The sequence below is a fragment of the Drosophila virilis genome, chromosome 5, assembly GCF_030788295.1.
Source record: "Drosophila virilis strain 15010-1051.87 chromosome 5, Dvir_AGI_RSII-ME, whole genome shotgun sequence".
In the NCBI taxonomy this organism is placed as follows: domain Eukaryota; kingdom Metazoa; phylum Arthropoda; class Insecta; order Diptera; family Drosophilidae; genus Drosophila; species Drosophila virilis.
In genome coordinates, this window is record NC_091547.1 from 1,814,069 (window position 1) to 1,954,964 (window position 140,896).

Consider the following 140,896-nt stretch of genomic DNA (forward strand, 5'->3'; position numbering starts at 1 on the left):
GAAACGACATATCTCCGCCGGTCTAAGAACAACTCCTCGGTTGATCATGGCGAGATTATGTCGCGTTGAAACGACATATCTCCGCCGGTCTAAGAACAACATAACTCCGATTTTGAAACGACTTTTATGGTTGGCCCAAAAGTATGCAGTAGAAGAGCTACTCTAATAGGATCAACGGCGATCATGGCGAGATTATGTCGCTTTGAAACGACATATCTCCGCCGGTCTAAGAACAATATAACTCCACCGATGATCATGGCGAGATTATGTCGCTTTGAAACGACATATCTCCGCCGGTCTAAGAACAATATAACTCCACCGATGATCATGGCGAGATTATGTCGCTTTGAAACGACATATCTCCGCCGGTCTAAGAACAGCATAACTCCGCGGTTGATCATGGCGAGATTATGTCGCTTTGAAACGACATATCTCCGCCGGTCTAAGAACAGCATAACTCCGCGGTTGATCATGGCGAGATTATGTCGCTTTGAAACGATATATCTCCGCCGGTCTAAGAACAGCATAACTCCGCGGTTGATCATGGCGAGATTATGTCGCATTGAAACGACATATCTCCGCCGGTCTAAAAACAACATAACTCCAACGATGATCATGGCGAGATTATGTCGCTTTGATACGACATATCTCCATCCGCGGTTGATCATGGCGAGATTATGTCGCTTTGAAACGACATATCTCCGCCGTTTCAAGAACAACATAGCAACAAATCGGTTCAAAAAATTTGTTGACCAAAATCCGAATCGTTTGTAAAGTACACCTTTTTTGCTGATTTTCGTAATATATCGGCCGAAAATAGTCCGATTATATTAGGTTTTGTTTACTTTTTGAACGACGACTTTTTTTTAATATATTAAATATTATTTATTTCAGGTAAATACAGTCACAACTTGGCAAAAGGAAGGCAGGAGGAAAAAGACTGGAAGATACCAGACAGAGCTTACTTGGGCAACGCCGGATAATACCCGCTAAGTGTAGATACATCAAATAAAAACTAAATATGCAAGTGCTGTAAAACATGTATTTTTTTTAATAACTGTATAAATATTAATCAAGCAATCATAATTCGATGTTATGAAACAAAATAAATATATTGAAACTTAATAAATGCTGTTGTTTTTTCTTGTGAGGAATTTTTAAGGCAGTTTATTCGTTTTGAAAGGACATATCTCCGCCGGTCTAAGAACAGCATAACTCCGCCGGTCTAAGAACAACATAACTCCGATTTTGAAACGACTTTTATGGGCGGCCCAAAAGTATGCAGTAGAAGAGCTACTCTAATAGGATCAACGGCGATCATGGCGAGATTATGTCGCTTTGAAACGACATATCTCCATCCGCTGTTGATCATGGCGAGATTATGTCGCTTTGAAACGACATATCTCCGCCGGTCTAAGAACAACTCCGCTGTTGATCATGGCGAGATTATGTCGCTTTGAAACGACATATCTCCGCCGGTCTAAGAACAACTCCGCTGTTGATCATGGCGAGATTATGTCGCTTTGTAACGACATATCTCCGCCGGTCTAAGAACAACTCCGCTTTTGATCATGGCGAGATTATGTCGCTTTATTACGACATATCTCCATCCGCGTTTGATCATGGCGAGATTATGTCGCTTTGAAACGACATATCTCCGCCGGTCTAAGAACAACATAACTCCGATTTTGAAACAATTTTTATGGGCGGCCCAAAAGTATGCAGTAGAAAGGCTACTCTAATAGGATCAACCGCGATCATGGCGAGATTATGTCGCTTTGAAACGACATATCTCCGCCGGTCTAAGAACAACTCCGCTGTTGATCATGGCGAGATTATGTCGCTTTGAAACGACATATCTCCGCCGTTTCAAGAACAACATAATTCCGCCGTCGCTTTGAAACGAAATATCTCCACCACCGTTATATGTCGTTTCAAAGCGACATAATCTCGCCAAGATCAACGGCGGAGTTATACTGTTCTTAGACCGGCGGAGATATGTCGTTTCAAAACGAATTATCTGCCCAAAAAAGTCCTCACAATAAAAAACAACAGCGTTTATTAATTTTCAATATATTTATTTTGTTTCACAACATCGTATTATCATTGCTTAATTGCATATTTAGTTTTTATTTGATGTATCTACACTTAGCGGGTATTATCCGGCGTTGCCCAAGTAAGCTTTGTCTGGTCTTTTCCAGTCTTTTTCCTCCTGCCTTCCTTTTGCCAAGTTGTGACTGTATTTACCTGAAATAAATAATATTTAATATATTAAAAAAAAGTCGTCGTTCAAAAAGTAGACACAACCTAATGTAATCGGACAATTTATGGCCGAGATATTACAAAAAGTCAGCAAAAAAGATGTACTTTACAAACGATTCGGTTTTTGGTCACAACTTTTTTGAACCGACCGATTTGTAGTTTGAATGCCATTTGATAGTAGGGACCCGTACGAATTAAAAAAGGTATAACATATAAAAATCAGACGTTAGATACCCGAGATTTGCAAAAAAAAGTCATGAACTTGTCTCATCAGACAATATTTACCCGAAATATTCAAAAAAAATCATGAAAAAAGTTTCAATTTTCGAATCGAATTGAAAAGAAATGTGACTACCAATCGATAGTACTGATCCTCAAGAGTCTATAATCAACGGCGGAGTTATGTCGATTTCAAACATTCATATGTACATTTTTTGTTTCTAAAACGGCGAAGTTACATACTTACTTTTGTTTGTAAGTCGCTGTAACTGTAAAAATGTACATAGGTATTTTCTTGTGTGCTATTTGGCTACTGCAGATACATATGTGCATACATATATGTATGCCCGAGCCATACATATGTATGTATGTGTGAATGTACATACACACATGTCTTTTTCCATCTCAATTCCTTTTCTATTTGTACAATATTACATGCATACATACATATGTATGTCTCCGTCTGCCTTTCCTTTTCGTGTTTGTCGCCAGATTTATTGAACAGTGGTTAATAATGTATATGGCAGAAAATTAAAGATTAAAGTCAGATTTAGATTTTTAAAATTACGTTTTAACATTTTTAATAATGTGAAAAACAAATATAATATTTAATAAAGCGCTTGGCATATTACTAAGAAACACATAAACAGATAATCTGTATAAATGTTTCAACTCAAATAATTTGATGACCACTGTATTTGTATATTAAGCTGTCCGTTATTCTTCGTTTTCGGCATCTCTTCTTTTATTCTCGGCTGTTTCCTAAATTTTAAATGTACCTGGTGACATTTTTAGCCTATTAATGAAATAATAAATAAATAATGAAATATGTATAAAATGTTTAAGTGACAATTAAGGCAAGACTATGCATTAAAATATAATAAAGTTATTCTGTGTTGGACCCGAAGAAAAAGAAAAAACGGCATAATAAAACGAGAAAGAAGGGCTATCTTCGGCACGCCGAACATCTAATACCCTTGCAGACCCAAGCTTTTCATAATGCTCATAGTGCTTTGAAGTACCGGGAAAATAGTAAAGGCCGTGGTTGGTCAAGATATCCTGATAACCAAAAAAGGTTTTTAATCAAAAACCTGGTTTTCGACCGATTGTTCCTATGGCAGCTATATGATATAGTGGTCCGATGTTAGATATATGAGGAGCATAGTTGAACTAATAAATGCCGAGTTTGGTCAAGATTTCTTGAAAAACAAAATGTTTTTCATACAAGAATCTACTTTTCGACCGATCGTACCTATGGCAGCTATATGATATAGTGGTCCGATCTTAATAGGATTTTGCCTATATATGAAGAATATAGTAAAACTAATAAATGCCGAGTTTGGTCAAGATATCGTGATAAACAAAAAATTGTTTCATACACCTTAATTTTTGACCGAGCGTTCCTATGACAGCTATATAATATAGTGGTCCGATCCAGCTGGATTTAACATAGTTTCATTAAGATAACTTTAAAACTGAGAGACTAGTTTGCATAGAAACAGACAGACGGACAGACGGACATAGCTATATCGACTCGGCTGCTGATGCTGATCAAGAATATATATACTATATGGGGTCGGAGATGTCTCCTTCTATGCGTAACACATTTCACGACAAAATTAGAATACCCTCTGCAAGGGTATATAATATGTACATCGATAATTTCTGTGTATTAGTCAAATTGTTGCTTGAATGCTGCAGTGCACTGATCTGCGTTTATGCTTGACATCATTTGATTTCGCTTGCTCAAACTGTGCAGATAATTGTGTGACAAAACATGAATTTCTCAAATATTGATTTTGAATTTAAAGAAGGAAGTCGTGCAGGCTGCTCATTATTGTTGTTCACTATCAATGAGCAACAAATTTATGTTAAAAACAAGTTGTTAAAGCAAGGTGACACGACATACGTCTGCCGTGTCGCTGGCTGTCAAGCCAGAGTGTATTTAAGCGCGGATAAGTCTCGCGTTTATTCCAAATTGGAAAATATGCTGCATAACCATGGTCCGCAGGGCCATGAAATGGATAAAATCAGTGCCTTAAGTGAAATTAAAAAGAATTTGCAAAATAATAAAAATACCGGCCTCAAAAAATTATTCACCTATGTGCTCGCTGAGTAAGTACAAATTATATTGAAATTTTAATTAGTGGGAGACATGCGTACTTAGTATGTACATACATACCATAAATAAAAGCATGGACAAAATTTCCTATAAAAATGTATATTACATATTTATATATGTATATATGTATATTTGTATATATGTATATATGTATATATGTATATATGTATATATGTATATATGTATATATGTATATATGTATATATGTATATATGTATATATGTATATATGTATATATGTATATATGTATATATGTATATATGTATATATGTATATATGAATATATGTACATATATATTAGCTTCTCTCTACTTTGCATTTTTAGGCGCGCAAATGTGTATTTTGTCTGGTAGCTGCGTTAAGGCTGCAACTTTAAATATTTTAATTAATCAAAAAGATTGCCATAAAATCAATTAAATTCTTTGTTTGTGCCCTTAATATACTTTCAAATAAAGTAAGGTTGCAGCTTTACCTCATTTTTGCTGTGACATATTTTAATTAACTACACTCTATTTTTTGTCTAATCAATTAGGAAAACTAAAGGAGAAAGGCAGATTAAACTAAACTACGACACTGTTAAGCGCACTCTGCAAAGAAAGAGGCAGGTCTTCTTGCCAATATCCCCAACTTCTCCACAGGCCGTCCGTTTAGCTTATGAAAAGGCAAATGTCATGTGCACTTATGGCATGACCAAGGGAAATACTCCAAAACAGTTTTTCAAAAATGTGTACTTATCGAGCTCATTCGCGTACTGCATATTTTCTTCAGACGAGATAATCGCGTTGATGCAATCTCATATTCCGGAGCATAATAGGCATTTTTTAACTGATGCCACATTCAAAGTACGCCCGCTCGGGGACTTTAAGGAGTTCTTAATAATCTACATTAAATACATGCAGAAGGTAACTTAACTTTTTTTTTTTTGTTTAATTTAATGTATTAATCAATATTTTATTATTTGGATAACCCCATTTATATTTGTTTTGATGACGCAAAAAACGGAGCTCTGCTATCAGCATTTGTTTACATATATTGAGTCCAACATTTGCTCCTTAAATGGTGCATCATTTATTTGCGATTATGAAAACGCGATGCGCAACCCCTTGAAAAAGTTGCATCCCAACATGAATTATTATGCCTCGTGGTTCCATTTTACACAAGCATGCAGAGAAAATGCAAATAAATCAACTGGTTTAGAAAATATGCTCAAAAGCAATAAACAACTGCTTTTGATGTTTATGAAATTTCTGCATTTACCGCTCTTGCCAGAGAATAGGATTGTCGGAGGCTTCAATTTACTGCAATGTCAAGCAAATGCTTTATACACGGATTTGTTTTCTCCGTTTTTGGTATATTTTGAGAAACAGTGGCTGCAGGAGGTATTTTTTATGTCGAATTTGATTTCTGTTTTAAACTTTTTCCATTTATTTTAATTTTAAATCATTTATCATTTAGGTAGGACCTAAAAACATATCGGTGTTTAAACGTTCAACTAGAACCACGGGCTCTGTCAAGGCATACAATTTGAAATTGGGCAACAAACTTCGAGCAAAAGGTAATTTTTTTAAATTCGTCCAATGCCTTATTGATGCTGAATATGAAAAAGGTCGCGAATTCGCTCTACTTTTTCAAAAGGGTGTTATTGGCAATCAGCCATCGACGCAGCAACTACATGTAAGTTGGCTGAAAATTTAATATAAATTACATACATGTTTAAACTTTCTCTTTTGTTATCAGGACCGCTCTCAGAAGATCATGGATGCCATGATTCTTTTTGAAATGGGTAAAATTGATATACAGGGCTTTTTGTCTCGCACTGTTTCGATAAATGAGCGATTTTCAAGGCAGGACTTGGATGATGAATCAAATATTTCCGAAAGTTCGTCTGAAATGAAATCTTCCACAACGTCACTTTCCACGAATGTTTCAAATTTAAGACAAATGTCTGATATTATTCAAATGAATCCATGCATTGTTTGCTTACGAAACCCAAAGACAGTTTTATTGCGCCCATGCAATCATTTAAATATTTGTGGCACCTGTTGGGACCAACTTGTTGCCTACAATAAATTAAGCAATGATTCAATGAAATTAAATGAAAATACTAAACCTAAGTGTCCAGCCTGTAAAGAAGAAATCGAAGAGGTAATATGTAATGTTTTTATATACAACTAAGAAAATGTAGCATCAACACCTGGTAGTGGCAAACAGTCAATAAAAATATAAATTAATAAATATAAAATAATGTTGAAATGTTTTTGTTTTTACTCTGGTAAAATTAAACAATTGTATAATAATTAAAAACAAGCGATAGCGCTGGAATCACCAGATTATCAGTTTCAAATGAAAACATAATAACTGCGAACGTAGTTACTTGCATATAAACGTTTACTAATGCATTCATGCATACAGACATATGTATATATATGTATTAAGCATTATTTATTTCAGGTAAATACAGTCACAACTTGGCAAAAGGGAGGCTGAAGAAAAAAGACTGGAAAAGACCAGACAAAGCTTACTTGGGCAACGCCGGATAATACCCGCTAATACATATACATCGAATAAAAACTAAATATGCAATTAAGCAATGATAATACGATGTTATGAAAGAAAATAAATATATTGAAAATTCATAAATTGTGATGTTTTTCTTATGAGGAATTTTTTGAGCAGTTAAAGTAAGTAATTTGAAGGATTTAATGACAAATCCCAGCTGAAATACAAGAGGAACAGTCTAAGGGCGAGATAGATTGGCCGTTGATCGTCGTACGAAAGAGATATCGGCGGAATTATATATTTATATAGGTAAACATTCAAACTAGATACAATTTTTAACGTCAATTTGTTGATTTTAAATGTTTGAACTGCTTGTTTTTTTGTGAGCAGCAGTCGTGCGCGCACTGCTTACTGACTGTGCTTTCACCGTTTCGCAACCAATCATAGATGGCGCCACAAGACCAACGGAAATTTCTAAAAATTATTTTTCAATGCAATTTCTAAAAGACGTTTAGAAAACGCCCACGCTTTCCGAGATCGGGCCATTTAAAACAGTAAAAATGACAAGGGACCGTGGAGCAAGCTTTTTTTTTAAAGCAACACATAGCGTGTACTGCTTAAAAGAAGCTTCGTAATTCGAACAAAAGAAGGCGTGTGCAAGGGAAAAATCGATGCCGTTATAATTTTTGAGTTTTTCGTTTTTTTCGACAATTATACGAAAAATGCTTAGATTTTGGGAAGATGTGCCATTTTGAAGCCCTGCTATCAATTGGCATTCAAACAAAAAAATAAAAAAATCGATGGAAAAAAATTTTAAAAATTTAAGTTTTAGCTGAAAATTGAAAAACTTTTGCAAAAATAACATTTTCTATGCATAAATGAGAGCTCCGTTTAAGTAAATTGACAGTAAAATAATTGTATTATGCTGCATGTTGCGCATTTGTGTGATTGCAGCCTTTTTTGTCAAAGCTATCTCTCTACTATAGAAATATTGCTGTAAAAGTAGCTTTTATATTTTAAATTAAATCGAATATAGGTTGTTTCCATTTAAAAGGGTACTTTCCCATGCATTAATCAAATGAAATAAATTGCTGGCAAATGGATTGCAACGTTGCAATTGCCTTGAAATAAATAAACAAGCCCGAGCCCGAGTTCCCACCCCTGACACGACATTTCATATTTTAGGCACTGTCCCTATTTAAGTTATTTCCCCCGACAGTTTACCAAAGCGTACCCCTAGTTTATGCTCGCATTTGAAAGCATTTTCAGCGAGATTTTTTCAAGATATTGTGCGTGTGATAAGCACACAGTGTAATTGCCAGCAATTATCATTGTGTGCACATGCATAGGGAGGCCAGCTCCTGGAGGTAAACATACATTGTGGCAGATATATATGTACATATATATAAATATATATATATATGCGATACACTATTTGTATACTATGTTTGGGCAAGTGACACGCCCCGCTGGGGGCAGCGTGCTTGCATTTTAATTGCCCGCGGCGTTAATCAATTATAATTTATTCATTATTTTATATCATTCGACGGACGACTAGACTACACTACACTTGCCACATACGTGGATGTGGCATGTGTGGCACTTGCTGGAGGTACTACCTATACGCATTTTTTCGTACTTCCCTGCAGTTTGTTCCTGTCAATTATGTGTCATTATGCTCCTTTGTTTGCGCTGCATTTAGTCCTTTTTAATTGCATTTAATTGCCGCTTGTCAGCATTTTCAATTTGTTTTTCCAGGCTGACCCTTCTGGTCGCGTCTTGAGTGCTTCGCCGAGCAAGTGCTTCGGGTTTTGATTATTAATTTAGTCATTAATGAGCTTTCGACAGCCGATTAACGTGGCTGATAAGCTCTAGTGATTGCATCAACCACCCATGATCGAGGGCAACTTATTAAGTTCAAAATTTTGCACAACTTGTATATACTATTCTTCTTTTGACTGAGATATTCCTCTTTTTTACTATTAAGGAATATACAATTATTGAACTATGAAATATATTTTAATTATGATGTGAATTTGAAATTGACCGAGCTTTAATATAATATATTTGCAGTCTGCGGTGCTTTCACTTTATGGTTAACGATTTGCTATTTAAATTTGGCGCCATTTCCCAATTTGTATTTTCTCCAAATGCCAAAATTGTTGACAATTGATGTGAGCTAAAACTTGTATATTTATTTTGTGCTAATATGCATTTTGGGATTAGGATGTTTTTTATATGAATATTTAAATCAGCTTTCTTTAGGAATTATTGAAAGGTTACAAGTCGATCTCTATGCACATTCAAATCTATTGAAATTGCCGATTTATTTGCTTTACCGTTCGGATGTTGCAAGTTCGAGTTGAGTAACTTTCTGTTCACTGGTTCTTGGCTATACAAATTATGTTTACAACGACAAATTCACTAAACTAAAACACGCACGATATTAGAGAACTAAACAAATACGATTATCCATGTACTTATATGGATATATGTATTGATAAATGTATCTCTGTGGATTTTGATTGGATTGTTGAGTTGATGTGAGAGATTTGCGTGAAGAACTAAGGCTAACACTTGAGTTTAACTTATGTGAATTGCTGTGCCTGGTCCTTGAACTGTCTAGGAATGCAGGAACCATTGCCACTGACAGGCTAGACCATGGAGATTAGGCCCTTGTTCAGATTATCAAGATGCTCCTTGGCCTTGATGCGCAGCGTGGCAATCGAGTTGCTGCGCATGTCCACTGAAGGCGGCGTTGCGGCTGATGTGCGCTTAATGGCCAGCGAGGAGGGCGGCGGGGGACTCTCTCTGCCGACATCGAGCAGCTCGTTGGTGCACTTTTCTAGGCCGCCGGCGCCGTTGCTGCAGCTGCCGCCATCCGCATCGCTGCAGTCGCGCAGATCGCCATTGGAGTCGGCATTGGATATGCTGAGGTTTTGCGGTGACATACACACATCCGGGCCGCTGCACTCCAGCGACGACGACGAGGACGAGGCGGTCGAGCATGCTGTTGTCGTGGCTGGCGTCGTGCCGGTCGGCAAGGGCGTCAGGCTGGCCACGTTTCCATGATGTGGCGACAGCGAGGTCGCGTGCGGTGACATGCGTGACAGGTGCGGCGAGAGATGCGACAACGGCACCGCATGATGGCCGGCATGTGCATGTGCATGTGGATGCGGCGGCGGTGGCGGTGGTGGCCCGGTGGGTGGCGGCGCCAGCTGTCCGCTGTGCGGTCCATGCGGTGGTGGCGGCGGCGGCCCATGGTGATGGCCCATGGCAGCCAGGCTGCTCATGGTCAGATTGCCCGGCGCCAAGCTTAGCGGCGGCGTCAGATAGCTGGGGTAAACGGTCTGCGGATGCGAAAGAAAGCCTGCGAAAGCAACAATTAAAAAAAAAACCAAAATTAGTTAAGATCCAATGCTGCCATGTGTAACAATTACCTGGTAGCGCGCTAAGCAGCGGCGGTGACAGCCAAGGATCCACGGGCAAACCGGATGCACCGCAGCCCAAGCGATGCGGCAGCTGCGTAAAGTGCGTCAGGCCCAGACGCAGGCTTTCCGACTTTTCCTGTCGACGCCACTTGGCGCGTCGGTTCTGAAACCAGACCTGAAAGAGATAAAAAACAAACAAGCGGCATAAGTGTCAGTTAATTAAGCAGCAAAGCGCGCAAAAGCAATTAAATGCGCCACTTGAGCCGAGAAGGCGCCCGCTAATTTAATCAGGCGCAAAATGCGACTGTCTAAACAGCCGACAACAACTACAACAACAACAACACGAAGGTCATCAAACATAATTGGAAAACTGAATGAGCTTAATTACGCGGCCATGACGAGCAGAAGAAGAAGAGACTCAGCGGAGAACGGGCCACAAGACATCAAGTCGAACAAAAAAGCAAAATGGCCGCCCTGCCAAATTGTTAATGAAAGCAGCCGCACACAAAGCAAGAGCGAGATAGATAGCTAAAGAGCGATGCGGCGGCAGAAGTAGAAGAAGAAATGGGCAACCAGAACAGGCAGACAGACAGCTGGACAAACAAAATGGCGTAACAGCAGCAACAACAGCAACAACGGCAGACACAACGATTGACGTGGCCAAAGCTGTTAAGCGGCAAATGCTGTAGAAATAAAATTCAATTAGTGCCCGTAGCTATAATTAGAATTATCGTTACAATGTGTGTGCGTGTGCGTGTGTGTGTGTGAGTGTGAGCGAAACTTTCGAACAGCTCTGCCCAACCAGAGCGCGCAGGCAGAGCGTCTGTCTAATTAAAGCAAAGAGAGCAAAATGCCAGAGCGTGCTGAGCGAGCGAGCGAGAGAGCGCAAGAGTGACGAGCACGAGCATGCAAGCACATGTGAGTGCGAGCGAGCGAGCGTGTACGTTTGGCCGTTTTGCCAAGTGGGAGGCATATTTTGGATTTCCGTTGTGCCGCCGGCTTCGCTGCTGCTGCGCTCAAAGTAATTAAATGCAATTTGCGCAAATTAATAAGAAATTATTTCTGATGGAAATTTCATTACCATTATGTCGTAGCCGTTGTAGTTGTAGTCGCCGTTCTTGTTGTTGTTGTTATTTTTAGTCGTGCTCTGCCACAAAATACATAAACAAGCAGACGTATGCCTCTGTGTGTGTGTGTGTGTGTTGTCTGCTTTCGCTTTGGTTGCTGCGGCTGTTTAATTAAACATAATGGCGCGTAAAATTATTTTCGTTGTCAATTTGACGCACAGCCAGAAACTGATTTGCATTACAAATATGCAGAGCATGCAGCCGACTGCGACTGCGACTGCCTGGGCTCAGAGCTCGACGCCGACTGTTGGGTAAATGTTGTTGGCAAATGCAAACAGCAAGCGTATTGCTGTTGTTGTTGTTGTCCTTCGCTATACGAGTAAATCAACTTGGGCAAGTAATTAAGCCTGATAAGTTGCCCGGGCTGCTGTTTAATTGCCTATTTGGCTAGGTGTACAATATAATTGCTAACAAATACGCTTTCTAATTCAGCTAATATCACAAAAGTGCATATTCAATGCAATTCATGCAATGCGAATAAACAAGGAGCTCCAAGTACAGTATGCCCCCACTCAATGCAACACTTGACGTACACAATATGTATTTGATTGATTTTATTTTAAATTCAATGTGTAGAAAGGGCAGCACTTAACGTACAGTTTATTAGAAGAGTTTAGCTGACTTTTTGGATTTCATTTAATGGGTTGCTTTGAGCGAGTGCGTACTGCAAACGTATCTAATTATGGGTAATTGGGATAAAATTGAATACAGCTTATAATAAGCAGCAACACAATATGCTACTGAATACAATTTTCACTTTAATCTAAGCTTATTTTCTCGAAACAAGCTCTAGAAATTGGCAATTTTCTGTTTTGGCTATTTTGTAAGATCAATTAGTGCAGTGCAGAGTGACAGAAATAACAAAGCTCAAGGAGCAGAGCCAACTCAAAGTCTAATTTCCTGTCGCTCAAATCAGTACGAAGAAAATAAATTAAAGTTAGCAGCTTTAGGCCACACACTCGCCCCACCACCTCACATAGACACACACATAGCCAGAGCAGCTTCAAATGTTAAATGAATATTGACATTTGGCTGTGGGATGTGGCGCAGAGTGCGGGCAAATGGGCCACTCAAAAGCCAGCCAGCAAGGTTTGAGCTGCCGTTCGCCGACTGTTATAATTTGAGTTTGTGCTTCTTCATTTTAATTAAATCATCAAAATCAATTTTGTAATTTCCATTCATGGTGCGTCATAGGCGCCGCAAAGCGAGCGGTAGACAGGCGGAGCGGCAGAGCAGCTGCCTGAGCGAGAGGGAGAGCGAGCGAGCGAGCGAGAGTGTGTACCATTGACGTGTGGCACGCCCATCATCAACGTCCTCATCTTCAACATCATCAACATCATCGTCATCAACATTATGAGCAATACCCCAACCAAGCTAAATTGTCTGCTTTCATCTTTGGCTGTTGCGCTCGCTGGGCGTTCTGTTGTGGCATCAACAGACTTCCCCCGACTGCCCCGACACTCCCATCCAGCATCAAACTCAATTTTCCACCCCATAGACACAAATACAAACACACACACACACACACACACACCCACCCACATACACGCACAGGCAGCCCGTTTCAGCCATTTTCAATTTTGCCACATTCTCTGCCGGCCGTCCGTCCGCCCGCCCGGCAGCATCCACGCCGGTGGCTGCCTGCGGCATTTGGCATTCATGTGAAGCTCTAGCTGGAGCCGGTGCTAAGAGCACGCGCCAGGCCGCAATAGCGCGCTGCTCGCCCCACTTTTCACTCCAACCTCCCTTGTCTGCCTCGCCCATACCATGCTCGCCTCGTCAACCACTTTTCAACTTTAATCTTTTTCATAAACTTCACATTGGCAGCAAACAATTTACGTCGCCGTGTCCCCAAAAACAGCGCTGCCAGCGTCGACGTTGACGTCGACGTCCACCCCAATGGGCCCACAGTTAAATGGCGCTGGGCGCTGCAACCCCCCTGAAAGGACGTGCAACCCCATGGCGCCCGTTATGCTCATCGTGTGCCTGTTGTCGTTGTCGTTGTCGTCGTCTTCTTTAATTTTGTTCGCAGCAAAGTTTTGCCGTTTTATTGGAAAACTTCTGCCGCAAAGTGTCGTCGCCCAAAAGCATACAAGGCGTATACGCAATTTGGCTTGTACTCTCAACTACAGCCTGCCCGCTCTCTCCTCCCTCTCTCTCTCTCACTCTCTCTCTCTCGCTCTGGCAATCGCTGGTATATGTGTGCACTATGGCACAAATTGCTTTTCGAATGTTTTTGACAGTTTGCAAATTGGAAAATTGACTTTTAACACACAAGAGTTCAGCAGCTTAATAAAACTGTTGGGCAACTTTTAGTATGCACAGCGGAGAGAGCGAGCGTAAGCGACAGGGAGAGAGTGAAAGAGAGGGCGAGAGAGAGTGAACGAGAGGCTTTGGCCAGTTGGGCAACATCTTGTCATTACACATTCATTGTTAGGGGCTTCTGCTAGAGCTGGGCGCGTGCCTCCTTCTTTAGCACGACGACGAAAAAAGAGCTTAGATAAAGTTAAAAATATATGTGTAAATGAGAAAGATGTATCGCTAGTTCGAGCTGAGACTGAGGGGCAGATATTCTCGTGTTTGGCGAGCCTCGAGCCCGACCCCATCTCTAGCTGTGCTGCAGCCATATGCATAGCAATACTTCCGTTGGCCGGCTCGTGTTGGGGTGTCTGTTTTGGTTTTTGTGGCTGACAAATTGGAAAACGTTTATGGCCCGGCTAAGTGCTCTTTGGCTAACTAGCTTTCGCCTCTTGCAGCGTATAGTTGTTGTGCTTATCGTGCACTATAAAATCTAGACTGCCCGCAGGCACTGCAATTATAGATCGCATAATTATCGAGACCGGGTCATGCAATTCAATCAAATTGATTGAAGCGAATGCATTTGCCGCTCGTTGCGATAAGGAGTTAATTGCATGGAACAAAAATGCGCGCTCGCAATGCATTGTAATTAGGAGCCGGAGCTGGGCCGGACGGACAGCCCGTTGCGCTCAAGGATATTGATAGCGGCGCCTAAACTAATGCCAATGCCATCTGCATGGGCTTCCACTGTGGCCGTGTGTGTGGAAGCTTTAATTCAATTAAAAAACTGCCAGGCCAGAAACGAACCCCAGTGAACCTGAGCCCGACCCTAATTATATGCCTGGCAGGATTTCACAGACAGACATCAGTCAGGCTTCAATGTGCGCCTGTCATAATTTAAGCCAGCCAGCCAGCCAGTCCCGAGCTCCGCGTTCCGAGCTCAAACAAAGACACAGCGTGGAGTCCTTTGCGCTAGTTTATGACATGTTCTCCTTTGTTGGCTTTTAGTTCCGGCCCTCGATTGGGCTTAGCCAGCCCATGCCCCAGGGCCATATTCCATGCCCGGCATCCTGTTTCGGCTGCCACCGCGACCCGACTCCGACTTCGATTGCGACTGCGAATGCGACTCGGTTTCGGGGCAAATTAGAGCCAAACAAAAGCTTGGCGGGCACAAAGCGCGCACAGCATAAGATGTTTTTTAATTAGTTTAGGAGCCGACAAGCATATTGATTTACACTCGATGCCGCTTCGCTCTGAGCTGCTCAAACAAGGACTGAGTAAGCTTTCTCGACTGAGTTGTAAAAGGATTTCAATTCGAATATTGCCGAATGTCCATATACACAAAACTGTAATAATTGCATGATTGGTAGCTAAAATATTCACTATCTATACTTTGTCTGATGAATTGACATGCTGAGGCGGGCTTACGGGAAATTCCACCCGCAAAAGTGGAAAATTGGCGAAAAATTGAGTGCAATTTGATCAGTTCGGCTTCTAACTTGTTTTTGTTTTTGCTTCTTTGTGATAATTAATTTGAAGTGTGTTTCACACCATTCGACAAGTCCACCGTTCTTAGTGAAAATGAAGAGCAAACTTACTTTAAAGGAAATTTTCTTGAGAAGATATATATTTTCAAAAGACGGAAACCGATTGGAAAATCAAAAGCAGCTAGTTTAATGGCCGGGCAATATTTATACGTATTTGGGATTTTCTAAGTGTCTGGTGAACTGCCTAATTATCCTTAATAACAGTTTCGCTTGCATTCAAAACGTTGTAACACAAAGCGTGGCACACGACTTTGCCCCCCTTCGTCCCGCCCGCGGCGTGCTGCCAGCCGCAGAGAAAACGCCACGCCTCGAATGTCGCATGTGAAAAGTCAAAGGCGAGTGTTGAGAAACGTGCGACGAGTGTCCTGCTGCCGCGACCGACCCCGCTCCAAGTTCAACACCTACTCGATCAACGCGCTCGAATTTCTCCCAATTTCAATTGTGGCCTTTTTTTTCTTCTGCTCAACTTCAACTGACTTTGACTTGGACATGGGCGGGGTGTGAGGGGTGTGAGGGGCTAGGTAATTCGACTAGTTCGTTGGGCTGTTTGTCGGGGCGTGTGTGTGTGTTTGCCAGCGCCACGTGTCACCCTGTATTTAATTAGCTATTTATTTACTTGCTGACATGCCGAGCAGTAGCCGAGCACACGAAGAGCGGCATGCGGCGGCGGGGGGGCTCACAAAGGACGAGCGCACGCACAGTTAATAAGCAGTTAAATCGGCTACAAAGGACGACAAATATGCCCAGCAGCAGCAACAGCAGCAGCAGCTGGTTGACTGACGCAAATACCAGACCAGAATCGCGGGTCCAAGCCGCGAATGGGAATGGGAATGGGCCAGCGAATGATTAGAACTTGGTCTGTCACACGCTTCACATGGCGTGGCAGCTATTTGCCTGTACTCTCTCTCTCTCTCTCTCTCTTTCACTCTCTCGATTTCTTTCTCCCTCCCTCTTTCTCTCTCTAGCCCTGTTGTTGACACTCACACAACGCATTTTGAATTTGCAACTGTAGCAAGGTGAGACGATCCATGCCAAGTGCAGGGTAGATGCGAGGGCAGTTGCTAAAAATGTAACTGAAGCTTTCCTTGAGATCGAAAGTGGATACTCGAACTAAAAGTATTGTAAAATAGTGATCCGAGTTGGAGGAAAATCGAAACATAAAGAAGCGCAGGCATAGAGACGCTTGCCCCAAACCAAGCACATTCTTTGCCCCTGGTCATGGTTTGTACTTTCCTCTAGTATGTAATACAAGTGTCTGCTCAAAATTAAAAGCAATAAAACTAATTAGACTAACTGCTGGAACGGCCCTCGCAAACAACGAAGAGCATGTCCTTTTTGGTTCTAAGCACACGGAGTTTAGCTGGCGGCTATTTGGCCTGGCTCTGGCCAAGCTGGCAGCCCTAGCTGATTACGCGCATAATTTGAATAATGTCTTATGACAAAATAAATTAGTCCACTTGCGAGTTGTTTAGCTCTCTTCCCTCCTCTCTCTCTCCCTGTGCAGTGGCTAAAACTTTGCTGCATATATTAAAAGTTGTTCAAGTTAGAGTTGTTGTTGTTGGCTTTGTTGCTGCCTGGCCTGATAACTTAATTATATTTTGTATATTTTGCGTGCGCTAAAAATGTTCAAGCAGCAAAGCGGGCCGAAAAATTTGTTAGGTGATTAATTAGCACATAATAAAGTGGCAAAGCGCACGGAAAATTATTTAAGTGTTTTATGATTTATTCAGCAGGCAAAAACAAAAACAACGCGAACAACCACATTATTTGAAATTGAATAATAGGCAAGTGATTGGAGTAGAACGCATAAAACCAATTAGCATGTTACACAAATTAATTAAAAGCGGAAATCAAAGGCCCCAGAACCATGTCGCATATTCCAACGCATAAATATTTATACTCTCTTTTTTTTCTGTATAATTATTATAAGCAGCTTGTGCCACACATAATTAGACTGCATGTGCGTGTGTGTGTGTGTGTGTGTGTGTGTGTGTGGGTTGACAAGCAAAACCCTGAGCGACAACTTCAAGCTGAGCCTTCCACTCCTCATGGTCGTTGTCGTTCTCGTTGTCAAAACAAGCATTTATATAAAGCTGATTAAGTCACATTTCACATATCGTTTTTTTGTTTTTTTTTTCTTTTTTTTGTCTTTTTGGGGGCACCTCCTCATAAGTACCTGCCGCATTTCGTTGAAAATTTCTTTTGAGCTTCGTTACGTTTTATTTATTTATCGTGTGTGTATTTTTGATTGACTCACGTGAGCCCCCGAAATCGAAATTGTTTTGTTCCGGACTAATTTGACAAGTTAAGCCAACGCTCATTTAAACTGACAGCAACCGTGAGATTCTGTGCTCGAGAGGCATTTGTGAGCGCGGCATACTTTGAGCCAATTGTTGTATACTCAAAGATACACTCAGTTAAGAATGAACGACAATAATGTGCCTACAAGGTCTAATCAAAACTGTTATGGACGTGTTGTGGCGGCAGGCTAAAAGGTCTATGAATAATGCACTTCTCGGATATCCAGATACGAGATAGAATATAATTACACATCTGCCTAGTTTAGTAAGGAACACTTTTAATGCATTTAGATAACACATTAGTAAAATTGGTATTATTATTGTCATCATTAGATAATATTATTATTAATTGAATCATTATTAACATACTCATTAGCATTCTTATTAGTATCCGAATTAGCATTATCATTAGCTTTATTATTGTCATTGGCATTAGCGGTATCATTATCATTAGCATTAGCAATCACACTAGTACTAGCACTGGCATTAGCATTACCCTTAGCATTAGCATAAGCACAAAGTATTGGTGTTGGTATTACTAGTGTCTAATATTATCATCAAACATTTATTTTTACGATTTAAATTCAAGAGATCTGGATCCCATTACGCCTCTGCTCAAATTATTCGTCCATTCCCCAGAGTGACTGGAGATTACTCAGCAATTGCTTTCAGCGAAATATTTTATACACTTTCATTAAAAATGTATTTTTTAAGGTATATTTTTCAAATACCAAACAAATTATCTAAGGCCTCGGCAAATCTGTTTATTCACAATTTACTGCCCGTTAAGGCAAAATAACAATTATAAAAGTATAAAGAAAAACAATTTGCCAGTTTATTCGATTTGTTGTGAAGCATTTAAAAGGGATTCAACGCGCTCTTGACATCTGACACATAACACAATCAAAGCGTGCAAGTGCCTTAATGCAATAATAATAAATACATAAAACATAATAATAATAATGCAAAAGTTTCGACTCGCAACAGGGCTGCGTATCCTGTGCCTGTCGCTAACTTTTGACTCCTGGCGCACTTGAGGCCTTCAAGCGAACAGATGTGCAACTCATTACACAGCATTTAGGCACACAAATTGAATAATATTCATAATTTCAGATCAGCGAGGGGTGAGCCACCCCCTTGGAGTACTTCCACACGGACATGCACTTGACGTCTGAAGTGCTTCAGCTGAGCTTTGACCCGGACTCCAGACTCTGGACTCCAGAGCAGCAGCTGCTGCTGGCCGCGATTTCTCAGAGCTGGCTTTAGTCACAGCTGCTAAGCTCCTTCTCAGATCTCAGACAACAAATTCGCATAACAAAATTGTTAGTGTAATTGTAATTGTATTCGCTTGATTGCATTTGATAGTATTTTGTTTCAGTTTAAGCCAAACATATTTGGAGGACAACAAACGGGCTGGCGGTTGGGGTTGGCAGGGGGTGGCAGGGGTTGGCATGCAGCGCAATGTTTGCTGCCCTCTTTTTGTTTTTCTCTTCATCATTTTTTTTTTATATTTTGTTACCCCTAATGTCAAGTGAGGTTAGTTTTGTGTGTGCGTGTGCTTGTCCTGCAGCCAGGGGTTGAATTGGACGTCGACCAGGGGGAAAAATGATTTATAATTTCATTCCTTTTGATTTATACACTTTTATTGAAATGTGTTGACAGGTTACGCTTAATTTGATATGATGCCTAAGCAAATTATGGGCCCGGCCCGCATTGTTTTTCAGCTGTTTCTTAGTGGCAGCCACTAGTATAATAGTAGGAAGGACACGTATACTAAGCCGATGCACGCGCCCGTCTTGCAACATTGCGCAATTTGATTTGATTAGCTGGCAAAAGCGCAATCACGAAGCACTAGCCAAATAGAGCCCGGGGCCCGTTCAAAAAGGACACGTTTCGCAGCTTAAATTACGCACACGTTGCCCGCGTCCTGGCCAAAGGATGCCTCGAACTTTGCCCAGACAAAAGGCGGCTGCTTTAAAGCTTTTGCCTCGAGGCCCACAGACAACTGACGAAGACGACACCCTTTGGCCAGGAGCCGGCTGAGGCACCACCAAAGCACCAGCCCAAAGTCCTCTGCCCCAGCCAGGCAGCGCTGCGTAAACTCAATAAGTCGCATAAAGGAATGAAATTGGATGCCATTGCGGCAAACAAACAAAAAATGCCGCCACAAACGATGCCGCCGCCGACGACGTTGCCCTTGCTCGACCTGGTCTCTCTCTCTCTCTCTGCTCTGACAACTGCGTCATCTCTTGGCATCTCGATCTTAATTAAGTGCGACACGCATTTGCTTGGGCGTCTACCGATCTCAGGTAAATCCTTGGCAGCCGCCTACGTTCGAGCGGTTTCTTTAGCTTTGCAAAGCGCGCAGCTTCTAATGGGGGTTAATTGAAAGCGGCACAGCCTGCCGCAACATAAAAGCCAAGAGCTTCTATTGATCACACAAAAGAAAAGATAAACAAACGTAGTTTATATAAAAAAAACCCCACACAAACATATTATATGCCAAGTTGTCAGCAGGCTAGCTTCAAAGGCGAGAGACTAGTTTGCTTAGCAACCAGCAAACATGACTATGACGACTCGAATGCTGATTCTCTAGCAGAATGCATAAGGATCCTTGCACAAAAAGACAAATTCATTCCGACAAATTGATTGCTGATTAAAAGAGAAATAACAAAATTTACATTTTACTTCAAGTTTGACACTGTAGCACTCCCTAAAGATATCTGGCAAATTGTTAAAAACTATTCAAATGCAACTTTTCGCTCTTGTGTTTCATAGCCTGGTCACACTGTAGCGGCCCGTTAACGCCATTTTGCATATCACACAATAATTGACGCTGGAATTTTGTGTATTGCTTTGTTTTTTTTTTTTTCATATTTGTTTGGCATAATTAGTCAGCTCGTTTCAAGTGTTGGGCCTGTAAGTTCGTTCGCTTTGTTTTGCTGGACAGTTTATTTCGACATAATTTCATAAGCAGCAGATGTGCAACACACACAAAAACATACACACACAAACACACGTGTAGCTGGGGCAACCCTCATACTTGACTTGGCCGCTTTTTATATTTATTATTATTTACCCTTGCGCTGGCTTTGTTGTGGGCTCAAATTTGTTGTGTGCTTATGTGTGTCAAAGGTGGCATAATGTGTTAATTGTTACCCGCCCACGCCTGAACAAGCGGCACTTGAACGCTTCACAGCAGCTGTCAGCCAGATATTTTTTTTTTATATTTATATTTATATTCAACTTTTGTATTGCATTAATTGTGTAAATGCGCGCAATTGGAGACCAATCTATTAGCTGGTCTCGCTCAGAGTTCAGCGGTCACTTGGGCGCCGATCAAATCACGGAGAGTGCCCAATCGTCTCGATTGTGAACATTTCCCTACAGAGCAAACTGTTAACGCCCAACCAAACAATACGTTAAATATGCTAAAAAGTCACTTTGCCTGCCGAGTCCCCAGAGGTGCGGAGGGGGGTTGAGAGAAATGAGCCCATTTATGCAATTGTCGACAGTTCAATTTGGGACATTTCATTTGATATTACGGCACAACTTGGCCTCTCTCTGGGCTCAGGCTGTGGCTCAGTAGTTGGTTCTCTGCTTTGGCTACTTTCTGATTATTTTCATTATTAGATTTGTATAGGATTTCAATAAAAAGAATAGCTAGCGGCCCCGGCAAAAGGCTCACAAATGAACCTAATATGCATTATTATTATTATGACATGTGAAAACGAAAGCGAATCGAATCGACTGTCGATATATATAAAAAGGAAATATATATATATATATTGGTAGCCAAGTGGAGCGTTACAGACACAGACTGTGCCAAGGCATGGGCAGAAGAAATAAACATTTAACTGAGGCCGGGCCATGGCAATGGAGGCAAGTGGAATGCAATAAAAATCTATTTTATTTGTTAGAGAAATGACATTTTTATTTGTTTGCTTTTTATGCACAGACACACATGCACACAGGCACACACACACACACACACAGACAGCGGGGAGACAGTCACGTCACACACGTCGTATGCGCAATATGCAGATAAACAAATATTTCTCACATGTATGTTTTGTGCATATTAAATGTTTTCCTTTGCCTGGCATTTTTACTTGACATATTTTGACAGTTTTACGATATTTAATCATTTGGCCATGCAAAATAATTGACAGGCATTATACCATTTGTTTATTTTTGCTACTAATAATATAAAATATTATAAAAATTGCCGATGCTCGATGACTATTTGTGAAACGCACTCAATGCTCACAAAATATCTTTATTTATTTTCCTATATGATTTACTCAAGCCAAACAGGCAAAAGGACAAGACACGCAATGCATGCTCCGAATGGTTAGCTAAATATATTTCTTCGGCTTTTTGTTGATATTACAAATAATGTGCAGTAACTTTTATTTTTGCTCAATTTCGAGAATTATGTGCAGTTCTGGAGTAAGTCAGGACAGTTTAGGGATCGACAAAATATTTTTCATAAATTAATTCAAGAAAATATGTGTAGGCCGCAGTCGGCCACTTTTTGACAGCATTAAAGAATTCTCCATAAAATACTTGTTTCTTGAGCTAATCGTTTAGTCAATTGGCGCTGGCATTTCTATTTATTTAGTGTTATATTTAGAGACATTTGAGCTTAGCTATTGAGAACCATCAATCAACCCCGCAGAGCTGAGTTGAGAGCGTGATTAAACTTGCGATTTGCTTTGCTTTGCCATGCTAAATTAGGTTTTAATTAAACTCTTTTCTTGCTGGCTGGCTGTCTGGCTGTCTGGCCCGGGCTTCTCGGTCTTTGCTCAACTCGATTGTGTTTAATACGGCGTGTGATTGGAGCACATTTAACCCTTAATCGAGCCAAGAAATGTCTCTGTCAGAACCCTCGATACAAATTGCCGGCTGTCAGCGTGTGTAATCCAAATAAAATAATTGTCATCTATGCGCCACTTTCGGGCCATATGTTCAGGCTCACATCGTAAAGGAACGAAAAAAAACAAAGGAAGAGAAAAGGCAGCTGATGGACTCGCTGTGTTTTTGCAGTGTTAATGATGTGTCTGTGAGGTCGTGTCTATGTTTTGTGGTTGTTTAGCTCGTTAATCTGTTGTTTAATTTGCCGGCTTAACGCTTTTTGTTTTGGTTACGATCTGAGATAAGCTGAGCCTAAGCCGAGTAGCCGCCACTCCAAGTAGACCTCCCTCTCTCTCTCTCTCTCTCTCTCTCTCTCTCTGTCCCTCTCTCTAGATATTGTTACCCCCCTTGTGGTTGGGCAGATTAATTGCTTTGCCAAGAGTAACCGCAAATGACACAATTTCAATTTGATTTGAATTTTGTTTTTCGTGACGCAACTGCTCCATTACAATGTAAGCGAGTGGCAGGCAATATTGGCCATTTAAACAACAATCAAACAAGCCACAAAAATGCACACAATACAACAAATAAAAGCAACAACAGCAACACAATGCATCAAATGCAAAATCCAATCAAACTTTTTAAACAAACATTTAGCAAATCTATTACAATGCATGTCCCCAAAGCCGAACTCCCTTCTCCTTCTCCGCGCCCATCCACAAGCAGAGTCACAAAATGAACTCATCTAAACGAGAAATTGCCGAATATTGCCCCATTGGCTCACTGATTGACTGACTCTACACTCGAATCTGGGTTTGAGTTTTTGCTTCTTATTCGTTTTGACGTGCGCCCGGCCCGGCCACTAACAACTCAGTTCAGTTCAGTTCCATTCCATTTCATTTCGGGGCTTTCCATAGTTCAGTTACTTTTCTGCATTTGCTTGTAAAAGTAGTTTATTCGTATATATAGCTGCTTGTCTTGACTGACTGATTGACTGACTGCTTGCTGATCACACGCACAGCCCAAATCGTAAGACTTAGGAACCTAAAATTCAGTGTAGTTACCTTATGTAATGAAGGTGCACGTTAAGACGGGGTTTCGAAAAAAATTCCATTAGCGTACACATACACATGCATACATATGTACATGCATGCATATGTGAATGCATACATACATACATACACGTACTTACATACATACAAATATACATGTGTATATACATATATTTTGAGAACCGAGGAGAAGAGCACTTGGTAGAAATTCGTTTTATTGAAATTTCCAGCACAGCGTCAAATAAGCTTGGTCTTCGTTTGATATTAGCAAACATACATACAAATATTTATACATAAGTGCATACATACATATATATGCATGCATACCCTAACACACTTACTTATTGCTTTCGTACCAAACGCATTTAAGTATAAATACTTTGGAATATAAACTCTATACTTGCAAAATGAAAGAATCTAGGTATATATCTGTATCTTTCGGCTAAAGACTTGAAATTCAAAATATGTATTCGTATATAAAATATATAATATAAAATATGTATATCAGATGGATGACTGCTCTGATACTCTAAGGATCGTTCCCATAATTTATATCTGTTGATAAGTTTGACTGTGAGCGAGTATTGAGCAGTCGTGAGCACCCGTGTGCAACATGCTTACGAGCTTCTTTTTTCTGTGTGTGTGTGTGCACAAACTTAATCAAAACAAATTTCCACCTTCAACGAGTTGCACACCAAGCAATTTCCCAGCCCGAAACGATAACTAGAACTTCATGCAAACTAACCACAAATGTGATTACACACACACACACACACACACACACACACACACACACACACACACACACACACACACACACACACACACACACACACACACACACACACACACACACACACACACACACACACACACACACACACACACACACACACACACACACACACACACACACACACACACACACACACACACACACACACTCACATGCAGGCAGAACCTTTGTGCAGACCAAAAAATGTGCCCACTAAATCGAAAAAACGAGTTAAACTTGGGGACGCGCCCGGCTCATACACTGAGTGCTGCCAGGGGCGAGGGTCACGGGATCGAGTGGCTGGGGGAGGGAGTTGAGCAGTGGTATTCCTGGGCTGTGGCATAATTTGAATTCGTGTCAATTTGACAAAGTGACACATGAGGGCCGTACGCCATCTAGAAAAACGCGGATAAATCGCAGCGTCGCGGCGTTGCAAGAAATTTTTATGCGATTTTCGTTCATTACTTTTGTATTTCGTTTATATTTACTTGGTATTTCGGATTTGGTATATTTGTTTATTTATTTATGTGCATACATTTGTGTTGCCAGGCAGACAGAGATGGAGAGAGAGAGAGAGAGAGGGACGGAGGGAGAGGCAGAGCGAAAGTCAGTGTCGCCGCAAAGTTGCAACCGTTGCGGCACGATAATGTTTAGTCAATAAAAATGATTTGTCGTCTGAGGAAACGACTTCATGAAATTTGATATGTCCTCTGCCGTCATCTGACTGTCGCCTGCGGCCTTTGCTCGGAGCCCGGCCCCTAGCTACCCACAGTTTATGGCTTAGAATAACACATAAAACTATGCCACAAGGCAACTGTAGTCCAGTGTTCAGCTATGCAATTAGATGGCCATAAAAAGCAGATACTAAGCGTTGAACTAGCAAACGTGAGGTTACTGGCTCAAATTTTCAAATTTGAATTTTGTATGATTTGTTGTGAAAAAAGTAACAAATAGAAATTTAGGCGACCCACGCAACGCCGGGTAATATCTTTTAGCCCATAGATATGGTTATATAATGCCACTCGAACCCTTCAATTCTTGAATACTTCCCTAACCCTGCTTTTGGGCTTCAGTTGGGCGTCTTTTATGCTACACGGCTGTGAAAGGAATTTACGAGGCGCCCCGCCCGTTAATGTCGCAATTTGCCACCCGAAACGAATGGCTGCCAGACATGCATTCGCGGGCCGAGCATAAAGCAAAAGGCGCATATTCTCATAAAGTGCATAATTCCTTCAGCATAAATATGGGTAGCAAAGACCGCGAGCCTTGTCATTTGCATTGTCATTTCGCAATTGAGACATAAATTTTAATATGCACTGAAAGAAAGTTGCGCAAGTTTTGCTTTTGCTGCGAAAAAGTTACTCCTTTCGGGGCAGACAGTGGTTGAGTGGAAGGGTGAGTCTATGAATGTGATTTCAGATCTATGTGGGGAGTACTGAAAGGTACAAGAAATTAATAAAAGAGAATTTAAAGATATTTATACCGAATAATTGATTGACTGACTGGTGATCATTGTAGGTGCTTTGATAAGTGACTGATCATTGAAGTGAAAATGTATATGCCCTCGGGTGCAAGAACCAGAATAAATGAAGAAGTATTTTTGCAAATGGAATGATTGATTGAATCTATAAAAATAAATATCTTTCTTCTCACTGATTGACTGATTGACTGACTGACTTATGATCATTGATCAGTAAAGGCGAAAAGATACATGCTGGAATGTGCAAGAAATAGAATCTATGAGAATAAATATAAATCGATGTCTTCTCACTGATTGGCTGACTGACTGACTGATGAACAACGCACAGGCTTAGCTCTTAGTCCTATCAAGCTGCACTTTTTGACAGTTGTTTCATTTCTTAACGTAAATGACGACATCCACCCGCAAGCGTGGAGAATTGGTGGAAAACATGTTAATTCCTGCTCTGATTTAAGCTCATTTTCAAAAAACTATGTAAACACTTATTTGAGGCATGATTCACTGCTTTTGGGAAAATACACAACCCTTTCTTCTGCCAGCTGTTAAATTTCGTGAATAAACAAGTATGCAAAGCACTTGCAGGCCAATAAATCTGCTGCAAACATAAATCTATGTCGAGCTGACCAAAACATATTGGAGCAGAGCTAGGATCTGTCTGGAGAGGTGTCTGGATTGGGCGTTCTACACAAGTTGGCACAACTTAATTTCGTTAAAATAAATTGCGAACGGAAATTATTTAATTTCCGGCGCTCGCTGAGCAGACATGTTGATTGCACAATTAGCAAAGTCAGCTCGCAAATAAATCGGAGCTGGTATCAACTGGCTGTGGCCATAACTCACCTGTACACGCACTTCAGGCAGATTCACCTTCATGGCCAGCTCCTCGCGCGAATAGACGTCCGGATAGTGCGATTTCTCGAAGGCGCGCTCCAGCTCATGCAGCTGATATGTGGTGAAGGTGGTGCGATTGCGGCGATGCTTCTTCTTGGCACAGTTCTCGTCCTGGCCTGAATTGGGAGAGATTGGGATTGGGGAGAGATTGGGGGAGAGCATGAGCTGCAGTTGGAGCGAGGCTAACTGCAACTTACCCTCATCATCGCTGCCGGATGTGATTTTCTCGCCCTGCTCGCTGTTGTTGGTCTGGTTGAGATCCTCGCTGGAAGCGCAGCTGCCATTGACCAGGCTGTCGTTGTCCCCGTTCAGACGCTCCACATGTTCCACTTGGCTGTTGTTGTTGTTGTTGTTGCTGTTGTTGCTGCTGCGATATTCGTGTGGAAAGTGTTGTTGTTGTTGTTGTTGTTGTTGTTGCACCTCGTCCAGGCTGCGCGCCCTGATGCCATAATTGCCCAGCTGCTGTCCGTTGGCTAATTTCGGCTCATTATCATCACAGTAGGCAGAGGCGGAGGCTTTGCGCTTGCCGCTGCCGCTGCTGTTGTTGTTGCTGCTGCTGCTGCTGCTGCCCATGGGTCGGGGTGTGGGCGGTGAGGTTACATCGATGTTAATGTTGCCGTCGTGCTGCAGCTTTGCCGCATCATCCTCCTCGTCGTCCAGCTCGCTGGTCGAGGACATTGAACGCTCGTCGTAGTCGCGTGCTGCTGCCGCCTGCGCAACAGTTGCTGTTGTTGCCGTTGTTGTTGTTGCTGCGCCAGTTGATGCTGCGACATCCGGCAGAAAGTAGCTGCCAGCAGCGACGGCGGTGGCTGGCGACGATGACTTGGCATATTTGTTGTGCTGCTCCTGCGCATGCGCAGCCAGCGCCGCCAAGTGCTGCTGATGGCTGCCATAGGCGCCGGGGGGAGGCGGCGCAGGCCCCGGCCCTGCCACCGGCACCGGCGCGGACACCTGCGACGGCTGCAATTGATTGGCCTCGACCATTTGGTGCATCGAGTTGAGGTAATTGCCCGCCGCGTCCTCCTGCTGCTGCCCAAAGCTGTGAGCTAGATGATGGCTGTGACTGTTGTGTCCGTGGCCAAATCCGAAGGCATTGTGGTAGCCAAATGGGGCGTGCGGAGCGCCAGCCATGGCGCCGTGATGCTGCTGCTGCTGATGATGATGATGATGCGGTGGCGGCGGCTGCTGCGACGGCTGCTGCGACGGCGGTGGCGCCGGTGGTGTTGGCGGGCCGTAGCTGAGCCCATTCTTGGCGTGCTGCTGCAGCATGTTGGCCATGTGATTATCCATATGGCGCAGCTGCGCCAGCGACATGTTGCAGCGCAGATCGGTGGCATCGTCCTCGGCCATGGAACCATCACCATCACCTGCAAGCAGTAGACGAAGCACAAATGTAAATAGAGCATACAGGGCATAAATCATACAGAGCATTATATTACAGGGTATTAAATTGCCTATTGGTCTTCAAAACTGAAACAAGAAAAGTAGAGTTTGGCGCAGGTTCGAGCTGTTTTCTCCTTTCGATTCGATGAGTCGCTTGCTAGACTCTAACTGGTCACACTTAGTAAATCCATCATCGTTTTATGTAACAGGCACTGGTTCCGGGTCACGGGAATATAATTAAATCATGATGTACACAGTGTCCTCGACAGTGCTCGGTTACCTTGTAACATAATCTACCATTTGCTTGGCGCTTGATTAGATTTTAATTAGCCTTTGAGGGCTGGCGGACAGTTGGCCAAGTCATAAAGCTGTCGCTGCCCATGTGGTTAAAAGCCTGACGCGCGGTAATAACAATGTGTTATTTAATTTTGGGTTGCAATCAAACAGCCAAACAGCCAAACAGCCACCCATCCAGAGCCTGGCACAAGCTCCCACACCTGTTGGGCAGCCCATTAATAAACGGCATTCAATTAGTCGCCGCGTATTTACAATGTGAGGCAATAAAAATTCCCAGAAATTCCCAAATGCCGAAGGCCAAAGCTGTACCGACGGGTATAAACTACAGCGAGCGAACTGAATTGAATGGGGTGGGAAAAGTCGCTGGTTCTAATGGGCGTTCTGGTTGCCGCTAGCGCACATATCACGTGACATGCAAGGAAGTCATTAGTTTGTCGCCGACTCGAGATGGGGCAAGGTGCGAGCGGGGGGACAACTGTTTGCACTGACTTTTGCAGTTGGTTTGTGTAAGCAAATTCAATTTCTGTGTTAAATTGGGTTTTCAAAACTGTTGGCGGCGTCAGAAATCCAATTACCCACTCAGCTGCCCTCAAATACCTATAATTATTCGATAGTCTTTTGTGTAATTGCTTTCTGATGTACTTATAAAGTATATACCAATTTAATTTGCATTTGACTGTCTAGGCTGTTTGGTTCGACTACATAAGCGCAGCTCTGATGATTGTCTAATGTAATTACTTCAATAATTGGCATTCATTTGGACTATTGATTTTCAGTCGTTTCTCAGCACAGTTTCCACCAACTAATTGGGTCAAATGTTTGGCTAATTACCTGAAAATCGGCAGCCAAAAAAAAAAAAAAAAATGCCCTGAATTAACCTCCGTTGCTTTTTGAGCAATCAAACGAAATTTACACGCACCGCATGCGTTTTATTTTGAGCCACTGTGGCGTTAATGAAATTAACAAAAACTGTTCGAAAGAAATTAAAAATCAAATCCGAAAGAGAGAATCCGAAAAAAAATAAAATAAAATGCGGTAGCACAAAAGGCCAACACGCACAACAACAACAACAACAATAATAATAAAAAATAATAATAATACACATGTAATAATAGAAAACAGCATTTACAAAAGGCGTGAACGCCACATGAGGTGCCACGCAGCGCCAGTAGCCGCAATCTCAGACCCGGAGCCATGTCCATGTCCGGACCCGAGCACCGAGCACCGAGCACCAAGGGAACCACCATGGGCCACACGGAGTGCGTGTGTTAATTGCGTGAGCTTGAGACCAAAAAAAAAAAGACCAACACAAATTCGAGCTGAATGAATGACGATCCACACACGCACACTGAGTATTCAAAGCCCGAGCTGTAAATATGACTAAATTTGCGTAAAGTTTAGTTCACACGTGCCAGTTATTCGCGTGAGAATATGGCACCAAGTCCGGAATAGGGTTTTTTAATTGCATTATAGTCGAGTATTGCGTGGCCCTTATGAAACATAGTCCAGCATTAGCTTAACCTTCGCTTTGCTCATTTTGGTGCAAATCTATCGAATGCTTTCGCTCGATCGGTTCGAGTTGTAAGTACAAATTGATATTCGGGATTTCTTTGCTTTTTCTTTCGTTTAAGCATCAATGCCAAACAAACAGTATTCACTATTCAGTATTCTGTATTCATTCAGTATTCGTCTCGAGCAAATTGCCTGATCGACAGTTCAATTAAGAAATGATTTTTGATTTTGTTGCTGCTTCCTGCGTTGGCTCTTGGCCATTAGCTGTGGCAATTAAAGTTGGCAGCTGGAAATTTCGGCTTGTTAACAATTTAACTATGAATACAAAATAGAAAAACAGAAAAACAAAATAAAAAAAAAAAAACAAAGCGAAGCAAAGTTGAAATGTTAAAAGGTTCAAATTAAGCCAGCTACTGACAAGAGGTTTAAGCTGCAGTTGTCCGCCTTCTCTAATTGAGCGTGGCTCAAGCAGATGCTGTACTGTACAGTGAGGATTGGGCCTAGCCAACATAGTTTGCTCCAATTTGCGGCAATGCGAGCGTTTACTGTGCCAAAGCCTGCCCTGGGTCCAAATTGACGTTAATCGCGTCAAGCGAATGATTTGACAGTTTCTCACAAGAGCAATAAGTTGGCCATTAGGCGGCGGCCTAATTGAAATGTTATTAGCCCCACATTTTTGGAAAGTCATTGGCAACAGGTCTCTACCTGTGGCTAAAGGCTAACAAAAGGAAATGCACAAAATGTTTGGCATCTTCCGGCGCAGGCGCAGCTCTGATACACGAGATATCGGGCTCATATCAAAAAATCAAACAAGCCATAAACAAAACTGTCAATCAAATTCGTGTTAAAGTGAAGTGGAGTGCCTCGCTTCTTCTTCTTGTTGTTGTTGTTGTTTCTGTTGTTGTAACTGTGGCAACAAAGCGGCTAATAAGCCGCAACAGCAATGGGGAACGGACAACGGGCAGCGGGCAACATGCAACGCCGACGCGCGTTTAGCTCGCTTCGGACACGCATTAAGATCATTAAAGTGACTTAATGCTCAATTTAATGCCGCATCAGCTGAATGTGTGTGTGTGCGTGAGTGTGTGTGTGCTTGTGTGTGTATGAATCGATCCACAGCTGAGCTACTTGGCCCTTGTTGTTGTTGTTGTTGTTGCTGTTTATCTTGAATCTAAATGCGGCGATGTAGCCTCCACTTAGCACAGTGCTGTTCATTCAGCTATATTCCAGCCAAATTTGGCTGCTTTCATAGCTTTACTGCCGCAAACAGTTGGTATTTTTAGACAGTTTGCTTTTTTTAAGCAGAGTTAGCTATTTTTAGCCATTTTCATATCCTTGTAGAGGCGGTTAAAGATTTGTTACGATATGCGTGAAGCGCAGAAGGACATTTTTTATTTATGCTGTTTATGCATCTATTATCTTGAGAATCTTATCAAGATTTGTATTTAATGTATTTGGTAAATCTTCGGCGTGCCGTAGATACTCGTTCCTTCTTCTTCTTCTTTAAAATTGCATTCAGCTAGCTTTTTGATGCGGCATTTGCCAACACTGGCACGTTTGCAGTGCGTGTTGCACTTGTGCAGCCAATGCTTTTATGCGTTTAATGAGCACCTCTCTCTCTCACTCTCTCCCTCTCCCTATTTCTCTCTCTCTCTCTCTTTCTGGCTGTGACGCCACCGCAGCGCGCTGTCAGTTTAAATGCTTTTTGACAGCTTGCGTCTAGCCGCGTTTCAATTATGGTTAAGACTCTGAGTTTCAGTCCGGTTTACAGTTGTTCGCTTTATGCCTGTTAACCCCCTCCACCCCCCTCCAACATCCCCTCGGCACTTGCCACTGCCAACGCCCGAACCCCTTTATTAGCCAGCTTATTTGCTGGCTTCTAATTAATTTGCGGCCATTTAACCTGCGCTTTTGTCGTTGCGTTTTTATTTTTTTTTTTGCACAACACCATCTTGTTTGCGCAACTCGTTTTTTTGCTATTTCTTCTTCTTCTTCTGGCTGCTGCTGTCAGTCGGGCTTGCGAGACGCCTCTCCTCTGGCGTGGCATCTTCGGTGGCAGCAACTTTGACGCAATGCTTTAATTAAATTAATTGCAAACGTCTTTAATTGATTTCACCTTCGTCGTGTCTGCGCCTTTGGCACTCTTTAAAACAGCGAAGTGACGAGCAGGAAATGCTTAACAATAGCTTGTATATTGCATCAAATCAGACTCTATTAAATTAAGTGAATTTCATTTAAATAAATTAACGACTTGGTTTAACTTGCATACAAATATGTTGATTAATAATAAAATTGCTGATCAGATTGATAAAATTATTAATTTGCTTATTTAAATATTCGAAGGCTGATCGAGGGAGGAGGTAGAGCAAAGGCGTGTTAGCTCAAAAGTTATTTTGAAAAACAGAAACTAAGGCTTATGACTTATGATATAGAGGTCCAAGCTGACTTATTCTGACCTATGTACTGCCTGCCGCTAAAAGAGGGACTTATGCAAAATTGCATGAAGCTAGCTTTTAGAACAAGCGACAAGCTTTCATTAAGACAGATAGATGGTTAGACGACTGCCCCATTCAAATACCTAAGACTAGCTTCTATACGCTTACAGAGGGTATTTATTCTTGATCAGAGATTTAAGCCGTATCGATATAGTTCCCGCTGTCTATTGTTATGCAAATGAGTCCCTTAGCTTAGAAGCTAACTTGAAGAATCCAGGCATAGGTCGTTGTTTACCATCCTTTACCAGCTTGCCAGCTATTAACTCGCCAACGCCTCGTATACCAGAAAGGAAATAACTGCTTTGAGGTGAAAAGAAACTCCCATTTTTCACAACTCGCAAGTTTTGGGTAGATATTTTGCTAACTGGGCGTGCGACAATCGCTTGTTTGCAATCAGAGCACAAAAATGAAATACATTTTTAACGACGTGCTAAAATAAAAAGGAGGGCTAAAGAAGGGGCATTGGGCGGCCATTTAAGCCCAGTTTTGAAAGCGGGTGCACAGCGGCGACTGGCACCGCCATAAATCCAACTATAATCCAGTTAAAAAGCCTTCAAACTAACGACTGCCAAATATATAATAAAAGTTTTAAATTGGCCCAAGACGCGGAGGCCAATACGCCCACGCTGCTAACTGGAGTTCTAATCCCGTTTTGGCCATGTAAACGATTACCGTTGACTGATTTCCCTTATCAGCTGTCGTGCATCGCATCGCGGCGCTAAAGTGCAGCCCCAGACGCCAGTTGCCAGTTGCACGGCTAGTGCGGGGGTGGTGCAGGAGAGAGAGGGGAGGGGGTGCTTTACTGACTCGGTAGCAGTTAGAACAAGTCTGACGACTTTCAGGCCACGCGATAGGCGGGCTAAGAAAGAAACAAGCTGGAGTTGTTTAGTGGGCAGTGCACGACCAGGAAATACCCTAAGGCCAAGCTTACATATAAAAAAATGCTGCTGCTATGCTTCTTCTTCCTGTTAGCCCCATACAATGGAAAAATCATTCCTGATTCACTTCGGTGCTTATTGTCCGATCTTAATAAAATGTTTAGAGTTCAAATAAATGGCATATTAAACGGTGTAAATGCATGCGTTAAAAATTGGCCAATTTTTTGAAATTTTTAAAAATGGAAGGAGGTATTCAATAAGTGGAATATACCTTAGCTGCGAATGCTATACGAGAGCCTACATATCAAGGTTGGCTACATCTACCTCTTAGAGTCTTCGAGCTAAGCTTGAAAGGCCATTTATTGAAATCGATATTTATCGATATTACGAAAATGGGAGAAGATGGCTAGAACTTATATGCTCTATGGCCTGCTTCTGCCTGTTATACCCCTTTTAGTCAATTCTCAATGAGCATCAGAAAATAAAACAAATGCTAATATAATTTTGCGATTGTGTTTGTTGATTTCGCACAGCGCTGCACTGTAATTGAAATCGATTTGCATTGCGCTTATCGCTCATCGTTTATCGCATTCCGATTACAGTTGGCACTTATACAACACTGTTCTTGACATTGCTGGGCTAATGCGTTAATAATAGCCACACACACACACTCATATATACACTTGATTTATGGCCTAGAAACGAATTGCTTTGTAGCACTTACCATCGCTGCCCTCGGCTGCTGCCTGCAGCTGGGCCTGTGCCTGGCCATTGCGATTCTTGAGTCCCAGAATGGCGTCGATTGTGTGGCGGGGCGTCAGCGTCTGACCGCCAGCGCCGAATTTGCGTGCATTGTCCTTGAGCGACATTTCGCTGTCTGCAAAAAGAGTTGAGCGAAGCGGTTGGTTAGCGGGGGCGGCTTAGCTGATCTGAACAGGCCTGGCATGGGCTGCATGCATGAGAATTAAAAGCCTGTTTGCCAACAGTTTGGAAAGTCAATTAGGCGCACGACAGCAGCGACAGCGACAGCGGCAGCGACAGCGGCAGCTACACTCAGAGAAAAACGCAAGCAAGCTTCCTTTCATAAATGCAAGACTTAAATATTGTAATACTATGAAGTTAGCTCTCCGCGAATTATTGAAAATAGTATTGTGTGCTTATCTGATTTTAACTAAAATCAAGAATGATTCTTACTTAATTCAGGCATATTCATGAGGATAATGTGCTTTAAGTTTGATTAATTCTAGAGCTTATGTATATTAGAATTTACAAGGTGTTTTTCTCTGAGTGTATGCAAATTTTGTCAGTTATTTTGAAAGTATTAAAATGCTGTACACACACACACACACACACACACAGGGGACACAACTTTATTTACAGTTTTAACGAGCTAAAAACTGTAATTGCAACTAAGCGACATATTGCTCGCCATGTGTGTGTGTGTGTGCGTCTAATGAGCGTTTGTCATGCCAAGAGCCGCAGAAAAGTAGGCAACAGTTTTTTTCTAAACATTTTTCTAGCTCCTGCTGTCGATAATTTAATTGATGCATTTTTAACGAACTTAAAACGTCAACTGGAAATGTTTCAGAGCCTTTGTTTAAGCCTTGAATCTGGCCGATCGCATGCCTTGGCAATTAGTTTATAATTAGGAAATTATTTTAAATGCCCAGCCCGGGCGCATGTTAATAAACGAAACGAAAAACGCGGCCTCAAAATGCAAAACATGTCTGTGAACACGCCACACGTTGAAGAACAGTGCTCGCTGTCAATATGCCGCTGCCTTCATGTTCAGCGACAATTTGTGTTAATTAAATCGGTAATCAGTAAATGGCGAACGCTTTCCGGGAACTAACTAACTAACTAACCGACTTACCCTCTGTGATCACAGTGTTGTTGTTGTTGTTGCCGCCCAGCTGGGCGTAGTGCTCCTGGAACTGTTCCAGATTCTTGAACTTCTCGACAATTAGCTGCAAATTCTTAGCATCCCGCACATTGCCCAGCAAATGGCGCAAGTGCTCCAGCTGCTTGGGCGCCAGCTGCTTCTGGCTGCCACCGCTCTGCTGCACCAGCTGCTCGAAGATGTGCTGGAACGTTTGCTTGTGCTGCAGCTGCTGCTCCAGGCTGGCCGCAGTCAGTAGATGGCCGCTGCTCGGCGGCGAGAGCGGGGCGCCGGCAGCATCCACAGCGGGCATGGCTGGCGGCGTCACGGCCGTGGTCTTAATATCCATAGTTATAAACTTTAGTTTATTTTTTCTCTTAATTTCTTTTTTATTTATTTATTGTTTAATCACACACACACACACGCACACACAAGCACAAATTGAGTAAAGTTTAGCGACGGCTTTCGACACTTTCGACGCGACTTTCGTGCTGCCACAATCTGCAACTGGCATCAATAAATGTATCTTTCAACTATAGTATCTGAATATTTGATATTCGCACCGAACTGAGCCGCAACCGTTGCGCACCGTGCCAAGGCAGAGTTGGCAATAAACAACTCGCTTCGGCCAACAGACGCTGCCAGCTCGCAATCGAATTGGAAACCGGTTGTGTGTGTGTGTGTCTCTGTGCTTGTTTAGGGGCGGAGCTAAGGCAGGATTCAAGAGCAATAACTGCCCGAGAGAGCGAGAGAGAGAGAGAGCGGGAGAGAGCGCGTGCGCTGCTTTTCGGGTTGCGGGTTGTTGCAGAGCCCAAAAACGGTGTCTGTCTGTTTTTTGGTCTGCGAGCAGCACGCGTGCTGTGGCCCATTGTTGTGCGTTGAGTGTGTGTATGCGTGTGTGTTGAAAGTGTTGCCTTTGAGCGGCAACAACTTTTGTTTGCCAGCTGCTTTGTTCAGCTTTGGCATGCCGTGCAACTAATACACAACGGACACTCACAATATGCAACAAATTATGAGCACAACTTGGCACCGAACTGGTCAAAGATGGCCAACAACTGATAGCGGCTAGAAGGGAATGCCCCCCTCTGCTACGCCTCTGCATTGATAAGTGGATTTTGTTTAATATCCTGCTATTGTTAGCAATCGGGCGATCGGCAGGAAATCAACTGATAGAACTGAAAGAAACGGCAAAAATATATGCATATTTATTTTTGCCCAGTTACTCAGCTCGTTTAGTAAATTATTTTCATAATGAAGCAGCCATTAGATACTCAAATAAAGGGTATTTAAAATTGGTAAAGATTAGAGTTAAAATATATATATATATATAAAATATATAATAAAATATAGCAAAATAATTGTCTAATTCATCTTAATCTAATTAAGTTGAATCTGTGGCAATAAATAGTTGTAATACTATAAATAAAATTTAATTCAGTTAATCATATTCCAATTCAAGCTCTTTTGCTTAACATTTACATTTGGCTGAGCTGTGAAGTTGTGAGCCCTGTCTTAACATTTCGATTGCATTCCCATTTTCATACCTGTTGGCATGAGTTGCGGTTTTACAGTTCAGCTCAGCTCAACTCGATTCAATTCAATTCAATTCCGTTCACTCGACTCATTCGCTCGTTTACGCTATCTTCCATTACACGTTAAATGAAAATGTCAGACAGACAGACAGACCGACAGACGGACGGACAGAGGGACGGAGGGACATAGAGGGGCAGACAAGAAGCCAGCAGAGGCAGTCAGCCTGTTATCCTGGGCTGTCAGGGGTTTCCTTTAGCCAGCGATTCGATTTGTGCCAACTAATGAGCTCTTAATGTGCGTTTATTCTTACGCATAACGAGCTTGCCAAACGTAATTATGTGCTGCTAGTGTGTGCGTGTGTGTGTGTGTGACTGTGAGAGCAATGTGCTCTGTGTTTGTGTGTGTGAGAGGCTGAGTCTGCCATGTTGGCGCGCTGCTTAATTGAAGTGGAGCGAATGGCTCGGTGGGCGTGTGGCTATAGCTGTCCTTATACATGTACCCTCCGCGTGTGTGTGTGTGTGTATGTGTGCTTGTGTTGGTGTGTGTGTGTGCAGCAGCCACCTTGCGTCACAGTCAGTGTTGTCAACTGTAGCATTAAAAAAGTAGCTGAAACCAGTGTTAAAAATAGTCTAGTGTAAATTAGAATGCTAAGCAGTAGTGTTGCCAAGTGTCACCTACAAAAATTAACTACATCCAGAGTTGGAAATGTTACAGAATAATTAAATAAGCTTGCTATGCATCAGTGTTGCGTAATGTGGCACTAAAAAAGTAGCTAAAAACAGTGTTAATGGTAGCTTAGGCATATAGCTAAATTAACTTGCTAAGCACCAGTGCTGCCAAGTGTCGCTTCAAGAAAAGTAGCTGAATCGAGTGTTTAGACGAGCTAACATGGATGTAACAAAAAACCGGCTTAAACCAGCTTAAAATATCAGCTACTTGCTGCAATATTAGGTAGAAAATAGCTGAGTTGTCAGCACTGGCCACATTTTCATTTGCGCCACATCCGCATCGCTTCGCTACGTTCGCTTGCGTTTGCTTCTTCTAGCTGTTGTTGTTGCTGTTTTAAATTAATTTGCTTTTAATTTGCTTTATTATGTGGCAATTTCTCCTGCTTCGTACTTTTAATTAGTTTGCTTTTATCGTTAAGCTGTTAACGGGGCATGTACTCGAAATTTCCGCTCTCTTCGTCTGTCTATCTTGTGTCTATTTGCATGCCTAGCCCAAGTTCTCGGCTGATAAAATGCGTATACGCCGCATGGGCTGCTGTCTCTGCGTCTGCTGCCGCTGCTGGCTCCGCGCGCTTGCCGCTTGGGCAGACGACAACAATAATTGAATGCCCAATTTTAAATCCATATGGTAGAGTTTTATATGTTTTTTTTTTCAGCTCGATATGATCTCTGTAGGCTACTTATGACGACATTGACGAGCAGTCGTCTTGACGGGTTTGTTGGACTGCACTTAGCTTATCGCGGGCCTCAAATCAAAGCGGGCTGCGCCAGCGCAAAATCGAACCCGTTTTCATTTAAGTAGAGCTGCCTTGCTGTCTCGCTTCCTCTCGCTCTCTCTCTGTCATGCTTGCTCTGCTGTACAGTTGTGCTCTTGAGCAGAGGCGTGGCTTCAGCCCAGTCAGCCGCGAGAGAGCGAGAGCCAAGGAGAGCGCACGCAGCGAGCGCTTCGGCGCATTGTATGGCGCACACAGACACACACAGGCACACACATGCACACACACACAAGCACGCCTTGTGGTAGACCATTGAAAAAGTGATGAAAATAACTCTCTGTCACTTTATTGGCGCTTAACGAGTTTGAGTTGATGAAGAATTTAATTTATGATGCTGCTCACACCCCGCTACGCAGAGAGAGGGTGAGGGCGAGGGCAAGGTATAGAGAGAGAGAGAGAGAGAGAGAGAGAGAGAGAGAGAGAGAGAGATACAGAGAGAGGGGTGGGGTGAGGGTGCGAGGGGTTGTGGCCCGCTTCAACCGCAGCGCGCACAAATGCAGACGCCGAACGAAAAGCTGGCGCTGAAAAAAGGCCAGGCTGAGAAATTAATGAACTCGTAACTGTCGCTTCGCAAATTGGGCCGGCTCTGGCGCATGTGTGTGTGTGTGTGTGTGTGTGTGTGCCTCGCCATTTTATGCTCACACATGTGCATACAGAGACAGCTAAAGAGAGGGAGATAGACACAGACACACACACACACACTCGCAAGCATACAGGAGGCAACGGCAGCAGCCGCCGCCGCCAGACGTCAAGCTTTGATGATTTAATTTTCTGGTCTTCTAATTTAATTTTATTATAGAAATACAGGCATGTGTGCGAGCGAGAGAGCAGGCGCAGGCCAAACTGATGTGTTTGTGTGTGTCACATGCACACACACACACACACACACATGCATAGCCATAGACATGCATGCAAATTCGTTAATGGAAAATGGTGGCGTTTAATTGAAAAAGGAAGTGCGCCAAGGGCGTGAGGACGTGCAAGGACCAAGTGCAGAGCAACAGCTCGGAGCGCACAGCACAGAGCAGAGGATGAGTTCGTTATAGCGAGTTTTGCCTGTTTTGCCATTTATTTTCTTTTTTTTTGTTTTACCAATTTAATTTCCAGGGTAAAAAATTGTTGTGCACAATTTGATGAAGTTTTTTGTTTTTGATTCGTGTTTGTTTTTTGTTTTTCGATTTTTTTCAAGTGCGGTTTCTTTTGCAATAACAATTTGCAATTACAGTTATTTGTTTGCATTCATATTTATAATTGACAGACAGACGGCGCTTGGTAAACTTTTTAATGTTCATATTATTCATTTTTGATATTCGCTTTTTTTTTGTTGTTGTTTTTGTTGTTGTACTTTTCATTTTTGTGCCCGCTGCGTACGCAAAGTTAATTGGATTAAAAATGCGCAGATAATTACAAAATGGCGTTAATTAATCGTCAGCCGCCATATTGATTTTGCAGCAACAATATTTAATGATTAACAATTAACAATCACCAATTAACAAATATAAATAAATGGCAAGCAAGCTGCGATTTTTGTTGCCAGCTCTTTTGTTAAATGCTCTTCAAGCGCTGCCTTAATAAACCAATTAAAATTCATTAGCTGCGCATTTTCAACACACACAGGCACACACACAGGCACAGACACATACACACAATCACAATCACACACTAATGCCATCATGCGCTCGTTTTCTCAATTATTCATTCAATTTTCGTGCCACAAAAGCCGCATCCAGCTACAGCTCGCAACTCGCAGCTCGCAGCTCTCTTCTATACATATTCATGCAGCTAAATGAAAGCGGCAACACTTAAATGCAATTTACCTCAATTTTAGCAACCACTAGAGCTCCAACATCTTCTTCTTCCCCATTCTCATCATCCTCATCCTCATCATCCTCATCATCCTCCTCGTCATCATCAGCATCGTCTTCATCAAGGAGCATTGCTTCTCTGCTCTGCTACCCCTGCATCTCCTTCTCGCAGAGCCCTCCGTTTAGAGCATCTTAACGTCTTTTCATGGCACTTACATCGTCATTCTATTCGTCTAATTTCATTTTCTTGGCATTTTCTTTGCTGAGAGCGAACTACGTGACGCTTGCTTGCACTGGGTCGACTGAAACTTGCTTCTGTTGGCTGCCATGCCACTGCTACTGGGGCTGGCAAGGCACAAGATTTGGCAGCTCATGCGTTTTTCTAATTACATTCAATTAGAATGTTGATTGATATGTTTGTCTAACAGCGACACTCAAGGATTGAGACAGGATTCGGGCAGGATCCACCCAGAGCTTCAGCCCAATTGAATTGTCGTTGACTTCAGCTAAAATAATCAAAAAGAGATTTTAACTTTTAGTGTTTCACAAGTGCAACTTACATACAGACTTATTTAAGATATGTTAAGGGTAACGCTAGCTTTGATACGAGTAATGTAAGCTTAACATTTATATTAAAGGTTATGTTGCATTTAAGAAACAAGTCACACCAAGTAACAGCTCAATTGAACTGTCGTTGACTTTAGCTAAAATAACCAGAGATTTTAACTTTTGCAATTAGTTTCACAATAGACTTATTTAACATATGTTAAAAGCAAGGATAACATTAGGTACAGTTTAGAGTGCTGTTAGCTTAACATTTCTGTTTAAGGTTCTGTTGCATTTAAGGAACAAGCTTTTATATACGCATGCTTATTTAATATATGTTAAAATTAAAAGCTAACAATTTGTTGAATTTAAGGAACAGCTCTCGGACAATTTAAAATGCAATTTCATAACAAAGTTTATTGTTTAATATGCTGCTCATTTGGCTGCACAAAACTCGTTTAATTAGGCAACAAAATTTTGCTATTTATTTGCAATTTGCCAAAAACCTTGTTTATTGATTAGAAACCACGCTATTTGTTTATTGTGCGCATTATTTTGTATTCACACACAACAGTATACAAATAATATTAATTATTGCCATTCTTCGCAAGCAACATTTATTATTAATTTTCGCGAAAATAAAAACATTTTCATATTAATTGCACATTGGCGGCACAAATTTGCATATCTTTTGATGCGGCCCGAATATATATTCGACTATTTGCATTAATAAATGCAATTAGCCATTTTAATTGCAATTTGGCATATTTTCTGTGGAATTTCCAGACGAAAGTGTTCCAAATGGCAATAATTATTTAGACGAAAAAATTAAATTTGAAATCGAATAGAATTCAATCGATTGCGTGGCCAAAAATTAAGCTTTATTTGTGAAATTGCAATTCAATTAAGTTGCCAAAACAGCCAAATTGAGTTGACCAAATGCCGCAAATGGACAAACGGCCAAATGGCCAAATGGGGCAACAGCAACAACAACAACAACAACCGAAAGTTGTTTGTATAATTTCATTAGCGTTGATTTGCAGCAAATGCAGTCGAATTTGCAAAGGCCTTCGCCTCGCCTGTAGCTGATTATATAACCCAACATACCATGCTCTATATCTATTATATATTACAGTTATATGTTATGTGGAGAGTTGGGTCTATGCATCAATTCGAACACGCATTCCAATTTCGGTTTGTCCAAGGCAAATAGCACACAACGCCCCCGCCTACGCCCCTCACCCCGATACCGCCCCCATAAAGCGTAATTATCGCTTCTATGTGGAGCGAATTCTACGCATATGCAAAAACGTACACTTAGAGAAAAGATTAAGATTTGGTACGAAAAAAAATCAAACAAAATAGACAAATTGTACTCTATAAGCATAGTTATTATTCCAATTATTAAGACTATCTCTCTCTCTTTTTCTCTTTCTCTCTCTCCCTCTCTCTTTCTCTCTTTCTTTCTCTGTTCTCTCTCTATTCCTCTCTATTTTCCTTTACATTACTTGATTCTCAAGCTGAGATATCCTCACTCTTCTCTCTATTTTTTTCCCTTGCCAGCTCTAATTTTTTAATCTTTTTTAATCTGTAATCAGAGTGCCAACGCTTTGAATAATTATAATCAAAATGTATCTTTAACTTTTAAGAAAACGATTTAAATTTTGTTCCACTCTAATTAGAATATGGTACATTGTTTTTCTCTTAGTGCACTCGCATCGGTAACTACTGCAGGGCCAACTGATAATTAGAAGTTACAACAGGGCACACAGTCAACACAGTTGTGTGTGTGTGTGTGTGTGTATGATGTGCCTTGCCAAATGTGCGCGAAGGAGAGGGAACGAGCGTGTGCGCTGGAAACGAGGGTGCATCACCGCAGGAGGCCCAATCCCAGAATCCAGAACCCAGTTACCGGACACACATTGCCAATCCCAATCCCAATGCCATTCCGGGCTGGGCAACATGTCCGCAACAGTTTCCGCTTGCACTAACGAAATTATAGACGCAGACGCACACAAACACAGCAACAAATTCTAACACATGGATGACTGAACGCAGAGCCATATCCTGCGGCGCCCTGCTGCCCCAAGAGGAGGACCAAATGGCCGGTCCGCAACGACATTGGCATCGACATCGTCTGCCTAAATGCTCTTTGAGCGTCTAATTAGTGGATTAGAACGCAACGCAAACTGTGAATCCTTGAATCCAATGAAATTGTGCGGAAGATGTGCTCGCTTGCCCAGCCTCAGCCAGCCCAATTAGCTGCTGCCGAGAGTAAAGCCCAATTATCAAACATGTAAACAAATCTATTAATTGCAATTATTTGTAACAAAAATTAAGCAATAATTATGTTTAGCACAGACTTCGTTAAGATGGAAAAGTTGACTAAGCAGTTTTCTCGATTCCAATTTATGACTCGGCTTAAGGGTGCGGGATGTTGCTTTGTATCAAAAAGAGCGTCTGAATAGGCAGAGAGAGGTCGCCGGTTCAAAGCAATAAATTAACAACAATATGAAGGGAAAAGTATGACTAATAAAGGCCAGGTACGTGTATTCCGCCATGCCACTTCAACTCTTTTCGATTTATGATAACTTAATTATATTAATTAATTGGAATACCCGGCTTTACCCCACCTTCCTGCAGCCTCAATCTAAGAAATCCTTTGGCCTGCGATTTCGTTAGACTATTAGATCAATAAACATTACCCAATTGCTTTTTTTTATGAAAATATAATAAAAATATGAATCGGCATTTGGCACTCTACTCGGAGGCGCGATAGCAATTGATTTTGACAGTTCGATCGCCCAGCGACTGAACTGGTCGAGCATTGCGTCCAATACGAGCGCCGCTGCGGCTGCGCAGCTTGCGGAACTCGTGGAGCTGCCGCTCGCTGATGGCAATGGGCTGTGGATAGATGAACCACTCGGCGCCGCGATGGCAGGGCGGCTCGGTGAGAGAGCCGTGGTAGCTGTAGAAGTCCGTATAGAATGGCGACATCAGATAGTTGAGCGGAAAGGGCGGTATCTCGACACACTGGCCAGCCAGCTGCACAGCGACCAGATGCTGAACGATCACGTCCATGAAAGGATTCTCCGCGGACACGGCAAACATGTAGGAGACCATCAGAAGACTTCGACTGGACGCGTTCTCCGTGTTGGCGGCGTCCGTGTGCAGGCACTGCATCTCCAGCGGAAAGTGCTCATTGTCCAGCGTGTGCTCCGACCCGGTGCTATTGTACCAGCTCCAGCGGAAGCTAATCTCGTGGAAGCTAAAGCAGCTTAGCAAATCGCCGCCGCCCAAGTGGGGCGTCTCCTCGTCCTGGAAGGCGGCGCGCAGCAGCAGCGTGTGCCCGTTGTTCTCCAGGCGAATGCCCACGGGCAGATCATCGTAGCCGATCCATCTGAGCGCCTGGCTAAAGCAGACCTCCTCCGTACTCCGGCTAACAATATTAATGGGGCTCTGATTGTTATCGGCTGTCCGCCAGGTGTGCGGTCCACGCCTGATGCCATAGTCCAAGCTAGAGCTCGTGTCGGGAGCAGCAGCAGCAGCTGCTGCGCTCTCTTCGCCTGCCTGTCCGCAGTCCGAAATGTGCTCCATCAGGCATATGCCCGAGTGCAGATTATAGAGCACTATCAGGGCGCCGCTCACGGCCCAAATCCAAATGAACCAGTTGGTGTCCAGCAGCTGGACGGACTGCTCCCGCAGCCAGCACCAATAGGAACTGACACAGGCGCAGCTCCAACAACAGCCCATCCTCAATGCTATTCTTGGGGCTGAAATACTATGGACAGGGCTAAAACCTGCACAACTTTTGAAATATCAAAAAACTCAACTGAATGAATTTCTATTTGAAAGACAGTTGTTTCGATAAGACTCAGTTCTGGCAAGCGAAGAAAGCATGGCAGAGATTAAGAATTCATAGGTGCTGCGGATTCACAGGTTTGCAGACAGAGAGACATCTTATTTGATATCCATTTCAATATTTCTCCACACAATTTGAAGGCTATATCGATTGTAGATCTATCGATATTTATCAATATGAAACTGTTTTCTTTCACTTGCAAGTGTGGTAGAAAGGCGGAAGACAATGAAAGTTGCCTGTTTATCATTCGATTGTCCTCTTTATTCAAATTTAAAAGGTTTGTTACACTTTCAACCTCCAACCTTGTTGGATATTGGGGTTCATACTGGTTGGCCATGAGTCCATCAAAGACCTGTATTTAAAATTTCAGTACGGAAAATCCAACAACCCCAGCTGAGCGTTTCACGCTTTTTCCTAAATCTAACCCACGGAAAGTATGTTAAATATTTTTTTGGTATTTTGTGCTTAAAATACCAAAACTTTTTGAGCTGCCCGCGTATATTTTGAACCGAAAAATGTTTAATTAAAAGCGCTGAAAAGTTAATTATTTTGAAAAACAATTTTGCACAATTTGCAATTTATTTGCATTTCGCAAATTTTTGGCAATTGTTGTTGTTCTTTTCTGTTGCTGTCGTTGTTGTTGTTGTATATTTAGCATAAATTAATTACGCGCTGCTGGGAGAACAACTCTTCAGCTACGGAAATTACTTGCACAAATATCCTGTTCGCAGCTGCCGCTGCTGCTGCGGCTGCATTTTGGGGCTCGCAAGGATATTAATTAGTTTTGTATACAAAATGCGAAATGAGCATCAAAAGCGGAAATTATTTTTCGAGCTTCTTCAACTTTTATTGTATTTTAATTAGTTTGCCAAAATGCCAAACAACATAGTTTTCGCTTGGGTCCAGCGAAATTTTGCCGTGTAACTCGACACCTTTTGGCCGCGAACCGAGCAGATCGCGGATTAGCATAAAACTATAATATGAAAGGCAATCAAAGTAGCTGAACACGCCCACATTCTATCTCAGCCGCCCATAAAGTGCGTGCTGCATTTAAACGGTGGAGGTTTCACTTCCAGTCGCACACTTTCCCGCTCTTCACCTCATCTATCGTCTCCCCTCCTCATCGAGTTTGATTCAATTATGACATTTTTATCAAATTGTTGCCCTGATTTGATGGACTGATTCGACTTTTGGCCTGGGCCTGAGCCAGTTGGGCGTTGACATCAACCAAATGTTGCAAATGTTTTTGCCACGTTGACTTCTTTTAGTTATTGTTGTTGTTGTTGCCTCGGGCGTTTTGTTGCTTGCAACGTGCACGCAAATTGCCGGGTAAGCATGTGGCATAAACGAAACACTAACATTGTTATATGAAAACCAACTGCTCGGGGGTGTCCAGTAACAATAATAATAATAAGTTCACATAATGCGAGCATAGCTCGCGGCAGTTGTTTAGATTTTTCATCAAAGAATTTCATCGTTTAGGGTTAATTGAGTTGCAATTCGTTTATAGATGTGCGCTTAAAAAGCATCCCAAGTTGGGTTGGGTGTTTCAGCATCGGACTAACAAGCGAGAAGTCGCCGATTCAAATGCAGAGATTTGTAGGCAAGTTCGATTATGAGTCTGAGCATCGGACTAACAAGCAAGAAGTTGTCCGTTAAAATGCACAGAATCCCAGGTGTTTGAGCGTCGTACTGACATGCGAAAAGTCGCCGGTTCAAATGCAGAGAATCGTAGCCAAGTTCGGATCGGTTCGTCATTGCACTAACAAGTGAGTATTCCCGAAGTTCTTTCGTCTAGTTAGTAGAAAAATTAAGCTAAAGGATTAGATGAAGGCCAGTTGGCCTTGCTTTTAAAACAAAAACTTATTCTGAGCGTATAAACTTATTCCTACTTCTTCTCTCATTCTCTTTCGAGTGTGTTTGAATATTATAATTAAGCATTTACGACTTCAAAACCATTTCAAGATGGAAGATTCGCATAAATGTGAAGAGAAAGCAGATGACGAATATCTATCGATATTGAGTCTATCGAATAAAGAGGCTTTACGTGATTTGGAGCTGATTTGGCAGAGCTTGCTGCTGCTGAAGTCGCAAACTTCAAGACGACGTGCGCACTTGGCCAAGGAACTGGCTGAGAACAAGCTAAGAAAAGAGATGGAGATGAATAAAAAACTCTCCGAGAGCTTGGATGGAGCCCTGCAGGAGCCTGCCATAAGAGATACCCAATGTTTTGTAAGGCAATCCGAGATCAAAGATAAAATGCGCCTAGAGGAATCTTCAGATTCGGACACCCTACTCGATTTCAGTCTGAAGGGCGAGGATGTATCCACAACCGCGATGGAGCCGAAAGCAATGAAGCAGAAGCAGGTCGAAGTGGATGCTGTGGCCTCTCAGCTAAAGCGAGCTGCCAATATATGCTCCATTGATGGCAAAACCTTTGGCGATCGGCACCGCGAGCTGCTCATCTTGTGCCAAAAGATAATGCGGCCCTATGGCATACCGATGTACGAGTTCTCCACATCCTGGAGCACGGGTCACGCTTTCTGTGCCTTCATACACTTCTATCGACCGGATCTGATCGATGAGAAGTACCTGAAATGGAAAAACCCCGAGCAGACACTGAGATATGTGGAAGGCGTTGCCAAATCCCTGGGCGCGCACTTTGATGGCAACTTTGTGAAATTGTTGCGTCGAAAGAGGCCAGGATTTGTTAAGGTTTATTCTTTTGTCTTTAAATTATACACCTGCCTGGGAGCCGCAGCTCGTAGCAGAAGTACGCCGTCAAAGGTGAGCAAATAAAATAATAGGAATAATATTCAATACCAAATGCCTTTCTGCAGGCAGATTTGACAGCCAGTTAATATACTGACAAGTCACTTAACTGCAGCTCAGTTCAATTCAAACAAATTGACGCCTCACAAACATGCGAAAGAAATTTCCGTTTCCGCTTGAAAAACTTCGTTAAACTGACGCGAATTCAATTGAAAGCGGTTGGCCAGAAAGCCGTAAAAGAAGTGAAAAAAACACAAGGTAGATTTCCCCAGTAGGTAATGCCCGACTGGGAGATATGCTGCAAACCCCTTTTTAACTTCCTTCCCACATTATCGGCTCTTATAATCCGATCTATATGCATTTTTGAGAGCTTAAATATGACAAGCAAAACCCAAGACTATAATGCGTATTTATAATTCTAAGCTTATCTGTGAGCAGGTATCTAAAAAGTAATATATTCTGGATCTGTGATAACTAGAGGAAAGTTTATATACTATATTTAATGTTTCTCGCTCTTATAATTTTCGAGATATGCTCTATAAACCATGTCTCAAAATCAAAGGAGATATCGCAATAGTTGCCGAAACAGGGCAGGATAGGATCTTTTTGATCAAGAATATATGTATATGCTTTATGGATCGGAGAAGCAAATTTTTGCACAAATATGCCCTTGTTCATCAGGGTAATAAAAAGTACACATTTCGTGCTGTTTCATAAAAGCCGTATACCTCTTAACACATTTTCAATAAGGTCAGCGGGAAAGTGTGAGAGACAGAAGTGCAATGCAATCGTCAAATAATACCAGGTGGGCTGAGCAGGAGCTTGTGCACACTCGATAAGGACTCGAGCAATGCTCGAGCCGTTGGCTAACCAAATTTGTGTCAGTGCGGCAAGGAATTCGATTTGGCGAGCATTAAGCGAGTCTATCCTTAAATCACTTAAACGCATTTGCTGATTAGGCCAATGAGGCGACTCTCAGTATCTACCTCGCCTCTCTCTCACATTCTCCCCCTCCCCCTCTCTCTCGCTCACTGGTGCACAGCAGGCGCCTTCCGTCAGGCGTAAAATTTCACACATTATTTGTGCACAGGACACGGACTCGAACAATTAGAACGCTCCGATAATATTGTCCTTGTTTTGTCTGATTGTCTTTCGCTTTGGCACAGCTGATAATGTTAATATGCGCCGCAGGACATCAAACACAAAACTCGAACTTTGTTTTGGCCAATCCGCTTATTGAAAGTCTGCCTGTGTGTGTGTGTGTGTGTGTGAGTGCACTCGACACACAACGGCAGGATTATCATTTTACAAGCCGAGTGCGATTGTTAAATGAACAGCGAGGATGTGTCTGCCTACCTGACCTGACAGTCAATCAGTCTGTCTGTCTGTCTGACAGTCTGGCATTTCCTTAGCCACAGCAGAAACCACATTTTCTCTCACCGCATTCGACTTGGCCTCGCGTCTGCTTCTTTTACCTGGTCGCAGGATCGCTTTGCGGCCATGTTGTAAGGATATAACTCGGCTACAGTAGCCTTCCCATTTGCCACTCAGCTGCGCTGTGAATGTAATCGTGATCCTTATCGCAGCATGCGACCTTTGTGGCTCGGCTCGGCTAGGTTCGTCCTTTGTGCCAGCTACTTCATTAGCAGCTTAGAGGCGTTGACGTGTTTGTCCTGTTGTTGTTTACAATATTGTTACTTGGCCTCATTATGCGCCAAAGACGCTCTAAAGTGTGCATTTCCTCTGCGCTTTGTTGTTTTCCTCTGGCACAAAGCCGAGCCATGTGTATCGCTCAGCTATTATAGGGTATCATTGATGTAGCCGAGACTGTTTGCAACAACAAATACGCCTACTTGAGGTTTGAATAGATATTTGCACGCAGCATTTCTTGAGAGAGTTGTAAATTCTTCCCACAGTTTAGAGCATTAAAGAGGAATTTTGTTTTGAAAATATTTATGTATATACATTTATAAATAAAGAATTGATAAAAGTTAATATATAATATCTATATATATATCAGACCTATACGTATATAGGGCGTACGATTTGGACATGAATTTGGACTTGAAATGATGTTGCCAGATTTAAATGCCGAATCGATCTAGAGGCCAAGCCACGAATAATAATCCAAACCTTAAAAAAATCGTTTTAGTTTTGCCCAAGTTATAGGGGTAGGAAATTTTGACCTATGTGTATATGAGATATTTAAGGATATTTTTCATAACAATTTCAAATTCAAAATTGCCGCTACGCAACTGTTGTGCATACAGAACTTAGCTAGGTTTCACACCAAGGTGTGTATTTCGGCTATAACAGATGAGTTTAGTCTATGGAACTCGCACGAGCAAATGACTTCCCAGAGGTGTTAACTGTTAAAATCCACAGCTTCACATTTATCTTGGACTCACACCTACTCGCATAAAGCGAGAGCGAGCATGGGTGAGTAACTTGGCTAAATAAGTATTAAATAAAAGCTTGGTATGTGAAATGGGTAAATTTAGTTTTTAGAGGCAGATTTGAAAAGCGAAATATATAGGCACATCATATCGAAAACTTACGTCTTCTAACGAAATAGATATTTGTCGATATTAATGTTTATGTGAATATGTATATCCATGGAAAGTAAATACATGAAATGATCATTTCTTTGTGATTAAAATGCCTCTTGGCCAAAATGTAATCCAGGTACCTTGTACAGACATAGCTGCACGTCTTAGTTGTACTTAATACACAAATTCAGACATCATTATTTATATGACATATCAAGAAAATAGTATTTTATTGCATTAGGAATATATCGAAAACCAAGGCTGTAAGAACGCAAGATGTTCTATGCAAAGTCATATAAAGTGTTAAATATTCTCGAATACGAGTTCGTAGAGTTCGCAAAAGAGAACTTTAATAGCATATTAGGTAATTTTAGATAACATTTAGTTTTTCCAGAGCCAAATTCAGTTAAAAACTACCCAGCACGTCTTTGAAGGGTCCGCCAGAATGCAAGAAAGCAAAGTGAAAGCTGATGCGCAAGCAGAGACAGATACGCATACTAGGACAGGCACAGGGGCAGGGACAGGGACAGGAACAGGAACAAAGACGGACACTAAGCAAGAATAATGCGTTACATGGAACTGCACTAAGCACAACATTTTTGGCTGCCTTCGCAGGCGAATTCCTACATTTTTTTTTTTGCTTCCTTTTTATGCGTCAGGCTGCATAGCAAAAAAGACGCACAAGCAGCGGGAATCCCCCTCAAGTAGAGCTAGTTGAGTACAAAGAGTAGCTGGGGGGGAGGGAGGTGCCTGGGCCTAACGGCGCCACTAGACAAATTACCGATGAGCAGCGGCTGCAGCTGGAGCCATCAGTCAGCGCTGGGGACAACAACAGGCGGCGGGGGAGCTTGTGATCCTTCGAGGGGCCAAAACACAGAGCAAAAAACATTTTAGGTCGACTAGCGAAAGGCGAAGAGCAAAAAATATGTGAATGGAATTCGTGTGACCAAATGGAGCATATGCCATGGCTAATTAGTCAAGCACTCCAAACAGGACGCACAGCAACAACAACAACAACGTCAAGAGTTGCCACAACAACAACAACAACAACAAGAATTGGGCAACAGGCGCCAATTAAATGCTTAAGCTGAGTTTCTGGTGAGCTTGTCATAAATTTTGACTGATTATGCGTATTCGTCTTTGTCGTGCACTCTCCCAAGGAGCCCCAGTCCCTTTGCCTTTCCCCTTTCCCTTTGCTACTGGCAGTGCTCCTACATACCAATCCCCCCTCCCCTTCAGCCCCTGCATCAAGGCATCCTTTTTCGTGACAGCTGAAGAAAATTTCTGCGCTTGCTGGGGTCCACGCCTGTTTGTTGTGTGTTCGTTAAACTAACCCAACTCCAGTTCCTCCCTCCCCCCTCCACCCCCTCCGACTCCTCCTCCTCATCGGGCCGTGTCCAACGCAATTCATCATTCAATTAAATTGACCGCAGAGCCGCATTTCAAAGTTGTCTCGAGTTCGTCGACATCTTTGGGGCTGGGCCAAAGGCTTTCGAGTACCAGTTTTAAAGTTAGCCACGCAAATCCTTTAATGCATTTTGCCGTTGCCATCGATTATCCTTTCAATAAACGCCATTCGTTGCCGTCCAAAAAAGCACACACAAAATCTTTGCACTCGAATCCTCGCATTGTCTTTGGCTCTCGTCTTTGTGTAGCGTAAATCTGGCGCTTGATTTATGCTCTGGCTTAAAAGCCAATTGATGTGAGCGGAAAGGAGCCGCTAACTGGACGCATTTTGGAGGCAGCTCCCACTGCTGTTGCTCCTGCTGCTCCTGCTGCATCCTGCACGTACGCTTGCCCGCCCTTTGGATTTGGGTTGCGTGGCGGCTTAAACGATTGTCAAAAATGCCGCGTGCAAGGATTGCAGACAGCCTGCCTGCCCCTCAGCTCAGCCCCGCCACGTCCATGCCCAATCATCTTGGAGCTTAGTATGCCAACAGGCACTTCCATGTGCAGCTCAACAACTCGACTCTTGGCACTGTCAACAGCCAATATTCTGGCAAAGTGATTTATGTCATGTCCATGCACTGAATGCAAAATGCCGCAAGGACTTGCGAGTGGCAACCGGAGGAGGCGCCTCCGATGTGACCTCTAATTGAGCTGATGACAACTCCAATGCAAATATTGTGAAATTCAACAAATTCAACAGTTGCCAGCAAATGTTTACCCTCTTTTTGAGCAGTGTCTATCAAATGCGCAACAGCCCAAACGCCTTTGATTAATTAACACACTCGAACATAGCTGATAACAAAAAACTGTAGCGAAAAAAAAAAAGGTATGAAAACCTACCGAAGCTCTAATAAACGAGCCCAACATCGAAATTGAGTTGTTTTCACGATTATTTTTGCTTGTTTATTTTGTGTGCACTGCCACAAAATGGAAGGCCTGAGATTGGGTTAAGCCATAAATAATCGATTAAGGCTAAGCTTGAAAATTTGATTAAACTTGAAAAAGATTTCTACAGAATAAACAATAAACTTTTCTATGTTCATCCTAGAGAATAAGACTCTAATAAAATGCATTAATCGACTTCTTGAGATCTATCAACCATTCCAGAAATAGAAGAATATATATAATATAGAATATAGAATAAAGAATAGAATATAAAATACAAAACATAGAAGACTGGATATTGAAATTGATGAATGAAGATTGAATTATGAAGATAGAAGATGGAAGAGTGTATATAGAATATTTATTTTATATTGGAATCAGATTGCTCTGTCCGTATAATAGATAATCTTGAACTATTTGCTGTAAGTACAGACCAGTGGGAATTGACATGAATTTTTAGCAGTTGTCATTTTTGGGCTCTGTTTGCCTTTGGAGGCAGCTACCTGCCAGATCTGAGAATTGTCTGTGATATTTTACAGATCTAAATGTATTTTACTGTATCACAGTCAGAGTCAGGCACAGACACCTTCACAGACGTCAATTTATTTCTTTGTATAGATCCGATTCCCCCCTGCCCCCTGCCCCCTGCTCCCTGCCCCTCTCCAGGTTTATTTGTGCTTCTTGTGGTTGGGTGCGGGGGGGGCACGTGATTTGAGTTTTTAATTAACGCCCCGAATTTGTTTGTTTGCGCGCTTGGACAGCTTGGAATTGAAAGAGACCGAGTGTGGTAGCCAGGTGGACGGACTTGGGAGTTCTCTAATTTTTTTCGTTTCTGCTTTTTCGAGTGTGGGGGCGTGGTGCGCCTTTGAGTGCTGCTGCCATGGTTGCCATGGCAAGTTTCATTTTGAGAACATTCTTTGTTGGCTAATTCGGCATTTTGCATGCTGCACAAATATAAAATTCCGCCAAAAGAGCCCTGACAACTGCCCGGCACGGGAGGAGCAAAAACTAATAAGCGACTGGAGAGGCGGCAGAGATGAGATATGAGGGCCGGGTGCAAGTGCGAGTGCGAGTGCGAGTGCGAGTGCGAGTGCCAGGGCGACAACAGGTGAGTGGGCGAAAAGGACGCTTGACACGTGGCAGCCAGGAGCAACGAGCTTGTGCTACCATCTTAGCCTTAGATTTAGCTTTGCTGCTGCTGCCAGGACCCAAATGGCACGCGGCTCAATCTCTGTCATCCTCGGAGAGTTATGCTTTATACAAATTCCACAGTTGCCGCCCCCGAAGTTGACTTTTGGCAATAACTGTGCGCGGTTGCCAGTGCGACCGAATGCGTACTTGTCCGGGGAGGGTGGAGTACACAGCGGTTGGATAGCTGCGCCGATTTCTTTGTCTTTTCATATCGCATATCGATAGGCGCCAGGCATAAGGCGCCAATTACAATCGCCATTTATCGACTTTATAAGCAACAACAACAAATACAACGTTTCGCCCCCCAATTGGTAGCCGCCCCTCACACAACGGTTACGTTTTTGTGGGCGTCGCCTGCATAACGCACAGCCGCACGCCTGTTGTCTCGCTCACAGCTGCGCTGCGCGGCAATCAGAGCGAAACAACTAGCTGAGGCGCACGCTGCCAGCGCTAAGATGGCAGCTGCACACTATCGTCGTCTCAGTTGCGTAAATGCGCACACTGTGCAAATCAATGCGAAAGCTAAGCAGTTGGCAGATAGCAAAGCAGATAACGCGCGCCTTACCCGCTTTTCGCCTGTCGATTGTGTTTGGCAAGCCAGCAGCTAGGGGGTGGGTGGTGTGGCGATTGAAATCATTGTCGTCGCCGTCGTCGCAGCAACTGCGCAGCGTCACGTTAACGTTAACGTTATCATCATCGAGTCAATTCGTTTTGATTTTTTCGCATTTGTCTCAAATGCGAGCGAGTCGCTGGGCAAACGTTACGCGCTTCGTTTCGTTCCGCTACGCTGCTGCACAGCAATATTTTTGCTAGACGAGCCGTCGCTAAAATCAAAAGCCGGAAATAGCCAACAAACACACACACACACACACAACTACACACCAACACACACATGCATGGCCAAGTGCTCCCGCAGGCCAAACTAATTTGACTGTTGTTAGGCTCAATGAAATATTCAGACCGAATCGCAAGTGAAATCGCAACAAAGTGCCAAAAAGTGTGTGCTTCAATTGAGTGTTGGTAAACGCTACACCAAATACCAAATACTAAATACTAAATGCTTAAACATAAAATGCAGCTGCTAAAAATCAATTAAGTTCGCATAAACAACAACAACAACAGCAACAACAACAAGAACGACAAGAACAACAACAACAGACCGCAGTCTAGCAAATTGCGGTCTCTGTCTGTCTGTCTGTCGGACCGGGCCGGACACAGTGTCCAGCTGTCAGTTGGTCAAACATTTCATCAATAAACGATACAACTTCCGTTACACTGCGTGCTGCTCACCTGCGACGCGTACGTGTATGTGTGCGTGTAAGTGTTAATGTGCATGTGCGTGTCTCGTAAGCGGCAAGAAAACTTTTCAACTTCCGGCCAAGTGACTTCGATTTAATTTCTTTGGCTTTTTTATGGTCAAGCCATTTAATTAATTTTACTATGGCAATTTGAGCGTCTTGCCCTTTGCCCCTGGCCCATTGCGAACTCTGACCCCGGCGGTTAACTCTCTGTGCAACACACGACGGGTTCTAAGGAAAAGAAAAGGGCTCGCAAGGTGAGTCGAATGAAAATGAAGCTGAAAGTTGAGCAGCTAACAGGATTTGTATATTTGTTTGAAGAGAAGCTCGAGACAAGACTTTGATAGGTAAATCAAGTCAAAAGTAGGATTATGCATTAGCAAAAGTTCTACTAAATATGTTCAACTCTTCAAGATATAATCTACATATGCGCATATTTGTGCTCTTCCTCCCTTTACAGAGCCTGCACAAAATGAGAGACAACATCATGATTGAAATGTAATTTGGTGCACAACAATTAACATACATATACTGTGATAAGAGGAGTATACGAGCAGATTCCTGGCGGGTCTGCACAAACGGCAATTCAATTAAATTGAAATTCTAATTAAGATAACTACGTTAATATTAATTTTGGCTGGCGAGCCCAAACACAGACAGCAAAGGCGACAAGCTGTCGACTCTATCGATACGCAACTTCTCGGCAAGCATGCTGAACAATCTTGGGGCCAATGTGCTGGGTAAGTCAAGTAGTTTGTAAAACGAGTGGGGGAGTGCTGGCAGGGGGGGGGGGGGGGGTGGAGAGGTGTGTAGCGTATAATATTGTAATTAAGATCGCGCAGTGAATTGCGCTAATATATAATAATATGTGCATTAATCTGTCCGCCTGGCCGATGGCCATAATTAAACTAATTTCTTGAGCATACGCTCGCTGGCAACGGGTCGCCTCATATATGATGTATTTATGTGTGTGTGTGTGTGTGTGTGTGTGTGTGTGTGTGTGTAGTTACTTCCGAGTTGGAAGCTGAGCCATCGATGCCGCTAAATGGCCTATAATTGAGGCGTCTAAACAGCTGGCGCCCCGTGTCGCGTGCATTTAGCAATAATTAAGTTGTATTTAACTAGCTCGCATTTTTTTCCGTTCTTCTTCTTGCTGCTGTGGGTGTAAATGTCTGTATCTGTGTGTGTGTGTGTTAATTGGCATAATTGCTCTTTTAAATATGCCGCAAATTGTAAATTACATTTGCATTTGGCTCCGGTTCACGCACATAATTATCAGTTTATATTGTGCACTCATAAATATATATATATACCATATTTTTTAACCACATTGTTGATCATTTTTCAAGCACTTTCAATTTCGGCAATCAAATTTATAGCCTAGCCAGGCAACTGCAGCAACTTTGCAGCAACTGCAACGGCAGCTGCAACTGCAGCTGCGATTCGCACTCGAATGAGTTATGTGCGCGCTTTTATTGAATATTTTGCCCGCACTGTAGCTGCAGCCAGTAATTAATTACTTTTATTAATTTATTGCCCCTTTGCCGCGCAGCCAATTGCCAACTGCCAATGGCCAAGCCGCTGGGCATACGCGGCGTATGCGCAATTTTGTGCCATTGCCCTTTGGCCATAAAAGAAATATGGTAAAAATATTTTTATTTACATCCAAATATTGTCTCTAAATGAAAGTGTGGCCAGAATATTATTAACAACACATGCAAAGCTAGTGTTGTGAGTTGAATTTGTTGATATAAAAAAAGTAATCAAATAATAATAACAATATTTCATTCAAAATTTAAAGTTTTAAGAGTGTGCCAAATATATATGAAAGAATTTTTGGAATGTTTGGAAACTTGGCAAACGCAATTCTACTCTATGCTTGATAAAAACCAAAAAAAAAATGATTGCATTTAAAACGCATTCGCTTCTCTTTTAAGGCTTAAACAAAACTATAAATTTCAATAAGTTGTCATGCAGGCAAACACGCCGAAAAATCCTTTCTGCACAAACAAGCCAAATCCTGCTGCTGCAGCATGCCCTCCTAATAAATTTCATAAGCCTCGCCGCAACAAACAGAACAAAAAACAAACGGAACTATGCGAAGCAACAGACGGCAACATTTGCATATTACGTATACGCTGCGTAGGCCCGAGCAAGGCAAGTCAGGAGGGGCGCGCGGTGTTGAGGGGGCGCCCAATTAAGCGCAATTTGCATGCAAAAGAAACGCGTTTTGCGGGCAGCTTCGTGCTGTTCTCTCTCTCTCTTTCTCTCGCTGTCTCTCTAATGCCCATTCAACATTTGCAAATGTTGTGTGGCGCGAAAAACTTAAATCGTTGGACTTAGTGCCGGAAAAAGGGGCGGAGGGTGCAGGGGTGGGCTGGGGGCATTTGGAGTGGCAAACAAACATTTGTGACTGTGACTCGACTCGGCATTTTTCGTGCCCGGATTAATTAAATTAATTTCACGATTGCATTTGTAATTTGCCTGCCAGCCAAGAGCACGCTTTGGCCCTGTGCGTTGGCATTTTTGCGGCCGCCAGCGCCAGTGAAATATGTGCTGAGCGCCAGCCCCCCGCTCCACGGTCCACACTCCCCACTCCCCTGGCGCCCAATGGCCGCCTTGGGGCAACATTTGCATCGAAATGTTTTGCGGCTGTTGCGGCTGCAGCAACTGTTGCTGCGGTTTTCACGTACAGCGCACCAATCCATAGGCCTGACCGCACAATTTCCAAATTTCAATAATTATGCGTGCAGTGCATGCAACTGACGATTGCAACTGCAACTGCAACTGCAGCAGCAGCAGCTAGTCCTTGTCGGCCATATATTTTGCGGCAGATATTTGCAGCTGCAGCTGCAGCCGCCGCCAAACTGATTTTGCGCAAATTGTGCAAATTGCTTGCGCGATAAATTCATGTTTGCCAATTTTAATTAATTAATCGCTTTGTGCGGTTTTCGTGCAACTCCACCAAGCAAAATGGCCGCCCGTTGTCAGTTGTACAACACACACACACACACACATACGTCCACATAGTTATGTGTACGCTCTGCTTGTAATCAGTTGGGCGCCGCCATGTTTATTGTAGCTGCGGGCATTATACAGCATTCAACTAATGTCACAACGTTGCCATTCCAAATTAGAGACATCTATGATTGATTCCATGTCCAATTAGTCATCATTATGGCCAGAGATACAGCAGGTAGTTAGAGCATAAAGACCTGAAACAGTAGCTGTCCTGCCGGATATATCTGCCATAAAAGTCTGGTGGGTGCCCAGCTGGCATTATGCTTGCTATGATTACTTTGCCCAAGGGCCAAGCAATGAGTGCCATTTAAGAAAGGAATTTTAATTTATATAATAAAATAAAGTAAAGTAAGCGAAAGTGAAGGCCGGATTGGGAGCTCCTAGATGGATTGTGCTTGTTTTGATTACCGTGTCCAAAGGAAAGTCGCAGTTCAAACCCACAGCTGAATTATCGTTGTTATAATTGCTTTTTAAGTTATGTGAGTGTCACAGCACTGTCACATACTTTTATTATAAAGAAAGTAACTAAATGTGATTAAAAATTGTACATCAAAGAATACTGAGGTTCGCGTCCCAATTGCATTTTTGTAAGGTATTCATAGTTAGTTGTTCATTTCTATGTAAACCTTGTTTAATTGAATAGTTTGTGTATTGTTGCCTTTTGTTGCTTATAATTCTGGAGTGGTTATAGCTTTAGACTCGGGACATGATAGATAGAACTTGATGTATCAGACAACCTGTTTGTACCTCAATTCCCTATAATTCTCAAAGGAATCTAGTTTCACATTCTGTTCACTTCGTAGTAGTACATTCGCATTACTGTGCTTTCTTTCGTTCAGCTCTTAGCTCGAGTGCTACTAGCTGAAAAATATTTGTTTCGACTCGCAAATGCAAACATTTGGCCAGCAAGTGTCTGGAGCTCACACAGATTTACAGTTGCAGTTCGATTGCAGTTGCAGTTGCAGCCAGTACTCGGCTTTGTTTTTCGTATTTATGTGCCACAACTGTAAAAGCGCTGGATGAAATTAAAGCTAGACCAAAGCGCGCGATTTCAAGAAGTGGCGCTATTTGGCCAGAGCCCAAGCACAGCCAGCTCTCTACGGCCACGCTCGGAGCAAGTCGAATAGCTGAAGGAAGCAGCACACCTGAATGCTAAAAGTCGCACTTCTTGGAGCAACGGCCCTGGCAACGAGCTGCGAGCTGAGCTCCGAGTCGAGCTCCAAGCTGAGCTCCGGGCTGGGCTGCTGCTCCGTTCGAGCGTAAACTGTTTGACTATGGGAGCTGCAGATATCGCACCTAACACCGCGCCTTAAATTTACCAATCACGACACTGGAGCAGCCATCAGTTGGCCATAAAGCTCGAAAGTTTGTTGATGCTGATGCCAATGCGTGTTGGCCCTGTTACAGTTGCAGTTGGCAGTTGACCAACTGCTTTTAACTGTAAATGCTGCAAATAGTCAACAAGCAACTGGCACGGAAGCAGCTTTCAAGCTGTGCTTCGGGCGTGTTTTTTTTCCTTTCTTCAATATTTGACAAACGTCAATGTTGCAAGTTGATGGGACAGCATGCGAGTGTGTGTGTGTGTGTGTGTGTGTGTGTGTGTATCTGTATGTGTGTGTCTCTGCGTCATGTAAGCGCTGTCGTGAACATCGAGCGCGTCAAAAATCGCTAATGAACAGTAGCCGCGCTGGGTGTATGTGTTAAAATTAGCACTTTGCTGGCAACGCTTTAAAAGCGACTGCACAACAACAAAAACAACAAGAACAACAACAACAATCACTGGAGAATAGGGGAATGTTGGTGTTTTAGTCTATGGCTATCACAGGCCAGGCTACAAAAACTAAAACAGCAGCAAGCACCAAAAGACTTTCCTGCTTTTTGTACCCTGTAAAAATAAAGCCATATAGCAGCTGTGCATATGCAGGGAAAAAGACAGAAAGAAACAGCTGCGAAATAAGCATATATATACCTGATCAAGACGAGCTCATGTCCATCTCTTTAATTGAATCGGATAATTCGCTCTGTTTTTACCAATACCAAAATATATCGATTTGTAGCTAAGCCTTTTACAATTTTACCTTTGACAATGTATTGAGAATTTCCTGAGTTTTCCCAAAATCGATAAGTATTTACTTTAGGTTACGACTACAAGGAGATCTAAACCAATTCGTAGACTATGAAAGATTCAAGTTTTTATCTAGTTTTCTAAGAAGCAATAAATATTGATATTAAGTCTGTCGCTTGCTTAATAGTTCTAGAGATTTTTTTTTTCGAGAATCCACCCAGTTTTGAAAAAATCTATGACCATCAATATTAAGCCAAGTCTCTCTGTCATCTATGACATATCAAGACTTGTTTCCTGCCTGTGTTTCTGAAATGTATGAATGCCAACTATCTTACTTACACAGATCCACAATATCTTAGTTTTTGGAAGCTTAGCAACATTCGTCCCTCAAATATGGTTTACAAGTACACGCCTTTTCGACCCGAAATCGATAAATACCGACGTTTATTTAAGCATTTTTAAAATACGAAAAGCTATTCAACAGAAGAGTATTAAATTATATCAGAATAAATTGCCGCTAACCTCAAAAGGTGGCATATATCTCTTTATGAGTGCTTGACTTGATGGGCCTCTTCAAGCACTGAAAGTGTCATAACATTCAGAATTGAGTGAAAATTATGTTTTTCTTCGAGCGTATTGGGGTGTCATATTTTGGCAAACATGTTTACAAGGTAGCCGCCAGTCGTAGCTGCTCCGATTAGAGCACTTGTTAATTTATGTGGCGCTGCACTCGTTGGACTTTTATGAGCTGCTAGGCTTCCAGCAGTGCAGAGCAGCTTCCAGCTTTCGTTCAGATTGTCCGCTTTGCTGTGCCCCGCCTGGCACCTGTTGCTGCTGCTGCTGCTGCAGCGTCGGGTCGCAGCGCTGTGTTGTTGCGCCTTTGTGAAGATGCCGAAATTTTAACAAGTCCATTTGGAAAACAATAAAAATCATTGATGCTGCGCTCGCTCACAGCCAACATCAAAGTCGGCTAATTGAAAGCAATTGGAATACCCTTCCATACCCTACCCTAGCTAGGTCTACCTTAGCCTGGCTTGGCCTGGCATATAATATGGACTATGGCATTTGCATTTGGGAAGGTTTCGCTTTCAACGGAAATTGCACACTTTTGCCTACGCCCACACCTTCACTCTATGGTGAATACTCTTTGCTTTGAGGCATACGCATAATTATATGAAAATCATGACAACATCACGAACTAGTCGTGCCCAAAAGGTTATGTATGGAGACGAGAGTTCGCATCAACTGGCGATGAGTAAATGTTTGACTTGTAGCAGAGTTGAAATATCAAAAGATACACTCACACACACACTCGAACGCATACACACACACACAGAATCAATGGCAAAAGAGTTGAGCTGTTGTTGCTGCCGTCTCTCACACATCTCTCACAGGCAGCGCCTCGCACATAGATGTTAAAAATTCCAGACGGTACACGTTGAAGTTGAGGTCTCCGACTCGTCGACTCGTCGACTCTGCCTCTATATATCCACCCCACTTGGCTCTATTTGTATTTGCCTATGATTCGTGTTTTATTTTTTGTTTCTTTCGTGATATTTCCAACTACTGTGTTGTTGTTGTTGGGCAGGCCGAAAAAAAAAACAGCGTTACGTAGTCAAGTGAGCTAAAGGTAAAACTGAAATAAAAGGGGTTACGCTCACAGCTCACACATGTATCTGCAGCTATGTATCTGCAGCTGTGTATCTGTATCTGTATCTGTATCTGTCTCTCCGCATCGCACCTCAGTCGGGCTACTGCTGTTGCCGACTCTTCGCCGTTTGTTACTGTTTTTGGCATCTTTTGAATGACAGGTTGTTGAAAAATTCAATTTATCCGATCGCCGCAGTTCGCTCCGAGCAATACATACAACAAGTCGAAACTCGCGACGGCAAAGCGCGGCAACGTTTCAACAAAAAAAAAAAAACTCAAAAAAAAAAATTAAATTCAAAATAAAAAAAAGCATATTTAGTGTCAATTTTTAATTAATCACAGGCTACAGTTAGGCGCTGCGTATAGATTTCACATAAATCAACAAAAATTCCGACGGCTTTTCAGCAAACTTTTACAGCCTGCCTACAGTGGGTGTCAATTGTGAGTGCACCTCTTGTGGTCACATTTCATTTACATTTAATTAGTGTAGACACTTACTACAGCACGCACACACACACACACACACACGCGCGCAGTTTATCAATGGCTTAACCAGCATTTCAATTAAATTATATATTTAATTTTAAATATAAAACAAAAAAGTGTTTTCTGCTTAAAGTAAAGGATTTTCAGTTAGTTGTAAAACTTAACAAAATCTAAAATTGTTTAGATTTAAAACAATTCAAAAACGAAATGAATAAATAAATAAATATCGAATAATAATATATGAATAAAATATTGTGATGAATAAAAAGAACTTATGAAATTATTTAAATATATAAAGAAGTACTCACACGGACATTTCTTAGTGAAATTCGTATTTGAAAAAAATATAACATAAAAAACATTCAATTAGATGAAGAAATAACTAATAAAAGTTTTTGTTTCATACTATATAAAAATATTAATAGCTAAAAAAGGCTACTTTATTCTACAATCCGTAAATATAATATATAATATTAGATGGATATAACAAAATTGAATAGCTAATAATAATCGAATATATATAAATAATTAAAAAATTGATTACATAAACATGCACGAAATATTCAATTATCATTCTCTAATATATAAAATATTAATTAGTAACCAGAATTTATTATATATAACATAATATATACTTAACAACAAATAATATGTGCATTTTTTATATATACTTAGAGTGTTTAATTAAAACTTAATAAAAGACCAATTATTATATTTCTAAACAAATAATAGTTGGTCAATTTATTATATGATATAAAAAATAAATAAACAACTAAATAACAGTCCCAGTTCTATAAATATTTAAAAAATATAATCTATTAATTATATTCTATAAATACAGACAATTTCTTTGACTTTGACAGACTTTGTCAGCATATTTTAAGACTTTGCTAACAAGTTCGTCCTTTTATCTTCAATCTTAAACCTGTTGGAAATTGTAATCGTGACACTAGAAGCGAAAGCAAAGCAAAACAATAAAACACTCAATTTTTTAGCTGTGCTAGTAAAAGAGATTTCTTTTCAAAATCTTCGTATTTATAGTGTGCTAAAACCCGCTAGCCGCTCAGCCTAAGATTTGTATTTATACTAAAATCAATAGTCAATATTCAGTCAACACAAAACCTGAAACATTTGCCAGTCAACTAATCTATAGCTTTCCCTTTCTCTCTACCTTACTCTCTCTCTCTCGCTCTCTCTCTCTCCCACTCTGTTGGCGAAACAGGCCCCAAGGATTGTGATCTACCCAAGGCGGCAATTACAGCACTTCACGCGGGCGTCAATAGCTTTGGCCAGTTGCCCGTCGCTCCGAACATTGCGGATCTTGGCGGAGGTGGAGCTGGACCCGGCGGCGGTGGTGCGGCGAGCATTGGCGGGGTGGCCCGACTGCATGTGACTGGGGGACTGTGCGACAATGGCAATGCACTGAATGGTGCCAGCAGTCACGGCAGCAACAACAACAACAGCAACAACAACAACAACAGCAATAGCAACAACAACAGCAACAACAACAACAACATGCAGCAACAGGATCAGGTGAGCATGCGCTGTGAGAGACTTCTCTCTCTAGCAAGAGCGCGAAAGAGAGAGAGATAGAGTCTCTCCCTCTCTCTCTCTCTCTCCTTCTCGCAGTCTTCTAGCAGCAAGTAAAAGCTGAATTTTTAATAATCCATGTTCTTTTCGATGTTTTTTTCCTCAAAAAACTCTGCTATGCATATAAAAATAAATACAAAAAAAAAACCAATTCGAACCAAAAACTGATTTGCCAAAAACCAAACAAAATAAACGCAAAACCAAAAATCAAAAAAATATCAAAATAAAATATAATATGTGAATGTGTAAATTGTGTGTGTTGAATTGTGTATAAAAATAATTGCAATGAATAAAAAAAAAAGTAAGTGTGATTTTATTTCCATATGTAATTTATGTAAAGCAAAAGAAACCAAAAAAAAAAAAAAAAAAAGAAATGCAAAAATTAACTAATTTAGTTGCTACGTTTAGTTTATTGTCTTTAATTGTAGACTTAGTGCTAGCTACTCTTGTTCTTGTTCTTCTTCTTGTTAATGTTCATGTAATTGTTGTTGTTGTCGTTGTTGTTGTATTTGTAAATTAGTCGCTGCCAACGCTGTCACACTCAAGCCGGGTTTCCCCCCGTTCTCTGTGCGCTCTCCTTTCTTGCAGCACCTGGACAAAAACAAGCAGAAAAGACACCGCACACGCTTCACTCCCGCCCAGCTGAACGAGCTGGAGCGCTGCTTCTCCAAGACCCACTATCCGGATATATTTATGCGCGAGGAGATTGCCATGCGCATTGGCCTCACCGAGTCACGTGTCCAGGTGAGTCAGCCCCTTCCCTTCACACTCTATACTCTACACTCTATACTCATGTTGTCGCTAAACTTTGTGCGGCTTTGTTGCGGTCGCCGCGTCTCGCATTTGACTTTCGGTTAGCTCAATTGACAGTTGCCCGACTGTCAGTTTGACACTTAACGTTTAGTTTAACATGACAAATGCAAAACCGCAGCCGCTTGCAACGACCAAACAAAATGCAGTCGCGGTTTGAACTCAACCAAGTCGAGTTTTAGTGGCTTTTGTGCTAAATGCCTCTGACTTTTGGCTTCAAAATCTTTGAAACACATTAGCTGGAGGATCGAGCTCCGTATTCCTTTGCTGCCTCAATATAACAAGGGAACTTACAAAAAAATACTTGACAGCTGTTACTATTTTAACAGCACTGCTTAGAGCTTTTCCTTTAACATATGCTTAAATTGTGTTCTATTTTATTAAGAAATGAATTCGAACGCGAAACGTTACCCACCAAATATTTGAACCCTTTTTATACAAAGAAGACTCTAATGAATTTGAACAAAGATCTTTGCCTCTGGCGATTTACGCGCCTTTTCCATACTTGCAGAAGGATAACTTTCACTTAATTTATTTCATACCCAATCTGTAAGTGTAGCCTTTACTTGAGGAATAAGGTCGAGAGTTTCTCTGCCCAGATCAGATCAGGGCATCTTTGAGGGAAGTATGGATTCTCTCTATAAGGCAGCTCTTGCTCCGTTTAAGCAGCTTTGTTTTATAAAACTCTCTAAATTTTGTATTTTATAATTATCTGATTAATATTATTATTTACTTAAAGCTGTTTTACTTTTGCGCCAATATCAAAAGTTATACTCCAATCATTTCTATTTCTTCTTATTGACACACCTAAAATATCGTTCTCATATGTGTCCAGCGCAATTTCTGAAAGTTTGCACACATTCTACACTTATATAGTATTCCTAATTAGATTATAAACTATTTATTTTGTTTATTTAGCAAACAATTAGCAAGTAAATATACGAAACGGATTCAAAGTTATTAAACCTTTTGAAGCACAAACAGCGAGCAGCAAAAATTTTCATCTGCCTCGAACTGCGGCACCAGTCGAAGTCATGAAAGTAATATAATATTAGATAAATAATAAATATTATATTTAATATTGAAGCTTAGTTTTCTCACATTAACTAGAAAATCGATCTTATATGTGAAGTATTCTACATATTTCCCTACCTGACCCTTGTCGCAGTTTCCATCTTGATTCTTTTCCTTTTATCTCTTTTTTCATTGTTTATTTTTGCTTTTTTCAAATGTGAATTTTTGCTGGCGCGCGCTTTAATTCACAATTTCCGTAAACTTTATGAGCATTTTGGCTGCACTCGCGGTCGCTCAGCGCCATTTAAGCGCCCAAAAATTATACTTTATTAAAGCACATAAAGTCACATTTAGACGAGGCTCCCCTCCGCCCGCTCTGCCCTGCCCTGGCCCTGCTCCTGCTGCTGCTAGTCCTGCTCTCTCTGTGCGACTTATGACTGCCGCAGCCAGCACAAAAAGTTTGCCAAGCCAAGCCAAAACACACACACACTGACTCACACACACACGCATATATATATATACAGACAGCTACAGTGAGCATTATCCTTTTGCGGCTGGCGCAGCTCCCTAGCCATTGTTGTTGTTGTTGCTGTCTCTGCCATTATCCTGGCCGCTGCCTGCCTGTGGCGTGCGCCTTGTCCTTTTGCATGCGGGCGGGTTTTGTTTATGCGACAATCGAATTTACTGCTTCATTAAATTTGTGTTTAAGCTTCCGCTTCCTGCAGTGCCACTCCCGCTATCCCCTCCCCGCTCTCCCTAGCACACTCTCTCTTTCTCTGTGTCTCTGTGCAAAACTATGCATCTGGCGAATTGTTTTGCGGTTTCTATGAATGCCAAAAGTTGGCCCAGCATTTGCTTCTTATTGGCCGGCCCATTCAACGGGTGCTTTGGCAGGCCCCCTTTCCCGCTACCCATCTTTCCTACTCGTACCGCTGGCTAAACAATTAGTTGCCTGGCCATGCCCACGGCCGACTTCCCTTTTTTTTCGCGCCAGCCTAACGGATGTGCTACTTTGATAAATTGTTTTAATAATTGCGTATCAGTGTCTGGCTGTTAATGTATCCTGCTCATCCGGCTGACGGAACGATCCGGGTCCAGTTCGAGGGAGACGGCCGGCTGGATCGGGGGGAGTGTGAGAGGGTGGGGTTTGCTGCTGGCTGTGCTATTAACACGCTATAATGTTTGATTTTTCGTTGTCGTTGGCTTTTGCGGCTTATGGAATGTCAGCCCTTTGGATTAGCAGGGACTTATTGTTGCTGCCACAGCCACTGCTGCCGCTGCCACTGCTGCCTTTGCCTCTGCCACTGCCACTGTTAATAAAATTAGCATATAAATTAAGTTTGCATGCTGTTTTGCCTGCCAGACCCACTGTGTGCTGGCCAAATGCCTGCTGACACACATATTACATATTTATACGCACCATTTTATTTGAAAACTCGAGAAATACGTAAGAGGCTGCGCGCCACGCCCACGTCCACTAAAAACTGACGCCCATTTGATATGCACACACACGTCTGGCCCTAAATCAATCTACAAGGATTTGCAGCTAATGACGGCATAAAGACAGCCCCAAGCCGTCAGCCCCTAAATGCGCCCCCAAACAACACAAAAAAAAAAGGTTTGCGTCTTAACACGAAAATCAAGTCAAGCTAAGAAGTCTGTGCGTGTGTGTGTGCATGTGAGTCGTGTGTGTATGCCTCTGTCTGTTAGCTGCATAAGTTATGGAGCTCACGTAGCTGAACTACGTGGCCAAATACAGGATATGGAATACAAAATATGAGCTGCTTAATTATGCAGGCTCCAACAGAAAATACATATATATACTTATATATATTTATATAGAATATAATATAATTTAATAAACTATAAATAACTTAAGAAAGCAAGTACGAAGTACTCTAGACGCCATCTTCTCTTCTCCTTTAGGCCCTTACTATGGCTGATAAGTTGTTGAATAACATCGGTGTTCATAGTCCGATCTTTAATTTGAGGGGATAAATATGACAAAAAAAATGTGGCATACACCAAAGCGCAGAGCTCGAAATCATTTTTGGGGCGAATGAAGAGAAGCATTCAAAAAGCGAAATATTGTTAATCTGTGTATACTAAACTTTATACCAAGTTTGCTGTAGCTAGCTCTTTTAATATTCGAGTTATACTTAAATAAGCAAGGCTCAAAATCGATATTTATCGATATCGTGACAGTGGAGAAAGATATCGCGAAAGTAACTGATAGACTCGTGCTGTATTACAAATTTCGAGTCCGTAGCTTTAGTAGTTTCCGAGATCGCACGGACATGGCTACAGATATGGTTAGAAACAAGAATTCGATAACGATTTTAATAGATTTTATTTAATTCTCGATTTACTTTATTTACCCAGTTTCAAAGGGCCCACAAATCTGTGCAGAGCATTAACAAATGTAATCGCATAATACGATAGAGATAGGAGGAAAAATAGTGGAAGTGGAAGTGGAAGTGTGGGGTTGGGTAAGGTCGTCAGCCAGCGGGTGGTGCAATTGTTAATTTGTGTGTGTGTTTTACGCACCGCTCACAGCTAGAAATGAACAATTTGCGTGGTGCATTAATGTTAAGCGTCTTAGGCACCGCCCGTGGCTAGGCAATATGCTTGTCACACACGCAGGACGACTGCAGCTGGCAAGGCCACGTGAGCTGTAGTGGGAGGAGAAGGTGGCGGGGTTCACTACCAAATTGACTTATCATGATTTTACAGTGTGGCCGTTGTCAAAGCATTGTGCTTGGAATGTTTTGCGTTTATTGGTTTGTTTATTAAATTGTTGCAACGTGGCCCAGCAGCAGCACGTGCCACACAGAACAGACAGGATGGGAACCAAATGAATTTCTCACATGATTAATTTGCCTGGCAACTACAAAGGGCAGCGGCGGGGGCGGGTCCAGGACGAAGGTCCGAGGCATGTAGCTAAGCAGACGAAGCATGCAGCACGGCATGGTTACAGTGGCAAGTGGCAAGTGGCAAGTGGATGAGGCACTTGCACACAGTCATTCGGCATCGAGCTGATTTGTCGAGTGGCACAACTTGGGCAAAGTTTTCCAGTTAATCAGCCACTAAAAATTGTTTAAATTCATAATTTGTGTTTGCTTAGTTTGAAGCGTTCGTTGCCAGAGAAATGAAAAGCATTTCTCTTGCTGGAAATTCTCAACTTAAGAGATTGCATTTTGAACAGTTCTTCGAAATTTGCGAGAGTCTTGTCTAATGCTCAGTTGCTCTGTATGAATCCATTTTTTTATTTCCAAGAATATCTCTCAGAAAACCCTTTCAATAGATGGTTCCTTTAAAGTTTCAGAATTAAGAGCAGAAAATACCCAATCTCATATATATATCCTTGATTAGTATCAAGAACTTTGTCCAAGTCTTGAAAGTCTTTTTCTTGCAATAAAAGACTTTAGGTCGTTTTTTTTAGCCAATCACAACATTTCAGTTCACACAGCGAATTATTGCGCTAATTGCATTGCAAACTGAATCATCAAGAAATTAGCACTCGTAAAAGGATATGAGGCATTCGATATTCATATAATTGCATTTATATTAACAAAAAGTTACTCACCTGCAACTTGGCATGTTGATAATTTGTTAGGGTTCGGTTATTGAACGAATATTCGTGGGGATTACAAACGAATATTTCCGATGAGTTGTAAATTTTTTGCTGAGACACTTCACTCGGGTTCCTGGTTATCAATTATCAATCCATAACTGCAATAATTAGGATAAAACGAGAAGGTTAGTAACTTTTTCTTTATATAAGACTTTTTGCTTAGGTAGAGAACATCAAGTTTATATGCTCTATTCGCGAGCTTCTTCTTTTTCCTTATGTATTTCTTCTCGTAAAGACCCTCACTTTGTGAAGACGCTCTCAACCTTAAGCAATGAGTTATTATTACTTTTCCATGGAAGTGTGGGGAGATATTCAAAATCTTAAATATTCTTAATCTATGTATGATATTCGAGAACCTATATTCCAAGTTTGATGAATCTAGCTCATATAAACCTCGAGCCAAGACTCTAAAGCGATATTTTTCGATATTATGAAAAAGAGAGCAGATATCGACCAAAAATTGATAAACTCGATTTGCGTGTGATTTGTTGGTTGCCAAGGTCGACACTTCCAGACAGAAGTACAGACAAACATAACTACATCGACTCGGCTCTTGATGCTGCCCGAGATTGTATATACTTGATAGGTTTGGAAATGCCTCCAATTGCCTGAGACGTATAACAATTAACTCTTCAGTCATTTTCAACGTCTGTAAAAACAGTCTAAGTTTAAAAATCTTCACATGGCACATCTCTTTAATCAGGGCCCTAACAAAAACTTGAGCCAAACTTCCATCGATTGGCCGCAGAGCCAGAAGCATCGAGACCCAAAGCCAGCCCAATCCAAATCCAAATCCAGACAGCGGCCAGTGATAAATTATGGCCTCGAGTTCAGAGACAACTAATTTATTTGCTGAGCCTCTTAATGCCGCCTCAATAATGGCCCACTGGGCGACCGATTGATGGGGCAGGGTGTTTTGGGAGGCAGGCTGAGGGATTTATGAGGTGCTCAATAAATGAATTTGACTAGAAAAGTGCGCCACATTTGCGACCAAAAAAATAGATGAAAGCCAGAGGCGAAAGGAGAACAGCTTCAGCTTCAGTTTGGAGCGCGTCTGATAACCATGGCATCGCGTTTTAATTAAACTTTAATTGAAATACCAAAACGAAAATATGCAATAGCAAAAAGTAAACTGGAGATTGGCGACTGGCGACTAGAAGCAGGAGCTGCTGCAAGGAGCAGCGGGAGCTGCGTATCCTGTGCTGAATTAGTTGCTGCTAAAACTTTAAAGCCAGCTCTTGGTGCACAGGAGAGAGAGAGGGAGTGAGAGAGGTGCACAAATAGACAGAGAAAGCCAGAGAGAGAGAGTCTGTGTGTGTGAGAGAGAGAGAGAGAGAGAGAGCGCCTGGGGGCGGTTCGCATAAAATGCACATAAAGAGCATCAAGAAAATCTGGCACGCATTCTGTTTATGGCATATGAAGCAATTTCAAAAGCAATTTCGTTGATACTTTTCATTGAAATGTTTGTGTGAAAATGGCGTGCCAAAGTGTCCAACGTTGGCTTTTTGCTCCTCCGGCACACTGTCCATGGGGATAAGCGACTGGGGAGGCTAGCCAAAGGGAGGGGGGGCATTGATAAATGAAAAGGTTCACATTCTTGATACTTGCACAAAAAGCGTTTGGTTTGCTTCCTTTTTGCCAATGAAAAAAAATCAACAACACAAAAAAAAAAAAAAATAAATAGAAAAGAAAAGAAAAACTCGCTGGGAAAACGGAAAATTTCGCTAGCCACGAGCTGCGCATGCTCCAAACGTGCAGCAACATTTTCGGGGGTTGCATTGCGTAGCCAAAAATCTGCAATGGGCTCTGAGCTGCACTTTGGCCTGACCCCAACACCCCCCTCCAGCTCCCGTTGCCGCTAGCCAGCCTGCGGCACAACTCTAGACAGTGTCCGCCAAAAGTAATGCAGCTCTAATGCCAGTCAATGGACGCTAATGCTAACTATTTCATAAATTCGCAACGTCTAAGCCTAAGCAGCAGCCCAGCTGGACCAATAGTTGGCAACCCCCAGCAGCGGACCACCCGCCCCAGCCCCAGGCAGTTGCCAACTCCCCAGGCCTAGGGTGGGCGTCTGTGTGAGTGTGAGTGAGACGGGCATAGTAACAGCAGCCAGAACAACGGCGGCGGGTTGGATAAAGCCAAGCGTGGGCGGTTGGTCTGAGGGGATTGTGGGGCGTGTGGAAAGTGTGGGGCAGTTTTCGGGCGGGCAAGTCGCAGCAAGTGTCGCTGGGCGCGCTCGTAAAGCAGGATTTAAAGGATAACATAAAATAAATCGACTCCATTTGTGTTCCACAACAACAACAACAACAAGAGGTCGCTTTATGAATTTATACGCAGTTTTTATATGCGCACGAATGAAAAGATATTGGCCGAAAAGCGATTTCCATAAACCACTCAGGAGCACAGCCAGGGCCCGTTCGGCCCGGTTCGGCCCATCAGCCAGTTGGCCAATAACAATAAAAAGCTGCTTCAGTCGAGTTCGAGTCGAAATTGTAGCCAAAGACAAGAGCCAAAAGACTTCAAAGGACAATCATAATGCCAATTCGCAGAGAACGAGAGAGAGCGAGAGGAAGTGAGAGAGAAAGAGAGAGAGAGAGAGAGTTGAATGCTTTTCAAGTGGTTATTTCATTTTGCCAGGCTGCCAGGTTGCCAGGCCACCAGCTCGCTTCAAAGAAAATGCAATAACCTGGCCAATTGATTTTTGATTATGCAGCAATAACAACAGCAACAGCAACAGCAACAGCAACATATACTCATAACTGCAAGCTTAACCAGCAAAAATTGTCAATAAAAACAAGCCAAATATTATTGCACGCGCTGCCTCTCTCTCTCGCTCTTACACAGAAGACCATTCGCTCTCCCTCTACCTCTCTCCCTGCCAATCAAATGTTTATTAATACACAGAGTCAAGCCTGTGTTTGTTCTGTTTGTTCTTGCTGGCCAACTGTGCCGTTTCGGGCTTAATAAATAATATTTGCATTTGCAGCTAATCGAATTTTGATTGCAATTTTCCGACTCTTTGCCGCTTGATAGTTGGCAACGCGATTTTGCTGGCTTTTTCTGCTTCACAATTGTGATTTATATTTCTGAAATTGACTTTTCAAGTGGCTGGCAAAGTGCATTTCTATGTACATATTGCAGCTGTGCCCCAGCAATTTGCCACTTACTGTCGCTTGTCTGTGGCATATGCAAATATGCCAATACTATGACAATTCGCTGCAGTTTTTGCCGCGATTTCGATCCCTGCAACTTTGTGCTCAGACTGTTTAACTATATTACATGTGAGTCCTAGTTTCTTTTCTTACTATGAACTTCAATCAAGGCACAAGTTAACCGAAACAAACCCGAACAGGGCATATATTTCTTCAAATATGATTTGGCTTGAAATGTGAAAGCTCAGCTTTAAAGCAGAAAAATAGTTACCCTTGCACTTATCTAGTCATACTCAGTAAAACGGACATTTGTTAATTTTCAATTAAATTGTTTCGTTAACATTTTAAAAATAATTAACAAGCCAGAACTTGAACTTAAATCAAGTTCACGAAATAAAACTTAAGGCACGAAGCTGGTTCGAGGGCAATTTTAATGGCAGTTCTATTTTGGATATATACTGTATACACTCATGGCTAAAATAATGGGTACAATATAGGCAAATATATAACATTTGATTATAAAATCTGACTGCAATGTACGAGCTTTTTTAATTTCATTTCAAATTGAAAGAAAAACAAAATGTGTTTTCACTTTCACTTTTTACTATTTTTTGATATTTTGAACATGACTTTTTCCTGCCTATTGCCAATACAGAATTAAATATATTTGCATCTAAAGCAAAACTGTGGCTAGTGTACTTATAATGCTGACCCTGAGTGTGCCAGGCAGGCAGTGTGACAGCTGTTTATTAGCCATAATGTGCAATTAATGTTGCATAACGAGCTGCTGAGACGACACAGCGACAAGGCTTAGTCGAAAATTTCACAGATTTGCCATATGACAGACCATTATAAATGGCTGGCAATCGCACACACTCTCGCACACACACACACACACAAAGGCAGTTAACAGGTTCACGTTGATAATAAAAATAGCATTGGGTCTTTGACACCAGCCGCCCCCTTAACTGAGCGCACCCGCCGACCCGCTGCACGCAGTCATAAAATCAAAGCAAATCACTTGTTATCCCATTTGGCTCAGTTTCACAGCCAACTTCACCCCCCCCTCCCCTTCTCATTCACCGTCGACCGGCTGCATGTCATTTGGCAGCTACTTAATTTCTGACTTGCAACCAACCCCCTTTTTGGTCGAGCCTCTGGGCTCTGGGTGCGCCGGATGAGCATATTGTGGGTGCTGCTCCGCTCCTGCTCCTGTTGTTGTGGTTGCTGCTGCTGGTGCTAATATTTGTGGCCTGCCGCAAGAAATTGCTTTTTCATGAACTTGACTCATTTATTATTTGCAACAGTTTCCTGCCGCCTGCCGCCTGCCCGCCTGCCTGCTCGTTTCTTCTTCTCTTATTATTGTTGTTGTTCTCACACCTTTTGTCTGTCTGTCTGACCTTTTGGTGGTGTTTCTTTTTTTTTTGTTTTTTTTTTTTTTGCTGCTTGTTGGTGTCAGTCGCAAGTGAAAATTAAAAGTCCAAACATGAAAATGCTTTTGTTCGCAGCATATGGCTGAAATTTTTGGAAAACCGGCTTTTGCTTTTGCCCTCAGCCCTGATTGCGTTCTGCTCCATTTGCCGAAAGAGCAAAAACCAACCCGGCCGGTATTCGGCAGCGGGGTGGGTTTTCTTTGGCGGCAAATTGAAGTATTTTGTGCCCTGAAATTGCATTTGCATGTGGCAAGTGCAGGAATTCCAAATGCATGCAACATTTGCAGAACGAAATTTCGGGAGAAAAAGAAACTTAAATTATGTTCATGGAGCAAATCGTGTTTTTGAGTATTTCAATACGTTTAAAGTTGGGCCCGCATTTTGTCTATAAAATATAAAATGTGCGTAAGTTTAAGATTTCGATTCGGTTTGAAAAGTAAATTTGAATACATTTCCAGTTGTTTTTCATTTAGATGCTTTTGATTCAGACAAAGTCCACATAGATTTCGATCAGTTATCATTTCTTATCGATAGCAATTCGACTCTAAAACTTTTGAATTTAAATGGACTTGAAATAAGGAATCTATTTCGATATCGAAAACCTATAGCTGAATAGAAATCTCGACTGATCTTCCCACACTTCAACCTCTTTTTTTATATGTTTTAAATATTTATGAACAAATCAGATTTTATAGTCTTTATATTTAGCTATTTTATAGCTCGTTCTTTTTGTCTCAATTTCATAATCCAATAAATCAAATCTTCTATTTATTGGAAGCCACAAAAAAAAAATGGCCCGCCCCTTGCAGGCACTCGCTCGCATCTGATAATTTATGCATAAGGGCGAAGCTTAAAAAATTACCGTCAAAACACAATTTAACGCGGCTAAAGGAGCGTCAATAAGGGGAAGCGAGAAAGAGAGAGAGGGAGGGTTGGGTAAAAAGAAAATAAAACAACATGCACACAGTGTCTGGCGCACAGACACACACACCCCACACACACACACACACAGAAACACACGTATATGTGTGTGCATAAAAAATAAATGTTTTGTTTAACCGACATTTTAACGCCTATTTGCGTGCCGTGCACGTCATGCACGTTATGCCAATTTAATGGGCACAGCGCCTACAGCTAGGCAATGACTTTTGGTTTTTACACGCAAGCCCACACAGAGAGCGAGAGAGAGAGGAAGAGGGAGATAGAGAGGTAGAAGAAGCAGCTGGATAAATAAATAAAGCGAGCAAAACATAAAAAGGCAAACGCCAAAGACATGCGAATGTGGCAAGCAAAATAAAAGAAGCGGCCAAAATTTAATTGTCGTAAACAAAGAGAGAAGGCGAGAGCGAGAGAGAGAGCGAGAGAGAGAGAGGGAGCCAGACAGTCAGACGTAGTCTTAAATTATTAAATTAAAAGTTAATGAATAGAGCGACGCATAAACACGTAAAAAGCATAAACAAGTCAAGGTCGCTGCCGTCGCAGTCGACGTCGCAGTCGCCCCCTGCTGCCGCACCCTCCACCCGCCGTGTGGCACATTAGCGTCCCTTGTGCAACATTGCGCGCATACTTAGTGGCACGCTGTCGATCCTGCTGCTGCTGCTGCTGCTGTCGTCCAATAGTTGTCGCTGTCTGTCGCTGATTGTTCCCCTCTCTCTCTCTTTCTCTTTCTCTCTCTCTCTCTCTGTCTCTCCCGCCATCCCCCTCTCTCGTGTCTGCCTCTTTGCTGGCCGACATATGACAAATACGCTGGGGACCATCAGCATTACAAGCAAAGTTACTTTGCACAAAAGTTGCCATTTTTCTTTGCCTTTTCTCGGCTTTGATTTTTACTGCTCTTCCCGCGGGCACATCGAAATTGTATACGACATGTGTCATGCCTTGAAAATGTCCTTGTTGCCGTTAGAAATATAGCCATATTCCTGATCAGCAATAGTCCTGTCTATATAGTCGTGTCTGTCCAACTGCCCCTCTGTCTGACTGTGTGTCTGTCTGTCGTTCTCTTTGCATACGAATTCAGGATCAAAGCACTATAGCATATAGCTGTCATAGAAATGATGCTACGATCGTTAATTTCTCGTAAAAACTAGTGTTCCTTTTATATTTAAAGTTATCCCGACTAAAACTGGGCACTTATAAGCTTTAGTCTGTTCCTGATATGTACCAGTATTATATCATTTAACTTTATGATGCTTCATATCTTTTGTAGCATTAGTTTTTGTATGAAGAGTTTATTTCGTTTTTCTAGATATCTTGACAAGCTTCAAAACGTTTCTTATATGTGCGCCAATTCGCATCACGCTGGAATAAATAGGATATTTAGCTGACTTAGGAACCAGACGGAGAAACTAGATCTTTGTAGGGATAGCAAATGGAGTCTATGCAGGGATACAAAAATTGAATCTATGTAGGGGTAGAATATCAAGTAGATGTACAAGAAGAAAAGCATACATTTATAAAATCCAAAAAAAAAAACCTTTATTTCCATATCCTTACTAAATTGAGCAAAAAAACGGAAAACATTATAAAATATAAACAAACCTAATATCGGTATTCCATATCAGCTCTACTTCTACGCGATAAAAATATAAGCCCGCTAAATCTGGCTAATCTGGCCATTTCTACAGCCCATATCAGCCACATGTCGTGTCTGCGAGGGTATTTAGGCTTCGGCTTATCCGTGATAGTTGTTTTTTTTTTCTCTACTTGGCTTTTGGCTGTTTATGTTGTTTTTGTTGTTGTCTGTTTCGCTCGTCTTGGCCATTAGTTGTGGCCGCTGGCGCTGACTGGCAGCGCGACGCGGTGACAGCTCAAGATTGCCACGGATGGCTGGCTGGCAGCGTTTATAAATACGCGACACGGCAACGTCGAGGCGATGCTGGCGAACCGGCGCACGGTTAAGTTGTCAACCCGCCGCGTGATGTGGATTCGCCAGCGGATTGTGTCGCTGTCTTTGTTATGCACGGCGGAAAAATCGTTTCCATGTCACAAGTCATTCACTCAGCAAAGCTTTATTTAGCTAGATTTTCCTTCCTTTTTTTGTTTTTTGATGTATATTTTCTGAGAAACTCTTTGGTTGAAGCTGCGGCACATCAAACAAGCTGCAGTCGCTTCTGTCCCCTAAAAGCAGGCAACACTTTTTGTAAAGTAATTTGCCGCTGTGTGTGTGCGTGTGCGCGTGTGTGCGAATGTGTGTGTGCTGCTTGTAAATGTCAAAACCTCAACATGTCTACACAGCAGCCTGTTTGTCCTGCCACTTGGTTCTTATGCATATATGGAAATGCCAATTTCAAACAACCCACACATCCGACATGGGCCTCGGACCGCCTCCTATACCTGCCCTCAGCCCTAACCCTATCCCTAGCCCCTCATTTGGCCAAGGCAATACCTGCCGATAAGACAAAAGCGAATGCGGCTGACCAAAGATGCGTTGGGGCTGTGGCAGCTGCTGCCAAATTGTTGCCTTGTCTGTGACTGCGACTATAAAGAATTTACATATGGAATTTATGCGCGTGTGTGTGCGAGTGTGCGAGTGTGCAACTTTGTGTGTGCGCCGAGACATGTTTTGACTGTCACGACGGTAATTGATCTCGATTAAGGCCATGTACGAGAAGTCGCTTAACAAGCAGACAACACATGTACACACACACACACACACACATGCACGCACACACACACACACGCTTACACACATTGAGCCCACTTGGCCACGGTCTTAAGGCTTTGACTGGAATCAGCTTTAATTAAGCTGCAATCAAGGCAAAATCGCTTTATTTAAACCAAAAATTAAATAAGAAATTCGCTTTAGTTTTATTTATGCACTTCGGCATATATAGAACACATCTAAATCGGATGTATACCCCAATTGTATAATTAGCTACTTGAACTAAAAATCTAAGCTTCAAATCAAGTCTTACAATATTTCCGGTATGCTCAGACCCTGAGACCCTGTTTCAATAAAACAAAACAGTTTTCCCACTTACAGTTTAAAACTGCCTTGGGTGTACAGTTTGAGAGTCACTTGTGGCATAATCAAAATCAGTAATAGCTGCTGTAAAAGTAGTTTAGAAACGCATCAAACTGTGTTGCTTAGTATGCGGCTTTCAAACTGTGACTTAAGGTACTGTTAAAACTGTAAAACTGTAAAATATAATATTACTTTTTATGTGGCTTTCAAACTGTGACCTCAGCATTTTCTGCCCGCAACAAATTCGACACATTACTCAAAGACCTGTGCTGCTTTTCATTTCAGGTCTGGTTCCAGAACCGTCGCGCCAAGTGGAAGAAGCGCAAGAAGACCACAAATGTGTTCCGCACACCGGGCGCCCTGCTGCCCTCGCACGGCCTGCCCCCATTTGGGGCAAACATCACGAACATTGCGATGGGCGACGGACTCTGCGGCACAGGAATGTTCGGCGGCGATCGCTGGAGCGTGGGCGTCAATCCCATGACGGCAGGTGAGTGCACAAATGAACTAACCAAAAAGGAAACATCTAACTATATCCTGTCCAACAACAACTATCTTTACGCTTTGCGGCTGGCCCCTGAACAGGCTTCGGTCAGCTAAATCAAACCTCGCCGCTTTCGTCCACGCTGAATAGCGGCCTCAATTCGGGCATTAACATGGGCTCCGCCCTGGGTGCCGGCACCTATCAGCACTATGGCCTGAATGCTTTGGGTAGGTGCGCCCCACACAACAACCACAACAACCACAACAGCCACAACACACCACCCCAAGACTACCCCTAATTAAAATCACATGAAAAAAAAACTTTCCATTTGCGTTGACATTTTTTTTTTTTTTGTATATATATATATTTCATTTTACCCCCCTCCGCAACGATTGCTGCTTTATTTATTTAGCTCTCGATACAATCCAGTTCGGCTGACAATTGCCGAAACACGACAACGTTTTCATTTCTTTGAACTCATAACACTTTTTTTCGGTAGCAGGCAGTAAGAAAAATAACACACATAAATAAAAGCAGAAACATACGAATAATTTATAGAGCTCTCTGGCTATTTCGCTTCGGATTTTTGTGTATTTGCTCGCCCAATTAACAGGCAGTCGTTTAATTTTCAGGAATGCCCCAAAGGCATTCTGTGCGACACGTCTCCGTCTCCGACTTTGAGTTTTATTTGATTTCGTATAGTTGTGTTAATTGATATTTTGGAGACAGGTTTTTTATTTTTTTTTTATTTTTCCTTCTTTCAAAGTTTTCATTGTTACACTTTATTTTATTTCGTTATTATTTTTGGAAGGTTTTTTTTTTTAAACTCTGAACTGCAGTTGCGTTTGTTTAATCGTTCTCTCTCTCTCTAGGCGACTCGATGATGTATCAGCACAGTGTAGGCGGGGGGGTAAGCTGCGGACCGGGCGGCTCCCCGAGCGCCACCACGCCGCCCAACATGAACAGCTGCTCATCGGTGACGCCGCCGCCGCTCTCCGCACAGCCCACACAGAGCGAGCTCAATGGCGAGCCTATGGTAAGTGCTGCAGCCGAGACACAAACCCAACTGTTAACATAACACTGCTATTGCAGACGCACCACCAACAACAGCAGCAGCAGCAGCAACAACAGCAAGCACACCAACCCCAGCAGCAACAACAAGCTCACCAACAAACCCTAACGCACCAGCAACAGTCAGCAACACCAACACAGCAGCAGCAGCAACAGCAGCAGCAGCAGCAGCAACAACAACAGCAGCAGCAACAACATCAACAGCAACAACAACAGCAGCAGCAACAGGATAGCGGCAATTTGCTGCCGCACTGTCACCAGGCCATGCAGTCGCCAGATGGCGCCACCGACGAAGATGTCTGGCGGGGACACAGCATTGCAGCGCTGCGGCGGCGAGCATCCGAACTAAACGCAACAGCAATTCCTTCCTATTTGCATCATGCCGCCGCCGCACACAACAATTACGAGCACCACAATTCGGTCTACTGAAATTTGTTGAAAAGCTTTGAAAGCTTTTCGGATTACGGTTTTTCCAATTGCGGCACTCACGAGTTCTAAAACAGTTTGACAGCCACAGGGCGCAGCAACAAGTTTTAGTTTTAACTTTAACATATTGTACAATTTATCAGTTAACATTAGTTTTTCTTCGTTTTTTTTCTTCTTTTACACAAATATTTTTTTAACTCAAAAAAAAAAGACTATAATGAATGTAAACCAAGTATACGAGAGCGGAACTTGAGCTAAATTTTGTGGCATTAACTAGCGCAACTAAAACCCTATACGAGCCCATAAATGTATTAAAATTACGCGTAAAACATAAAAAAAAAAAACAAAAACATAAAGAAAGTAGTTCTGCCCGAACTCAACGAATTAATTCTTTAGCAATTAGTAAACAATTATAACATAAATATTCAAGCAGAAGATAAAGCAGAAAAAATCACACACAACGTATACGAATTGATAAAAGTCAAGGAAAAGAAAAAACAAATAAGAAGAAGAAAAAGAATTGTATAAAACAAACATTTTTGCATAGCGCTCAGAGTTGCCTATAGAAGAACATTAAGGCTCACAATAATTTTTGGTATGCTTCCGAGCAGCTTAAATCTTGATATATATACACAACTATACATATACACATATATATATATATATATATATCTTATCTAGTTATTATGTAAACGTAAGCTTAGTAGATGTAAACTTAAGTGTTGTTGTTTTTGTGTATAGCTCTTCTCTGTTTAGTTCTTTTGCCTATACTCGCTCCTACATATAGAGTACTTGCTTATATACATACATGCATGCATGCATGCACACATGCATACATGCGCACATGCAAGCATGCATACATGCAAACATATATTGTTTAAATGGAAATAAACTATGAAAGAAATACATAAACAAATCATATAGCTAAATGTATCAGCCACAAACCGTACAGTTTTAAATGCACAATTAATTAATGAATTAGATGAGACATCAAATGGATTAATTTGAATACGTAATATGCTCGCGAAACACACCCGAGTCCATACATATAGATACACGCATTAAACACAATTATGGCATATACTTGTAATAGACTCTCTTCTAATGTTTAAGCCTAAATTTAAACAGCAAACGCAAATGAAAAACTACAAAAAAAAAAAACAAAAAACCAAAAAAAAAAAAGAATAAAAACTATATATATATATATTATGTAAAACACGAAAATGAATATGTATGTAATTATGCGTATTATTAAATAGTAAACTAAATTAAATATGAATTGAACGTGATTTAAATAACAGTAAATTGAAAAACTATGCATTAATAAAAACTGATTTCAGTGTAAATGTTATGCGATTTGCGATTTAGCTTAACTTTTAATTATAAGCAGCTGGCAAGAGGGGCGAGGGGCATCTAGCGGGGAGCACATATATAGCTTACATTAATACGCTGCGAATGCAATTTAATGCCAAGCCAATTAGCTAAAGGCTGCCACAGGGTTCGAGAGCTGCGCATTGAACCCTCGCTTGCATAGGTGGCAGTTGCAACAAAAGCAATTACAATAATTGCATGTTGCAGCACAGCTTTTGGCTGGCTAATAAAAACGCCAAAACGCATTTGCCACAAACAACTTTAAGCTCAAATTGCCAAATTGATAAAACTTTGACAGCACACACACACACACACACACACACACACACACACGTACGCACACAGGTGGACCAAATCTCTCTGGCTATTGACTGCTTGCCCCATTATTGGGGTCAGCTGCAGAGACGGCAACAGCAGTGTCCACTGCGTGTTTACGGCCTGCCTGTGGTTGCATCCAGCATACCTTATCCATGGTCACAAGTAAAACAGGGTATATCGATTTTAGGTGCTCGGTATTTATCTATATATCTACTTATTGTACCTTTGCCACAGCCTCAGCTAGAATCCATATTTACCCAAAGATCTTTTCGTAGCCCTACACATTCAATGACTTCTTCCTTGTAAATACTAAATTTTAAAACTGCTGCTGTATTTGAACCAGCGACTTCATGCTTGCCAGTCTAACGCTCACAGAACTAAACCACGCAGCCTTCATGTGACCCAAGCTCGTTTAAAAAGTTGCCTTAAACTGATTTTATTTACAACTTTTAGAACGACTTACTCAAACTTTATTAAGGGTACTCTGTTTACAGGGCATCTGCGACTCGTCCATGCTTTGGCTACAACAATATTTCCGCTTGTTATTGGTAGTTTGTAGCATATGCATACACGTGGCTTATAAATATTATAACGACTGCAGCTGTGACATTTGACATGCACATTGTCACGACAATTGGCCAGACTTAATCACACTGATGGCACTTTTATGCGATGTGGCAGCAACTGCGTGCAACAACAGCAATTCAATAATAATAAAAAAAAAATATATATATAAGAGAAACTACAAAAAGTGGTCTTTAGTGTGTGGCCTTTATATTCGGATGTGGAACGTGGAGAGAAAGTCGGGGGCGCGCAGTATGACATGCTCGAACTCCAATATGGATAGCTTCCCATCGCCATCGACGTCCGCTTCCTCGATTACCTTGTCGGCAATCTGTTGGTGCTCCTCCGGACTTAGCTCGTTTTTGGTCATTGTTGTCAGGCAGGACATCAGGTCGGCGTGCCCAATGAAGCCGTCTTGATCGAAATCTGCAATGTCATGTCCAGACATGCATAAGTACTACGAGCACATGTGTCTCTCTCTCTCTCTCTCTCTCTCTGTGCATGTGTGTGTGTTTGAATCTGTGTGTGTGTGCGCGTGTCGTATTAACACAGTTGACATTTTCATGCATAAAAGTCAACTGATGTGTGCAAAACTAAGTTACGAGCCCATATTCCAATATTCCCATGCAGTTACATATGCATATCTCTGTACATATATGCATATCCATATCTGTCTGTGTGTGTGTGTGTGTTGCATAATCGCATGTGCTGGCTGTCAGCGTTGCATGCTTCAATTTGTGTCAATCTAATAAGCACTTGGCGACAAGACTAGTCGGCGGCAGTCACTAGTCAGCCAACGCCAGTTGTGCTCTGTTTTCTAAATATTTTCATAGAATTGCAAACGAGCCAAGGCAAATGCTGCTAAGCCTGGCTTCGATAAGCCAAGGGTTTTCCCAGGCTTATCCATGCATGCAAATGCATACAAATACAACAAATAATGTGCCTTGAAATCGAATCAAATGACACAATCAACTCTTAATATGTGCTGGTGTGTGACAGAAATTGAGCTGCATTTTAATTGCACTCGAAACTGAAACCAATTCTCAATTTCTCATAGCTTAAATTACAACAAAAACTTAAAGATTTATATAAAGAATGTGCGTTTCCCCTCGATTTAACTCTACATTAAAACTGCACTAAATTCTGGCAAACAATTATATGTGAGATCGCATTACATGAGGACATGTGAGGTCCTAAAGCATGTATCCAAATCTTAAACTATCTTAATTTAGTTGAAGCTAAACCTAGTTTGTTGAGAAATTGTATTTACTTACAATTAGCTTAATGCTATATTTAAATCTAAAAGCCAGCTTTGTGTCCACAATTCAAGTCAAAATGTTTACCCAGAATTCCAAATAGGAATTGAGTCCAAATTCAAGCCAGCTTAACTAGCAAAACTTAAACTATGCTATATATATGTAGTTTTTGGTCTTAGCTCGAACTCTAATTTAATTCTAATTCTCTTGAAAGAGAACATCTTCTGTTGAATTTGTTTAAAATGTACCCTAAAATATTCACAATGTGTATGCATTCTGAACAAACCTCGTCAAAACTCTAGCATTTTTTATAAGGAACGACTCTGCGGTTGATTGAACTTTTAAATATTGAAAACTTCTGATTCTTATGAGAAACCACTTTTTGCGCTTGACTTAGTCTCTTCTTTGATTTTACATGCAAAAATTGTTGCTATAATTTTTTACATGCAAGCGGGTGCATACTTTCAACTATTTTGGTCTTGAATTAACCTCTAGATTGTTAGATTACAGCTTAGGATTTTCAACTAACGAATTTTACGAGCCGCCTTTATATGTATTACGTCAAAAGAATTGTCCTGAAGACGTTTGCGAAGGCGCAACCGAAATATAGCGAAGAAATGTATTTTCAAACAGAATTGTTATTCATTTTTGATTAAATTAATTAAGTCCCGGTCGTCCAGCCAGCTAAATATTTAAAACAAAAAACTAAATATTGTTGCCAAATTTTGCAAACTTTCAACAAACACAAATTGGTCAAAACTGAAAAAGACTATTATGAGAAATGTGTCCATATTCTCTCCAACTCCAAACTGAAATATGTTTCATATGGAAAGACTCCTTCCTTGGCTTGCATATGAATATAACATGTGCTTCAAAATGTTATTTCTTTTCTTTTAAATGAAACTGTGTATCACAAATGAATTCAATTTATCAAACTATCAGAGAGCTTCCCCAAAGTCACAAAAATTATACATAAAATTGATTTGTATGCTGTGTTGTTTTATGCAATCATTCGATTTGTTGGCCTGCTTTGAGCTCTGTTGTTTCAAGTCCCAATTCAATTTGCACGCATATGAAAAACTAATATATGCATTTAGTTGATGTTTCGTTTAGCAAAGTGCACACTCAATTGCCGGTCAGTTCATTTGCGTGGCTTTGGTGTCGTAAATCCACAAAGTTGTAAAATCAATTGCCAACTAGATGCCAGAAAACGCGACAAATTTTTCTCCAGTTTCTAATTTAAATTTCAATTAAAATGCTTATTAGAATTTATGACTGGCCTTGAACTGTGCCCCAGCAACAACAAGAAGCTGGCTGCAGACCGAGTTTTGGACCTGGGCCACGAATAACTGAGGCGCGACTAGGCAAATGGCATTGCGTTCCATGTAAATGCCAAAGAGACAAAAGCAGTACCAGCCAGCGAATGCACAGAACAGAACCCGCAAATGTTGGCCAACAACACGGCCAAAAGCGTGCACCACAACAACAACAACCACAAGACGTACAACATGAACTTGAACAAGTAAAAGTGTGCCAGACGGATGAGCTCGACTAGCAGTTACCCGAAGCACTGCCAGTTACTCGACCAGCTGCTGTGCCTAACATTCCAGCTTCCTTTTGTATGTACACATGCAATGCAGTCTTGACTAACTGCGGTGCTTATGGTCCGATGCTTATGAAAATTTCTCGCCTCATATGTGGCATATAAATTTATGTGAATGCCAACGCACAAGACTCTGCCTTTATATTTGTCGATAAGAAGTATCGACCAAGAAGCAGTTTGAAGGATTCACACAGGCGAACATGCAGACGAACTTGACTTTAACGATCGACTCAGCTCGATCTGATCAGGATTATATATACTTTAGCATTTCAGATATGTCCTCTTGGTACGAGTTATCGATCAAGAAGAAGAGCGAGGTGAACGCACTTAATTGGAAGATCAACTCAGCTCATCGTTCAGACCAAGAAATATATATAGTTTAGCGTCTCGGATTTGGTCCCTACTTTACTCTATTATATTTACAGGGTATACAAAGAACTTACCATAAATTTTGAATGCGTAGAAAACTTTAATATCTCTGGGCGCCTGCTCGCTAAACACGGATAAAGCATCCAAGAAGTCCTCAAAGGATAAATTACCCAGGCCATCGCGTGAGAATGCTTCGCCTGGTCAGTGCCAAATGGGCGTGGCAGTGGGGCGTATACCAAAAAAAGAAAAAAATAAATAAAAACATAAATAAAATAAAGTAAAACGAAATTCTTTTGCTTATGAATGCGGCATTGTGGCAGCTGTAGTCGTTGTTGTACTTACAGATACGTCGCCGAAAGGGATTCTCACGCAACTCGGGCATCTTCTCAATGCATTCGCGTGGAACCTTGACACTTGAGGCCTGACCCTCGGTCATTTGGCGTGGCACCAAATCCGGACGCAGCTCACGAAAGCGTTTATGCACGCTGCGTCCAGGGAAGGCGGGCGAAAAGGGATGAGAGCAAACGCTTGATGAAAGGCTTTGTTGTGTGTGTGTGCACGACAGTGTGTGTGTGTGTGTGTACAGCTGTGTGTGTGTATTTTTGCTGAGTGCCCTTAACAAAAGATTGTGCCAAACAATGGCGCCAGCTTCGTGTTTAAACGGAAAATAGTTTCCGCTTATTATATTAACACAACAGGAATTACGTATACGCCCCGTGGTGGCCATCAAATACAAACCGCAGAATCTCCTTGCGTGTGAAAAACGTGCAATCCTTTTTAAAGAGAGCGAGAAAGGGAGAGCGAGAGAGAGAGAGAAAATTGATTGGGGTACTTTTAAAGCTGGCAATTCGCATGGGCAACGCACCTGATAGTCATCCAATTGCTGTTCGGTGAATGTCACAATTTTGTTGCCCATCGCTTATCCAATTGTGTTTGTTTATGCACAGCTTCTGGCCAAACGGCTGCCAACTGCTGCCTTCTGCAAACGCTGCTGCTGCGCGACTGGCAAAACACAGCGCGAACTCCAACTTTGCATAGAACAACCTGAATCAGGATCAGGCGGGCACGGATACGAGTACGGGCACGGGCACGGGCACGGGCACAGACCCAGCCCAGACCCAGTCCTGGCCCAGCCCCTGACTGACACATCCTGCGGCGCCTTTTGCAGCGACAGCGTATGGCTCCAGCTTGTCCTGGCCGCATTCGCATGGAAATTAATTAAGGAGTGTTCACGTTGTGCCATATTTCCTTTCTTTTTTTTTTGTCTTGCTGTTGTTTCTGTTTCGCCATCGCGCGCGTTCGCTCACCTCTGCCCTGGCCAGGCCATGCCTCGCCTCGCCTGTGGTTTGTTTGACAGCGAAAAGGCAGCGGCAAAAACGTTTACGCGAGGCGCGCCACACGGCTAAAAAATCCAGAGAGAACAGTTTAGCCTTACAGTGCCGAATATTAGATACCCTTTAAAGTAGTAGCAGCCAAAATAAACACTCAACTTTAATGCGTTTCTTCAAATGAAGTTATCATATGGCATAAAGGTCTTCTTTTTATTGAGTTGTTTCTTTTATTTTGGAACATAGCTAAGCCGAGCTTGATTAAGATATCTGCATCTTCAGCACGCCGAAGTTTTAATACTCTTATCGATATATCGTACGACTTATGGGCTTGCAGATATGTGAGGAGTCTGGCAAAATCAAAATATTCCACAAAGACTTTTCCTAACAAAAACTCATTATAATCAAAAATAAATATTGCTCAAACAAACGCTAAGTTTTCGATCGATCGTTCCCATAACAGCTATGTGATATAGTTAAATAATCCGATCAATTAAGACTCAGGCATTGTGTGCAGCAGAAATCGAATCTAAGTTTTATCAATTTATATTTTCACAACTAAGCGGCTTATTGGCACAGCGACAGACCGACAGACATGTCAATAACGACTCGGCTCTTGCTACAGGATTGTTAGAATTATAAATACCTTATGTAGTCAAAGACATGTCCTACTAAGCGTCACACAGCACATGTCATAATTAAAATATCCTTTGCCAGGGTAAATCAAAAGCCGCAACGCTTGGCAGCAAAAAAATGTAGCACAGTTTTTTGCGCTGCGAATTCGATGCGCGCGTTTTTAGCTGGGCGTCGAGACTTTATTTAATTAATTTAATGCTCGGCAAAACCTTTTCAATTTCGCGTGTATGCTTTATAAATTTATGAAAGTGACTATCGGGCTTCGGGTCCAGATCGAGCACGCTCAGCTTGGTCAGAAACTGACGGCCCCGCACGGCCACCAGCCAGGGCTGCAAAGCGCTGCAAAAGTTAACGCTAATTAGCTGCACACGTGTGTGTGTGTGTGTGTGTGTGTCTCGCTTACCTGTTGTGCTTGGCCGGGCAGCATATCTCCTGAAACGTCAGCATTATGGAGCAGTCAAGTGCCGTGGCGCCCAGCATGTACGCCTGCTCGGCGGCCAGCTCATCCACATTATCCCACTGCCGACAGCTGAGCAGCTGTCGCAGCGCGTCGTAGCTGGGCGTGGCATGGCCAGCATATCCCCTTTGCCACATATAATGAAAATGCCGCTGTAATTGCCAAAAGAAAACGTTTGCGAGAGTTAAGCGACAGTCAAACAGACAGGCCGCCAAATCTTCTAGCTGTGCCAAAAGTGCCAGCCACTTGGCCGGCGTCCAAGTGAGCGTCCAGCTCCAAATCCCACTGCACCACGGACGACGAGTGTCCGGTCTCCACTGTCCCCTGTCCCGGGTCCACTGTCCGTTCGCCGTTTAGCTGCCCTTTCAATTTCTGCTTTTAGCACGAGGCACTCGCCTGAAGCATTGTTGAAACATCAACCAGGTGAAGCTCAATGTAGTTGCCTTTGTGCAACTGCTGCTCTTGAGCAGCAGAAACAGACTGAGAAAAAAAGGTCAGCAAATGCTGTTTGACTAGCTGATACCCTGTAGAAAAGCTATGACAGCAGGCAAGACTTTGAAAGGAAAGTAAGAAACGTATCGCTTGGGAGATACATTTGCGAAAACATGAACGTATTCCACATTTAAATCTAATAGCTCGCTGCCAAGATAAAGCCTTGCCAATTGCCAGTCGCTGCCTGGAAAGAACACCTCATAGTATTTACAGGGTATATAAAAAGCTATTCGGACAGACCAAACAGAGAGTATGCTATGCTAATTTAGAAAACGTTGCCTGTTAACCGACCCACATTGCCCATCAATTCGGTTAGGGTATAAAATTGGGTGAAATCCGAAATAAAAATAAACACAACTGATGATAGCCAATGGCAATAAAAATTTCTTTTGCTTTTGCTTCTTGTTCTTGGTCTGGTTGCAACTTACCTTTACCAGCAATTGCAAATGCAAAATTTTTTGCAGCACACAATTTTTTGGTAAGTGAAATACTTCCGCTTTGTTGATCTGTGCTTGAGTCTCATTCGGATGCGAATGCGGAGTCGAAGCTGGAGTCGCCGTCGCCGTTGCCGTTGCTAGTATTTCCGTTTCCATTTCCGTGCGAGCTGCTGCCATTGCCACATTCGTTGACAACCAGGTTGGGGCAATTGTTGTCCTTTCGGTTGTTGTTTCGCTTGTTGTTGTTGCTATTTTGCAACGCTTTGTGTACCTTTGGCTCGTGTTTTCAGCAGCTGCTGCTCTCGCGCCGCCGTGTCGCTGCGGCTGACCAGCAACAGCTTTGACAAACTCATCCCCCAGCTGCGCCTTCTTTTGCGACTCCTCCTCCTCCTGCTGTTCGACTACCTCCTTCTGCTGGTACTTCTGTTTCACCTGCCCAGCAGCATCAACATTAGCCACGCCAATTTCTGTAGTTTCTGTAGCTTTTGTCTTCGTGCCACAACGTTTGAATGTCGATTCCCCGAATGCAGCAGCGCCTGCCACGTGGCTGTGGCTGCCACACGGACTCTGGGCATCCTCGCTGTTATTGTATTCCCTGAGCAGGCAGGCGACCAGCAAATGTTTTATAAGCGCCATAATTTCACTGGAGAATTTCACAGATTTTATGACCATGGCGTTGGCATTGGGCAGGGCAATGGGATTGGTTGGGGATTCGGATTGGGTTTGGGTATGGATTGGCGTTGGCGTTGGCGTTGGCATTGGTGAGTTTTCCAAAAATTCGTTTGTAAGCATTTTCAATGCACATTCCAATTTTGTTGTGGTTTTTGTTGTTGTTGTCGTCGTTGTCAACGTTGTGCCAAGGTGTTGAAATGAGTGAACAAAACATAAAAGCAATGCCAAGAGTTTGGCAACAAGAAAAAGTAGAAATGAAAATAAAAATCAACAAGAGTTGGGGAAATAAATGGCAATGTTAGCGGTTGGCGCTCGAGAATTTGTGTTTGGCTGTTGCTTGCATTATTTATTGAATATTTGCGTGTTGAGCAATTGCTTCCAGATTTTTACTTCTCTTTTTATTTGCAGCTATTTCGTAATTGTATAGCTGTGATAGAAATTTTATGTTGCGCATTGCATAAACATATTCGCTTACAATAAATTTGCAGCGCAAGCTGCATTGCATTCAAATATTTAATGAAATATTTTATTAAGTATTTGTATAGTATTTAATACAAATAAAAGTTAAGTCCTGCTTTAAATTCAATAACAATAATTATTTGCTGGATTTGCTCCTTTTTATTTTTAATATTTTAACATTTGTTGCGCTGTTACATTTACATTAACAGCAGCTGCATAACAGCTTATTTAAATTGCATTGCTTAAACACGCTGCTAATAACAGCTATGCTTAATTAACAGCAATAATACATTCAATCAACTGTTAACAGTCATCTACGGCAGCTAGCTTAATTAACAGCTGCTTAACATTGTTATCAATGTTAAGAGCTGCAGCGCTTTCAACTGGAGTAAAAGATTTTATTTCTATCCCATATTCAACTAAGTACAATAACAGCTGTTAACAGCTATGCTTAATTGACAGCTGCTTAACATTTCCCTGACTGTTAGCACTCAATTAGGTTTAAACGAGATTTATTTGCAAAGCGATTCTGCATATTCCAGACAGATATTCAAGGAAGTACAACATAAGAAAAACACAAAATATTTGAATTTGCAGGAATGATCAGCATTTAGCTGATAAACCCAGATAGCAAGACAAATATATTTGCCCGCTGTTAATATTGATAAAAATGCAAACAATTTGCGCTTACCCTGGAAAAACTCGAGTATGCAGCTCCTCGCAGGAAATCGAATTCGCGTGATCGCCATAAATTAAATTGCCGCTCTGAAATACACGTAAATTATTTTGCGGACAAGCGAAAAGTGCATTCAAGGCATCGAGCATACGACCGGGTTGGCTAAAAAAATAAAATAAAACACAAAGAGCAAGAAAAATATATACGTCTATATAAGAAATAACACTATTAAAACATAAATATATGTATATAAATGGATGAAATAAATGCTGGCTGAAAAAGAGGCGAGCCGAAACAATTTTTTTCGGGTTTGTATTGAGCGGCAGCAGCGGCAAAGCCAAGTACGTAAAAAGCCGAAACGAAAAGAAATAAAACGCATTGAAAGTGGACGCGAAGCAGGCGGTAAACCGGAATGAAAGCGCAAGCAAATTGAATTTCGTGCACGGATGCACGCATGACTTAAAACAGCGGGCCACAAATAAACGAATGAGCCGCGGGATTCCACACACCCAAAAAATACCAAAAAAAAAAACACACAAAAAAGACAGAGCCATACAGGCAGGCCATGTTCTATAAAGGTTCGAACCGGAAACAGGGTAAGGCAAAAAGTGCCATCCCGAAGGGCCCGCAGGTGGAACAAGCCGCAGGAGCAGCAGCAAGAGCAGCAGCAAGAGCAGCAGCAGTTGAAAGTGTTGGAATTATGAAGCACGACAGGACACGCAAATGGAGCAGATTAAAATTTATGACTTAAAGGCGTGTGGCAAACAGAAACCCAAGCCCAAACCTGAACCCAAACCCATACCCAGTCCCAACTTACCCGGAGAAGAGCTGCAATGGACAATAGTTGCCCAATCGTTTGATTTTGCCCGTCTGCAACTGCGAGGGGGAGGCAAGAGAAATTGAGAATGTTTGTAAATCAAATAACAAGTAGTTGGCTCCACACACACACACACACACTCGCATACACACTCGCATACACACTCACCTTTACGAGCTGCATGCTGCAATAGCGACACCTGCATTTGTCTGGATTTAACATCGAGTGAACTGTTGGCCGCACCTTAGCCGGTTCAGAGGTTGTGTCCATTGTGCCGTCGCCAGTTGGCATTAAATCAAATAAATCGCTGACATCACTTGGCAACTGGAGCCAGCCCTGTTTCGGTTTTATTTCGATCGCATATGTATCGCCCAGGCGGCTGATTCCAGAGCTCCGGCTGCTCTGGTTGCTGCTGCAGATGTCCGCATCCATGTCCGTGTCCATGTTCATGTCCTTCGCCTACAAATTATTTCGTTTGGTTTATTTTGCTGTTTTTTTTTTTCTGTCTTTCTTTTTTACTGTGCTGGTGCTGCTGCCTCTCCTGCATGGCAAATGGAGTTGAATGCGGGGCCAACTTTTGCCAGCGTTGACGCCATTTTGACTTGAAAATGCCAACGACTAGCGAAGTGGAGTTGGGAACGACACAAAAAAAAAACAGCAAAAAAAAACAAAAAAAAAAAAGCAAGAAAATATGCGGCAATCGGGAGTAAGCAACTGAAAGATACCCTGTAATCAACGTTTCTTCTACTATACACAGGTGTAATTAACTAATGGCGATAGATATAGGAAAACTGATATATTCTGCTTCCGTAAATGCCTTGCGAGAGTCTACATACTAAATTTGGTGTCTGTAGCTCTTATAGTTCTCGAGTTATGCTCAGAAAACAAAGCTACCAATATCAATTGTTATCGATACCTTGGAAACGGTTAAATTTATCGATAACTGAGTGAAAATTTGATCCGCGTGTGCCAAAGCAGGAGCTACATCCAAAATTTCAAATGATTAGCTATTATAGTTCTCAAGCTCAACTCGGCTTTTTGAGCTCATGGAGAATATTTGAACTGAGAAAATCTCCGACTGTCTGTTACCTCAAACAATATACCCATTTTGAGCAGCTGGAGCAAAACAGCCGGCAGCCAGGCTATCGCTGCCAGCCTGAACATGAACTGTAACTGCCTGCTATTGTCCTGGTTGTCCTGGTTATACTCCTTCTTGTTGTTGTTGTTGCTGATGCAACATAAAAACAAAAGTTGTTGCTTGGCGCGCTGATTGTATGATGAGTTATGGCACAGGTAAAAATATGCCAACGGTCATTCCTGCAGCCATGTCCATACGCGCGGCTCAACTTGAAATTGAAAATTAACATTTAAAGCCAAAATTAAAAGCGGCACTTTTCCCGCTGGCCTCACTCTGCCAGCTGCTGCTGCCGCTGCTGACCATAGGCTGCTCGGAGTCCTCTGCACATCCTGTGCGGCGCACAATATGGCGTTAGTTATGGCGCCGTAACTATTGTTTTTTTTCGTTACTTCTTGCAATTTTATTTCGGTCAATGCTTTGGCAGCAAAGCCATAAATTGAATATATAACCATCGTGTACAGCGTGTGGCTGCAATGAGCGCCTAGCTCGACCCCAGAGATATCCTGTGCGTGTTGCCGTGCATCAATCGAAACAATAATAACAAGCACTGGCGCCATCTAGCGCCAGTCAGTTGCGCATCAGTTGCATAAACCAACGCTAGATGTCGCCAACTTTTATTTCATTTTTGAATTTAAAAACATTTCAGCACAATTTGGAAACTTTTAAATGGGCATATTTTAAATTCCACGCATACTTAAATAGGCATCTAACTAGATCTTCATTTTGATTCGATCTATTCATATTAAAATACATATGTCCCTGTTTTCAAAAGCTCTACACAAAAACCCAGAAATGTACGCCATTTAATAATTTTTGACCATACACCCGTAACTGTGGAATATGGGCGGAAATAGTGTTTGTTGACTTTTTCACATTTTCGTTGTTCCTTCCGAACGGACGGAAGCAAAGTATTTGACCCGTGCAAAGCTGGATAATACCCACTAATAAATGAATACACACAATTTGTAGCACAGCGAATCTAGCCATTTCTAGCGCTTACAGGGTATGTTGAACTAGTGGCTTTGGCGGCACTTTCAAAGCAATTTCGTCGTCTTTTATAACCGCACAAACCGAAACGGCCATCGGGTCCAGGCTAGGTTTCAGCTTTTGGCTGCCGCTGCTGGCCACAGCAACAACAACAACAACAACAAGAAAAGCAGAAGCAACATTGGCAATAGCAACAACAATGTGTTTACACTGTTGCCCACTTTAATTCAAAACAAAGAACCGTTGATTTATGTTGCCTTAGCTGCGGCAGCAGCCATGTCCACATCCCTGTGCCTGGCTCCTGGTTTAGCTTCATTTTTTCTCTCTTTTTTTGTTGTTGTATTTGTTTTGTTAGCTGGTTGCACAAAGGCAAGCTAAACCGCAGCAGTGCATATGGCCGAAAAAAAAAGCAACAAAAATGCCAATATTGTCCTTGTACAAAATATACAATATATTCGAGCCAATAGCCCGCCAATAGCAGGAGCAGGAGCAGCAACTCACCTGTATATTGGCAAGTAGAACATCGAATGTGGCAGGCAATTGGGTCACATCTGGCAACAGCAGACCGAATGGCCCCACAAATTCCTTATCGAGGCGCGCAACTGCAATGTGAAAGGGGAGTGGAACATGAATGTAAAGTTTAGCCGGTTGCGATTATTGATATATAGATGGACGCCGACCGCGTTAGCGCGGCTGGCAATGATAAATTGTGGCCAGCGCGCGCTGCAGCCTGTTGCTGGCCCAGGCCAATCCTCAACTAGCTGCCATATAAACCGAATTTTGATATATGGCTGCGACTATTGGCCGGCGCCGGGCGCCCGCTGCCCGTTGCCCGTTGGCCGCTACACTAATCAGTCCCATGTGCAGCTCCACTTTGATGCACAATTTAGAAACTGGAGCACGCCCGAGACTGGGACTCCGACTCGGACAGCGGACAGCGGACAGAGACGAGGAGTCCGCACTAAAAAGCTCGTTTATGATTGATTGCTTTGGCGGATAGAAAGGCTTTTGGATGCAGGCCAAGGCGGCGCAAGTGCAGCGCGTGCTGATCAAATACAAAATGTTGCCATGACGATAGCATAAAAACATGCACACTAGAGATGGACACGGTTCAACAAGGTCGGGAATCAATTTTTAAATTAACATTCGGTTAAAGTCCAGCTCTAAGTCTAGATATCTGACCTAATAGATCGCTCTGTCCGCCTTGATGTGGCTGTACGGAATCACGTACGATATGCCACGGAGTAAAGCACGGGCCATGCCCAGCCCATCTCTAGTGGACACCCACACCCGCTCTGCGTTGACATGAAGTCATGCTCAGATATGAACTCACCCGGCCTGTGGGCGCGTATGTGCTCGTTTATCCAGAATCTATCGCTTTCCTTTGGTATGGCAACAATATCCGCTGCACAGACAAACTCATTTCCTAATAGACGGCGCATTATCTCGATATAAGCCATAAAATCCGGCATTGTCAAGACGCCAGCTAAAAGAGAGGCAAGACCAAGAAATAAGATAAATGAAATAAACACATCTGATGCAATGGCCAAAAGATGCACAGCCAGCCACAAAAACCGATACGACTAGGGTCATACATACTATACTATATATTTATATATGTATCTGTATACACATATATATATATATATATTTGAGCACGTCTGCAGAAGTACGTACAAAGCCAGAGCAAAAGCCAGCCAAGCGGGCAATAAGCATCGCACAATACACAAATTGGCCACCAGAAGCAAAGGAACTTAGCTTGCTTTTGGCAGTGGCTTCTAAGAATTGGGCAGCTATTCCTATACCCTGTGCCGAATAGAGTACAGAGTATTATTGAGCAGTGACTTTGTCATATATATGCATCTAGGTAGAAAACAGTTTGTCGATCTGTCCATTTGCTTGTCAAGAGAACATAGGCTAAGGAAGCACGGATCGGATCGTATAGATCTTATAGGGAAGATCAAACAATTCACTTTTAGTATGAACATTTGTTTTTTTAAATATTGTAAGAGCCAATCAATACTGATTTAGTTAAACCTTTAACTTTTGGTAAAAGCATACTTTTTGTTTGAATTACTTTTTCGTATTTTACGATATCTTAACAAATCGGACTATGTTGCTCTTATAGGATATGCCAGGTTAAGGCGTATGCCTTAAAAGGGTATCTAAGTTTCGGCAAGCCGAAGCCGTGCTCTTGTTGTTGTTGTTGCTGCTGCTTTTGGTTTACTTGGGGTGTTTGAAGTTGCACGCAACCATTTCCTGTCCAAAAGTAACAACAATAACAGCCCAACATGCATATAGATTGTATATGTGTTTATATATATATATATAAATATATGTTTGTGCAGGAGCCAACCTTTTGCGCTTGCCGCCTGCGTTGGGTCGGAAACGCTGGGCTGTACTTCCGGCCCGGCTGGGACGGTCGTCGTCGACGGCTGGCTAGTGTTTTGTTGGGCCTGTGCTGGGCTCGGTGAGAGCGGACGCCGACTGCTGGATATCATTTTTGGCAAACGTAAAACTTTTTTAAATTGCGGCAATGCCAGCACCAAATTTGCATTACCCTCCGCCCGATAGATCAACTCAATTTGGCTCACCTCCATCTGCGCGGGCATGTGCAGCAGCGCGTTTAGAGTCTTAGCTGCTCCTGGCTGTTCTGCCGGAGGAGTAGACGGCGGAGCAGCTGCAGCAGTTGTCATGACTTTTGCGCGGGTGTTTGCGGTTCGTTGGCGTTGTCAAAATGCAACTGACACGGACGAGAGTCTCTGTCCGCTGGCCAGCCCGGCGCGGCCCGACCCGGCCCACTGGCGCGCCAGTGTTGATGATTTTGCCGATTGTGGCTTGTTGCGGTTGCAGATTTTGTGGTTAGTTGTTATTGTTGCTGTGCGGTGCCCTCTGGCTGCAGCTTGGCACGTTTGTTGAGCTTGGTTGTTGTTGCAATAAGATAATCCGCATGCCAGCCAAATGGCGCTTGTTTCTATAGAAATTGCTGCCTGAAAGAATCTTTAATCAATTGGCTTACATATCAAAATATGCGCTGCAGTTGTATATTTACGAAATTGAACAGCTGCTGTAATTAAATTATTAAATAAATCGCGGCTAACACGAAAAGATCACAAAGCTGGCTTAGCAGCGCACAGCACAGTGTGACCAGACTTTGTACTGAGCAGCAGCTATTTGTGGCGGTCGGCTGATAATCGATCAAGCACAAAAATACCAACTCTTGATATATGCCAGTCGCAAGAGTGTGACCATAGCGTGCGTGGCACAAAAGCGCACATTTTAAATCACATACAAAATTAAATTACACATAAATATATGTATATAGATTTTTACTATTTTATTTAATTAACTGCCATTTAAAATTTAGTTTTTGCGTATGTATTGACCTCTGTCCGTTTGTATCAGTGTGTGGCCGCCAGCATTAATGACTTGCGTAGCTATAAAAATGAATAATTCAATTAAAATAATTACACTTCTCGTATACTATATGTATATATTACCAGCGTCCGCACTAGCCAGAGCCGCGATGAGCGCAAAAACAAAGCCGCAAATCTTTAGACAGTTCATGTTTCTTTCTATCGGATCAATTGAGACAATATGACAAGCGATCGCAACGAGCTGCGCTTTTATAGCCGCAAGCAAGGCGCGAGAGCAACAAAAACTGAGTTGGAAATTCCAGACCGAGTTTTTATTTTCAATACGTAGAAAAAAATACCCAAAGCCCTGAACAACAACACTGCTGATAACTCAAACTAATACTTGTACCAATGTTAATAAACGCATAAATGCACTTGATTTGAATGTAGGTTAGCTGATTTACTAAGATAATACGGCATAATTGCTATAAATGCATATTATTATTATCTAGTACTATAGCATTATAAGTATTTAAGGCCGCATGCTAAAGGACTTAAGGACTTGGAAATGCCGAATTACCAGCCCTGAGTTTTGTCATATTCTAGAGTAATTGGGGACTAGAAGTGTTCGGTCAGAAAACCCATTTAAATATTTATATGTTTTTTTATTAAAGATACAGGAAGATTTGAAGATGATCTACCAGTTAACCTTTTCTCAGCATAAAATAATTATGGAATATTTAAACTCTGTTTGCATTTGAATTTTATGGAATAATAGACAAACTATTATTGCCCATAATAGAAACGTAATGTCTCTCAGAATTACGCTTAAGTCTCAAACAGTTTTTAGTTCAGTTTGAATATCAACAAACTGCTGATAGGCCAGGGGTATTAAGTAGCTGCACTCGCACACGATCTTTTTAACCTGCGTAATTCCATTTTGATAGGAATTTCCCGAGATCAACCGCAGTGACAGCAGCCGGCCGCAGCAGCAGCAGCAGCGGCAACCTGAGCTGCTATAAAAGATCGACTCGGCTCTCAGTTGGGATCAGTATCAATTATACAAAGCAAACAGTCAATCAATATGAAGATCTTCCAAGCTGCTGCCCTATTGCTGGCCATGATCGCCGCCCTCGCCAGCGCTGAGCCGGTGCCCAAACGTGAGTTGAACATTTGTTGACAATTCAACGAACATAATTTCTAATTATTATGCAAATTTTTCAAATATCTTTACAGCTGGCACTGTGCTGATTCAGACTGACAATACGCAATACATTCGCACCGGCTAAATTTAAAGATTAAATAATTTTAAAATAAAAACGGAAATGTTAACAAACTAACAAGACAAAACTAAAATGTTGTATTTATGTTCAGGATTCTTCATTTCCAGCAATTGCTAGACAATTCATTTGCAGCACAACGAATACTAGATGCTCTAACATTCAAATTTTATGGAGATGGAATTGAAATCTTTGATTTCAATACGGGCAGACAGACATGTTTCATGTTTGCCTCGATTAGGAATATATCTATAATATATGTATATATTCGCTTTGCAAACGTGACGTCATAAGCCTTAGTTGGCAGGTCGCCGGTTCAAGCTCGACAGCAACATTTAATTTGTGTACTTGCTCATTTGATTTGTTATCATTCGCAAAGTACAAATCAGTTGTCATAAATTAAAGCAAGTACGAGCGCAGCTCTTGCATATGATTATTTTATTTACTTTAACAATATTATAATACCCTCTGTTAGGGTATTCAGTAATTAGATGCAACAGTTGTTTTGCTCAACAGTTGACAAGAAATGAATTAAACTATTATTTGATTTCCTGGAATTTGTATTTCGCTTAACAGAAACCAGTTCCAAGCACGTGTTTACTCTAATGGATTCTACGAAGGCAATAAGGCAAATTGACGGCCCATTCATAAACTTTTATGTAACGGGAAACAGTTACAATAATAATATATATATGTAGAAAGATTTGTATAAAGGACAAGTTACATTGACTATGACAAAATTCAAGAGAATTATATTGTTTGAGATTAAAGTAAAAAGTTACATATACTATAAAAAATACAGGAAACTAATTTCTTAAGATTAAAGAGATGAACTTGAAGCTAGATAGAAATTCAACAATTATATTAACTATACATATATATAATAAAAATATAATATAATTAAAAAACGTTGACTTTTATAATCATTGTTATTTAAAAAAAAAAAACTAAATATTTTGTCTTATCATTAATCTTTAAACCTCAATACTAGAAACTATCTGCAGCTTTTGAAGTAGGGTAGGGTATTCCATAGTCGAGTCAAGTCTGCATACGCACATACTTTAAGAACTTTTATTAGAAATGATCAGAAATACTTGCCACTTATTTAAGTGCACAACTTAATTTTCCATTTCAAGAGAAAAACTTAATACTTTTAATGTATCTAAAGCTTAGAGTATTTCTAAGTCGAAACCCGTTTATAGATTAGCTGTGTCTGCTTGCATTACTAATACGTAATTAGACTGATGCTGGAAACGGGTTTTCGCATCAACTTGTTATCAGCCAAGTTGACATTGTTGTTGTTGTTGTCGTTATTGAATTGATTTGATAGCGCATAAAGCTGGAAATGCCCCGAGACGGCTCAGCGACATGCATGCTAAGGTCTAGTCGCTTGTTTACCATATAATATATATACTAAATATATGCACTGTGTTGGAAAACTGAATTGTTGGAAGTTAGTTTTAGTTGCTTGGCTTGCTAGAATGCCGCCGGCTTGCATGGAAGTTTGGACTGCAGCTAACTGAGAACCGAGAACTGAGCGCCGACAGAACTGGGCTCTGTTCGGACCTCAAAAAATAGACGCCGCTCATATTTAAACTGTGCGAAACTTTAAACAATTTCACCAAAAGAGCGAAAACTATTCGGTTGTCCTGTGGCTGCCGCTTTTCCGGCTCTGCCATTGTTTCACTTTGAGCCGTGCTGTCCCCGCCCTCTGTGTACTACTCCATTTTGTATGCTTCCTTATATCAACAATTATTTGAAACTTTTACCGCAAATATTTCCTTGGCTGGTTTTACGCCTGAAATAAATTGTAATAGCAGTTGCCTGGTTAACAGCTCGTATGACTGGCGGCGACTTTGCGGCGGCGGCAGCCTCGGCTGCCCACTGGCTGCCAATTTCTTGGGCAGCCCAGCCCAGCCCAGCCCGGCTCGGCTCGGCGCAGTTCTGGTCTGGCACAAGCTAATCCTTTTGATTTTCAACTGCACAAATTCCAGCTAACAACAATTTATGTGCCCAGCCCCTGCCCTGACTGGCAACAGTTGCTGCGGCAACAGCCATGCCGAGCAGTCAATAACCAGGCTTGACTGTAGCCATTGTTTGGACTGTGTGTCTGTGTGTCTGTGAGTGTGTTTGTGTGTGTGTGTGCTTGCCACAAAGCACATTGGCTCGTGGAATTTGCAACGTTTACGCTGGAGCATTTGCGCTGGCGGGCAACCAGACCAAGTGCCAGCACCCACTTTCATCTAGTATCAAAGTGAATTTTGTGGCCATGGGAATTATGAGGCAAAAAGTCGAATACGCCAGGCTATAGCCAAATGTAATCAGAATCAGGCGCAATCATGTCTATGACCGCGCCCACTTCTATTCCCGTTTATCCCAGAGCGTTTATTGGAAATTAATTTATACGTTTCGGCCGTTTCGAGTATTTCGCTTTTTGGCTCAAAATCCAAATGAGTGGGAACTCCCCTTTGCCAAAATGTTCCGAATGGGTTTTTATTTTCTTTTTAACTGCTGCAAATCGAAGCCCAAACTGAATTTGACTATGCGGCTCAAATGCATTCCCAGACACTTCCCAGAACACACACACCTCAATTGACCGGGTTTTTTTGCAGCCCGTGATAAGAGCGAGAGCTCGGGCAAAGCCCGCACGTCGCGAGCTGCTGCGATTGCTGCCGCTTTTGCGACTATAAAAGCAGCTGCCGGAGCTTGTTCAAGATCAGAGTTGAAGAGACAACGCTTTAGCACAAAACCAATTAAAACAATCAACATGCAATTGATCAAGATCTGCGGCTTTGTTTTTGCCATGATTGTGGCCCTGGCCAGCGCCGAGCCAGAACGTAAGTACAAGCATCTTTATAAAATCTTTAGTTTGTTTTAACACATTTTCTTGCTCTATTTACAGCTCAAGGCACGCTGCTGATACAAACCAACAATGCTCAGGGCATTTTCACGGGCTAGAAATGTTACAAAGAACACAAACATACCTTAAAAATATCTTTTGATCTAACTTAAACACAAACTTTCCTTAAAAAATGACATTAAAAACTCTTAAAACTTATCTGAATGCAATTATTTCAATTATTCTACACTTAAACTTAACGCTAAAGTCTAAACATGGTTGGGTAGAGAATTGTTTCGTATAGTTCTGAACAGCGGAAAGTCGCCAGTTCAAACCCAGCAAGAGATCCCCTTTAAGACGTAATAACATCTGAGCATCGACTGAAGAGAAGAGAGCCAGAGCACCAAATGTTTAATAAGAAATATTCCAACTAAATTTAATTTCTAAGCAGCGGACTAGCAAACGGAATGTCGCCAGCTCAAATCTAGCAACAATTTTCGAATTTCAATCAACTATGTGTAATTTCTTTCTTTGATGTCTTCTATGAGAAAAGGGTACAATAAACGCTGAATCACAACTGAATCCATCTTCGGATACTTTTATTCAATTCCAACATAACCAGCGTAAATCATAAAAATATATATTTAGTGTAAAACATAAATTTAAAAAAAGAGTAAATGAATTCTTTTAAAATGAACCCAAGCTAACAATTTAATGCAACACAGCGATCGCCCAGGGGCTGCTTCTTGCGCGCATTAATCGCAATCCGACAGCCCTGCTCGTCGCAGAGGGCGCCGAACTGGGCCAATTGTTCGGCGCCAATGTGGAAGATGCGCGGACAGATGGCCCACTGGCTGGGCAGAACGACGTTGCCGTTGGCATAGGTGCCGCGATAGGTGTAATAGTCCTGATTGAAGCACCACATCAGGGTGGCCAAATCGAATGGTGGCAGCTCAATGACCGAACCGGCGCGCCGTATGGCCCACAGGTTCTCGACCACCTGGTCCAGAAATTGGTTTTTCTGGTGTGTCAGCGCGAACATATAGGACACGGTCAGGTACTCGTATGCGGCATCGGGCATATTGGTGGCATGCAACACCTGCATCTCCATGGCATAGCTGCGCGAGTCTATCGAATGCTCCGAGGCGCCCCACTTGAAGATCGCCTCCACAAAGTAATAGTTGCCGGGCAGCGTGCCGCCGCTTATAAAAGGCGTACACTCCGGCCCGCAGGAGATGCGCATTATCACCGTCTTGCCATTATTCTCCAGCAATATGGCTGGGGGCAGCTCATCGTAGCTGTACCACTGCAGCGCCTCCACGTGATCCATCCGGAAGACACCGCGTCGCGCAATATCGATGGGCGATGGCTGACGCTCGATTAGGCTCTTGCGCGGCTTTGGCTCGCACAGATTGGTCAATATAATGCTGGCCGATTTCACATGCACTATGAACACCAGCGCCATAATGCAGCTAACCAGCCCCATAAAGTAGTTCGACTCATAGGCATAGTCCATGGCCCCGGCCACATTGGTGGAGAGACTACTCCAAAGGTAACTCACCAAATCAAGCAGCATATTCTGTTGTTTTGGCTTGTTAGCTAAATCGAAAATAATTGAGTATGTTAGTCAAATGTTAAATGCGTTGCCTACTTCGAGTTAAAATACGTGAGTACGCTGTAAAGCCTACGGAGAGTATTTGATTGAGTAGCCCACTGAGAGTATTACACACAGCAAAAAGGGCGGACCTTTAATTAAGTTATTTATTTATGAGTTTGTTGTACCCAACTAGGAGATACTCGACATCTAGCTGACGATATAGACCACCACAGGCTCTCTCACACTATGTATGGGAAATGCTTCCCTAATTAACTTCAGATCTTTTGTATGAAATCTGGAGTGCGAAATATGGCATACAAAAGTTTGTGCAAAGTCCAAGGACATACGTCTCAAAATGAATTGAAACAAGCGAAGTATCGGAAAAGTTGGATACTTATAATGCTGAACCTACCACCTAAATTTCGCTTTGTAGCTAATATGAGCATCGAGTTATAGTAAAAAAAAACCCAATTTTAATATCGATTCTTATCGATTTTGTAGTATAAGCACTCGATAACTTAAAATAAACTTTATCTGGGCGGGCAACTGGAAGATCTGCATTCAAGATTAAAGATTTAAGTCTCTCTAGAGCCTAAAAAATGATCATACCGTTGGCTAGGGGCTGGGCAAAGACGATTTCTGTTTGTGAGAGTCATTTTCTCAACTCTCTACACAAATATTGTGAATAAAGAGAGCCAAAATGCGAGATATTGCCCATTTGAATTGTGAATAAAGCCAACTTGAATCTAATCTTCATTTGCATTTTAAAACAAAGAGAAATGAAGTTATAAATGATATGAATCGACGCACAATTTTCGCCGAAAAAACTTAATATAATTCCAACATATTTTGCAGTGTACTAAATTAGTGAAGCACACAGAATATTGCCCTGAATTAGCCAGCTGCATATGGGCCATGAGTTCATGAAAGCAGCTTTGTTGTGAATGATCGATCAATGGGGCACGAGCTGTTGGTGCCACAAAGCGAGCAGTGCACCTGAATGGAAGCTGGCATGCGCTTTATAGGCGACTGGACAAATGCGAGCTGCTGGGGCTGTGCTGCACCTGAATAAATCGGCCATTTGAATGCTGACCTGACCTGCAGCATGATAATATGCAATTGAAGGCTAGCAACGGGCTATTGACGGGGCCCATGCTGAGGCCATGCAGGCTTTCAAGTTTTGTCGGCCCAAAGTGAGCCATTTAGTGAAAGACCCTTGGCTTAGCCATAAACCAGATGCGATAACAATGCACAGCATACACAGACAACAGCCTGCCAGCAACTTATATAATAAATACCTGGCAGACGCAATGCACAACAGGCACGAGTCCTGTCGCCCCCCTGCATCCTGGCTGGCAAACTTTTCGGACGCGTGCTTCATAAAATAGTCATAATGCATGTTTTTGTGAAACATGAGTTGGCTTCAGCTAGCTGCCAGCGTAAGCTTTCGGGCCATCTATGGCCTATTTGGGCATAGGTTAAAACCAAACTCCGTATATTAATACTCTGCACTCATTGAATATGAATGCAAAGGGCATATTCGCATTATGCAAATGTCTTTAATAGGCAGGAGGCATATACATATGTATTCCTGAGCAAGACGAGGAGCCGAGTGGTTTACAGGCGTAAGGAGTTTATCATTGTGTTTCGATATCTCCACTCATATTTTAATCGATTTTAAGTCAAAGATTCTTCAGTATAACTTGCAGACTAAAAGCTTCATGCACAAGATTAAGAATATTTTAAGCTTTAGATACCTTATTTTATGTAAGAGAAAGTTGTCATGTTTGTCACAGCTGCCTGGCCCTAGCATGCTGGGTATCTACTAGTCGTGCACAACCGACTTAACCACTCGCTTAACTTGTTTGCCATGTAATTATACGTGCACAGGCAAAAGGCAACAGGCGCAGAACAGTCGGTGTATGCGCTCTTAAATGTATTAGAAAGCCCATTAAAAGTTTCGAGTCGCTCAGCGTGCAAAAACCAAACTGAAATTGCATTGGGATTTGCTGGCGAGAGTCTATTAAATAATCAGCTGTTGTATCTGGCTAAAGCTACAGGAATTTCGCAGAAAAACACCAAGTAGAGGGAAGAATATAAGGAAGCGCATGAGCCCAAAAGTATGCAAATAAAATGTGTTTTAGCTAAAGAGTTTTCGTATTGAATATTTGAAGAGTCTTAAGAGTAAAGATTTACTTAATAGATTACTTTGTATTTGAGTCGGATCGCAGCTCCCTTTCCATAAGTTCGTCTATGGTAGGGTAAACGGTGGGGTCGGGTTTGGTCCATTTTATCAATTTGATAGCAAATCTTGATTATTCTCAATTATTTTGTCTTTAAACAAGCAGTCAAACACTTTACAACACTGCGAAATCTATGCCACAATATATTCTACTCTTTAAATAAGCAGTCAAACACTTTACAACACTGCGAATTTAAGCCACAATATTTTCTACACTTTTTAATAATCAGTCGAGCACTTTACAACACTGCAATGTTAAAGCACAGCTCTGATCCACAATATTTACTGCTTTTTTTTTTGGAAAGCAAAGCTTGCTTCTGCTAAAACTCTGTTAATTTGTTCTAAATACAAACCGATGCTATTCAAGAAGAAAATTGTTGCGGTTAATGGTAGTCAAAAACACACGCGCACACACACACACACAAAAGCTGCATAGAGTTTGCCAGAAAAAACCGCAGCCGACGCTTGCAATTGACAGGCTTAAGGTTATGAGCCAGAACAGGTGGTTGCAGAGCCTGTGTGTGTGTGCGTGTGAGTGTGTGTGTGTGTGTGTGTGTGGGTTAATGGGGCGACGTCAATATAACTGCTGTGCAGTAATTAAATTGAAACCACAGCATGTAAACAACAACAAAACACAAACCAAAAAAGAAAAAAACGCGCTTTACAAAACACAAAGCTAAGCCGGCAGGAATGAAGCGAAAAGGCGAGTGGCAAGGGAGTAGGGGGGTGGGGGGTTGGAGGAGGAAAATGATTACCTGCCAGTGTAAGTTTATTTATGGCTGCGAAAGCAAGTCATAAACAGCAGTAAACGCAGGCTGCAGGGGACGGGGCGGGGCTGATGCAGGCAGAGGTTAGTTGCACACGCCCATTTTTTTCAGTGGGTGAACGGGGTGCAGCTAGCCACCTCTGGGGTTTTCGCATCAAGTTTTAACTCGGCTGCCCAACTGCCTGCCTGCCTGGCCTGTTTGCCAGGCGATAACTTTTGACTTGCAAAGCACAAATATTGTTGAGTGCGTGTGTTTGCACACACACACACACGCACACAGAGAGAGAGAGCGAGAGAGCGAGAAAAATTTAAATATAGGCACAACTTAATATTGAATTTATTATGTTTGTTGCCCAGCTTTTTGGATACTGTGTGTTTGTGGATACTGTGTCTGGCGCGTTATTTTGCACTTGCAACAGGCAAAACAGAAAACCGCTTGCAAATTATTTTGCAGGGCCCCATTTTTATACCCTGAGCCCATTCGAACGGGCAAGAAGTGTATATTGGTATTAAGTGTAAGAACAGACGGAAAGAAAGCCGAAATATATATTCTAACAGAACTAGAAAAGGCATATTTTTAAAGCTAATACCATATATGCATGTTGTCATACTTAAGCTCTTCAATTTTTGAAAAGATCGGACTATAAGCACCGAAGTTAGTCAAGATTACATTTCCCACAGATAGTAGGGGGCAAAGGGAAGAGGCCCGGGGTATGTGTGTGCTGCTGGTTATGCAATTATAAGGGCAGCTTTTCTCGGCCAACAGGGTATCTCTTAGTTGAGCACTCATATTACTGTGTTGTTTTTGTTATTGCAGCGCAATGCTGGCTTTTATCGCAGCAAACTTCTCTTAGCCAAGTTAACAGCTGCGTGCGGAATAAGTTTCTGAATTATGCCAGCAGCAACTTTTGCCATTATTCATGTGTTCGCTTCATGGACTCACCTTTTGATTTCCCCAAAATAACAAACCGGGCCCAAAAAACCGAAACAGTCAATTGCCTTAAACGAGTGCCCGAGCACGTGATTCGCAGTGGCCTAAAATGCACGAGCTGCTTGTTTTTTTCTTTAAGAAATTTGACAAGTAACTTGCAAAATACTTAGAAAATAGTTTTTTTTATATTTTTTTTATTATTTTGTGTTTAATTTACTTCGAGTAGGACTGTCTACTTTGCATCACGCAGCAATTTTGAAAGCAGCCTGCTTTGATCTCCCAACCAGAAGTAAAGAAAGGCTAATAGAAAGAACTATCGATAGAAACTAATATGGAATTAATTGTGAAAGAAAATACGATATCATATCAAATTTTATATTTGCCATATTATTTTTAAAAATAACATTTAAAATACTTCTGTCTTCTATTATCATAGTTAACTATCGAAACTACGGGATATTTATCGATAGTTTTGAAGCTGTCAACTCGCAGGGAAATTATACTTATACATGTTATCAATTATCCTTTTAAGACCTGGTTCAAAATTTCCCACTTCTCATCCGATTTCCATCAAGTTTGGGTCTTTGTTCATGGTAGTTCAATCGTCGATTGCATAGTTCGTGACAGTTATCGACTATCGATACCATAAATTGGCTGGCCATATTGATAGTTTTTCTTTGCTAGATCTCCCTTTACTAGATCTCCCTCAGCATTTACTTTTATTTAAAGATTTATTATTTTTTCGAAGAGTATTTGTCTGTTTATTTGCGATTTAATTGCCAACCTTTGATTACAGTCTCTGTTGCATTCTAGTTTTAATTTCTTCCAAGTACTTTTGCCTTCGCATTTGTCAAGCTTGTTTTTCAATTTGCTGTTTGCTATTTTCTATTTTCTATTTTAATCAAATTAGCTGGCAGCAAGATGGCTGCGATACGATCAAATTGCAATTGTTTGGAACTGTGACTGTGACTCTGACTGTAACTGTGACTGCAACAGTAGCCAGTGTTGAGTAGCTGCTGCTTGACAGCCACTCAAGATGGCGTCTGTAAAATGGCTGAAATGGCAACAAATTGCTTGTTTGCTTGAAATTATGCAAATTTCAGCAGATATTTCGCAAAAATGACGATGGCCATGGAAAATGAGTTACATTTGGCCAAGACATCGAGTCAAGGATTTATGCTATTTATCCAGCACACACCCCCTCCCAGCTGAAGCTGAGAAGCCTGTTTCTAATCCTGTGCCGGAATCAACGTTGGTTGCATTCCAAATTTTTGTGCTCTCAGCTCATCTCGCTCAGCTTTTGCTATTTGCTTTGAGGAAATTGAAAAGAAATTATTATAACTTGTATTTGCAGTTGAGATGTCCAAGAGGATGGGGGCGGATAAGGGGGACAGCCTGTGCTAGCCCCCAGGCGCAGTTGATGCTAAAGTTTTGCCAGACTTGGTCAAAATGCGGGCCGAGAAGTCACTCTAGTGCTTCTTCTTGCTGCTGCTGTTGTTGTCGTTGTTGTTGACCAAGTGCAGAAATGTATGCAGAGTACGTGCGGAAATGCTGAAATTTATTCCCATTACTTGGCCGAGTTGATAACTTGGTCGGGTCGCGCACTGTCTTCAGCTATTTTTGGGCCATGTTATTAAAAAACTTTTTGTAAAGAGAGATGGAGCAAGAGATTGAGTGCGTCGCATGTTTGCCTTTTTTATATTTTTGCGAAAACTTTCAAAATTAAAAGGATTAATCCGTCAACTACAAGCAAGCGAGTATATGATGCCCGCCAAAGCTACTTTAGTATACAAATCGCAAGGTAAATTCTCTGTTTACTGCAAACTTTTTGATTAAAACTTTTGATGAAATACTTGCCAAAAGCGAAAGCTGACTGAAGCAGCCGTGGTTACTTTTTCTACTGCATATTTACAAATGAGATTGCCAAATATCATCAATGAAAACCAGCTGACATAAAGTTTGCCAGTGAAAACAAGTTCGTCACTTTGCTATACCCTAAAATTTAACCGGATTATATTAGAAATTCGCTGTAATGGACAGCATGGACAATAAATGCCTACGAAAGTTCAAATGGTTTAAGCGCAGTCTAATACACCCTTTGTAAGATATTTACCTCTACTTTCGACACACAGTACAATTAAGAATTAATAAAGGTTTGGACACATAATGCCTATGAAATTAATTTTTATTCATAATTCTCAAGTGGTTAGAGTACATACTTATGTATATAATAAATACCCCGTATAAGGATATTTAACTCAAGTTTTGTTTTACCATTCATCTTTGACTTGTTTATGTGGGGCTCTTGAGCATAGATAGTAAATGCCGTCAAAAGCAATTTTCATTTATAATTCTCAAGTGGTTTAAGCACACATTTGATGAAGCTAGCAAACTTAAACACGAACTGTAGTCTCTACAGCTTTTATGCCAGAGTTTGCAAATAGTTATATAGTTTCCGAATAACTTTGAAATCACTTCAACTATATTAAGATTATACTTTCTTGTACAGGGTATAGAGTTATCAAAGCGTGTGTTGGACACATGTTAAGGAAGCGAATCACAAGTCAAAGCTGAGCCAATCCGGTGCATCTTAAAATCTGCCAATCGACCTGCTGCCAGGTTCAATTCTATGCGATTTCGATTGTGTGTGATTGTGACAGTTTAAAGGGGTTTGAGAAGGGTGTGTGGGAGGCAACTGAAGTTGAGAGTGGCAGTGCATTTGCATGCATAGTGTGGATGGCAAATGCAATCTAATTCAATTTCTAATAATGCCCGGCATAACTTTGGCAATGCTTTGCTTTGTGCCCAAAACTTTGCCACGTGAACTGTTTTTTCTTCTCCTTTTTTTTTTTGTTGCGCCTTTGTCAGCAGAAGTTCAAATTGAAAGGCAAAAACTTGGCTATTTTGAACCAAGGACATGAGAGAAAGAGAGAGAGTGAGCGAGAGAGGGGCAGAGTGAGAGTGCCTTTCAGTTTTAGTCCTTTGCAGTCGTTGAAAGTGCATTTGTATACAATACATTTGAGCTGTCCAAAAGTTTTTGCAGCTTAACATGTGTGTGTGTGAGCCGGAATGTGTGTGTGAGCCAGTCTGTGTGGGTATCGATGGGCGTGTGTGGGCTAACAACAAGCTGTCAACACTTTGGCTTTGACTTCTGCTGCTGATGTACTCAGAGAAAAAGTGTTCGCTTACAATCGAATTTATTCAGTGTTTCATTGAGCTTTAATTATAATCATAATTTGAATAAAAGGAAATTTGGCTGTAGAAACTGAAATAAGTAAGCAAAAGATTTCTAGAATTCAGTACAATTCCGAGTCCTTTTGAACTTTCAACATTTATGCTCGATTTGAGTAGAGAATACCTGATGATTTCTCCAAGTGTAGCTGCTACTGCTTACACTTCAGCTACAGCTATAATGCTCAGTTGTTGTTGTTTATCTGAGCGCCAAAACTTTCTGAAGAAGTTGCAAAAGTTTTCGAGTGCGAACTTAGCTGCAACAGCAGCATCAACAACAGCAGCAGCGGCAGCGGTAGCCGGGCACAAAAACTATTAAAAGTGTATCGACTCATTTGTGCCAGTGCCATTTGAGCCAAGCTTATCAAATTACAGCCAATTACGAGCCAGGCAGAGTGACTGCCTTAAATGATAAACCAATAAAACCAGCTTCAGCTCTAACTGCAGGTATTTTAGTTTCGAAATCAATGAAAATGAGAAAAGTAATAAAAAGTAAAAAAGGCAAACAAAATGAAATATCTGAAGCTTTGCTTGGCTAACGATGAAGCATTTTGCATACCAACTGACCGTTATGCCAGGACACGGACACGGACACGGACACGGACACGGGACACGGATACGGCGACGAGACTCCACTTGCCGCATAGTCATGGGGCAGCTGTGGCAAGTGAAAAGTGCGCCTGCAATGTGAAATGCACGCAAAGTGTCCTTGCTACGTGACTGGCATTAAGTATTGGCATTGCCTCAGCTAGTGCTACTGCCACAGCTACTGCTGCAGTTGTTATCGTTTATTACTTGCTAGAAAAAAGGCATCATGCAAATGTCCTGTACCGGGCCTGTGCCCAAAGCAAATAGCTTCTGTCTAATGCTAATGGCTCCTCTTACACCTTTCGCATTAAAGCTATGCATTCGCTTTTAAGTGGATTCTCCTGTAGTCCAGCGCAAATTATATGTCAATACCTAATGGAGAGCGCCAGAGCACTTAAACTACCGAGACAGGTAGACGACAAGCTAATCAATATATTCATATAGTGCAAGAAATTACCCGGCGTTGTTCGACTTACATTTTTCAGCTTCTCTTTGCCTCGCCTTTATCGGACATAATTCCGAATACATTGAAAAGATAGTTTTTGTATGACCAGGAAGATCGTCTTAGATATTAGCTAGTTCGCAAACCATTTTATTTCTTTCAAATAACTTTTAAGGACAATGCTCGACAGAAAGAGAGCTAGATAAAGAAATCTGCATAAGTTCTGTCTTGTTCTGTCGTGTTCTTGTCAAAGTCAAAGCAATTTCCTTTGGGTTAATTCATAATTATGCTGATTTTTAATTAATCTGTGTAAAGCTCAGTTCTTGTCATGCTTTTCAAAACACTTCACTTTGTGCTAATGAAAAAAGGTTTAATGACACATTTTTAATAAGTCTTTATAGACGTCCAGTTTATCTATTTGAATTACAGAACCGGCATCGGATTGCGACTGCTACGCTCCGATTTTCTCAATTTGCTGCGATTCATTTGCATTTCATTCAACATTTGCTTTGATATTGCAATTTTTGTGGCATCCGCTCTGGTTACAGAGCACGCAAAAGAAAACTATATTTAAAAAAAAAAAAGAAGAAAACTAAAATGGAGAAGCATAAAAGTAAAAAAGAAAACGTGAAAGCGGAATAAGTAAAGAAAAATCCGTTAGTTCAGCTTTTCATGGCAGGCGACGAGAGCAAACAAATAATTTTTTCCTTTTCATTTGCAGCGTGCGCTGTGTGAAATTTCTTTGAAAACGCTGCGCTTGACGCTTGAGCTGTCCTTGGCGGTTGCTGGCAATGCGTCCACAACCAGGATATACCCTGTAGTAACTGAAAGTGCTGCAGATGTATCGATGACTAGCGACTACAAATGTATATAATAATCTGTGAAACTTCAAGTTTATATATGAGTAAATATCGATAAACTAGCATATATCGACAACTTTTGAGCTACATTGATAGGTATCGAAAAAACTGCTGTGTATCGATAAATATGGAAACACAAATAAAGTAGAGAGCTATCTATGAACCGACAACGACAAATAATAATCAATAGCTATCGATAAATCAGCAGGCAATGATAAGTCGATAATTGTGTCCATGACTATCAATCAGTATTTATCGATAATCGACAATCGAGAAACAGCAAATATCGCTAGTTCTATATTAATATATATAATATAATATAGTAGATAAGTCGATGATCATTATCGGTCAAGATATAAGTAGAATTTTGGAATCGACAATGATCGACAAAATTGATAAATCGATAAGTATATAATGTCCGATAACTCTCGATTAATTATTTTGTATTGTTTGACCCTTTAAAAACATATTCCACTTCCGTTCATTCAATTCCAATTTTAAGAGGAACATTAACGATTGGTTACTCAGGATTGAAAAAGCAATTCCTACTTGATTACAGAGTAACTCCTAGTCGTTCATACTTGACCAGAGCTGTGCTGCTACTTGAGCCGTGTTGCCATTGCAATTGCATTTGGCCATTAATATGCAAAGTATGATATGCAGCTGCAGTTGAGCTGCGATTTGTTGCGCTCCATTGGCGGCTGTGTGCGAAATTTACATGGGGCAACAAATATTGTTACGCCAGCCACGTGCCACACAGGACACAAGATGCAGGCGGCAGTCAGCAGTTGGGAGCAGGCATAAATGCAAATACTTATTTGCAGTTCATTAAGTTGTGTGCGGGTGTTGCATGACAACAAATTGGATTTGTGCCCCGATCTAAGCGCCTTAACCGATGTGGCAGCCTACGGCGCTTGCAACTTGCCACATGTGACCGAGTATGTCAATTCAATTAAATGTGCCCGGCCCGCAGCTTGAATTAGAACTGGCTGCAGCAGCTTTACGCACGTGTGCCACATGTAAAAAAGTAGTTGCAGCCCCTATTTGTGGCACAGTCAGCGAGTCATTAGACGCAGCTGGCTGCTAGTGACAAGCGCGTGCCACGCGACCTGCGGGCCTGCTGTCTACCTGTTGCCCGAATGTTGCATGCGGCACGTGCAGCTGTGTGTGGCACATGTTGCATTGAACTTTGGTTAGCCTTTGGCCTAAGCCGTTCTTACTTTTCAGGTGTGAAAATGCAATGAACCAAAATATGCAAAACTCTTGCGCACATTCTACGCTGCATGCTGCCTGCTACCTGCTGCCTGCTGCCTGCTGCATGCCACATATCCTTGCAACATGCATACTTTAGCCGGCAGCGAGAGCGCTCAATAAAAATGCAATATGCCTGTCGCATTTCACAATATTTCACACTCGCATAGCTCGAGGCACAGAATCCATGGAATTTTGCGCATAAATCGCAAAAGGACTCGGCACGCACAAAAGGATGCGAATTGTTGTTGCTGCTGCTGCCCGATTCGACCGTTGGCCGTGATAATTCATGCGCAAATATGCGGCACCGGCTTGAAGCCTTAAGCAGGATGCGCGCCTTGTTACCTTGCAGGCAAATTAGCCCAGAGGCCACGTGTCAGCTCGTAACTAAGACTCGAACGCGGACTTGCCCAAATACCTTTATCACTAATGTGTACCACGCGCGGGCTGGCCGGGCTAATAGGATTTCAGGACAGCAACATCAATGAGGCAGCATCATGAATGGACGACTTGGCCAGCAGCAAGCAGCTAAGCAACCCCTTCCTAATCTCTCTCTCTCTCTCTCTGTGTGTGTTTCTCTTCGTGTTTAAGCGCTGCGAGCGTTTTCCTAACGCTTTTACAGCTTACATTCGCATTTGCATTTGCATTTGAATGCAATTTTAATTATACAATGCTTCGTTTCCTGTGTGTCTAGCTGTGTCTGCCTGTGTCTGGCTGTGTGTGTGTGCCAGTGTTGCCAACTACCACACATACGTATAAGAGAACAGATTAACATAAAACAAAAAAAAACTGAAACAGGAAAAAAACGGGTAACGCCTTAAATATGGCTTAAGGCTTGGCTTATATATGGTTGAATTGTCAAACATGCAATTGCTGAAGACAATTGAAAAAAAAAAAAAAACAAATTTTTCAGTAGAGTTTCATGATATAGTCTCCGATATCGTTGAGATTTAGCTAATAAGTTTGGATGCTGAGTAAAGCTAGAAAATGCCCACAGGGGTCAATATATCTTGATAAAGACATTTTTTGATGCACCAATTTAATTTCTACAGTAAAAACCCTCTAGGGCGGACAGCGAGTAAACGTCGAGTGATTTTTGCACGCGCAAGGGGAGCGTCTGCCTCATAGTGGGGGAAAAGGATCTGACATGATTCAAAATGGTTCGAAAGATATTGTGGAAAAAGATGAAGTGTTCGTTAGGAGAGTTTTTACTGTATATAATATATGTATAATATACTGATATGATGAAGTAAGGCGTATCAGGAGCCAGCTCAATTTCATAGAGTATATAGATTCTCGATCAAGCTGTTAAAAAGATCTAGCCAAAAAAAAAAAGCTAACTTGGCAACACTGGCGTGTGTTTGTCTGTGTGTGTCCTGTTCCGTTCGTTATCCTTATGTTTTATGCATGTTGCATGCTGCAGCGGCGCCTGTCGCACTTCTGGCCATTGCGCGTTAAGCGTTACCTTTAGCTTTACTGTTACCGTTACCGTTACCTTTACCGTTATAGTTGGGTCCACCTGCTGATATTGTTATCTCACGCTGACCCGCTTCCGTTTGTCCTTTGGCTCTCGATTGCCTTGCAAATTGCATGCAAATTTAAACACTGATTTCTGGGCATTCAATTGACATACAATTTTCCACTCGCCAGGGCACCGAAAAACAACAAAAATAATAAGAGAAACAGAGAGAGAGAGAGGGAGAGTAAAAAAAGTAGTAGATCCAACCTAGCTGCCGCGCCCCACCTGAGCACTAACTGATTTATTCGGCTTACTGCTAACTTGACATGCATATTCATAGACTCTGCAGCCGGGAAAACTCAATGGGAAATTGCATGCTTTAATCAAAACGCTAATGAAAGTAAATTTCACTAACTGGGCCGTAACGCCCACTCAATTTGTAACCCCGCCGCCATAAGCCTTGCAGCCACCTTGTGGCACATAAAAATAACAGTAAACTTCGCTAATTACATCGCGAGAGAGGGAGGGAGGGCGAGCATCAAAGCAAGAAATAAATTGCTATATGCCAAATACACACCCAAACACACAAATACTCATATATACTCATTTATATGCTAGCATATACGCATGTGTACTCACATATTCTCACATATGTACTCATATATACACATTGTAACTGCCGCTGAGGTTCGTTCGGCTGAGGTAAGTGCAAGTTATAATTCGTTGCGGGCAAGGACATTCCGCATATATGCGCACAAGGACACCACGGCGCAAGGATACGACAATCCTGAATTTGTTGTTGACGTTGCCCGGGTTGCACGATAAGCTTTGCCAAAATAAATAACTGCTCTCTACATATGCCATAAATTAACTGGCGAAAAAAGTAGTGTGCTCCGATTTTCAATTCCCGCTGATATACATTTTTTTTAAGATTTTTTTTTTTGTATCTATGTACCGTCAGTTTATGGGCGACATTTCAACTACTTTTTTTTAAGACAAATTTAAGCATTGAGGAACTATGAATAAACCGAAATCCTATGCTCAAACTTATAATTTAAGAAAAAAAAATAATAATATTCAAAATAATAGCTATAACACAAAAATGCATACCAATAATATTGACAATAATAAATATGATCTATCAGTAACTTATCGTACAACCCTCGTCATCTTGCGCTGACATCACCTGCCAGAGTTTGCCTTGGACTCGCATTGTTTAGTTAATCATGGCCGGGCTGCTAAGATTATCCCAGAACAAGAGCGAAATTGTCTGAGCTGTTTTCAAGGAGTTCTTAAGTTATTCAGAAATAATTTTACAAAAAAAAAATCATTCCGAAACCAAACATAAACAAGAAAAGACATTAAATGCTAGTTGAATTCGAATGCGCTGTCAGTTTTTAGAAGCCAATAAAATATGAGATAGAGCATGCATGACTTGCAGCTACCCTGTAAGAAAACAATGAGAGGCAGTCAGAGACTGGAGCGTAGTCTAAGGCAAATAGCTTATAATACCCTGCACGCTTTCGAGCAATTTTAGGGTATATGCGCTGCAAAAGCATTCTGCAGACAGCCCAACAATTTATGCATATACTTGCATGATTTTAATAATATATTAACTGAAGACAGCGTTCGAGTCATGAATGAGTAAATGAATTCACAACTGCGAAGACTGTTTAATTCGAATTCGTAGTTGTTCTCATTTGCAAAGTTCGGCATTTGGCATTCGCATTCGCATTTGGCATTCGGCATTTGCATAATTTATAAAATTGTAGCTACTAATGAATTGAAATGACAGAAGCCAAAGAAACTTTCGTGCTCGTAGCTGTGTGTGCCTTGAGTTGCGCTTTTCACTCTTTTCCGCTTTTCCATCTCTTTTTTTTTTTTGTGCTTTCTTGCCTTTTTGTGTGTATTTATTTGATTAATGAACATTTCGATGCATTCAATGCTCAATGCATGGCTGTTTGTGTTTCTGTGTGTGTGCGTCTGTGTGTGTGTGTGTGTGTGTGTGTGTGTGTGGGTGCACTTAACACACTGACAGCAGCGTAAAAAGTTTTGCCGCTGCTGCGCTCCAATTGCCGTCAGAACTTTAAATGCGGTTTTTTGCACCAAATTACTCGGCGAGAGTTGAGCTTTAGTTTTCTTTATTCATTATACCCTTGCCAAGGATACATTAGTTTTGTCACAGAATGTGTAACGCTTAGAGATAGGCATATATGTTGATAAAGTTTTCTGGTTATATTTAAAAAGAGGGTCTCAGTTTTAAAGCTTTCGCGATGAGACTTGGCACAGACTATGGCCCCGCAGTCCTGTTAAATAATCTTGAATAACTGAACTGTTTGTAGTTCGATTCTTATGAAAACTTTGGGGAATAAATATTAATTGCAAATATGTGTAAATTCCGAATATCAATCCTGCAGCCTAAAAAAATCGTTCAACTTGACGGAAACGAAGGAAGATATACTGAATGTGAAATACTCTCGATCTGTGTATACTCTACGAGAATCTATATGGCAAATATGAACTCTCTAGCTCTTATGAGTTCCAAAAATCGAACCTCCTAATCGATACCCAAGCAATTCCCTAAAGTTCCCGAGATCGGCTGCCCCTATATCATTTGCTGGCATACAAAAAAACGGCCTGAATTTGAGCTTTTGTTTAGCTAAATAAATAAATCGAACGGCTGAAAGGGCATTTAATGTTCTGCAACATATTGCCGACTTCCTTTGCTTGTTTTTTTTTTTTGTTTACTCGATTCTTTTTGTATTTTTTTGCCAACTGCTTCTGTGCGGCTGTTAATGCTTCTTGGCGCGACGAACTGCGGAGCTATTTACGCAAGGCTGCCTGTGGATGTTGGCGCTGTGTTTTCATTATTTATACGCACAGTCAGCCGGCTAGTTTGGGGTTGAGGGGCAGGGGCGGTAGCAGGCTGCTTTTTGCATTGTGCCTGCGTTCAAGCTAATAAAAACGCAGCAGCGGCAGCAACAACGGCAGCCGCATAAACAAACAAACAGCCAAAGAGCCAAACAGCAACTGAACACAGTGTTGTATTTTCTAGTTGAATTGAATAACTGTGGTTAGCTGCATGCCCAGCGCAGGGAATGCCCTGTAAATCGGAGGCAATGAGAAGCAGCCTTGCATTAACATATTTCCCCCAATTTGTCATTTATGTGTATCATGCCTGAATAGTATAAATAAGCTATATAAACTTTGTACAGCTTCATTTACAGGGTATCCCATGCGAGTCCAGCTTACTTGCCCATCGGGCTGCATTTAAACGTTATCAACTTCTAACTAAAGGGTATCACACAGTTAGCTTATCATGTTCCTATGCAACACTTTATACAGGGTATTTGAGCAGTTCAGTTCTCGACCCATTCACTTATTGTTGCTTCTAAAGCGTTTTTGTAACCTAGCCCAGACAATCTCCAAGAATTGCTTTTAGCTTTTTTCTGCGCTTCTGTTGTTGGCCAAGTTTCCACAAAGTTTGTCTTCTGGTCACCGACGTTGACCAGCTCCGAGCTGAGGGCAGAGCTGGCCATAACAGACCCGACCAGGCCAGAGTCGGCCACAACTGACCAGGCCATGTGCCATGTCTATGTTCAGCCAATGAATTGAATTGTTTCTGCTTTTGCTTTTGCTTTCATTTATGCGGGCAGGGCATAAATTTTATACCTCTGCCTTGGCTAAGGCAAAATTAATTTTTTATACCACGAACCTGTTGAACTAAACGGGTATGTTAGGGGCAGAACGAACCGGCTTTATGTGCATAAGGTATATATATTCTTGGAAACTATAATAGTTGGAGACTCAAAACTCTGCACATCTCCTTCCTTTTTAGAGATATATCTTTAAGATGCACACACTTGTGTATGCCATATGTAAGCTCTCACCATTTCATAGAGAGCGGACTACATATTTCACACATTGGCTAAGACAAAGGGAAGAAGAAGCAAAGCCACAGCATATAAATAGCGCATGTATGTCTAGAAGCTAATTCGAATGTTTGTAAGCAGAGCTTGCAGCTAGTTTGAGGGTATTTTCTGGTCGGGCATGCTCAACTATAGTAATTTTATTCTTACTTCTTTCATCTGAAAGATGTCCTTTTTTTCTCTCTTTATTTTGCTGCAGAATATTGCAGGCAAAAATATGCTTTTTTTTCTTACATGCTGCTTTAAGCAAATACACACTTGTGGTTGGCTTTTCCCCATTTTTAATGCAAGTAAGAAAATTGAGAAAATTCAGAGCTGGAAATATTTTGAATAGACGCAAATGAAGAAATTTTCAAATTTGTTTATGCCAAATACCTGAATGCAAGCCGAAAAATAATTGATGTAAATGCATGCATGCACGAATAAATTCCTATGTATATGCACAGCTGAATAAAATCTGTGATGGACTTGTTGGTAATAAACAATTTAAAGCCGTCTTTTTGTTGTTGTCAATTACTGAGTGAATGGCCATAATTGTTATTAACTTAAATAAAATGCAATCAAGTTCACTCAAATGCGCATAAGCTCGCGCTCTCGAGGGCCAACACGCTGCGCCACAAAGTATGCAACGATTAATTAAATTTCAATTTGACCCGCCCCCGCCCAACATTTCGATATTGCGCAGGCGGCGGGCGACTCGCATATGTTTTTATCATACTCATAATGAGCAATTATGTCAATAAAACACAAAGGCAAACAAGCGTAAATGGTTGCCACTTTCACACACACACACACACACGCACACTGAAAGTAACACAAATGTTTGTGTGTGTTGCCACTGTAAAAACACGCAGCCAGGCTCAATGTAAGTACTTTTATATATACACACACAAGCTGGCTGTAAAACAAAGAAAATTCGCTAAATGAACATTTTAATTGTCAGTTCAGGGAACGCGGAAACGACGGTGTGACAATGTGAATTGCTTTCGACTATTGCCTATGCGCACTGTGGGGCAAACATCATTTTTATTCAACAAATTTGATTGTTACCCAATTAGGTATCTGTTTTTCCCCGACTGACTAGTTGAATGAAGAATTTAAGTTCTACTTGAAAGTCTGACTCACTGATTGAGATAGAGAAAATGTGCTTTAAGCTAGTTTTCATTATAACTGCATGTCCAGATTGATTGATTGACTAACTGATTGGCTGCATGACCGATCGAATGAATGATTGATGAACAACGCATATCTTAAGCCTTTCTTTTTCTTTTTAAAATTAAACTCTTATATACACAAATATATAATTGTCGAGTCTGATTGATTGACTTACTGATTGACTGAATGACTAAGGGACACATAGGATCAAACCGTTAATTAAAACATATAAAATTTGTGTTTAAACTAGTTTTCTAATAAACACGATATCTATATGCGTCTCACTGAGGTACTAACTGACTGCCTGATTGAATGATTGAATGATTGATGATTAACGCCCAGCACAAACTATAATAGCTTGAAAGCAGTTTTTTTCGCAGTTCATCGTTGAAATGTTGGAAAGTGACAAGTAATAGAGGTGCTTTAATTGGGATCTTGCTAAAAATACGCTGCTTTCTACTGCAAAAAGTTTTTAAAAGTAAACTTATAATAAGTAATATGGCCCACTGTGCCATAGAAAGTCTGTGCGTGTGTGTGTGTGTGTTTGTGTGCTTAAAGGCCTGAATATGAATATACTTGAGAGCAGGCTAGCGCAAACTTTTGAAAGTATTTATATGTGAGTGTGTGTGTGTGTGTGTGCGTGTGTGCGTGCGTGTGTGTGATTGTGATTTCTGCAATGTGCGCAGTTTGGCGTTGAAACTTCCAATTACCATATTGCGCCCCCTTTCCCACCCCACCATCCATTCAAGACATATTTCGCCGGCCTATGCCTATTTCAGTTAACTGGTCGCATAACGGGCACATGTGCGAATTTTGTAATTAAAATTTGCGCCCATTGCCTGTTCCGGCAATGCCAACTTTCAGGCGTATCAAGAACATTTAAATTAAATGCTTTTTATATGCCATAAGGGATTTGCACAGACCGCCCCCTCCCCATTCTCTCTCTCTTTTTCTCTCTCCGCCTTTCAGTAGCTTACTTTTCTTGGGGTTAAGTAAGGGAATATGTTGAAATCAAATATGTAGTTGGTTTGTGGCTGCTTCTCAGTTTCCAGGATCATGTTCACTTTGTTTCTCTGTTCAGGCATCAATTATGCACATGTGTGTGTGCGTATGTGACCACACCCTTAAGCGCACACACACACACTCAGACACACACACACACAGGGACAGGGCCATAAGCACTCGCCACTAAGGCGCTCTAATTAATTGTTAATTGCTCATTTGAACGGATTATTAGTGTTGTAGCGATTTGTAATCACGCCTAAAGCACATAATTGCAATGAATTATTAAATTCTATCGCATAATCACACTTCAATTGTTTTCGCAACTTTGTCACCTTCCGCTTAGCCCGCAGATGCTCACATTATGCCCCAAATCCATTACGAAATCACAAGATATTCTCTTAATCTCCAGTTAAATGCATTTATGCAATAAATCAAACAAATTTATGAAGCTATGCTAAAATCTACGTAAGGGTATTCCCTTGAAAATCGTTTGAGTAAATACAATACAAGTGAAATAATTTAGAAATATGTTTACTTTGGCTATTTTTACTAAAAGATTCAATATGATTGTTGTTCGAAAGGAAAATGTCTATAATCAACAGGTTTATCCATTACACAAAGGCTATTCCCTATAAGAAATTACTTAACACAATTAAAGCTTAAAGTACGAACATACGCCCATACACTGTAGAATTTTTGAACACATCAGCGTTTGCCAGCATCTGGCACTTATATTTTGATAAAGCAATCAATTTGAAGTAATTTTACAAATGCAGACACGCATTCAAAAGTCTCAAATTGATAGGAGAGCTAGCAAAGCGGGCATTTAAGCATTAATTAAAATGCTGCACTTGGGCGATTAAAACGATGTAAACACACTCAAAATGAAATAAGAAGATGATGGCTCTTGGACGTATTACCTGGCCATTACCTGACCCCGCCAACCCCTTCAACTCGCTTTAGCTGCAAACGCAGCTAAATTCAATTAAATCATAATTTCAATTACATGCTGGAAAATTAACCACAGAAACCAACGGTCATTTACACCGCAATGCCCCGGAGCCTCGGCGGAGCCAGTGGAGGCCCCACCCAGCGCCCCCCGCTCACCAGCCCCTTACTCGCCAGCCAGCCTGCCTATGCCACGCCCACTCCATTGCAATTCATTAACACTTCAAAGTTTCTGGGCAGGCAAAACGAGAAGCAAAAAGAAAATAGAAAAGAAAAAGAGGAAACCGCACAACAACACTTGAGGCGCTCGTTAATTTGTTAGATGAACAACAAGATGCCGACGACGACGACTGTGCGCCAGATATTTAAGCCCATGACTCGCGCGAGGACTCGAACCCGCAGCCAGCACATACGGAGCCTTGCAACCCGGCCGCACTCCGAGCCAACGGAGCCTGCAGCCAGTCTGTCCGCGCGGTTTCCTACGAATTTCAGTGCCGGCAGCCAAAGACAAACAATAACAAGTACGAGTGAGCGGCAGTCGCGCGTGCTCGACTGGCAGATACTCTAAATCAGCCAGCGACTGTGCTGCGTCTTTCATTTGTTCGTGCATCACTTCTCGGAGCCTATAGTCCGATCGGGATGCGATTTGGAGGTTTCATAATGGCCAACAATTGTGTGCGTATGCCAAAGCGCAAGACTGTTCCATCAAATGAGCTTATACTTATTCAGGGTGCAATAGAAAGAAGTGTTTATAATCTGTATAAACTTAAGAGAACCAAATTAAAAACGACTTATATCGATATACAGATATGAAGATATCGAGATATATTTCTGTGTGTGATATAGGAGAATATATCTTTTGAATTTCAGATCTTTACCTTTGAGTTCAACCCGGACAGACAGATGGATGTGGCTAGCAGATAACCCAGCTCAGCGTCCTGATCAGGAATGTATATATACTACATGGGGCCTGCTTCTGCCTGTTGCAAAGATGTGGACAAAAGGAGTATCCGCTGCAAAGCAAAAAAGAAAAAAAAAAAAAAAAAAAGAAAAAGTAAAAATGATTTCGCACAAACTTTTCTGTTAGTCAATCATTTTAATTAAGTTATTTTTTCGCCTACTTGTCGTAAAAGTTTTAATAGCAGCTGAGTCTGGGCTGACCACAGAATAGAGCAGCGGGTTGCGGGCGCGGGGGTGTGAGTTTGTGCGGGGCACGGACAACATATTGCCCGACGGCTAAACCCAAGCGGGTCGCTTTTCAGCACAAAGGACTCGCGGGCATAACTGCATTTGCGGTTAATTATAATGTTGAGCCTGATTACATTTAGAGGGAGAACAAGAGAGAAAGGGAGAGAGAGAGAGAGAGAGAGGGGAAGAGAAAGGAGGAAAAAGAGTGGGCGTGGCATGCAGCGGCTTGCGCCGGCCTTTGACCAACTTTTGCGCCGTGTCGCAATTTCTCGCACTTAATTGCTGAGATTTCAACTCAGAATTGAAAAAATACTCCAAGCTGTTGTCAATATACCCTGCACAAAGGATATTATAATTTTTAGGGATAATATGCAATATATAGCGCATGCAGGGTATACATATTCTGGATCTGTTTATACCAGCCGAGTCAGGTATGTCTCTGTGTGCTGATGCAAACATGAAAGATAAGTATTTTGACCAGGCTTGGTCTGACTATCTGTCTAATTATTCTGTTGCAAACTTGTCTCTAGTTTGAAATATGTATTGACGAGGCTTGACGTCGGCTGGATCGAACCACTATATTATATAGCTGCACAAATGAATTTCTTCGCTCAACAAAATATCTTTGCCCAACTTGATAGCTGTGTACTATATAAAAACTATTCTGTTTTAACAAGCTTCACTGTACTGCCCACATTTTTGCACCATCCCATATAAACGAACTGCTTTGGAGTTTGGCTTCCACATGAAAGCACTTTCAAGCTGTAGAGTATTTAATCTTCGGCAAGTCTTAGCTAACTTTTTTTTCTTTCTGTTATTGTTGTTGTTATTGTCGAGTAGCCTGTTTTATTTTTTGTTGCTTGACTGTTTAATGACCTCATCAAAAGCCAATATCAAAGTTGTGCCAAAAGTTTTATTAGCTACAAACGCGTCGATGTTTCTTGTTGTTGCTGTTGCTGTTGCTTATGATCCAGTTGTTGTTGTTGTTGTTGTTGTCGTTAATATGTTGTATGCGCATTTAGCGGGCCGTGTAATTAATTAAGTTGTTTTGTGGCTGTTGTTGATCAGCAAAAACACGACGCTAAATTAAAGGCCTCGCCGCCAGAGCAAAATCAATAAATAAACTTTGTGCAGCTTACAGGTACATTCATTTTTCACCTCTCGCACACACCTGCACACACACAGACAGTTGCAATCCATCCTTGAAACTAGCTAAGCGACAGGTAACAGCAGCCGCTCGTCCGCTCACCTGTGCTGCCCACGCTGACACCGAACAACTTTGGCCCCATTGAAGTTTTACCCTGCAGCTGGAGCAGGGATCGGGATAGGGGGCTGCATGCTGCGTGCTGCATGTTAAATTGAGATTGTGGGTGAGACTGCGACTGCGACTTCGACTGCGACTGTGACTGCGACTGTGACTGCGCCATGTCCTGGAGCATACGCTTGATTTCCTAACTAAGCACGCAAATGAAGCGTGCACGCATCAAGGATGCGCCTCTTTCTCTGTCGCCAGCTCGAGTCCTGTGCGATGCACAAAGCGCACGGAGGACGCAGGATGCGCGGCACGCAGCACTTCTCAAGCAATGAGGAAAGTACGAGAGAGAGAGAAAGAACGAGAGAGAGATAGAGAGAGTGAGGGAGAGGGAGAGAGCGAGTGTGTCATGAGATCAAACTGTGTTTAATCGTTAAAATTATGCAATCGAAACGGAGTTGCACAGTGGTGCGATATATAATGAAAATGCGAGCAAAAAAAAATGATTGAATGAAATGAAAGTTCAATTTATAGAATATTCAAAGATTGACAATAAATAAATTCTACATAAATTTGATATTTTTACAAATATTTTGTTTTCTTGCTGGAGAATTTTATATTTCGATAATATCTTATGCTATAAATTTTCAGCCACATGACAGCATTTTAGTTGACGAAAAAAAACAAAGGAAAGAAAGCATTTGAATAATTCTTTTAATTATTAATAAATTATTATGACTTTTTTCGTTGGTGTTTCATTAAAAATTGAATAAACAAACAAAATTGGAGAAAAAACTAGATAATCAGCAAGTATTAACCGGCTTTGTTCGGGCAAGCTAAAGTTGAATTCAAAGATCTGTTTTTGGGCTAGATGATCTACGAATAGACATAAGTCTCAAGTTATTACAATGAAGATCTTTAATCTTGTAAAATCCAATAGCAAAGAGGGACAAACGCTTTTTGTGGGATGCAGTTCCGCAATATGTGAATAGCAAAACTTTACAGATTGAGCTGTGCATTGCTGATCAATCAGTCAGTCAGTCAGTCAATCCATCAAACCAATTTGAGCAACACTTTTAAGGGCTATTCTAAAGATCTGAGGCAGCTGTTATCGAGCGCTCAAAGCAGTCTTCGCCAGATAGATATAGATACGCTAGATGAGAGATTTGTCATCTGTTGTCGTTTGGTCAACCGATAAATGTTATTAGAACCTTGTCTAAGACAACGCCGTCGACTTTGGCTCGTGTTGCGTCAATTAGCAGATCGCGCTACGAGCTGCGGCGCCGACAAACGACGCTGGGGTTCGCCTATATATAGGCCACATATACAGCTGACTGGTCAGTTGTTTGGTTTGTGTTTGGAGTCGGAGCGACATGACGGGCACGAGTTACGATAGCGTTGAGAAGACCTGGTCGGGTCCAAAAGACAAGGAGTACTATGGCCCCGACATGACGCTGGGCGAGGTGGCGCTGCTCATACTGAAGCTGCATGCGGACAATGTGATGCAGATCTTTGATCCGACGGGCGAGACCCTGACCGGCGCCCAGCTGTACGAGCAGAGTCGTCGTCTGGCCCACGCCTTTCAGCATCTGAAGCTGCATCGCGGCGATGTGGTGGGCATATCCGCCAAAAATACCACCTATCTAACCGAGGTGGTTATTGCCGCCCTGCTAAGTGGCACGCCCATAAACCCATTGCACCCTGACTTTGACAAGGGTAAGTGCAAAATCTAGAGAAATCTTCTTGCATATTCATATTCGAATCCAACAGAAACGGTCGCCTATATGTACGAAATAACCAAGCCGAAGGTCATCTTTTGCGATCTGGACAACTATGAGACCTTGGCGGCCGTTAAGAAGAGCTTGAAATTCAAGACGGAACTCATTTTGCTGTGCGGCAGCCTGCCGGGCGTGCGTAATATCCAAGATCTGCTGCAAGATGGCTGCAATGACTATGACCCGAAAACGCTGTAGGTAGAGCTACAGTTGAACTTGAGAGCCAAAGCTTAAGATCGTTTCCACAGGTTTGCCTGCCCGCATTTGAGCGGCGACGATACGGCCTTCATCATCACCTCCTCGGGGGTAACCGGTTTGCCAAAAGGTGTCACGCGCTCGCATCGCAGTCTGCTGAACAACACCAAAATGTACGTCGATCTATTGATCAAGCAAAGGATTGTGCAGGCAATACTGATCCTCCCTCTCTCTCTCTCTCTCTCTCTCTCTCTCTCTCTTTGTCGATGCAGCCCACAGCTGTTCACCTCGGAGACGGTGGTCTTTTGCTTCAGCCCCCTGTACTGGGTTTCGTGCGTCTTCACGCTGCTCGTCTCGCTGGTGAATGGCTGCAAGCGCGTGATTACCAATAAACCCTTCAGTGTGGACTATTTCGCCGAGCTGGTGGCGCGTCATAAGGTCAGCTTTGTGCTAACCGTGCCGCATCACATGGCGCTGCTGGCGAAGAGCCAACGCACGGATCTGGCCGAGCAGCTGCAGTCGGTGCAGTCGTTTATCTGCAGCGGCTCCAAGCTGCCACTCGGCATCTGGCGTCGCCTGTACGAGCTGCTGGGCAGCGACAGATTTGCCGTGCTCTATGGTCTCTCAGAGATCAGTGGCGTTAGCAAGAATGTGGGCGGTCCGCTGGGCAGCGAGGGCAGGCTGTTGCGCAACGTTCAGGTGCGCATTGTGGACGAGCAGGGCAATGCGCTGGGCCCCAATCAGACGGGCCACATTCACGTACGCCTCAATCAGCGCTGGGGCGGCTACTATCGCAATCCGCAGGACACACAGACAACGGTCACGCCCGATGGCCAGTGGCTGCTGACGGGCGATCATGGCTACTTTGACGACGAGGGCTGCCTGCACTTTCAGACCCGCGACACGGACGTCTTCAAGTACAACAACATTCCCATCTATCCCAAGCAGATCGAGGATGTTATCCTCCAATTGCCCGGCGTTCATGAGGCGGCCATCTTTGCTGTGCCCGACGAAATATCCACCAATCTGACAGCCTGCGCTGTTGTGCGCGAACAGAACGAGGAGGGTCAACAGCTCACCGCGGAGAAGATCAGCGGCATTGTGGCGGAGCATTTGAGCGAGGCCTTTCATCTACGTGGTGGGGTTTACTTTGTGGATGAACTGCCCAAGACCACAAATAACAAAATACAAAGGCGTCGCATTCTGGCGGAATTGAAGCAACACTATGGGGTCACGCATTTGTAAATCAAATTTCAATAAAGTATGAACTATTAAAACCCAAATGAATCATTTCTGAGAGAGACAAACTAAAATTCCTTCAAAGAGCAAGGCCTAGCTAGATTCCATCCAGGCTAAGCGCATCAAAAGTGAGAGAAATTTGGCATACTTTGGCATTGACAAATTTCGAGTGAAGCCTAAAGGCTGACATCAGCTCAACAGATCCGTTGTATAACTATATTAATTAAATTACTGAATCAAGAGGAAAATTACTTGAGTGGAAACGTTTCCGACTCGTTCTTGGCCCACTCGAACGTCTGGTGACTGCTCTAGATGTCGCCAGCCAGACCAAATCAGCATCTATTTAAACAAACTTCGGTTGACAATAACAAAAACAAAAAGACAAAGACTGCGCAGATCACAACAACAAGAGGAGCAAGACGTTGTCTGGCAACGTGTCGCGGCAATTAGCGAGTCGGTATTTGCTTCCTATTTACGACTTGCAGCGTATAAAAACCTAGCGAGACGCAGTAAATCACTTAGTTGTAGAACAATCGCGACACCAGCAAGATGTTTGGCAACGCCTCCTGTGAGGTGCACTACGATGCCGCGACACGCACCTGGCTGGGGCCGCGGGGCAAGGAGTTCTACGGTCCCGAAATGACGCTCGGCGAGGTGACGATGCGTGTGCTGAATCTGAATGCGGACAAGGTGCTGCAGCAGTGCGATATTACGGGTGTGCAGCTGACGGGCGCTCAGCTAGCCCGACAGGGCCTCATCATTGAGCAGGCTTTCAAGCGGCTGGGTTTGCAGTGCGGCGATGTTGTTGGCATTTCGGCAAGTAATACAACCTATCTGACGGGCGTTACCATTGCGGCCATGCTCTGCGGCACGCCCATCAATCCATTGCATCCGGATTTCGATCAGGGTACGGCACTTATAGGAATTATTACTTGATCAGCTACTCAAGAAATTCCTTCCGCAGCGACCGTCAAGTACATGTACGATATCACAGAACCGAAGCTGATCTTCTGCGATGTGGAGAACTATGCGATTATCAAAGCAGTCAACGAGCAGCTGGCCAAACCGGCTTTGATCTACCTGGTGAACGGCCACATTGAGGGTGTGCGCGATGTCAGCGAACTTTTGCGTGAGGAGTGCATAGCACCAGCTGCGTAAGTTATGCATTTAGCCTTGACTTTCGCTTGCTAATAAGCCCTTCCGCAGCTATGTGCCCTGCCCCAAGCTGAATGGCGATCACACCGCCTTCATTGTGTGCTCCTCGGGCACAACGGGCATGCCAAAGGGTGTGACCCGTTCGCATCGCAGCCTGATATGCAATTGTAAGAAGTAAGCGGGTGTGCTCCGTAGAAAGCTAACTCTTGTTAACCGGCAACTCTTTTGTAGTCCGAACACCTATACCCGGGACACGATCGTGCTGTCGTTCAGTCCGCTCTACTGGATCTCCGGCACATACATGCTGCTGGCCAACCTGCTGAATGGCTGCAAACGCATCATCACCCATCGACCGTACACCGTGGAGTACCTGCTGCAGGTGGTCGCCCGGCATCAGGTGACCTTTCTGTTCCTGGCCTCGCATCAGATAGCGCTGCTCTCCAAATGCCAAGACGATGTGGCCAAGATCAGAGCTCAGCTGGAATCGGTGCGCGTGCTGATTGGCGCCGGGTCAAAGGTGTGCAAGGCCGTCTCGCGGCGCATGTACGAGCTGATCGGGAATATGCGCTTCGTGGTCGGCTACGGCCTGTCCGAGGTGGGTGGCATCAGCAAGAATCTGGGCGGACCGCTGGGCAGCGAGGGCAAGGTTATGCGCAATGTGGAGCTGCGCGTCCTGGACAAGCTGCGCATGCCGCTGGGCATTAACGAGGTGGGCATCATCTATGCGCGCCTGCGCTACAAATGGGCGGGCTACTATCGCAATCCGGAGGCCACCAAACGCGCTCTCAGTCCCGACGGCCAGTGGCTGCGAACGGGCGACATTGGTTACCTCGATAGCGAGGGCTACCTGTACATACAGACGCGCGACACGGATGTCTTCAAGTACAACAACTTTCAGATCTATCCCGAGCAGATTGAGGAGTTCATACTACGTCTGCCCGGCGTCAGCGAGGCCTGCGTCTTCGGCATACCAAACGAGGTGTCCAGCAATCTGACAGCCTGCGCTGTGGTGCGCACCTCCGACCTGGAGGGTCAGAAACTGACAGCGGATCAAGTGCGCAACATCGTGGAGCGCTACTTGAGTGGCGCCTATCATATACGCGGCGGCGTCTACTTTCTGAAGGCCTTGCCCAAGACCTCCAATGACAAGCTGCAGCGGCGCAAGGTGCCCGAACTAGTCAAGAGCTTGGGCTTAGTTGCCGAATAGAACTGCATACCATATCTATATATAGGTTAAGTTTTTTATTTTTGTCGATCGTTGTGTCTGAAGCTCGGCATATAGATCACTGAAACTCTATCGAACTGAACAGTTCAGTAGAAATTTACATCTGTTGACAATAGTCTACCTAAGGAAATATCTCCGAAACTTGATCAATTCACCTGCGCTGATCAGTTTAAATGAAAGATCATTTTAATATGGCGTAAAGAGCTGCCCATCTTGGCAGCGAGCAGTAAATATGAAGATCACTTTGAAATAATATAAATCAACTTCAGGTACAGAAATGATAATTTAAAGATCAGTTAAGTTTAGTTTACAGATCAAGTTTATCAAAAAGATCAAATGTTATTCCTAAATGCAAATGTAAAGATCAGTACATATAAAATGATTCTTTGGCAAGATCTACATGTATCCAAACCTATCGGGATGTGCCCATAAATGTTTTAATGATGATCAAACTGGTGAAGATCAGTTCCTTTGTCTTGTTAAATGTTGAAGATTCGTTTCCTTTAACGATCAAGTTGATGGATCATATTGAATGCGTAACTTTTAATATAAAGACCTGATCGAGCTTATACCTTCAGATTAACCTAACTCAATTTGAATATATGAGACAGTAATTTGATCAGCAACGATCGTATTTGAATTGAAGATCAAAAAGTTTGACTGTAAGCGAAAGCTGATTTCAAGCAATTGTCATAGAGTTTGTGACACTGTGCCTTCGATTGGAACTAATGCCAGGGATTCAATGAATTTTAATAGAGATTGAAATTGTAAATGCAATGTGCCCCCGCACGCTCGAGACAAGCAACGGCTCGACTGGATGGCTGCTGGAAGTGCTGTTGGCCAATGACAAGCAATTTGTTATTTGTGGCACTCCTGTGGCTGCATTGAGTGCTCACTGTAGTCGGGCAAAAAGGCAAAGAAGTGCAACGGGCACGGGACAACATAAAATGAATTGAGAAATTAAAATTGCAATATGCAATACATATTTTATTGTATATATATATGCGACACGATTCGACTGCCGATTGAGGTTAACATTTGGACATTTGACAAATGCCAAATGAAATGCGGCCAAAACACGATTCAATTTGCGTAGCTTCGACCGTGTCCATGTCCTGGCTAACCGACTGACTGGCCGAGTGGCCGAGTGGCCGAGTGGCAAGTGTAGGGATGGCACGGCTAAAGGTAAACTAACTAAGCCCTAACAATATGCTACGGCCATCTGCATTGTGCAACTAATGCGGATTATCCCCGGGGGCTTTGCAAACTGCACCCAAGGTGTAAATTTGTCTCTGCCAGGGATTTGCATGGCCAAGTGAATAGGCATGAACGAACGAATGCATGAATGAATGACTCTATGAATGCATAGTTACAGCCAGCCAACCCTGAGCCTAGTTACCCAGTTTTGCTGCTTAACACTTTCACAAAAAAAAACAGAATTCAAATCATTTTTAGCCCGTTTAAGCTGTTGACATGAGCCTCAACCTTTGAGCAACAGCAAGACTTCCAGAGACCTAACGAGCATTCCAGATTTCTTCTCTTTCTTCAGATGCTTACCATCAGCTCCTATATAAGATATGCAGCCTTGATTAACTTCGTTCTCTATATTCCGATCTTTATGAAATTTTCAGTGCTTAAGTGTGGCAGAGTAAAGTGTGTGCATACCAAGGTTCAAGGATATACCTTTAAAAATAAGGGTTCTTTTCAGGGAAGAATGTTGCGAGATATAAAAAACGTGAAGTATTTTTAATATCATAAGAGAACCCACATGCCACATATAGTGCATATATCTCTTATAATTTTCGAGCTGTGCTCTTCAAATCGATATTTATCGATACTGTGCGATAAAGCTGATATCTCGAGTGGCTCTTTCATATATTTCTCAAGTTTCAACTCTGTAGCTTTTGTAACTTCCTGCTGTCTATGACACACATTAAGCTTTTATCCATTTGCAATGGATTCAGGGTATTAAGTTAAGCTTCAATAGACGGCCTGGCAACCTGTTCAAATATTTTGCTCGAATTACAAGCGGCACAAACAAAGAAACAACTAAAATTCCTGTGTGCCTCGAGAGTTGTTGGCAGAGAAACAAACAAGTGCAAAGACAACTGAAATGCCTTCTGAGGCCAACTGCTGAGTGCAAGCAGCATTTTCATTGATTTGCAGAAGAAATTTATTAAATTGAGGCTTGATTGCAAAATAAAAACGATTTGCCGCAATGAAAACTGTTATGCCATTATTCAAATGCAATTTATCGAACGGCGCCCATTTGCCATCAACAGCTCCTCTCCATGTCCATGCCGAGATAAATGCAAAGCTATATTCCAAATGCCACTCAAAGCACATCAATTGAAAATTCATGGAATTGCATTAATGCCCATGCCACAAAGGGAGCATTTCTCTAACAGTAGGCGGCACGTGAGCTCTTGCCACACGTTGCAACCGAAATCAAAGCACATTTTTGTCACATTTTACGAACTAGCACAGTTTGAGGCACAAATAAATATGAGAATATGTTTATTTATTTTCTGTTTTGCAAAGGGTATTAGTAGTTTGTCAGACAATATGCAACTAATAGCAAGAGATATCTCCGACCACATAAAATGGCCACATTTCTCACTGTTAAAATTTTCCATAAGCATTTTTCTTAAAGCTCACAAAAGTAGCTTAGAAAATTTCATTGAGTTATGAGCTACAAATTATTGAAATTTAAATTTAAAATCATATAAATAATATTTCAAAGTTTTTTATATTTGAAAAACACTCATCAACTCCACGTATAGCTTGTATATGCCCAGAATACGTGCCGTATTTTATTTATGTTATTTCGCCTTTTTTCTCGAGTCCACAAATATGTTGTTGCCCTACCATCGAGATAGCATGCAACAAATTTCAAATTGTAAGAAAGATAAAAAAGAAAATATGGCATACGAATAAAGCCAACAATTTTTGCTTAACATGTTTGCATATTTATTTGAATTTTTTATAGATGCAACAAATATTTGGCCAAAGCGCAAACAAAAGGGAAAAACAACAACAAAAGCAGAAAATTGAAAATAATGCAAAAACACTTTAAAGTTGCATAAAGGATTTCCGCAGCATATGAAAAATGTAAGGTACAAGGAATAACATGGGCTGTACCAAAAAAAAAAAAAAAAAACTAGCTAGAGTGCTCGAGTAGTCGGGTGTGCCCGACTAGTAGATGCCCTGTTGGGCAAGCCCTTGAGGGAGATTCTATATACGAAAATGCAAGTTCATATTTTTAGATTATGTATACCCTACGAGAACCCACGGCCTGAGAGTTTTAGTTATTAAAAGCTTTGAGTTATTGTTGAAATACCCAAACTGATATCGATATTTATCGATTTCTTGGAAACGGCCTGGGCAGGCTATGATTCGCACAACAAAAAACAAGTCTCCAGCACTTTTCGTCCTCAGCTTTCGCCAGGTAATTGCCCCTTGCAGCCTGCTAGAGTGTGTACAGGGTATAACGAACACAATCATAATAAAAACGACAACAACAACAACAAATAATGATTACAATATGAATTTGGGTGGAACAAGGCGCCGCTGCGTTTTATAATTAAACAAGCAATATTTTGCTCTAGGGTTGATCTGACAGAGAACAAGAGAGTAAGAGAGAGAGGGAGGTAGAGAGTGGGGCATGTGCGTGAGTGACAGAGAGAGAGAGAGAGAGAGAGGTAGCTTAGGTGGCGCGTCCCGCATGTGGCATAGCATATGTCCTGCGCCGCCGAGCGTGTCCTGCTGACGCGGACGCGGACGCACATCTGCCGTGCGTTGATTTCGACGAGGAGGGGTTGAAAAAATAAAGTGCTGCATGCCCAAAGTGGTGGCAAATATATATGAAAAAAAAAAATGAAAACAGAAAAAGCCGTTACTATTGCTATCAGCCCAACCTGGTCTTATCAATGCTCTGCTCTGGATCTTAGGCGGGGAAAGGGGAAAGCTGCGTTGTGGCATACAAGAGGAATTTATGCTGTCCGTGACAAGCTCCACAAGAGCCTGGGAATACGAGCATGTGGTCTCGCTGCACTTCAGCACAGCCTGATACATTTTTCAGCACACACCCACACACACACACACACACCCACTCAGCATGTGCCTATGTGACCCACTTGGCAGCTGAACGCTCGCCACATTCAAATCAACTTCAAGTTCATGCAATTTTAATGCCAGGTGGGCAGAGGCCGCAGCTGCGGCAGGTCGGGGCCAGCGGGTAAAGAGGGGGGGGTGGCAAGGTAACAGCGGGGCAGCAGAAGCGTGCAGCTGACTTGCGGCCAAGGCTCAGCCGCCCACTCGTCACAGCGAAAGCTGCGTGGTTAACATTTGCTGTGCCGGACAGCTGTATCCATGAATGTATCTATAAATACACTGAGCGAAAGTCAGCTTAACTTACCTTAAGCCGCAAATAACTTGAATTAAGCACAAAAGTCTTCAAGCGTTTTTGTTGTAATAGCAACACTCCTAAATGCAAATCTTAACCCAAGCAATCTTCTGCTTCCATTGAGCTGCATCCATGAATGTATCTATACACTGAGCGAAAATCAACCAAAATATTGTCTTAATTTAAGCTACAAATAACTTAAACAGATCGAAAATTATTAAATATTTTTTATTTTAACTATAGTTATGGTCAAAATAAACTTGAAAGAAGAAGAAATCCGTATAAATTTGTTTCCAAAAATTTATGAAGCCCGCTTTTCTCTCAGTGTGCGTGTATCTATGTATCTGTATCTGCGGCAGCATCTATATATGTGTATCTGCAGCTATAACTGTGCGTTTGTCGGTTAGTAAAATTTATATTTTTGTTGCCTTGCGGTTTTCTGCACCACAGCCTAGTCAGAGGAAGATATATGCACACAACTAACTGTATATACTATATATGCATATGTAGATATATATATTACTCGATTTTATTGGCTCCTTTCTGGCGGGTTTATCTGCGAATGCGTTCGAGCGTGTGCCCCAGCTGCCGATGAGGCATTCATTTTTGATTTCACGCACTTTTGATTGATGAAAGGGCCTGAGCCAAAAAAGCGCCGACAAATTCCAAGAAGTGCAAAACCTGCGGGCAACCAAAAGATAAACGCACACACACACACAATAGTCACAAGTGTGTGTGTGTGTGTGTGTGTGTGTTTGTGGCACAAAGCTCGCTTTTAGCTGATAAGCGGCACATTTGCATTTTTGGCCGTGCATCTGTCAAAGCATCGAGCCGCCGCCTTTCCGGACAGATAAGCCGCCAAAGAAATGCCCGCAATTGTTTTGTTTGGCCGAGCCTTCTTCAGTCAACTATAAAGTCCAAGTTGAAGAAGAAGAAGAAGGGCGTTTGTCCTGGGCCGCAGCTGGCGTTGTGCGCATTTTAATTTCCTTTAACTTTAAGCGAAGCCCAGAAATGTGGCACAAAGAGCTGCCACCTACCCCTCGAAGGACGCGTGTCCTTAGCCGTCTGTTGCCACGCTTCGCAGCGCCCACAAGGGGCTGGGCTAAGGCCAGGAATGTGTACACATATTATCCCTACATATATATATATATATATACCCTTACGGGTAGGCGTTACGTGTTGCTGCCTGCCACACGCCGCGTCGCAGTTGAGCGCCTTTTCGTAATGGCCCACTGGCTAATAGTTCACTTTTCATCGGTCTAAGGAAAAGCTGAAAAGCAAAAGGCACATGCCACGCTTACGACTCCTGCTTAATATTATTTTTTATGTATATCTCCCTTTTTCAAGGCCAACTCTAAATGAGAACAGAAGAAGAAGAAGAAGAGTCTATCAAGAACCTCCAATTGAAGAACGAGAAGAAATTTGAGTCCAGTTTAAGAAAGTCTTCTTTCATTCAACATTAAGAAAATTTAAATAATATAATGAAAATAATTTCGACTCACCCTTTTCAACTGGAATATGCCCTGGAAGATAAAGAAAAACAAAATTAACATATCATATATAATTAATATTCTAGAGTTAGTTTATTATTATTTTGAATTATTACAAGTTTGATTTTTGGATAAGAAACAATATTAAATTCCATCTATAAGTCTTGAAAATATTATAACAATCAGACCATAGATATTGAAGTTATTGCTAAGTCCCTTCAATCAAACAGCGGGTTTGAACCGTCAACTTCGTTGCTCAGTGGTTCAAATCGTCAAGCTACTGTTGTTCAGCGGCTCTAACGCAGATATTATATTTCGAATAAAGTGGTTATTAAAGATTTTGATTTTGATAAAATGGCTTCAACCAAACACTCGCCAGCGGGTTTGAACCCTCGACTTCGCTACACAGTTGTTCGCAGCCTCAACATCAGCTCTACGTTTGCTTACACAGCTTTAAATAATTATGTTATGACCATAAACACGAAAGTTATTGAATAATAGGATATTGTTTAAACTCTTCAATCAAACGCTGGGTTTGAACCCTCAACTTCTTTACTCATTTACTCGAATCCGAAGGCTCACATAGTTCAGCGGCGCGAACGCAGACGCTTCTCATTAAAGAATAGGTTTTAATGAAATCTCTTCAATCAGAAACTTTTCTGCGGGTTTGAATCCTTAACTTCGCTGCTCAGTGGTTCGAATCGTAAAAGTTATGTTGCTTAGCGGCTCCAACGGCTCTTAAATCTAAGAAAAGGTTTTTATTAAATCTCATTAATCAAGAATTGAGTTTGAACCCTCAAATTCGTTGCTTAGTGACGAAGACTTAGAAGACTCAAACCCTCAACCACGCGGCTCTTTCTCTACCTGAGCCTCTCTGATATACGTAATCTAATGTTTATGTGCAACATTCAACGCAGACACTTCTAGTTAAATGGAGCGCATTGGACACGCAACTTGTCAGCGGCGCCCACGCAACGCGAACGGACTCGGGTCGGAAATCTAATCATGAGTGCAGTGCGTGGGCTGATTGCAAAGGCGAAGGCGGCCGTCTCAAGGTCGTAGAATATGCAATGCGAAACTGAGCTGGCAATACGCAATATTCTACCCCCTGCCCCCACACACACATACACCTCTAACCCGACTGCATAAACTTGGCTCGTTTGCCGAGCAAAATATGCTTGCCTTCGCTTTATGCGAGCAAATATTTGCTAAACTTTATTAAACCAAGCCACAACTCACTTCAGGCTTCAGATTTGCGACTTTATATATACATATATATGAGTTTATGTTTATGCCTCTGACGAGTGGTCGTTCGGTTGTGCGTGTGTGTGTGTGTGCGTGTGTGTGTTTGGAGCCAGTCAAGCAAATAAGAAAAAGTATCTACGCTTATCGCTGCAAGCATTTAAAAGCTGAAGCTTGAAGCGTAAACAAATATTTGTCATGTTAAAAATATTTTTTTCTCATTTCGTTTTTCTTATTTGTGTGTGTGCCTCCTAACGGGAAACGGAAAAACTCGCCTGAGCAACGTTTTTCAATGCATTTAATCAGATCTGAGCGAGAGCCAACCGATAAGATAAGCTGGCACATATCGTGTCTACCTATGTACAAAAGGGATGAGAGTTTATTTTTTTTTTATGAATTTTGCTTGGCTTGGGGTTTGCCTAAGGCAAACACGCATAGTGGGAAATCAAAATCAGGTGAGATAATCACATTCCAGGCCGAAGCACTTGAGCTGTTTGCACCTGATTAAAGCATGCATTCGTTTATGATAAGCGTAAATATTATTTTTATTTATTTTAAATAATAAGAAGCGAACGGCCTTAAATCATTAGTCAACACTGTTTTATATGTGCTAGTATGTATTAATGGGCATTATATCATAATTTCGTTACTCAACACTGTTTTTCATAATACCTTTTTTTATGTGAAACCGAACAGCTATTGTTATTCTTAAACTTGGACATTGTTGGGCATTTAATTATTATGTCATTACTCAACACTGTTTTATAGCTCTTGTTATTCTTGGGATTGTTCTTTTTTGCGCAATTCATCAGATGTTTGTTGCATTACGTAATACTGCTCGATTAAATAACTTTCATAGATTTTTTACGTTAATCAACACTGTTTTCCTCTTTCCAATACCTTTTACATGTGCTTTTGTTGCTCTTTCGATTTGACTTTAAACAATTTTTAATTGCTGTAATTCTCGCAAAATTTGTAAAAATAGAAAGTTCTGCTAAATAAAAAACGCATTTAGTTGTAAAACACACGACAACAGCAATATTTTAGGCGATTCGAAACTCTATAAATATTTAATAAGTTCTGCCCCCAAACGATTTGGCAAAGCACTCGCCGCGGCAGTTGCAGGCAGTGAGTGGAGGCAAGGAGGGCAGGAGCACGAAGGCGCTTTTAAGTAGCTGCCAACATGGCGAGCATCTAAATTATATGCCCCATTGCTGCACCCCTTCCGCCCTGCCTCCTTGCCTCACGACTATTCAGAGCAAGGATTCGAGTTTTCAGGCTGGCCATCTGCTCCGCAGGCAGCTGCATTCAATTAATTTTACACGATGTAGCGAAAATCCAGCAAGCAGTGCGGGCAAAAACAAAACTAACGATAATTTTACAACACTAGCGCACTAGCGAGAGAGAGAGCGAAAGAGGGCGAGAGAGAGAGAGAGGCGTGCAAAGTGCAACAGAATTTAAAGCAAAAACTACGTTGTAATAACATTTTAACGATATTAGCACGAAAAATGTGGCCGGCACACAAAAGCGGAAAGTGGAAAGCTTAACGATGCTAAACGAGTGCAGCACAAGGCGACAAGGAGGAGTACAAAGGCAAAGGGCAGCGGCAGAGCAGGCATTAGAGAGCGCGTTAGAAGAGACTGCACGATGGCAGCAGGAGCGAGCGAGACGGCGCTAGCGGAAGCGACGTAAAGCAAAAGGCTGTTAGCGGCGCTTTGTGGCTGGCAAAAGCTGGCAAAAGCAAATCTGCAGCGCAAATTGTTCAAATAGTTTGGCTTTTGCACACACACACACACACACACACACACACACACACACGCGCATACACTGGCTGCAGCGTGAATAAACTTGAAAAAGTAGACAAAAATTTGGTGTGTTGTCTGCGACAACAAAAGCGAGCCGCATTGTTCAAATGCAGCGAGTTGTTACATAATCCACACACACACACACATGTTATTGCACTAAGACCCCACACACACACACACACACACACACACCAAGCACCGATAAGCAGCAGCGAAAAAAAAAACGTTTTACGCGTCGTTCTTAAAGCTCCATCGCATTATTTTCCACAGCATAAATTTCAACACTACAACACACGCACACACACGCACGCCCACACGATGCGTGTGTGTGTGTGTGTGTGTGCCCAAGTTTATGCAATGTTTTCGCTTGTTTTGCGTCATTGTCAACATTGTTATTTTATTTTTTTCTCTCGCCCGACGCTTTTGTTGCCTGCGCTTGTTAATATAAAAGCCGCTGCATTGTTAACTTGTTGCCATTGTTGTTGTTGTTGTCTTGTGGCAGATAGGCCACAGCAGCGTTATTGTTGTTGTTGTTCAACACTTGTAAATTGTGTGATTTTTCAGCACAAGTTTAAGCAACAAAGCGCCTCAAGTGAAGCGCATAGCATGCCGACTCGCTCGCACACATTAAAACAAAAGCAGCGAAAGAGCGCGAGCGCATCTGTGTGCGTGTGTGTGTGTGTAAGCTACTAAAATAGTAAATTACTCTGCTGTGCACACAAGGCGGATGTGGCAGCAACAATAGCAACAACAGCAACACAGACCTAATACATGCAGCAGCGTCGTGTTGCATACTTATGCGGGCGTCAAGTGCTTGCGAACTTTGCTTTGGCTTAAGCTATGACTTAATAAGCGCCACTTGAGCGTATTCAGCCAGAGAAGGCTTTAAGCTAACCGTGCATACAAGGTCAAGGGCCGATTCCAACTGGAACTTTCCAGCAAGATCGCTGGCTCGCTGCCTCCTCTAACTGTTAGCTGTTAAACACGGCTGTTAACTGGCATCTCTGTTAATTTAACATTGAAGATCTTTCAGTGCTGCACACTTGCTGCCATGTTAATTGCTTAACAGCGCGGCGTCATAAAAGAGTTTGCACATTCTGCTAAGCTTGCAGCTGCGCGGCAAAAGCAAACACACAGCATTGGTTGAGGGAGAGGGTGTGCAAGAAGGGTGTAGATTGCAAGGTAACGAGACGAAAACAAACACACACTGATAACAGTTGAATTCTGTGCAACTTTAGACGTCAACTTTTTTCACGCTGCATTGACAACTGACACAAGGTAAACAACAAGCGACAAAGCTAACGCTGTCGCGACTTGTTGCTGCTGCCTGCGTCGCTGTCGCTGTCGACGTCAACGTCGCTGCCTGTCGCTATCGCTGTCTGCGCTTGTTTTTGATTTCATTGGGGCGTCGATTCGCGTCGTTAAATTATTTTTCTTTAGTGCACATGGCACATGGCTTTTTTTCTGCTATGTGCCCCCTCCCCCTCTTTCACCATTGTACTTTATGATGACACAGAGGCACAGCGACGCCGCTGCTGATAAGACGTCGCCGCCGACTGACTGCGAAAACGCTGAAGCAGCTCTAAAATAATAATAATAATATGCAATTCGAGGCGCCTTCAAGGAGTCGTATTGCGCGCCGCATTCGAAAGAGATATCGATACCTTTGCAGTTTATAAGCGCATTTTATTTATTTTTCTTTTTGCTCACAAATTGACTCAGAGAGAGAGAGAGAGAGTGGGAAAGAGGGAGAGGGAGAGCGAGAGCGAGAGGTAGGGCGAGTGCGGATGATGTGATGTGATTCAATCACGGCACAGATCACGCTCTCTCCCTCTCGCTCTCGCTCTTGCTCTTTGTTATTATTAATTACCTTCTTCTTCTTTTTTTGCTTTTCGGCTCGCTGACACACGCAAGATTTGGCTTAAGTGCGAGTGAGTCACAAGATTGAAGAATGTTTGAGATTTGTTTGGTCAGTTATAACTGTGTACGCTGCGATAAGCAGATGATAGAATTATGATAAACGGTATTTCTCAGCTACATTGGAAAATTGGAAGCTCAAGCGGAATATGTTAATGAGAAATTAGGTTAGGTTAGGAATTTAACGTACATATCTCAAGATAGATTTATGAAAATTGGCATGCCACAGCTCTGGAGGATAGTACGCTGATCTCTTAAGTTGCATTGGAATATGTTTAGTTGAAGCTAAAGAATTCCATATAGATATGTTTAGGTTACGAAATGCACGTAATTATGGGTAAGTTAAGAATTGCAGCCTAAAACTAAAACTAAAAAATTGAGCACAAGTTGAGTTATGGCTAGGTATAGACTTGTACGTACATATCTTTAAGGTTAGTACGCTGCTTGAAAGTCACATAAAACTTGGAAATTGGAATGGTAATTGGACTTCGAATAGCAATTGCCTGGAATGCTACCCACATAAAAGAAACTCAAATTCATTTTTCCAATTTTCCTATTCCAACCAAATGGACTAATCCAAAACTTTCGACAACTACTTATAGACTTTCAGGGCACTCGCATGCCAAACTTAAGGCACATACGCTGGCCAATTGTCGAGTTATCGATAGGTTCGATTTGTGTATTTGTGTGCGCTGCATTTAAAGCACCGTTAGGCAATTAGTTTATCTCCATAAATAGCCAAGGCAAAGCAAATGCGCTGCTCATAAATTTACCAATGCAGCATATCGAAATAGTTGCGACATCAGCGAAGATAACGTCTGACTCAATTACTTGAGACGGGGCGAGGTGTGCGAGAAGGTGGGGAGGGTTTAGAATAGGGGCAACGGAGTCCGGGGTGCAGACAGCTGGCAGACGCTGCCGCATGATGCACTTAAGTTTTCTACAGTCTCAGTTCATGTTGCACGGGGGGTGAATGTGCACGGAAGTCGTGGCATAAGGCACACATCACTGCCAGCCAAGAGCGCGCGGGGGTGAGGGGGTTCGGGTATTATAT

General features: G+C 42.0%; 10 protein-coding genes, 1 long non-coding RNA gene and 1 other non-coding gene across 33 annotated transcripts; 7 read left to right on the plus strand and 5 right to left on the minus strand.

Moving 5' to 3' along the window:
• The first annotated feature begins 4,205 nt into the window (after positions 1–4,205).
• Positions 4,206–7,243, plus strand: LOC26530449 (uncharacterized). Of its 4 annotated transcripts, none has more exons than XR_011416986.1 (6): positions 4,206–4,596; positions 5,136–5,505; positions 5,608–5,982; positions 6,059–6,277; positions 6,341–6,748; positions 7,055–7,243. It is a non-coding gene; the product is annotated as an uncharacterized protein (transcript). The 4 variants fall into 4 exon arrangements; XR_011416988.1 differs by lacking the exon at positions 7,055–7,243 and having other exon boundaries at positions 6,059–6,158; positions 6,210–6,277; positions 6,341–6,856; XR_011416985.1 differs by lacking the exon at positions 7,055–7,243 and having other exon boundaries at positions 6,341–6,856.
• Positions 7,244–9,412: 2,169 nt separating this feature from the next.
• Positions 9,413–69,056, minus strand: Rx (Retinal Homeobox). Of its 3 annotated transcripts, XM_032435932.2 has the most exons (8): positions 68,918–69,056; positions 40,156–40,649; positions 35,299–35,641; positions 34,150–34,302; positions 27,058–28,227; positions 26,810–26,976; positions 10,543–10,708; positions 9,413–10,472 (listed from the first exon to the last, which is right to left on the minus strand). In XM_032435932.2, exons 2-8 carry the CDS (start codon positions 40,273–40,275, stop codon positions 9,757–9,759), a joined length of 2,835 nt encoding a protein of 944 aa, XP_032291823.1. In that variant the 5' UTR covers positions 40,276–40,649; positions 68,918–69,056; the 3' UTR covers positions 9,413–9,756. The 3 variants fall into 3 exon arrangements, with proteins under 3 accessions (XP_032291823.1, XP_070065722.1, XP_070065721.1); XM_070209621.1 differs by lacking the exon at positions 34,150–34,302; XM_070209620.1 differs by lacking the exon at positions 68,918–69,056 and having other exon boundaries at positions 35,299–36,479; positions 40,156–40,246.
• On the minus strand, positions 43,402–44,536 carry CAH15 (Carbonic anhydrase 15). The gene has a single exon (XM_002059380.4). It carries the CDS (start codon positions 44,440–44,442, stop codon positions 43,450–43,452), a length of 993 nt encoding a protein of 330 aa, XP_002059416.1. The 5' UTR covers positions 44,443–44,536; the 3' UTR covers positions 43,402–43,449.
• Positions 46,413–47,800, plus strand: Actn3 (alpha actinin 3). 2 transcript variants are annotated; one of them, XM_032435938.2, is made up of 2 exons: positions 46,413–47,338; positions 47,396–47,800. In XM_032435938.2, exons 1-2 carry the CDS (start codon positions 46,517–46,519, stop codon positions 47,399–47,401), a joined length of 828 nt encoding a protein of 275 aa, XP_032291829.1. In that variant the 5' UTR covers positions 46,413–46,516; the 3' UTR covers positions 47,402–47,800. The 2 variants fall into 2 exon arrangements, with proteins under 2 accessions (XP_032291829.1, XP_032291828.1); XM_032435937.2 differs by having other exon boundaries at positions 46,414–47,338; positions 47,392–47,799.
• Positions 54,138–80,766, plus strand: otp (orthopedia homeobox). Of its 4 annotated transcripts, none has more exons than XM_070209628.1 (8): positions 54,138–54,952; positions 55,156–55,435; positions 63,140–63,450; positions 64,117–64,251; positions 77,800–78,004; positions 78,100–78,225; positions 78,871–79,034; positions 79,091–80,766. In XM_070209628.1, the coding sequence occupies exons 2-8, from the start codon at positions 55,405–55,407 to the stop codon at positions 79,496–79,498; spliced, it is 1,380 nt and encodes a 459-aa protein (XP_070065729.1). In that variant the 5' UTR covers positions 54,138–54,952; positions 55,156–55,404; the 3' UTR covers positions 79,499–80,766. The 4 variants fall into 4 exon arrangements, with proteins under 4 accessions (XP_070065729.1, XP_070065727.1, XP_070065730.1 ...); XM_070209626.1 differs by having other exon boundaries at positions 54,139–54,952; positions 64,096–64,251; XM_070209629.1 differs by lacking the exon at positions 78,100–78,225 and having other exon boundaries at positions 54,142–54,952; positions 64,096–64,251.
• A 149-nt stretch (positions 80,767–80,915) lies between these two features.
• LOC6635895 (Inositol phosphate kinase 1) lies at positions 80,916–96,312 on the minus strand. Of its 11 annotated transcripts, XM_032435933.2 has the most exons (12): positions 96,128–96,268; positions 95,432–96,065; positions 94,409–94,561; positions 93,577–93,677; positions 91,119–91,409; positions 90,951–91,009; positions 90,149–90,295; positions 88,318–88,969; positions 87,344–87,549; positions 86,951–87,279; positions 85,842–86,378; positions 85,339–85,749 (listed from the first exon to the last, which is right to left on the minus strand). In XM_032435933.2, exons 2-10 carry the CDS (start codon positions 95,769–95,771, stop codon positions 87,120–87,122), a joined length of 2,109 nt encoding a protein of 702 aa, XP_032291824.1. In that variant the 5' UTR covers positions 95,772–96,065; positions 96,128–96,268; the 3' UTR covers positions 85,339–85,749; positions 85,842–86,378; positions 86,951–87,119. The 11 variants fall into 11 exon arrangements, with proteins under 11 accessions (XP_070065726.1, XP_070065724.1, XP_015024223.1 ...); XM_032435934.2 differs by lacking the exon at positions 90,149–90,295 and having other exon boundaries at positions 85,338–85,749; positions 96,128–96,269; XM_032435935.2 differs by lacking the exon at positions 94,409–94,561.
• A 77-nt stretch (positions 96,313–96,389) lies between these two features.
• On the minus strand, positions 96,390–96,729 carry Dso2 (Daisho2). Its single transcript, XM_032435939.2, has 2 exons — positions 96,576–96,729; positions 96,390–96,512 (listed from the first exon to the last, which is right to left on the minus strand). Exons 1-2 carry the CDS (start codon positions 96,640–96,642, stop codon positions 96,439–96,441), a joined length of 141 nt encoding a protein of 46 aa, XP_032291830.1. The 5' UTR covers positions 96,643–96,729; the 3' UTR covers positions 96,390–96,438.
• A 708-nt stretch (positions 96,730–97,437) lies between these two features.
• Positions 97,438–97,787, plus strand: Dso1 (Daisho1). Its single transcript, XM_002059385.4, has 2 exons — positions 97,438–97,591; positions 97,668–97,787. Exons 1-2 carry the CDS (start codon positions 97,516–97,518, stop codon positions 97,718–97,720), a joined length of 129 nt encoding a protein of 42 aa, XP_002059421.1. The 5' UTR covers positions 97,438–97,515; the 3' UTR covers positions 97,721–97,787.
• A 1,352-nt stretch (positions 97,788–99,139) lies between these two features.
• Positions 99,140–100,769, plus strand: LOC26531421 (uncharacterized). 3 transcript variants are annotated; one of them, XR_004303944.2, is made up of 3 exons: positions 99,295–99,309; positions 100,324–100,548; positions 100,614–100,769. It is a non-coding gene; the product is annotated as an uncharacterized lncRNA (long non-coding RNA). The 3 variants fall into 3 exon arrangements; XR_004303943.2 differs by lacking the exon at positions 99,295–99,309 and adding an exon at positions 99,427–99,441; XR_001449702.3 differs by having other exon boundaries at positions 99,140–100,548.
• A 363-nt stretch (positions 100,770–101,132) lies between these two features.
• On the minus strand, positions 101,133–106,326 carry CAH14 (Carbonic anhydrase 14). The gene is made up of 2 exons (XM_032436168.2): positions 106,099–106,326; positions 101,133–102,149 (listed from the first exon to the last, which is right to left on the minus strand). Exon 2 carries the CDS (start codon positions 102,124–102,126, stop codon positions 101,254–101,256), a length of 873 nt encoding a protein of 290 aa, XP_032292059.1. The 5' UTR covers positions 102,127–102,149; positions 106,099–106,326; the 3' UTR covers positions 101,133–101,253.
• Positions 106,327–124,731: 18,405 nt separating this feature from the next.
• LOC6635898 (luciferin 4-monooxygenase) lies at positions 124,732–126,641 on the plus strand. The gene is made up of 4 exons (XM_002059387.4): positions 124,732–125,110; positions 125,165–125,363; positions 125,418–125,537; positions 125,637–126,641. The coding sequence occupies exons 1-4, from the start codon at positions 124,768–124,770 to the stop codon at positions 126,607–126,609; spliced, it is 1,635 nt and encodes a 544-aa protein (XP_002059423.1). The 5' UTR covers positions 124,732–124,767; the 3' UTR covers positions 126,610–126,641.
• A 477-nt stretch (positions 126,642–127,118) lies between these two features.
• On the plus strand, positions 127,119–129,554 carry LOC6635899 (luciferin 4-monooxygenase). The gene is made up of 4 exons (XM_002059388.4): positions 127,119–127,510; positions 127,568–127,757; positions 127,810–127,932; positions 127,990–129,554. Exons 1-4 carry the CDS (start codon positions 127,153–127,155, stop codon positions 128,963–128,965), a joined length of 1,647 nt encoding a protein of 548 aa, XP_002059424.1. The 5' UTR covers positions 127,119–127,152; the 3' UTR covers positions 128,966–129,554.
• The last annotated feature ends 11,342 nt before the right edge of the window (positions 129,555–140,896 follow it).

Excerpts from the sequence above, each read along its gene's own strand:
- Rx (XM_032435932.2), bottom strand. The coding sequence starts at position 40,275 with ATGCTCCTTGATGAAGACGATGCTGATGATGACGAGGAGGATGATGAG. Across the intron at positions 26,977-27,057 it reads ATCCGGCAGCGATGATGAGG|GCCAGGACGAGAACTGTGCC; the intron begins GTAAGTTGCAGT and ends CTCCCAATTCAG. Across the intron at positions 10,709-26,809 it reads TGCCTGAAGTGCGTGTACAG|GTCTGGTTTCAGAACCGACG; the intron begins GTGAGTTATGGC and ends TATCTCTTTCAG.
- CAH15 (XM_002059380.4), bottom strand. The coding sequence starts at position 44,442 with ATGGGCTGTTGTTGGAGCTGCGCCTGTGTCAGTTCCTATTGGTGCTGG.
- Actn3 (XM_032435937.2), top strand. The coding sequence starts at position 46,517 with ATGGAAGATTCGCATAAATGTGAAGAGAAAGCAGATGACGAATATCTA. Across the intron at positions 47,339-47,391 it reads GCAGAAGTACGCCGTCAAAG|GCAGATTTGACAGCCAGTTA; the intron begins GTGAGCAAATAA and ends GCCTTTCTGCAG.
- otp (XM_070209626.1), top strand. The coding sequence starts at position 55,405 with ATGCTGAACAATCTTGGGGCCAATGTGCTGG. Across the intron at positions 78,005-78,099 it reads CGTCAATCCCATGACGGCAG|GCTTCGGTCAGCTAAATCAA; the intron begins GTGAGTGCACAA and ends GCCCCTGAACAG. Across the intron at positions 79,035-79,090 it reads AGCTCAATGGCGAGCCTATG|ACGCACCACCAACAACAGCA; the intron begins GTAAGTGCTGCA and ends CTGCTATTGCAG.
- LOC6635895 (XM_032435933.2), bottom strand. The coding sequence starts at position 95,771 with ATGACAACTGCTGCAGCTGCTCCGCCGTCTACTCCTCCGGCAGAACAG. Across the intron at positions 94,562-95,431 it reads GCAGGCGGCAAGCGCAAAAG|CTGGCGTCTTGACAATGCCG; the intron begins GTTGGCTCCTGC and ends CCTCTCTTTTAG. Across the intron at positions 91,410-93,576 it reads TTCTACTTGCCAATATACAG|GCGAAGGACATGAACATGGA; the intron begins GTGAGTTGCTGC and ends AATAATTTGTAG.
- Dso2 (XM_032435939.2), bottom strand. The coding sequence starts at position 96,642 with ATGAACTGTCTAAAGATTTGCGGCTTTGTTTTTGCGCTCATCGCGGCT. Across the intron at positions 96,513-96,575 it reads TCTGGCTAGTGCGGACGCTG|CTACGCAAGTCATTAATGCT; the intron begins GTAATATATACA and ends TCATTTTTATAG.
- Dso1 (XM_002059385.4), top strand. The coding sequence starts at position 97,516 with ATGAAGATCTTCCAAGCTGCTGCCCTATTGCTGGCCATGATCGCCGCC. Across the intron at positions 97,592-97,667 it reads CGCTGAGCCGGTGCCCAAAC|CTGGCACTGTGCTGATTCAG; the intron begins GTGAGTTGAACA and ends ATATCTTTACAG.
- CAH14 (XM_032436168.2), bottom strand. The coding sequence starts at position 102,126 with ATGCTGCTTGATTTGGTGAGTTACCTTTGGAGTAGTCTCTCCACCAAT.
- LOC6635898 (XM_002059387.4), top strand. The coding sequence starts at position 124,768 with ATGACGGGCACGAGTTACGATAGCGTTGAGAAGACCTGGTCGGGTCCA. Across the intron at positions 125,111-125,164 it reads GCACCCTGACTTTGACAAGG|AAACGGTCGCCTATATGTAC; the intron begins GTAAGTGCAAAA and ends CGAATCCAACAG. Across the intron at positions 125,538-125,636 it reads CTGCTGAACAACACCAAAAT|CCCACAGCTGTTCACCTCGG; the intron begins GTACGTCGATCT and ends TTGTCGATGCAG.
- LOC6635899 (XM_002059388.4), top strand. The coding sequence starts at position 127,153 with ATGTTTGGCAACGCCTCCTGTGAGGTGCACTACGATGCCGCGACACGC. Across the intron at positions 127,511-127,567 it reads GCATCCGGATTTCGATCAGG|CGACCGTCAAGTACATGTAC; the intron begins GTACGGCACTTA and ends TTCCTTCCGCAG. Across the intron at positions 127,933-127,989 it reads CTGATATGCAATTGTAAGAA|TCCGAACACCTATACCCGGG; the intron begins GTAAGCGGGTGT and ends ACTCTTTTGTAG.